Source organism: Diadema antillarum, unplaced genomic scaffold (genome assembly GCF_040938485.1).
Source record: "Diadema antillarum isolate AM-2024a unplaced genomic scaffold, OU_Dant_1.0 scf00000003, whole genome shotgun sequence".
Lineage (NCBI taxonomy): Eukaryota > Metazoa > Echinodermata > Echinoidea > Diadematoida > Diadematidae > Diadema > Diadema antillarum.
Window position 1 is genome coordinate 490,964 of NW_027270892.1, and position 104,084 is coordinate 595,047.

A 104,084-nucleotide genomic window follows, 5' to 3' on the forward strand; every position below is an offset into this window, starting at 1 on the left:
AAATTCCCCTTATACATGATGGAACCTTGAGTTTTCGGAATATAAGTGATAAGTCTTGTGCACTCAGAATTAGTCATAATTTTTTGCAAATCTAAAAAGTGTACTTAGCTAGGGAAAGAGACACAGAGGGGGAGGGTTTGGGAGGGGGATACCCCCTCCCAAGCACGAGAGATTTTGCATATTTTGAATTGAAATTCAACGATCTGGGGCACACTTTGAGAGAAATATTCAAAAACAAAATCTTGTTTGATGAAAGGTTGCAAAGGAGACCCGCTTCATGTGCATGCATACAGTATACACCCATTTTTTTCTACCTCCCAAATCCCCGGTCCAAATCTTAGGGGGGGGGGGGGCGACTGCCCCCATTCCCCCCCCCCCCCCCCCCCCCCGGCTACGCCAGTGGACAAAAGTATGAAATTGACCGGGAAAACCTATATTAAAAAGTCTAATTGCAAATGGAATGAAAGGATTCAGATATCGGTTTGTCTTGCATTTTGCAGAATGCCGCCGTTCGCCAGATCTCAACCAACAAAAACATTGATGAAGGGGGTGTTAGGGTCCCTCAAGATATTCACTATACTTTCCTAAGATTTTTTCCTTTAATTTCTAGGAATCAAATTCCTATAGAAATTAAAGATTTTTTCCATTGCGATGAGAATAAAAGTGGTGAATTTCAATACCTTTTCATTGCAGCCTCCTATAGTGAACATCGAAAGAAATACTGAATAAGATGTCACAGGAAATACCCGAAATGAAGGTGGATCAATTATTTATTGTGAAAAGGGGGCAGTCATTTCTAGTTAAACCAAGCTTTAGTTATATAATGACACATGTTTAGATGATTATTGTCCCTTTCTTAGTTACTGCATAAGCCTTTTCCAGGCCGTGACTTCTTTATCTGTAACGTGTCTTTTCACTCTCCCCCTCTTTCTCTTCATTTCTCCTCCTCTCGCTCTCATCTTCATTTTCCTTCATTCTTTGTTCATTTATCATATACATATATTTCCGTACGTCTTTGTTTTTGTTTTATTTTCGCGTTGTTTTTCTCAACTATAATATGTGACTCGAATTTCTTTCATTCTAAATTTGTACAGCTGTGCTCATGTCATCAGTTTTAGGTCCTTCTCACCATCCCCCTCCCTTATATTTCTCCCCCCCCCCCCCGTCATATTTTCCTTTTTTTTTTTGGTTCCCTGTATCGTGTATTAATAGTTCTGCATTTTTTATATTTCTGTCACATTTTCTTTGTTCTTTTCCTCAATCGTATTTCACTCTCATTTACTTTATTATTATAGTTATTTTGTATAATTATTTTCAAAGTTACTTGCCACTCTGTTTGCATTATTGAATTGATAACGTGAAATATGACTTGACATTGGACTCCGATACTCAGAACACGGGTTGTTGAGTGAAGTACAATTTTAACTTTCCACTAATCACAGCACTGCAAACACGTGAAAGGAAGGTGTCGATCGATTAACAGGTTCTGAAATGCAAACTCCTGAGCGCAGTTGGTCGTAAAATATGTCTCCCACAAAATAACTGACAATTGTTGTACAGAAACAATCAAAATCACATTAGCTATATTAATAGTTGCCTTTGTATATTAGTATATACTTCCATTAATGTTTCTTCACAATATCAGATAAAAATAAACAAATTTATATGCAACTTATTTGACACATCGACAGTCTATCATTTAATTTAAGAGACAATTTAGGAATAAAATATCACAACAATGTTATGTTTGAAATATTAAATAGTTCTGTTCGATATCCACTCCCCTCTTCATCTCTTCTTTTCCTTCTAATCTCAATTTGTGTCATTTATTCCTTCTGTTTCTTATCCTTCCATCACATTTTCTGTTATCAAGCGGGGCTTTAGTTTCAGTTGTTATTGTTATTGGCTTTTTAAAAATACCATTGTGGTATCAATACTTTATTATAGTTGTTATACACGTAATAGATATTCTTTTATTTCCATATATAATGTAGTAGATATTGTGTTTATCAATATTCTTGATTTCAGTCAATTAAAGCAATGATCTCAGGGGCATCGATCCGTTTCAATGATGCTGATGGGAAAGGGAAGTAGTATTAGTATATCTCGGGTGTCATAACTTGTGGGTATTGTTCAGGACAATAGAATGTGGGATATGAATATGAAAATGATAGATGAGTTATGAAACATGAATATAGGATACATAAAAAAGAAATTACAAAAATGAATGAGGAATAAAAAAACAAATAATGTAATACGTATTGATGAGTGAAAGGGGTAATAAATGACGTCACTAATTTTGATATTCATAATGACGTCAGGAACTTCACTCATTTCAATAAATGACGTCATAGGTTGCATTAAGGTAATATCGGGGCATGGCACACTCTAGCTCTAAACCCCACTCCCTGGGTCCTTCGAGAGTGCAAGAAAAAGTGCCCCCCCCAAAAAAAACCCCACCCCCTGGGTCTGCGTACTCTTGCTCTGAACCCCACCCCCTGGGTCTGCGTACTCTTGCTCTGAACCCCACCCCCTGGGTCTGCGTACTCTTGCTCTGAACCCCACCCCCTGGGTCTGCGTACTCTTGCTCTGAACCCCACCCCCTGGGTCTGCGTACTCTTGCTCTGAACCCCACCCCCTGGGTCTGCGTACTCTTGCTCTGAACCCCACCCCCTGGGTCTGCGTACTCTTGCTCTGAACCCCACCCCCTGGGTCTGCGTACTCTTGCTCTGAACCCCACCCCCTGGGTCTGCGTACTCTTGCTCTGAACCCCACCCCCTGGGTCTGCGTACTCTTGCTCTGAACCCCACCCCCTGGGTCTGCGTACTCTTGCTCTGAACCCCACCCCCTGGGTCTGCGTACTCTTGCTCTGAACCCCACCCCCTGGGTCTGCGTACTCTTGCTCTGAACCCCACCCCCTGGGTCTGCGTACTCTTGCTCTGAACCCCACCCCCTGGGTCTGCGTACTCTTGCTCTGAACCCCACCCCCTGGGTCTGCGTACTCTTGCTCTGAACCCCACCCCCTGGGTCTGCGTACTCTTGCTCTGAACCCCACCCCCTGGGTCTGCGTACTCTTGCTCTGAACCCCACCCCCTGGGTCTGCGTACTCTTGCTCTGAACCCCACCCCCTGGGTCTGCGTACTCTTGCTCTGAACCCCACCCCCTGGGTCTGCGTACTCTTGCTCTGAACCCCACCCCCTGGGTCTGCGTACTCTTGCTCTGAACCCCACCCCCTGGGTCTGCGTACTCTTGCTCTGAACCCCACCCCCTGGGTCTGCGTACTCTTGCTCTGAACCCCACCCCCTGGGTCTGCGTACTCTTGCTCTGAACCCCACCCCCTGGGTCTGCGTACTCTTGCTCTGAACCCCACCCCCTGGGTCTGCGTACTCTTGCTCTGAACCCCACCCCCTGGGTCTGCGTACTCTTGCTCTGAACCCCACCCCCTGGGTCTGCGTACTCTTGCTCTGAACCCCACCCCCTGGGTCTGCGTACTCTTGCTCTGAACCCCACCCCCTGGGTCTGCGTACTCTTGCTCTGAACCCCACCCCCTGGGTCTGCGTACTCTTGCTCTGAACCCCACCCCCTGGGTCTGCGTACTCTTGCTCTGAACCCCACCCCCTGGGTCTGCGTACTCTTGCTCTGAACCCCACCCCCTGGGTCTGCGTACTCTTGCTCTGAACCCCACCCCCTGGGTCTGCGTACTCTTGCTCTGAACCCCACCCCCTGGGTCTGCGTACTCTTGCTCTGAACCCCACCCCCTGGGTCTGCGTACTCTTGCTCTGAACCCCACCCCCTGGGTCTGCGTACTCTTGCTCTGAACCCCACCCCCTGGGTCTGCGTACTCTTGCTCTGAACCCCACCCCCTGGGTCTGCGTACTCTTGCTCTGAACCCCACCCCCTGGGTCTGCGTACTCTTGCTCTGAACCCCACCCCCTGGGTCTGCGTACTCTTGCTCTGAACCCCACCCCCTGGGTCTGCGTACTCTTGCTCTGAACCCCACCCCCTGGGTCTGCGTACTCTTGCTCTGAACCCCACCCCCTGGGTCTGCGTACTCTTGCTCTGAACCCCACCCCCTGGGTCTGCGTACATAGAAAATATTAATTTCTTAAAAGATATAGAAAATATTAATTTCTTAAGAGACACAAACACTCGACCTGACATGACCCAGTATCTAAGAATGTGCCAGTTTAAACTCCACCCCCTCGATATGGCACATGGCACATGGTGTTGTCTGGTCAGTCTTTGTGTCTTTTAAGAAATCAACATTTTTTAATATCTTTTTGTATAGCGTTTTACTACTTGATATGGGACACGCCACGCAGTCACACTAACACACACTTATTATTTTGAAATCATTTTGTATACTGTGATGTATACAAAGTGAAGTGGATGTCACATTTCACACCTTCACAGCACTCCCGAAATTAGAAGCCTGAATAGGTCCCTAAATGAATTTTATTTTCCATTTCATTTTGTATGCCAGAGTATACAAGATAAATATGTCAAGAGTGCAGAGTGTACAGACCCCAGGGGGTGTGCTGTCAGTGCTGACTGGATAGGCACTGTGACAACACACCCCCTGGGGTCTGCACACTCTGCACTTTTGACGTTTCATCTTACATACTCTGCATACAAAATGAGATGGATGTCACATTTCAATCTGGGCACTCTGAAAATAAAAACAAACCAGGTTCTGAAAATATGTATTTTTTAATTTTCATTTCGTAACGTTATTTCATCTTTATTGCAATCAACTGTACAAGATATCTACAAGAAGTCCATGAAGCAATCTGCATTTCCACTAAAGATTTGATGCTTGGCCAGGTCTTTGATATTGAGCGATTTTCAAGTCTTAAGATGAAGGTGTCGTTATTAGAGGGTAAGTCATGTTATTCAGCTAAATGTCTCAGGCAATGGTGAATACTGTTATAGGACATGCATCACAAAGCACGTCGCCAGCTATTTTGTTGGTTTCTTGGGAAGAGAATTAAAACCAAAAGAATATAGGGTCTAAATTCATTTATTGGAGAGCCTCCATTCAGTCTTATGGTTTAAGATATTAGTAGATTTATATCGTCTGTCAGGAACTACCAAAATGGATTGTGGATCTATCTAAATATTATATAACCTTACTTGATGTACAAATGGTTTTAACAGCAGTTCTACCCGAAAGTATACAATTAAAAGCGAAACTTGTTCGCAGTCATTTGCCTTCTAAGATCATTCAGATTCTATCATAAAGGAACGATGTTATCTAGGATGAAGCAAAGAAACAGCCAGTCCCCAAAAAGACAACCAAGTCGCTTACTAAAAACTTTAGATGCATTACCCGGGATCAAAAGTCGTTCCCACCGTGCTGACCAATGTGAAGTGCGGGAGGGGAGGCCCCGGCCGTCGAAGATGGCTCTATGGTCAGCTCTAGTAGTGGGTTGTGTGGATTAGTCTCGTTGGTTGTATGCCCCACTAAGGCAATGGGATGCTCCGCATTCTGGGTCATAGACTGGACAAGTAATCTGTAGAAGTATTAACTAGAGACATAAAAACATGATATCGATCATAAACTTTTCCGCAATCTACATCTCACTACACTGATCAGAATCGGTATTACTTTTCATGCTTTTTTAGTTTTACTTTTTCAAATAAAAAGAAAACCAAACGAAGTCGAGGATATAGATGATATGGTGGCACATTGCATGTGGTAGCATAGCAATTTTGTATAATTTTTGTCCCAAATATGGAATTAAAAAACCAAAGGCAATGAGAGCTTACAACCAATACATTTTAATATCAGCGCTTAAATCCGTATTTTGCTAAAATGATGTCCACTTGAGCTAACTATAGATTCTATAAATGGTTACGGAACCTGTACAAGAGAGAAAAGAGAAAAGTGGACACGTCCTATACCGTAACACAAGTGACACAATATATTGCAAGCATAGATTTAAAAGACACAGATTAAACTACCAATGGCCCATTCGTGGCGTGGCGGGTACAGGTGGACTGGTGTCTGCTGCCGGGGATGGCTCCGTGGTCGGTCCAGCAGGTGTCCGAGCTTGGATTGGTCTCACTGGCTGCACGTCTCCCATAAAGGCCGTTGGGACACTCGGCATAGTGGGCTTGTCGACTTGCATTCACCTTTGATACGACAGGTATAAAAAGTATAAGTAACCATGAGTTAATACAGTTTCCACACAATGTTACATAACATAACTTGTATACATAAAAAAAGCATTGGATGCACACACTAAGACCATAGATCTATATAGTCTACAGATATTTCATGAAGCAAATAAATAGATAAAGAAACAGAGTGCTAAATGTGTTTTACTTATATTTGCTTTGAATGCCGGTACAAAGCAGCCAAGGTAGACAGCTGCCCAACTCCTGGGAGAGATGATGTCCACGAAACGGCCGTGTAGTCCTCCCCGCTCCTCACCGGCATGATGTCGGATGCCTTGCTGCAGGGAAAAATGACTCGTTCCTCAGCATGCACGACTCCTCCATGTAGCATAGACTCTCCTCCAGCGGTGATACAGGCTGGTCTCTATCCACGCTGTCCCCTTTAATACTTTTCACTGACTCTATCCCCTAGCCAATGACAGGAGTAAAAACTCTCTTCAACGCCCAAATGAGAAAATCCCTCGTTTTCATTGGTGCTCAAAAAATCAGCAGTTTCTCGATATATCCTGTCACGCACCCAAAATGGATGGATGCGGTTAACATTCCTAGTCAAGTGATTCCAATCATAAGTCTAATTTCATTCAAATGCATGCGAATTCCCGCCAACTGATGTTATGTGGGGCAGACTATACTAGAAACAATACAAAAGGGGCAAAATGTCCATTGACAAAATACCGTGTCTTCATTGGTGCTACGAACAAAATCAGCTGTTTCTGAGGGTAGGCCTGGCCTATCACATGAACAAAACTGGGTGCGGTTAACATTCTTTGTCAAATGATTCCTTTCAAAAGCTGAAATATTTTCGAATGCATGCGAATTCTCGCTAACTGATGCTGTGTGAGGCAAACTACTACGGACATCACAAATAGGCAACCTGACCACTTGATCGATGCCTTATCGAGAAAATGCCGTGTTTTCATTGGTGCCAACAAAGTCAGCAGTTTCTCAAAGTAGGCGTAGTCTATCACACGACCCAAACTTGGTACGTTTAACATTCTTAGTCAGTTGATTCCTTGCAAAACCTGAATAGTATTCAAATGCATGCAAACTCCCACCACCTGGTGCAATGTGAGGCAAGCTACTACTAACATTACAAAAGGGGCAACGTGACCACTCCCTGCCATAACAAAATACCGTGTCTTCATTGGTGCTATCGAAATCACGCAGTTTCTAAAAAAAAAACACACACACACACACACAAAAAAAAAAAACAGTCGCACAAGGATCCAAACTGGGGGAGGTTAAAGGGGCCCTGAAATCCAAATGCATGTTGATTTGTGTTGATTTATGATATAGCCCTCAACATCACTTTTGCGGTAAAACAAATATCTAGAAGCATTCCATATATTTTTAACGATTTTCTCTTCTATTTTTTCTTGAGATTACTTGGGAACGCCCACAATAAATCCTTCCAAACTAATCAATATTAATATTCTTGAGATGACATCATCTGTCAATCATTGCTGAAGTACTGAAATGTTTAACAAAAGACATTGGAATGCACCTTCCTCTCGACTCAGCATAACTTGCATGTTTCTGTCATATTAATGTGACTAACAAAAGACATGGCGAGGGAACATTTAACTTTAACATTAATGTGCTTGCTTTCAAAACATTAATCGTATCTAAATACATGCAAACTCCGGCCGCCTGATGCTATGTGAGGCAGGCTCCTATCTACGGACGGTACGAAGGGGCAACCTGATCACTCGCTGCCCTAATGACAAAAAATACCGTATCTTCATTTAATAGTGCTATCGAAATCAGCACTTTCTCAAAGTCACCCAAGTATCCAAACTGGGCGAGGTTATCATTTTTAGTCAAGTGTTTCCTTTCAAAATCTGAATCGTATTTAAATGCATGCTAACTCCCGCCACCTGATGCTATGTGAGGCAAGGCACTATGAACAATACAGAAGGAACAAGATGTCCCCTGGGTGCCCTATATGGACAATTCCTCGTGTCTTCATTGGTGCGATCGAAATCAGCAGTTCTTAAAAGATGCCTATCACGACGTCCGTCTGAGAGGTGTTACAGAAAAAAAACACACAATTATTTAAACAATCTATCCTTTCTTTTTTATACCCCCAGATTGCTCCGTGTCGCTGAGATGTTACACGCCCTATCGCAGGTTTTATACTGAATTGCTTTGACCATGGACATTCATCACCCGTTAATTACAGTTTCTGTCAAAAGCGTCGCAATAACATTTTAAACATGCTTTCCTACTTGGATCCCATCATAACCGCCGACAGCCTGCCTGGACGAAAACAGGGAGGCATTATAGAGTGGCTTGGAACATGAAACACCAAAGCCAGAAAAATGCTACTTTTTCAATTGTCATCCTACACATATAGGGCCTACGCATAAATTTGCAAAATCGCGAAGAGATGTCACTTCTTTTCTATAGTAACCGCCTGCCTGCGCCACCAAACTGAGCGCAGATAACATTTTCTAGTTAAGTGAATGCTTTCAAAAGCTGAATTTTTTTCAAATGCATGCAAACTCTGACTGCCTGTTGCTATGTGAGGCAAGCAACGACGAGCATTACAAAGGAAGAAAACAAGCAAACAAGTCTCTTCCTTCAAGACAAATTCCTTGTCGTCTTCAGTGCTAACAACTAGAGATTCAGCAGATTTCATACACTATATTACGCAATCAAAACAGCTTGTGCTTTACATGGGGCCTGTCATATGAATCCTGCAAATTGTGAAAAATTGCATTCTATGATTACTCAGGGAGGTGTAAGAAAAGGAGAGACAACTCTTCGTTAATTCATGCAAACACATGTTCGGATTCAAAGCGTTACAATGGGATGTCTAGCATTCCACTATACGCTTTGAAGTCATGCTCTGCACCGCTCTAGTTGCAAGGCGAAGTTCGGAGACGAAGAACGCATTTCACCTTTCGTTGAATTACAAGCTTTATTTCCCCGTAAAATTTTAAATGGAATACTCGAATTGACTAAGTGTAGTTTAGGAAACAGAAAGAATTCAATATCATAAACATGTATTTCTAGTTTCTTCGTAATGCGCAAATCGAAGTGAAATGAAAATTATGCCCTCTTAAAAACTTAATATTTTTCTATAATGCGCACATTTCCGCATGTTAGTTTTCTATCCTTTAATCTGGGATATTTTGATCTTTCAAATAAAGTGCTCCGCTAAAGCGTGCTCCAGCGTGCTTTTAAAATATTTGCTGTTAACATTGTCAGTTTTACACTGCATTTTGATTCGCTGCTCTAATTCAAGGTACACAAATTCATTGTTGCCATCACATTGAAAGAGAGAGAGCGAAATGCAGTAGGGGCAAGTATTTCTAGATGTGAGAGCGCTGGTCCCGATTATTGATGCTCTCTTTTGTCAAAGCACCTGATTTCCACCTGTAGTTAAGCGCATAACTTCTCGGCGGTGCCGCGCATCCTTCAAAGGAGAGCAGGAGTTGTCTCTCCTTTTCTTACACCTCCCTGGATTACTCAAGCAATTATCGGCCTGTTGCCTTTGAGACCAACTTCTGTAGACATGACCAAAGGAGCAAGATGTGTAGACCTACTCCCTGCCCTCATGACGAAATCCTTTTCTTCACCAATGCAAATTGAATCAGCATCCCCCCCCCCCAGCTCCTATTATATTTTTTATGTAATTAGTCGTAATACTGGTCTTAGCAGCCATATTGGAATTCAAAATGGCGGGCAAACCGTTCGTCAGACAGATCACATTATTCCATTTCCTAACCAAGCGTGTTATAATATTTATGTGCAACCAATTTCAGCGACATTCGTCATTTAGAACTTAAGATAGGGATTTTCAACTTTTTGGTCGAGGCGGCATACTGAAATTCAAAATGGCGGCCATTCGATATGTTTGTCAGACATATCAAATCCATCCGTCACATGAATTTGAATTTAGCATGTCCAAAAGCCCTTGTGTACGAAATATTAATGCCACAAGTCATTTAGAAGCCAAGACAAGAATCTTTAAGCCCTAATTGTTTCTTCATGGTGGCCGTGATATTGGAATTCAGGATGGCGGCCGACCCAGTGGTCATGTCTCTTGGATCCTGCATTTTTTAAATCAGCGCCCCCAAACACCTCTAGAAACAAAATGTACTCATTAAGATGCACATAATCAGGTGTCGGCGACGATCATATACATCAAAGAAAGACTGCAGTGAACGGTCCATGCATATTAGGTCCATGGTAGGGCCAGCCTCCGGCAAGCTTTGCAACTTTTGTGAATCATAAGCATGCATGATATCTTAATACATTACCTGTCTATTCATATCAACAAAGAAATAAAAACAGCGAACATTTATGCAGGAGAGGTATATGAGCTTTTACGGATTCATCATCTCATCTGATTTGTCTATGGTTGTTCATTATGACTTTGCTGGGAAATCATTAAAAAAAAGCCCTGATTTCCAAATTGTCCATAATCTTAACTAGAAATGCCGCTATGGCGACTGGTATGCCTCCGCCATAATGCATGATTCTCCTAATAGGTCTATAGTACATGTGGACAATGTGTGATTACATTTTCACAAAATTGGCAAAATATTAAAATGACATGTTTGTCACAAATGTATTGAATGTTTACCTTCCTTGACCTATGTTTAATTGGATGTATTTGGGGATTTAAGAACTTTAACTTGACTTTGACCTTTTCATAAGTTTATGCACTGAGTAATTTTCAAGGTATGGAGAAAAAGCGCAATTTCTGTATTGAACAGTAAATTGTTATCATTTTCATCTGGCCTTTGATTTATAAGAGAAGCACTGTCAGGCAGAACATACATAAATTCAGCATGTACTAAGTTTCAAGATAACTTGAGCCACTTCTGAGATATGGAGAAAAAAGTAAGTTCAGCACTTTCACTTGATCTTTGACCTTTTGACCTTTGACCTTCTTGGCAAAAAAAAAAATCCCAGAGAATCTCTATTGGGTTAGACATGCATACATCAAGTTTAAAAAAAAATATCCTGCTGGCATTGCATAAATATAAGGAAAATAGTAAGATTTTGAAGTATTGCCCTTGACCTTTGACCCCTGACCTTTGACCCCATGAACCCTAAATTCCCTAGATAACCACTGCCAGTCAGTAGATGCATATACACTATGTTCCATGAAGATACCTTGAACAATTTCCAAGATACAGAGAAAAAAGTGAAATTTTAACATTTTACTTGACCTTTTGACCTTTGACCTTTTGACCTCATGACCCCAAACTTTCACCAGAGAATCTTAATTGGGTAGTACATGTATACACTAAGTTTCAAGAAAATATCTTCAGGCATTGCATAGATATGGGGGAAATAGTAAAATTTTAAGCATTTGACCTTGACCTTTTGACCTTTGACCTTGAGCATGTGCACCCAAAAGTTGATAGGCACAACTTCACCCCCTAATACACATACATGCCAAGTTTCATTAGGATACCTCAAAAGGTTTTGGTAGTTACCCTGTCCACAAAATTCACTACGGACGGACGGAAGGACGGACGGACGGACGGAAGGACGGACGGACGGACGGACGGACGGACGGACGGAAGGACGGACGGACGGACGGACAACCCGAAAACATAATGCCTCCGGCACCACTTCGTGGCGGAGGCATAAAAACATATATCGTTAACGTATTTGGTTGATGTCATTATTTTACTTATCAAAAGTCATGTTGAACAAAGACTAGATTTTCTTGTAAATGAACTATAGCGCCTATAATGCAAATGCATGTGGACTTTGCGTTGATTCATGATACCCTCGACGGCATGTGCAGTGACCAAATGAATGTCTAAATACATGTCATATGTTTCATAATAGTCTTCTATTGTTTTTCTTATACGCCCATTAAAAAAAAAACCCACTTCAAAACCAGGATCCTACCAGTGGCCTTGGTCAGTCAATAAGGTACTAATGATTAATGAAAGAAATTGGAATGCGGCTTTCCCTAGCCTAAAGCTAGGCTGACACTTTTTTGTGGCACGCATTGGCACGACTCGAGGCGTGCCAGTGCGCAAACTAGTCGTAAACTGGCGTGAAGTGTGCGTAAACCCGTCGTGACTGCGTGCCATGTCGGGTCGAGAATTTTGAAATGTTCAAAATTTTGGTCACGACAAAATTTCGTGACCGGGTCGTGAACTATGCGCAAACTATTCGTGAACTCGTCGTGAACTCGTCGGGACGATGCGGGGAGGATGTGTGGCATTGCGTGGCAGTGCGCGCCATAGCATGCTTTTCCGTTTCTTTTTTCATGTCTTGTTTTGTTTCTTCTTTGTTTCTTTTTTTTATAGTTTCTTTTTCTCTCTCACGAATCGAGAAAAGATGGTAACGTATCTGACAAAGCATTTATGCTTAGTGACACATTAAACTACCGAGCTACATCAAACCCAGATCACACAATGATGTGATTGAAAAAAAAAACTCATGCAAAAAGGGAGACATCAAATCCTACAGTCATTTTCAGAGCATTTTGCAACCAAGGAAGTGCTCTTGACTTTAACCATAATAGTATTTTATGTAGATAAGATGCAAAATTATAATGAACAAAGGTATAGAGCGTTCATGTAGCCTCGTTTGCTGTGAAGTTGACAACATATGGTGGGTACCAGACTTCAGCCCTTAAAAGTCCTAAGTTGATTGTTTTCAGACAAAAATTTATTGTGGAACAAAACGCTCACACACACACACACACACACACACAAAACCTCAACAAAACAGAAATAAAATGGATTTGTAACGTGTATCTGACGGCACTTTTTGCAAATGTCATAATTCTAAGGGATAGTATAGTTCTAGTTTAGATGAGGATTTAGTTTTGAACCTTTTGCAAGAAAATTGAAATCCACTTGTACTTTTATTTATCAAAAAAAAATTATTTGATGATAATCGGTTTAGAAATGGCTGAGATGTCCATAATTTAAGTGAAAGGAAGACGTTCAAATAAAAATAGATCGGCCATCACATTTTGTTAGGACCTCTTTCTTTTGCCTTATTTTGGATATCTCGGCCACTTCAAAACCGATTTTTCATTACATAAACCTTAAAATCCTTTTAGAACGGCATGTTTTTTTTATCAAGTCGTATAGAGCACGATGTCAACCGGTTAAATCCGCGCAAAAAAAGCGCGTTACGGTTATTTTTGCTGCAAGATATACTTTTATTGGTAAAGTATCTGACGAGTTTGATGGTAACTTATCTGATGTGCCGTTACCATTCGCACACTATTATTTACAAAATAAATAATAATTTTGAAAGAATGAAAGATATTATTCAGAGGGGTGAAGGTTCAGATGCGAGTTTCTTCAATATATTAATTTTCTATATTATTAATTTTCTTGAATAATTTCTGTTGTGTGATCAATCACTACCTTAAATACTCAAAAGTACCGGAGCTTTGGTTTCATAATAACAGCATACCTTTTTTTTTTCTAAATGTAGCAAATTTTAGGTAACGTATCTGATATCAGCTCATCGTAACATTAGGTTTCCACGGCTTCGGATCAGTATAATATTTTGTGAAAAGAGATTCCATGAATAAATCATGGTTCCACGTATGCGTGAAGTTGACTTTGTTTAACACATTAAATTACAGTGCTACTATGCGGCTTTACTTTGATCTTCAATTTCAATTTCAATTTCAATTTATTTTCGTATTTCTCGATGGAAAATACATGGTATATAACAAAATATAATACAGAATGTCCAGCTTGGATATATACATGAAGAAATAGGAATACAAAAGTAATACATAACGGTCGATGTGTCACTTTCAATCAAAGTAAAGGATGCAAAGAGAAATACGATGGAACCTACTAAAAAGCAAAGCTTGTTGAGTGTAGGTCCCAACAAAAGCCTAGTAAGGGGAGCAGGATGAGGAGCACGGGTACAATTAAGACCAAAAGTAAGGATAAACAAAAAAGAATGACTATTACTCGGGGCTCAGAAGATTCTTCTCACATGCATTTATGTGTGTGATAAAATGAGAACAAGTAACCACATGCTGCACACTACCGGGTGTCCCAAAAAAAGCGGAACGGTGGATTTTCAGTACCTTGCTTTCTAAAAGTGATATATTTTTTGACATCATGAGAAAGAACATCTTCCGCAGAAGACCATGATACCAAAATCATTAAATTTGATTCAGTACTTTTTATTCTACGCCAATTTCTGTAAACGCAGTCATTTTCAATTTTTTGCGACTTATGAGATAATAATTTGGGTGCGACACGCGTTCCATACGATGAATTGTGTAAGCTCGTTGATCCATGTCAACAAAAGATAACGCTTTCATGTTGGGAGCGCGCGCACACACACACACACACACACACACACACACACACACTGTTTTTTCCTGGCCAGTGCCCAATGTGAAAGTTGTATCTTTTGTTGACATGGATCACCGAGCTTACACAATATTCACCGTATGGATCGCGTGTCGCACTCAAATTATTATCTCATAAGTCGCAAAAATCCGGCGAAATTTGACAATGACTGCATTTTCAGAAATAATCGTAGAATAAAAACTACTGAACCAAATTTAATGATTTTGGTATCATAGTCTTCTGCGGAAAATGCTTTTTCTAATTATGTCAAAAGATACATAACTTTTAGACCGCAAGGTACTGAAAATCCACCGTTCCGCTTTTTTTGGGACACCCGGTATAGCAGTTGCTCTAATAGCAATTTAGACATGGGAGTGATAATGACGTGAATACTTAAGTACTATTAGGGTTTAAACATTCCGGCTTCCATAGACACGGGGAAAGATTTGAAAAATGGAGAACATGAATCAATTGCAATTCCCATATGTGATATACCAGCCAGCTGCAATGATGCATAAAAGAAAGGAAAGAAAGAAAGGAGGGGAAACTATGCGACACGACCAAGGTCTTACTAGAAGTGGAAGGAAAAACACCGATGGGAAGGAATTTGAGAGAGCATGCAACTAAAATGTATATGCATGAGTCTGTTCACATGGCAACAACCGAGTAGTATAACTGAGCAGCCATCAGCATAATAAAAAGGAATTTTAGTGCACTTGTGTGCTGTAGCTATTCAATACATGCTGTCTGAGTTTACGCTTAAAGGATGATAATGACAGACAGCTTTTAACCTCTGTTGGGAGATCATTCCAATATTTAGGACCTGTATACATAATTGTGTTTTTAGCGAAAACTGTTCGAGTTCGTGGAAGGTGATAAGCGTCACTCTGGCGAGTTGGATAGTGGTGGACAGAATTGTTTCTTATGAACATCTGTAAAAAGACACCAGGAAGATCTTTTGAGGAAAATTTATACATAAAAATACCTAAATTATAACCAAACAAATCTATCAGTTTTAAAATCTTATTTTTCTGAAATAAGGCGTTAGTGTGAGATAAATACCCAGCATGGTTAATAATTCTGATCGCTCGCTTTTGAAGAAGAAAAATTGAATCCAGTAAGTATTTAGATGCGTTACCCCACGCAAGAATTCCATAATTAAGATATGGGGAAATCATGGTTGAATATACAATCTGCAAGATATGGTTGGGCAAAAAATGTTTCAGTTTGTTTAGGATCTTCTCTTAAGGGTCTCAAAAAGGGTAACGTATCTGCCGGCGATTTAGCGACATGATACTTATGACTTCCTGGAGAAAGATCAAAACATCATATTGTTATGTAATATTAGTTTTCATTCAGGCACTTGAGGGGCAATGGAATAAAGCACAAAAGATTTGATGATACGTTAATGAGTAGGAACTTGTATGAGCACGTCCTCTTTTGGCGACATGCATGGGTTTTTTTAGGGTTATACATCAAACTTTGGATCATATTTCTAATATTATCCTGGGGGCCCCAATAATCTTTATTGAAATTATTTTACAGGTCCAGCCTCTCGGATGAACTAAAAATATTGATTTCTGAGGGACACAATATCGATCTAATCTATACGAACATGCTGAAGACACGAAAATCGCGGTTGTTGACATTTTGGGGGAGAATGGCCTAAAAAGAAAAAAACAAATGTTTTGAAATAAAAGCAATTCATTAACAAGAAAACAGCAAACAACAAATAAGTATTCAGCATGTTGTCTCTTCCACATCCAATCCAAAAATTACCTGGGGTTGGGGAGGCCCCCTTTATGGCGTGGCCAAGTCGGCACGACACCGTCCGAATTGCGCAAACTCGTCGTGCCAATGCGGGAAGTGCGTAAACTATGCGCAAACTATGCGCAAACTATTCGTGAACTTGTCGTGCCAGTTCGTGTCTATGTGGACACTAATGGGCACGCATTCGTGAACTATTCGTGAACTCGTCGTGAACTCGTCGTGAACTAAGCGTGAACTAGTCGTGAACAGTGCGGGAGCCTCTCAGTTCGTGCCCCAAAATGACACGAATTGCCAAGACAAAATCGTGGCCAAAAGTCGTGCAAGTGTCAGCCTAGCTTAACTGTCATGCTTCCATGTTCAAAAGACATTGCAGTTGAACACCCAAGTTATGTCCACTATGATAGGGCCTACTGTGAAGACGCATTCCAATGTCTTTTGTTAATCAAGTAGTTCCTGAATTTGGGAGCGTTGTGAATGTCAGGGGGGCTGAGAAAATAGAGGTACATTTATGTACTGTATACAACAGTTTCGTAATCAACACGTCACTCTGTTATGGCGATCGCGTCTAAAATAACAGCTAATGCTCTCCACACCCCCCCCCCCCCAAAAAAAAAAGTGTTGAAGAAGGAGTGGAGTCTCTTCGCAATTTGTGCGAATAGCATATGGGTTCTATAGCAAGACAAACCCTCACGCTTACCCTAAGCATTTCACTGGCTTTGATGTTCCATGCTCCACGCCGCTCTTCCATAGTGTTTGGATATGGAGACCAAAGAAGAGGTTCTTGATTTAAGGAATTTTGAACTGTATTTCAGAGGAAATTTTGAAATCTTGTATGCAACTTGGTGGTAATCGTGTATGGAGTAATATTTAACAATCTTGCGTATATTTAGTGCATAATACACTGTGTTGTTTGCCGGGTTTAACACTCAATTATCAAATCTTTCGAATTTAGTATTTGGCAATTGCGTGTTTCTGCCTGTTTAGTACATATTTTACTACATTCCTTCGTGATGTCCTATACAGATTTATATTCTTTGCACATTGTACAATTGCTGCTGAAAATATTGGAGGGGCAGCGCATTGCTGCTGGCTAGGATGTTGTATTTTAGGAATAGGTATTTTAGGAATTTTAGGAAAACAGAAGTGCTGTCTTAGGTGAAAGCAATTTATCAACACCTGCGGTAGAGTGCATAACTTCTCGGCGGCATGGAGCATGGGCAAAAGAAAAGATTCTCGTTTCTTCTCCTTCTCTGACACCCCCATATACTGTCAATGACTGCACGTAAAGTAATGCGTAATTTGCCAAAGCGGGTAACGTTTCTTTATTCAAATGAAGCCTTTCGACCGTCGAATATCATGCAAATAATGCATGTAAAGCTCGGGGCTGTTGCTATGCTGTACAGGGATTCGCAGAGATACGCCGGAGCTGACTTTTATTTTGAACATGTCCCCCCCCCAATAAAAAAAACAAAAAAAAACAAAAAAAAAAACCACACAACAACAACAACACCTGCTCCAGCGTATCTCTGCGAAACTAGCTACTGGAAATAAAGAACGTCAAACTTGGTGATTGTTATGAACCATTCTTAAGCATTAGCAACGGACCCGAACGCATCTCCATTTTTTAAATTCGTTTGGGCATTCGTTGTCTCGATATGCCTTTAGAGAAGGAGCGAAATCTCTTCGCACTTTGTGCAATTTTTTCGTAGATTCATTGCATGACAATTCTTGAATGCTTACAGACATTCCACTGTCTTTGACTGTGCTCTAAGCCGCTCTTTTACAGAGTTTGAATATATCATGGAGACCTCCGTTCAAAAGAAATGTGGAAATCCTGTGTGGGACTTAGGGGTAATATGGCAGGGAACAAATCCCTTCAGTTTTTCTTCATAAAAAAATCGATCAACTATACCTTGCGCACAAAATGGCTTCGTTTGGGAAGTTTAGAACTTGAATGTGAAATCTTTCTGATTATGAAATGTAATTGGCTAAAGCATGACCCTATCCTTAAGTATCATGTTACAGTTCACAACCCGAAGTATGTCTAATTTTTTTAAACTCATTTTTGTTCACGTGTCCTGTTCTCTATCCACATTGCTGCCGAAAGTATTGAAAGGGGCATCGAACTGCTGCTCGTTCGGTTTGCTGTGATTGAGGAACTATTATATGCATATTTAAACAAGAACGCTGTGTTTCGTCGGAGCAAATCATCAACACCTGCGATGGATCTCATTAATTCTTCCCTGCACGGAGCGACATTCGTCAAATAGAACTTATACAAAAGATAGGGATTTTCAACTTTTCGTCGAGGCGGCATGCACACTGAAATTCAAAATGGCTGCCTTTCGATATGTTTGTCAGACCAAGGAGGTTCAAGTGAATGGAGTCACAACCGTCTTATTTCCTTTACTAGATGTTCGATGCCGCCGCTCAAAAATATTTGAAGCATGTGCCAAACAGGATTTGCCGCTCAGATACGAAGACAATTGACTCGTGTCTCATTGCATAATCACCAGCCACTTTCAAAGGAAGATATGTCTTTGCGATGGTAATTACTTTTCGCTATCCCTTCTTATAAAAGGTAGGTGGTACAGACATGAGGATGCGCGAATAGAAATTGAGTAAAAAATGCTGAAATAAAGATGAAAATTACTCGACTGGGCATACCCGGGCACTAATCTGATATATCTATCAATAAAGAATTATACTTGAAGATTATTCCATTTTAGTTTCACTTGTGGAAATTAAGCGGAAAAGTGATAAAAACAGCTTTCCAGGATGGTACAGTTTTAAACATTATCACATACAGCTCTGATTTACACTTTTGCACAAATTTCCGGACGGGATTGACTTTTGTTTTACATGCTTTATCATTAAGTGAAATTTCATTTCATTTAATAAATAAATAAGCAAAATATGGCCAACATTATATGATAACGTTCAAAATGAATCTTCAGATTGCTCAGCAAGACGGCGGCTTGGAACATCGATCATCAAAGGCACAAGTGCGCCTGTGGAATTCTTTTGTACATCAATAGAAATGTGACAACTGTTTGAATAATTACAGCCAGTTGGAACTCCAAATCCACCCGTCACATGAATTTGAAGTTAGCATGTCCAAAAGCCCTTGCGCATGAAATATTATTGCCACAAGTCATTAAGAAGCCAATACAAGAATTTTTAAGCCCTAATTGTTTCTTCCTGTATGGCGGCCATGATATTGGAATTCAGGATGGGGGCCGACCCAGTGGTCATGTCTCTTGGATCCGGCAATTTTTTTTTTCTTTAAATCAGCGCCCCCAAAATACCTCTAGAAACAAAATTTCATACTCTCCGCCGATGCAAGCATCTCGACCAATCTTTACAGCTACATATCTGCGCCACTACCAGTCTTATTATATATACATACCAACAGCATGCATGAATTCCTGAATCTATAATGCCTAACAAGCATGCTATGTTTGGTACTTTTCCAGACATAAATGGCGTTTTCACATCAGCCCGATGTTTCGAAATAGCGCGCTATTTTCTGACTTGGGAAATTGGAAAATATCTCGAGCTTGGATTTTTATCGGGCTGATGTGAAAACGCCTAAATAGTCTGCAATAAACATTTGAATCAAACACACCATTTCTAATTGACCATTTTGCTACTCGTCCATTTATTTCCATATGATATTCGTCCATTTATACTACAGTGTATAAGGGTTTGGAATAAATCGTTCCACAGTATATAAGTGACTAATTGCTGTACTTGCTTCTTTTAAATAGCTAACGAATCAGCGATTCCGCTAGATTTTCCATTACTCAGCCCAAACTGCACGTATATGGTATAACCCCCTGTCAGATAGGCCCTTGCAATGTCGAATGTCATAAAAGATTCTATACGGAGAATAGATTCTTTGATATCATGCGAAATCAATGCTCACTAATTCTCGGTTGCCAGTATGTGAGGCACTCGTATAGACCAATTCGGTTTGGGTACTGTTTTTTTGGTAATTTCTAACCGGGGGCTTCAAGTATGCCTGACAAAAGATGATTAATGCGCTGACATTGCAACGCACCTGACTCATCTCATATCCCATTGAAAGTGCTTTTGTTCTTCTTTGGAAGCCCCCAATTACGGCTGCCATAAGCTACAGTGCTCTGAAGTCAGATTTATCTATACTATTACCATGTGAGGCGGCTTGCCCTTGGGAGTGCTAACATCGCTATAAACTATCTGTTACGAATAATGTGGTATTGTTAGGCAGAACAGTAAGGCCAAACAAGCAGATATTGGTAGAAGTTAAATCCAGAAATTAAAGAATGGAAAGCTTATGACTATCGAAGTTTATTGCATTTTCCCAAACTGCAATGGCCGTCACAAGCACATTAGTAATATGTGACGAGGACATTGTCATTACCTCACAATTGATATCTGACTTGTTTGTTCATTAAAAAAAATCTAATAAAAGTGTGGTTTTTTTTTTCAATATGGACAGGGAGGTATCACCTCCCTGTCCATATTCACAAACGACATTGTAAAGCCGAATGCCCCGTCCTACTAATTGACGCAGACTAATGGAAACTGAGGTAAACAGATGCAAACTAATGCAAACTCAATGCAAACTACTAGTTAATGCAAACTAACTCAAATTACTAATTAATGCAAACTAATACAAACCGTTAGCGGTGAAAATTAGGGAGAATTACAGCACCTGGACCTGGCTCTTTATCGATCAAGTAAATCCATCCTATCAACGAATGACTAACGTCACGTTTACTTCAGTTCTTCAAGTATCTCATCTCAACAGTCAACTAAAACGCGGAAAACCATTTGTATTGAAATATTAAAATATTTCTTGACCAAATAGATGTCAGGTAGATTCTATTTTTCTTTTAAAATGTGGAAAATGTAGAACAGAATGATAAATGATTACTTTGAAAGCCGAAATACTAATTGAAGCAAACTAAACACAAACTCCCAAGACACAACGCTATCCTATGTGAAAACCACGTAATATCGATTACAAATATCGAAAAATGACACCCCGAAATACTAATTAATGCAAACTCAACACAAACTCCAAGACACAACGCTATCCTATTGAAAACCACCTAAACCGATTCTAAATATCGGAAAATGACACCCCGAGTCCAAGAGACAACGTTATCCTATGTGAAACTGACCTAAATCGATTACAAATATCGGAAAATGACACCCCGAAATCCTAATTAATGCAAACTCCAAGACACAACGTTACCCTATGTAAAAACGACCTGATTCGATTACAAATATCGGAAAATAACACCCCAGAATATTTTAAAAATCTAGATATTTCAAGTGACAACCTAGGTTTCACGAAAAGTTGGTACAATCAAGCATCAAATCTCACTCTAGCAGAAGCAAAAGTTTAGTTAGCGCCAGATTAAATGAAAATTATAAGGAAGAGTGGCGCAGTGATGTACAGAAGACATTTTAATCCCCAATGTTTGCACTATCGAATTTTCAAGCAGGAGCTTCATTTTAAGAAATACCTCCAACACTGGAATAATTCGCAGGGAAATTTTCATGCAAATTCCGTTGTGCTAATCACATATTCCCAAAAGCTTCTGAAAGATGTTCAAATACTTTAAAATCAAAGATTGTGTGAATAAAAGTGGTGATGAATTCTATTACCTTTTCATTGCAGCCTCTGAATGAACAGCGAAAGAAATAGACCTGCTTAATAAGATAACACAGAAAAATACCCAAAACGAAGGTGGATCATTTAATTGTGAAAAGTATGAAAAGAGGGCAGTTCTTTCTAGTTAAACTAAATTTTGTAGTTATAGATGACACATGTTAAGATGACTATATTTCGTCCTTTTCTTAGTTACTGCATAAGCCTTTTTTACAGATTGTGACTTCTTTATCTGTAACGTGTCTGTTCACTCTCCCCCTCTTTCACTCAATTTCTCCTCCTCTCTCTCTCGTCTCCATTTTTCCTTCATTCTTTGTTCACTTATCATATGCATATATTCCCGTACGTCTTTGGGTTTTTTTATTTTCCCTTTTTGTTTTTCTTAACTATACGTGACTCGTATTTCTTTCATTCTAAATTTGTACAGCTGTGCTCATGTCATCAGTTTTGTGTCCTTCTCACTCTTAGGAATTCCCCTTCCCCTCTTTTTCTCTCCCACCGCCTCTCTCTCTCTCTCGTCATATTTTCCTTCTTTTTTTTGTTCACGGGGTCGTGTATTATAATAGGCCTATATTACATATTACCCCGTTGAGGACGAGTCCCGAGTATACTCGGGCAAGCTTCTATGGGAAATGCGTGTTGTAGCAAAATCAAACCGTCCTCAACGGGTTACTGTACATTTTCTTGGTTCTTTTCATCAACCGTGATTCACTCTGATTTGCTTAATTATACTTATTTTGTATATTTTCAAAGTTACTTGCAACTCTGTTTGTATTATTGAATTGAATATGACTTTACATTGGACTCCGATACCAAGAATATGGGTTATATAGTGAAAGAAATAAAATTTTAACTTTCCACTAATCACAGTACTGCAAACTTGTGAAAGGAAGGTGTCTATCAATTAACAGGTTCTGAAATGCAAACTCCTGAGTGCAGTTGGTCGTAAAATGAATCTGTTTCCCCACAAATTACTGACAATTACTGTACCGAAACAATCAAAATCACATTGGCTATATTAATAGTTGCCTTTGTACGTTAGTACTTTTATCAATGTTTGTTCACAACATCAGGTTAAACAAAACCCCACATACAAAGAATATTCATATACTAACCAATTTATATTCAACTTTGACACATCGACAGTCTATCATTTCTTTTAAGAGACAATTTAGGAACCAAATATCACAACAATGTTATGTTTGAAATGTTAAATCCTTCTGTTCGATATCAGCTCCCCTCTCCATCTCTTCTTTCCCTTCTAATCTTAAGTTGTCTCATCTATTCCTTCTGTTTCGTATCCTTCCATCTCATTTTCTGTAATCATTGCGGGGCTTTATTTTCAGTTGTTTTAGTTATTGGCTTGTTTTTAAAGGTATGAATACTTTGTTGTTGTTGTCGTTGTTGTTTGTGTAAATTACGGTTCTGTTATGATGGGATTTTTTTTCGGGGGCCTATCTAATATACTGGCTGAGCTTTTGATTTAGACTCCTCCACTTAGGTTCTTCAGCTAGTTATTTACGGTTTGTTGCAAGCGTGTATGTAATTTGAACATGTTTTGAGATTATTATGTTTTTTACACAAAGTGGAAATGAATTCAGATCAATTCAATCAAAGTAACGATGTGATTTATTTATTTATTTTTTTTAATTTTTTTAATTTTTTATTTTTTTTTTTGGGAGGGGGGGGGCAGGTAATACAAGCTGCGTAGGCTCCCCCCTTTGACTACATAAATGCTCTTCTGTTGCAAAAGTTTCATGTGCTTTATCATTTTTTGTACGTCCAAAAAAGGACAAAAATGCTATATTGTATAATCATTGTAAGTCAGTTATGTTTGTTTTTGTGCTAGCGAACACAAAGTGGAAATAATTTCAAATCAAATAGAATTAATCAATACAATCAATCAATCAATCAATCAATCAATCAATCAATCAATCAATCAAGCAAGCAAGCAATCTCCTAGACGGTGCATTTTGTTTTACCTATTGTTGTGAACAAGCATTCGTGAAAGTATTAACATACAAATATAAGTCAGTTATCAGTACTGATATTACCTATTATTCCATCGTTTCGGCACAGTAATTGGCAGCAATTTGGAGGAATCAGATACAGTATTATAAATAAAATCGATCTAATGCGCTCGGGAGTTTGCGTTACACGATCTGTTAATCGGTCGACACCTTCCTTTCATGACGTGTTTGCGGGACTGTGAGTAGTCGAAAGTTGAAAGTTCATTTTACTCAACAACCCATATTCTGGCTATCGGAGTCCAATTTAATATCATATTTCATGTTATTACTTCAATGATAGAGAGTTGCACGTAACTTTAAGTTTATACAAACAACTATAATAAAGTAAATAAGAGTGAAAGACGATTGATGAAAAGAAACAAAGAAGAATATACAGAAACACATGCTATATATAAACGATATAGTGAACAAAAAAGGAAGGAAAATATGACGACAGATGAGAGAGAGAGGGAGAGAGAGAGAGAGGATAAACAAAGAGTAAGAGGAAACTGTAAGAAGGACACAAAGCTGATGACAAATTCCTTGGACAAATTAACGAAAGAAATATGAGTAACATAATAATTAAAAAAAATAAAAAAAATAAAAAACGTAAAAACGTACAGAAATATATTCATACGATGAATAAAGAATGTTAAATGTTTCTTAGGGGCAACATGTGTGGGTTCACATGTCTACGGGCAATAGTAAATAACTTCTGTGTCCCCTAACCCTCATTTTGGCTTCATTTATTTCATTTTTATTTTGTGTGACATAATATTATACAGTACAGTGTATTCCTTTGTAATGTTCATTCTGTTTTTTTTTTCATGTTTGAAATGTTTATGATATGTATCCTATATTCTTTACTTGGTCGAATAAATATTACATGAAATATGGACACAAGAGCGAGAAGAGAAAGGAAGAGAATGAGGGGAGAGTGGGATACATGTTGCAGATTAGGCACACATGTAAAAAGGGTTATTAGGAATCAAGAAAAGGTCGAAAAATATTAGTCATCTAAACATATTTCCGTATTAACTTTAAAACTTGGTTTAACTAGGAAGGACTGCCATCTTTCCACAATTGAATATCCCACCTTCATTTTGGGTATTTCCTTGTGATATCTGATTAAGTATATTCTTTCGCTGCTCATCTAAGAGGCTGCAATGAAAAATTAATCACCAATTTTATTCTTATTGCAATGGGTACAAAATCTATAAAGGGAACGCAAAACCAAAGAGCAATGTGGATTGAGTGAAACCAGTAACATTAGTAGAACGCATCAGTGAAAGTTTGAGGAAAATCGGGCAATCGATGCAAAAGTTATGAATTTTTAAAGTTTTGGTGTTGGAACCGCTGGATGAGGAGACCACTAGAGGTTATGACGTATGAGTGGACTACAATATAAGGAAAATATAAAGGGAATTCAATAAAAATTCATTTTTCATGAAAATTACACATTCCATCGGGCTTGATACTGACATAACAGTTAGGGGTAGCAATTATTCCCCCTGCTTTCTGAAAGCGGTTAGTCAAGGACTCTTTCAATTTGCTAGAAAAATTTTGAGGAATTCCTTTTATATTTCCTTTATGTTGTTGTCCACTCATACGTCATAACCTCTAGTAGTCTCCTCATCCAGCGGTTCCAACACCAAAACTTTAAAAATTCATAACTTAACTTTTGCATCGATTGTCCGATTTTCCTCAAACTTTCACTGATGTGTTCTACTAATGTTAATGATTTTATTCAATCCACATTGCTCTTTGGGTTTGCGTTCCCTTTAATTTCTAGGAATGTGATTATATCTTCCAGAAACAATTGGCAATTTGGGATATGCCTGACGGAATTTGCTTTAAATTTCTCTGCGAATCATTGAAGTGTTGGAAGTATTTCTTAAAATAAAGCTCCCGCTTGAAAATTCGAGAGTTCTAACATTGGGAATCAAAATTTCCTCTGCATCACTATCCCACTCTTGCTGGAAACTGTTATTCAGTCTGGTGCTAATTCAATTTGCGCTTCTGCAAGAGTGAAAATTTGATACAGGAAAATAATAGTGTTTTGGAAGTATGGTTTTACATATCCTATATATGATATCGTGTTTGTTTGTTTTTTAATATTGAGGTGTTATTTTCCGATATTTGTAATTGATGTAGGTAGTTTTCGGGTAGAAAAACTTTTTGTTTTGGAATTTGCAGTACTAAAGTGTTTCGATGCGTCATTTCCCGGATAATCGATTTAGGTTATTTTAACATTGGAAAACGTTATTAGTTTGCATTTATACACCGAGTGTCATTTTCCGATATTGGTAATCGATATAGGTGATTTTCACATAGGATATATAGCGTTGTATCTTCGGATTTGCATTAATTAGTACTAGGTGTTACAAAAAAAAAAAACATTTCCCACTTTTGATGCTTAATAGCTCGAAAACTATATATCAGATAAAACTGTCATTGATATGAGTAATAGCTGAATAGTATACATTTTAGTTGGAGGTGATTTGAATATGAAAACCTATATCAGTTTCATGAAATCCATGATTGATTTCAAAGTTAGGTTCCAGATTTTGGTCAAATTTTAACCCTCTGTACAAAACCTGAACTTTACGCAGGAACTAATGACGTGTACTAGGTGTTTCAAAAAACATTTCCCACTTTTGATCATAAATATTTCAAAAACTTTTCATTCGATAAAACTGTCATTGATATGAGTAATAGCTGGATAGTGTACAATTTGGTTGAAGGTAATTTGCACGTGAAATCATAAATCAGTTTCATTAAATCTAAGATTGATTTTGAAGTAAGGTTTCAGATTTTGGTCAAATTTTAACCCTCTGTACAAAAATTGAACTTCGCACAGGAACCAATGATGTGTATGTGAGTGTGTGCTGACAATGGCCCTGAACAATGGACATGCCTGAACCACCTGTTGACTAGGCGTCAGTCTGGCGCTCCCTGGCACATGAATGCTTAATCAATAATTCATGTGGATTGCCCTGGGCACTGCTAGTCTGAATTCATGCACGGTAGAGTGCTTGCAAACACCACATTTTCATTCCAGCTGGCAATCATTTTCAAATTTTGCTTCTGACATATCACTAAATTTGGGACATAAATAAGCATGAATGACCTAAAGTTCCTCATTTTAATACAACTGTCTACTAATTAAATAGTCTGACAAATTTTTCACTTTTTCGATAAAAAGAGATCATTTTTGGTAAAGAGTTCAGCACCATTTATCATAGGGAAGATTTCTTTCAGAGTACATTTATTTAAGGCTCCATATACACAAGTGTAGCCTATTATATACTCTAATTGATTTTCTTTACTTCCCGTCACCACGTTTATACGATACAACAGAATGTCTTCATTGTAATTTTGTTTTTCAGAAGTAGGGAGAGCACCGACGCGACTCTACGACAGTATCGACAGGCGTTTGACTTTACACAGATACTGCCAGAGGCTGAATAAAGACTAGCTGTGATAGTGGAATTTCTCATGAATGAATAATGAAGCATTCAAACCCTGGCCATTGTTCAGGACCATTGTCAGGGTGTTAACCACACACTCCCATACACACCCATTGACCCCTGTGCAAAGTGAAATTTTGTACAGAGGGTTGAAAATAGAGCAAAGTCTGGAACCTAACTGTGAAATTAATCATGGATTTCATGAAACTTATTTATGCTTTCATATTTAAACTACCTTCAACCAAATTGTACACTATTCAGCTATCACTCATATCAATGGCAGTGTTATCTGATATATAGTTTTTGAATTATTAAGAATCAAAAGTGGAAAATGTTTTTTGAAACACCTAGTATATGTGAGTGTGTACCTGCAATGACCCTGAACAATGGACCTTGATACCACCTGTTCAGAGCTCTGCTCCAATGCACATGAATGCTTTATTAATTATTCATGATGGATTACCTGGGCACTGCTAGTTTAAATTCCTAGCAAAGGGTGAAAGAACAACTTAATAACGTATGTACTAAAGTGTCTCGCAGTGTTGGTGTAATATCCAAACTTCGTTTCTTACTTCCCCAGTATACCCTATAGTTACTTTATACAATGCAATTGTTATGCCTCACACACTTGATGTATTGCAATATTGCTTGGGGACACACATTTAGGACTCATGTACATAATTTGCATGTTCTTCGAAAGAAAGTTGTCAGGTACATAAAAAATTCAAACCCTAGATCACCGAGTATTTCTTTGTTTTTGCAGCTACATATTTTGCCGTTTGATGAAATGGTTTCTCTTCAATGCTCAATATTTATGTTTAAATGTTGATCTCCTCAATTTACATTTTTGTCTGATGTGTTTGTGGAAAATTCTTCCATCCATCGTTATAGTACTCGCCAGCGTAACCTCATCCATCAGCCATATGCAAGAACACAAACTATCTTAAATTCATTCAGAATAGTCTATGTTAAAGAATGGAATAAGTTGCCCCGTAATATAATCAATTCCACTACACTGTCTCGATTCAAAATTTTGTGTAAAAGACACCTTTTCGACAGACTGAAATTAGGTACATGAATGTAGAAAATGAGATGAGGTAGCCATGTGTGAAGGCTTAGTGTGCATGCATGTGTGTATGCGTGTGTGTGTGTGAGTGTTGTGTGTGTGTGTTGTGTACATGGGCGTAAATCCCGGGGGGGGGGGGGATGGGGGGGGGGGGATATATCCCCCCTGAAATGGAGGAGGGGGGATGGCCTGTACAATCATCCCCCCCTGAATTTTGAGGAAAAATGGAGGAAGCAGAAATGTGATTGTATCAATTTTGGCATATTGCATGACGTTTGTACGCCGGCCTTCAGACAGGTAACAGAGCTGAACAGTATTCTATCTTGTAGGAAAATGTATAATTTTCTCAAGCGCTCGCTCGCTTCGCTCGCTCGCGAAGAAAGTAAAATCGACATGCACTGTAAGATGTGGCTCAGACGTTGACAACGTCAAATAGTATAGGCCTACATGTAAACATGCTATGACGCGAGTAACTGGGGACCGTCTGCAAAATATGTACGAAAAGAAAAAAAAACAATAAAAAAACTATAAAGCCATAATTGAACCCCCTCCATTTCCTGAATCATTCCTGAGAAACGACAGTGACTGATGACTCAGTCAGGATACATCTATGGGCATACCCAGGGAAGATCATTGGCGTCGAATCTAGGGGGGGGGGGGGCAAAGGGGCATTTGCCCCACCCCTACGGAAGTGTTTAGGCAGACAAATCATTTATCCCCCAAGCAATTCCCGAGATGAGGACAAATCTCGAACTTTCTAAATGGAAAATTGTCCAAATATCGCCAGAACTATGCACCAGATCGTTTCATTGCAATCATAAACATGCAAAGCTGCGCTATACACGATCCCTTTCGATAAACTTTGTACACTTTTGACATTGACGTATATTTCCCTAATTCATCAAAGGGTGTGTAGCAGATCTTTTACTTAACAAAGGCACCCTCATTATGCAGAGGCGTCGATGAGGGGGGGATGGTTCCCCCATAAAAGTGGGACAAACAAAAGCGAAAAATATAGCTACAAACGGCAGTTTTTTGAGTGTAAAATGTAAAAATCTTAAGGCTCGCTCGCTCCGCTCGCTCGCATTTAACCGCTATGCCGTTCTCCTAATGTTGCTGCCACTGACTGACAGCAGTTGCGCCCGGTGCGCCGCCTTAATTTCCAAAGCGGAAAAAAAAAAACAGCCACAAACGACAGGTTTGGGGACTGTAAATGTCAAAATTTTTAAGTTCACTCGCTTCGCTCGCTCGCATTTAATCATTATGCCATTCTCCTGATGTTGCTGCCAGTAATTGCCAGCAGTTTTCGCCCGGTGTGCCCCCCCCCTTAATTTCCAAAGCGAAAAAAAAAATACAGCGACAAACGGCAGTCTTTGGACTGTAAAATGTCAAAATTTTGAAGCTCGCTCGCTTCACTCGCTCGCATTTGATCATTATTCCATTCTATTGATTTTGCTGCCAGTAATTGCCAGCAGTTTTCGCCCGTTGCGCCCCCCTTAATTTCCAAAGCAAAAATATACATTATATATACAGCCATAAAGGACAGTTTTGGGGACTGTAAAATATCAAAATTTTCAAGCTCACTCGCTTCGCTCGCTCGCATTAAATCATTATACCATTCACCTGATGTTGCTGCCAGTAATTGCCGGCAGTTGCGCCCGGTGTGCCCCCCTTAATTTCCAAAGCGAAAAAAAATACAGCGACAAACGGCAGTCTTTGGACTGTAAAATGTCAAAATTTTGAAGCTCGCTTGCCTCGCTCGCTCGCATTTGATCATTATTCCATTCTCCTGATTTTGCTGCCAATAATTGCCAGCATTTTTCGCCCGGTGCGCCCCCCCCCCTTAATTTCCAAAGCAAAAAAGTATAGCTACAAACGGCAGTTTGGGGGACTGTAAAATGTCAAAATTTTGAAGCTCGCTCGCTTCGCTCGCTCGCATTCAATTATTATGCCATTTTCCTGATGCTGCTGCCAGTAATTGCCAGTAGTTTTCGCCCTGTGCGCCCCCTTAATTTCCAAAGCGAAAAAAAAGCCACAAACGACAGTTTTTGGGACTGTAAAATGTCAAAAATTTTCAGCTCACTCGCTTCGCTCGCTCGCATTATCATTATGCCATTCTCCTGATGTTGCTGCCAGTAATTGCCAGCAATTTTCGCCCGGTGCGCCCCCTTAATTTCCAAAGCGAAAAAATACAGCCACAAAGGACAGTTTTTGGGACTGTAAAATATCAAAATTTTCAAGCTCACTCGCTTCGCTCGCTCGCATTTAATCGTTATGCCATTCTCCTGATGTTGCTGCCAGTAATTGCCGGCAGTTGCGCCCGGTGTGCCCCCCTTAATTTCCAAAGCGAAAAAAATACAGCGACAAACGGCAGTCTTTGGACTGTAAAATGTCAAAATTTTGAAGCTCGCTCGCTTCGCTCGCTCGCATTTGATCATTATCCCATTCTCCTGATTTTGCTGCCAGTAATTGCCAGCAGTTTTCGCCCGGTGCGCCCCCTTAATTTCCAAAGCGAAAAAGAATAGCTACAAATGGCAGTTTGGGGGACTGTAAAAATAAATGTCAAAATTTTCAAACTCACTCGCTTCGCTCCCTCGCATTTAATCATTATGCCATTTTCCTGATGTTGCTGCCAGTAATTGCCAGCAGTTTTCGCCCGGTGCGCCCCCCTTAATTTCCAAAGCGAAAAATACAGCCACAAAGGACAGTTTTTGGGACCGTAAAATATCAAAATTTTCAAGCTCACTCGCTTCGTTCGCTCGCATTTAATCGTTATGCCACTCTCCTGATGTCGCTGCCAGTAATTGCCGGCAGTTTTCGCCCGGTGTGCCCCCCTTAATTTCCATAGCGAAAAAATACAGCCACAAACGGCAGTCTTTGGACTGTAAAATGTCAAAATTTTGAAGCTCGCTCGCTCCGCTCGCTCGCATTTAACCGCTATACTTATGCCATTCTCCTGATGTTGCTGCCAGTGATTGACAGCAGTTGCGCCCGGTGCGGTCCCCCTTAATTTCCAAAGCGAAAAAGTATAGCTACAAACGGCAGTTTTTAGACTGTAAAATGTCAAAATTTTCAAGCTCGCTCGCATCTAATCGCTATGCCATGCCATTCTCCTGATGTTGCTGCCAGTGATTGGCAGCAGTTGCGCCCGGTGTGCCCCTCCCTTAATTTCCAAAGCGAAGAATATAGCTACAAACGGCAGTTTTTTGACTGTAAAATGTCAAAATTTTCAATGCAAAAAGATTTCACCGCGGGAGGGGGAAACCCCCCTACCATACCCTCCCCCCCCCCCCCCCCCTCGCTTGGTTCGCTCCCTCACATAACCGCTCCTCCTTAGATCAAATCCTGTCTACGCCGGTGATAGGCCCCACTATTTAGTAGGCCTTCACAGTGATGTCGCACATGCGGAGCAAGAGTTGAAATACCACGATTTAGTCATTCAATAATATATTGTGAATATTTCATTTTCTTATTGTGTTTTTAAAGAAAAGAAAACACATTTTTTACCAAAAGTGTGCACCAGATCGCTGAATTTCAGGGCTGAAAATGCAAAATCTTCCTCGTGTGGGAGAAGGCTACCACCCCCCATACACACCCTCCCCCCTTTCGGTCGTTCCGCTCCCTCTCACATATATTTAAAAAAAAAAAATGTTTTCATACTTTTAAGGTCTGATTTTCCGCCGAAAGTCATCTGATAAGCATAAAAAAAAAGGCAACAAGAACTTCGTCTTCATATATTTGCTGCCACTTTCCTCCCACATTAAATTTCATGCAAAAGAGTGGGACGTCCGATCCCTGTATAAAGTGTGTGTGTGTGTGGGGGGGGGGGGGCACCAAGCTTCTCTCCCCCCCCCCCCCCCCCTCCCCAAGGCTGCGCCGGTCCGGTGGGCTTGTAATCGTGGTGATGGTGACCATCCCCCCCACTCCTCAGGACGGATTTACGCCGTTGGTTGTGTATAGGGGAGGTGGTATACGTGTACTTGTCTGCATTTATGATGTTGTATAATTTTTACATGTTATACTCCATGTAAATATGTTACACCTGCCACATACTGTAGTGTATTATGTAAAGGGGCCCCGACCACAAGGTGTGCTTCACTGGGGTCCCAAACATATCATTCTGAAATTTTGCAGTTATGTCATGTACTTTTGTTATCTTTGATTTGGTTTGAATAAACTGAACTGAACTGAACTGAAATGCATGCACATGAAAAAAGTAAGCACATGTTTCCATGTGCTTGCATACACCACATTTCAGAATGAATAAAGACTAGCTGTGATAGTGGGATTTCTCATGAATAATGTAGCATTCAAATCCTGGTCATTGTCCAGGCCAATCTCTGGGTGTCAACTACACACTTCCATTACACACCAATTGACTTTTGTGCGAAGTTAAAGTTTTGTACAGAGGGTATAAAAAAAACCCACCAGAATCAAAGAAAAGTATACTCGATATAGGAATATTCTTACTAGTTACTACTACTTTTCGTAGTGCTAAGAGAGAGTTTTTTGTAATCAATTCAAAGCTATTGACATGAAAGGAACTTGGAAAGTTATAAGACAAATTACATGATACAAAATCAAAACTCACAGGACCCACAAAACTTACGATTAATGGTCACCAAACTGGAGACAAATTGATTATTAGCGAATCATTTAATTAATACTTTGTAAATGTAGGGAAAAGGTTGTCAGAAAATGTTCCAAACAGCACAAAGAAATTTTTTGAATTTTTAGAAAGTCAACATTCTGAAACATGTTTTTTTTTTATATTCCAGTTACAGAAAAGGAGGTAATTGATATTACCAATAACCTCAAGACAAACAAGTCCCCAGGATGTGATGGCCTCACAAACAAGCTAGTGAAGAAAGTCGCTGTATTTTTCGTGAAACCTCTCACTCACGTATTCAATTTATCTATTTCTAACGGTGATGTACCACAAAAGTAGTACCTATCTTCAAGAAAGGAGATCCTCAAGAAATAGGTAACTACCGCCCTATTTCTTTGCTCACAACCTTTTCCAAAATCCTTGAAAAGCTCATTTATGTTCCTTTGATCAAATTTTTCAAGTTATGTGAAATATTAACTAATGTACAATTTGGTTTTCGTGAAAAGCATACAACATCACATGCGATACTACATTTTATTGATAAGGTTGCCTATATAGGCAATTGAGAAGAACTTACATATACTGTAGGTATATTTTTAGACTATTCTAAAGCTTTTGATACCATTGATCATAATATTTTATTGTACAAACTATCCTATCATGGAATCAGAGGAAATGCTTTGGAATGGTTTAGAAGTTATACCTAACTAATAAACAATTTGTTCTTTAAATGGTGCGGAGTCTATACTTTGCGATCTATTTCTTGTGGTGTTCCACAGGGGTCGCTGCTTGGTCCCCTATGCTTTTTATTTTGTATAACAACGATTTTCCCAAATCGTCACAACTTGTTTGCCGACGATTCTAGTATTTTCTTCTCTCACAAAACCCACACCAACTATTGAATATTATAGATTCAGAACTGAAATCTGTAGTTACATGGATCCATGCAAACAAGTTATCTTTAAATTTCTTGAAAACCAACTATATGCTATTTAGCAATTCATTATCATCTTTACCAGGCCATAATACTCTTTAATAATGTGCAAATAGACAAAGTCACGAATACAAAATTTCTTGGCCTATAGATGACAAATTGAATTGGAGAATGCATATACAATTAAGTAAACTTCTTTCCAGAAATGTTGCCGTTATCAATAATATAAAATCTATATTTCCAAAGAATATATTGCGTATACTATACTCAACCCTTGTACTATATACCCTATCTCAATTATGGCGTTCTTGCCTGGGGAAACTCAGCAAAATTATACTTGGATGATTTATTATTACTCCAAAAACTGGCAGTGAGAATTATTATTGGTGCAACATCACGTTCTCACACTAATGAACTCTTCTATGAAAATAAATCTTTAAAAGTACAGGATATATATCTTATGAATCTAAGGATCCATTGTGTACAGCTCGAGTAAGGATTCTGAATTTCCACAGGTTATTTCGTCACTTTTTGCTATGAATGAACACAATTATACTACACTCGGCAGTCTTCTTCTTACCACCTGCCATCCATTTGAACCAACTTTAAACACAATAAACTTGCTTTCGCTGGACCAAAATATTGGAATTCTTTAGCCTATTCTCTTCAACAAACCATTAGCCTCAAAGTCTTCTGAGTAAATATGTTACGATGTAACTAGTTTTTTTATAATCCTATGCCAGATATCTGGACACTTTCACCCTATAAGGTAATCTTATATAATTTTTTACATGGTGTATTATTCATGTGGAATTCTATGTACATGTATATTCATTTTAATTCCATTGTTATTTTCTCTTTCTTTTTTTCTTTTTCTTCCCCCCTCTCCCCCCTTTGGTTCTCATTTTATTTCCTCTAGTAGTATTTCTCTCGTTCTCTGCTTCTCTCCCTCTCTTTCTCATTCATGTTTACTACCTTTAAGATGTAAATATGTATAACTTATGTAATTCCGTTAATATGTTTCAGGAGTCTGTATACTGTATATATTCTCAATAACTCTGTACGGTACATAATTATGAATATTACTCGTCATGGTGACCTACAATAAATGTTACAAGCTATGCTTTTAGTTGGGTCACCCCATTTCCGTTTGTTTAAGACAAGTACCCTATATTCTGTTAATTCATGCTGAATTACTGTAATATTATGTGTCAATATGTAAACATCAATGCAATGCAATGGAAATGGAAATGAAATAAATGAATAAATGAAATAAATTAGTAGGACCCCACAACAACACAACGTGAATGTCGAAGCCCTCGACGCGAGAGAAATCTTCCGGACGGACTGCATGCATGCGGTGTACCGTGTGTGGCCGCGCTGCGGCACGATATGACAACCGAAAACCTTCGACACGCGCGCCAGCTTACAAGCTGTATCATGGACAAGTGGCGGCATTTTCAACTCGATTTCGACAGCAGGCTTGATGAAACTACAATATTTTGATGGAGCATAGCGTTCAGCCTGATGTTTGTATGATAAGGACACATGCATGTACTCGGTAGGTGGATCTTTGATAATCATGTCATTTCAAGATTTTTATCCGCAAGAACTCACTAGTATTAAAATCTTTCTGCTGCTGACGATGTGTGTTTTGATATAGTGAGCACTCTAGCGCGTTATAGCCCGACAAGACGCCGTGCTTGTGTACAGCGACAGGGCTGTAGTTCTGTGGTAACTCCATGTCCATACATACAGTGTACCATGGTACTGTACTTGTACCAGTCCATGGCCAGCACGACCAACGCAACGAAGCTCCTCGACGTAAATCTTGAACCTTTAACAAGCATGGCTGCAGACTAGACCTCTAAATTCGTTTTTGACTGCTCAAATTTAACTGTAATGACGGCACTGAGAAGCTGAAACATCATGAACATAACACTGTAGGCCTACTTAATTATAAGAATACTGTTGTCATTTGAATGATCTGAAATAGTGAAAAGGGGGGTGTACGTGCCCCACCCCATTTTTCTTTTTATTTCTTTTGTTTTAACATAAAATAGAGAGGGGGCGCACTGGTGCGCTTCTCTCTTGATCAGCCACACACAGACTGATCTTTCGGTCAAGGGTGGAAGCGTAAATGCCTTATTAAAGTTGGGTGAGACATGGGCTAGACAGAAAGATCCGTCTGTCTGGAGGAGTCTTTTATTTTTTTGACATTATCGCTCTCCGTATAAGGAGGGGTTCCGTGTAACTATACACCGCCCAGTCGCTGTACATTTCGCATAGCATAGTAACAGCGTCTGGTCGGGCTAGGTTCCGTGTTGACCGAAAGATCGGTCTGTATCGGTCCGTCGGGGAATGTTCCGCGGAGACTGCGTCTGGCTTCACGGATCCCCTCCATATACAGACCGAAGTCAATGATTGCGGCTCCTGTGTGGAGCAGTCGCGCACAGATCAAACGTTACGATAAACCAAATTTCAGACAGCTTTTTTACATTCAAACAAGTTTGACATGACATGACACATTATGCAGCAATATTTGGGATAAATTTCTCAATTGTGCAATCGAAATACTCACATAAACTCGGTTATAACGCGAAATTTTATCGATATCGCAACATCGCCGTTCGCAACATCGCCATTAAGCTGTAAGTTGCCATTTTGAATCTGTAAGCCAATCACATGCGAGGTACCTGTTTTAGTAAAACAAACACGTAGAAACTACCTCGCATGTGATTGGCTAATAGATTCATAGTGTATGTTTCTGCAGTTTGAACGTGACGACGCGACAGGCTGTGTTTTACGTTGTATTATTCTACTAAAATGTTGGATTATTCATTAATCTGGTGAGTGTAAATGTATTCTTAAAAAGCTAATTTCACTATACAAGCCTAAATTTGCCGACCTAGGGCCGTGAATTAGACGCCATCGAGAAGGGTGAGGTACCTCACCCAATTTTCCATAGAGACAGTGGTTAAGAACATCCACACAGCAATGGGTACTGCAACCTTCTGTCTGTCTACGGAGGACAGCGTTAATGGCAAGATATAAAAAGAGTCCTCCGGACAGACGGATCTTTCTGTCTAGGTTCCGTGAAGCCAGAAGCAGTCTCCGCATAACATTTCCCCGACGACTAGATACAGACCGATCTTTCGGTCAAGACTAGGGCCTACTCTACTTTTGACAGCGTCTGACTTCACGGAATCCCCTCAAATGTCTATAAGATTCACGGTATGGAGGAGAGCGATAGCATAAAAAATAGCCTCTAATGTTTAGACAGACAGACAAATCTTTCTGTCTAAACTGCCTTCTGCAGCCCCTGAACTCCAAGTCTGATTACCATGTATTCATCCCTACCTTACTCAGTCCGGGAAACCCGCTCATGAGGACCGCTCCCGCGTACGAGGACTGCCCCGCCTCATGAGGACCGCCCCCACGCCTCATGAGGCCCGGGGGGGAACGCCTCATGAGGCCCCCAATTCGCTTCTATTCATCTCACATCTGACGTATAAATTGTCGCAACTTTGCACGGTAATTTTTTGTTACACACACATGTCCACTATCCATGATGAAAAGAAGAAAAAAATCCTATCTGTTTTTTTTCTTCAAAAATCGAGTTTTAATCAACTGATGCAGAGAGCCCATCAAAACACGGGCGCCAGCGTGTTTGCACAATGCAAGACTGCCGCACCCAGCGGCCTGATCCGACTTGTCGTGTGTGTCGTGTGTGTGTGTGTGGACATGTGTGTGTAACAAAAAATCACCGTGCAAAGTTGCGACAATTTAAATGTCAGATGTGAGATGAATAGAAGTGAATAGGGGGCCTCATGAGGCGTTCCCCCCCGGGCCTCATGAGGCGTGGGGGCGGTCCTCATGAGGCGGGGCAGTCCTCGTATGCGGGAGCGGTCCTCATGAGCGGGTTTCCCGGACTGTACTAACTGTACAACCAACGCGAAGCGTTCGGGCTCCCACAGTATAACAGCGTGTACAAAAAGTGCCCCGGGCCCGGGGATAATTCCTACCCGAATTAGATCCTTCTTTTAATGTATGAATAAAATGATGACGCCTAGTCAAAGAGGACTTGTAACGTTAGAGAGCCCTTCAACAAATCCAACCCTGTGCCTGGAAAGTTCAATACGAATCTTTATATTGCAGAGACTCCAACTCCAAGCACCTTGTGATCTGGAGATTCTCCAGCCTGAAACCCCTTGCAAACGGGAGATTCCAAATTTATGTGCGCGAAGTCCCTTGCGGCCTGGGTCCAGGGCCCGCTTAAGGGCCCTTAAAGCTATATATAAGTAAGATATCATTTCAAGCAGGAGACACAGAGCCAGGGCGGGAGAAATTGCATCTCAAGCGGGAGAACGGGAGATTTTGCAAAACAGGCTTTCGGCGGGAGATCTCCCGTCGAAAGCAGGAGAGTTGGAGTCTCTGATATTGTATTTGTCGAAGTCTAGCGTCGTATTTAAGCCGCAACGCAACACCTGTAACCCTACCCGGGCGCTCCCTTTTGATTGCACAGTTTTAAACTGTAGGGTGGAACCTTCGTGTTCAGGCTGGTCACAGTACAACACCTGTAGACCTAACATTAAGAATACTGTAAAAGGAGGAATGTTCGCGTGCATTTTAATTTCGCGAATTTCGCGAGAGCCAAGATTCGCGAAATTAAAATGCACGCGAAAGTTCTTGTCTACACTACATGCATTGAATGCCAGTGGCAGTTCGCGAAAATTTCATGCCGCAAAAAAGGCCGTCGGCTCCAATTCGCGAAAAATTCATGCCGCGAATATATCATGTTTTACAGTACACAGGCAGCCCTGTCGCTGTACAGAAGTCACAAGGAGGTAGTGTATTCCTGTAGACCTACTAACTCCTGTGAATTAATGCATATTCCAGGGCTCCCAACTATTCACATAATTTCAATTGTCTTGCTCTGATGAAAGAATTTTCATACTAAACCCCAAAACAGAAAGTAATAAAGGAAAATTGCCCTCTCCCCATCCCTGACAGTGGCAGATCCAGAGGGGGCGCACGCCCCCCTTTATTTTTCGTTAAAAACAAAAGAAATAAAAAGAAAAAATGAAACCCGGAAGTGGCACCAGAAATATAAGTTGTGCCCCCCCCCTTTACAGAATTCCTGGATCCGCCCCTGCCTGATAATCTGATATCGATAAATCTGAACATTCCCCACATCTACCTCCATAACTACAAATTTTGTATGCCCAAACCCAAACAGAGATTTTCCCACAGGCACACTCTTTCTAACATTATGCATAATTGGTGTTGAAATCTTGACTGAAGTGTCCACCAGAGTGCACAGTTTAAAAATGTAAAATTGTCAAAGCTCCCTCCAGTGGAAAGGGGGGGGGGGAACACTCCCCTTCTACCCCAACCCCCCTCCCCCATCCCACCAATTGTCGCTTTGATCCCTCAGGTTTGGTCACTTGCTCCCTCACAGTGTCTCGCTCCAAACTCTCACTTGAGGTTGGCAGCCCTGCTGCCGCATATTGCATTTGTAACTTCACAAGACAGACCAAGTATTGCACAGTTTTTAGATGTCAGACGTAACAGTCAGGCTGCAAGCATTGTCATCATGCATAAAACTAATAATGTCTGACACTAATAACATTGATAATAGAGGCCATGAGGGTCTACTGTCATCATGTCCTGTGAGCTCAAACTTACTGTGATATGAACAAGTTTTCAACACAGCGAAATGATGAGCTACCATTTTAAAGACAGCCAATCCCTTTTACATGCAAATTTTTGAAAAATTGGTGAGAACACTTAGGTAATGAAGAAAACATTATTTGGAAACCTCCTGTAGATTTTGAACTCAAGAGGGACTTTATTTGTTTAGTAAATTGACCATTAAGATTTTAATATTTTTTTCGTACTACGAAAACATTACAAATCTAAACTACTAGTCTAGTTTTACAGACCTTTGTGATGCACTTAGTTGCATGTGTAGTTCATGTAAGTGGTGTGTTGTTATTTACTATCGACAACAAAGTAAGAGAAGCTATAGATAGAAAGATCCGTCTGTCCGGAGGAGTCTTTTATATTTTTGACGTTATCGCTCTCCGGAGGAGGGAATCCGCAAAGCCAGACGCAGTCTCCGCGGAACATTCCCTGACGACCAGATACAGACCGATCTTTCGGTCAAGAGAAGCTAGTGAATTCTTCATTTCTAGCAGACAGCTTTAATATGCATATCTTTTGTTCGAAGTATATGATTATTACAACAGGAGGATTGATGTATGGGGCTCTACCTGGAGTCACATACATTACATGCAGCTGTGCGTAGTACACAGAATACGTTACGGTGAGCGTTTGGTGCATTATTTGAATTTTATAAAATGGGTTCAAGAATGTAGCCAATTGGAAGCGCTGAAATGAGTCATGTGTGCGTGTATTAATTTCTCACTAACATGCGCGGCCTAACGTCTCGGTGTTTACACTAGCAGTGCGCACTTAATCAGTTGTTACAAGTGCGTCGCGCGCTACTATACGCCCTGTCCATCCTGTAAACAACTTCTAGTTCGGGCTTCCGGCCGGCCTTTCTTGTGTGCATAACATGTGTGGCGTACGTACAGTACTTATATGTGCGGGATTTCCGAGTGCGACGTGTGTAAATGTTTGGGACGAACATCTTCGGACGTCTTGACTCTTTGACTGGTATTGACCCACAAAGGTACATGAAAAATGCTGTTAGTTTTCGACCCATTTTATAAAACAAATGATGCACAGGATTATTTCGTGGCGTTTTCGGGTATTTACAATGTAGTGTAACATGTTTCACATTTGTAAATACCCTCGAGTGCGCTACATCTCCACTAACGCTCTCTATCCTGTGCATCATTTGTATATTATAAAATGGGTTCAAGAATGAAGCCAATAGAAATGGGTTCAAGAATGTAGCCAATAGGAAGCGCTGAAATGAGTCACGTGTGCTTTGGTTATTCTAGTCCCATCGCACTGCGTGTTAAATCCGCCGTGGTAAAATCCTATTGCCGATCGTCTGTGCGCGCGGCGGCTCCTTTGAATTGCATGCATACATACAGTACGCGCTGTCAATCCTGTAAACAACTTCTAGTTCGGGCTGCCGGCTGGCAGGCCTTTCTTCCCTTGTGCATAACATGTGTGGCGTACGTATACTCTTATATACGTACACTTTGTACAGTACAGTAGACCAAGCGTTGTGGGACCGGACGCATACATGGAGTCACTTTGAAGGGCAAATCCAACGATTTAGCAGGTTAATTCTCACGCCGTTTTCAGAGTATGTTGTCTAGTAGGCCTATATGAGGAGTCTATATCAAGTCTTTAAGGTAAAGGGTGCATATTCTATACATTGTAGAATAAGTAAGTTTTCATGCGGGAACTTACATGTAAGTGTCCGGAAACCCAACCCCCCATCATACTTATACTGTATGTGCGGGATTTCCGAGTGCAACGTGCGTAAATGTTTGGGACGAACATCTTCGGACGTCTTGACCCACAAAGGTACATGAAAAACGCTGAAAATTGCTTTTAGTTTTCGAATTTTCGACCCATTTTATAAAACAAATGATGCACAGGATTATTTTGTGGCGTTAGTGGAGGCGTAGCTCACTCGAGGGTATTTACAATGTAGTGCATGTTTCACAATTGTAAATACCCTCGAGTGCACTATACGCCTCCACTAACGCACTCTATCCTGTGCATCATTTGTATATTAACAGCTAACAACCTTCTAATATCACATAATTGTTATAGATTTACAATAGTCTTTTCATTCTGGTAGAATATATCATGTTCTGTGCTATTTGGGAAGGAATGCAAAAGGGAAGGGCTATCTTTAATTGAAGAATACCGGTAAAGGCCCATTGCATTTGTTCCATATACCTAACATTTTCCCTTTGGATGTATGGGGATGGGGAGTGTATTCAGAGGGTAGAGAAATTTAAGACCTATATACAACCTTGTAGATACACTGTATCTGTACAGTGTACATGAAGTGAATCTAGTCTACACCACTTCTGCCATTTCTTACACCTATTAACCCAGTTGTAACTGAACTGCCTGAAACTGCCTCGGTCTGCTTTTTTATACTTTATCAGTTTTATTGTTTTCATATAAGATATATGATTATGTAATTTGAAAGAGGTCAAAGGTCAACAAAAGTGTGTTACAATTATTTCTGTGACACACAAGTCTCTTGATGAAGTCTTAATAAGCTTTCAAATAAACATAACTTACACACTGTATTTGTTAATTGGACAAAAATAAACATGCAGTGATCTATTTTGCATAATTTAGCAAGCTATCAGAATGAAAGAATGAGAGTAAAATTGCTGTACCTTCCAGGGAACAATAGGCCATTATAAATGTAGTTGCTAAAGGGTTGATGAGTATCCCATCAGTCTCTTGGTAAATAGGTGCAGCTATACTTGAGCATTGTGGCCGTTATACTGATAGTTGGCATATCTAGCCTGGAAGTAATACAGTGTAGTTCTACTTGTGGCGTACACTTTATGTGTTCGTGACACAAGATAGAGACAGGTGCTTTTCTACATCATTCATATAGGGCTCATACAACTCAACATGCATTAAATGTGGGGGGGGGGGGGAGGCAGGGCATTAACACTACTTGCTGTAGCAAGGTTCACATACTCCCTAAAATTGTTGCCCAAGGACCACCTCTCTTTTTTTTTTTGGGGGGGGGGGGGGAGAGGAGTCAGCTTGAGGGCACATGAATTGATGAATTGCATACAAACCAACACTTTAGTAAAGTATTTAGCAGTTTGAGCTCTAATAAAGAAAACTTTCTTGTGATGGGCCCAACATGTACATAATGATGATTACGAGTGATCTATGCAAATTTGATTTCAAGTGCTGGAAAAAACAATAGAGTCTGTACAAAGTGATGGAACTTGGAAGTATTTCAATGATTAAAAAAAGTATGATAGCTATTAGGTCCTCAGAAGAAAGATACCCTGTATGCCGTAAGATTTGAATATTTAGTTTTAAACAGATACCTTGGTGATGTGATGACAGGGCCCTCAGGAAGAGTTGTGTTTCAACTGAAGAGGCTACTGTGTGTAAATGAGACCATTCTACAAGTTACCTTCACACAAATTGTACAGAAATCATGTCTTTGTGTTCATAAATCAAATGGCAGTACTACACACAAGTCATATCACATGGCTAAACAAGAAAGCTTATTTCAAGTCAAAAGGTCTTTAGGGATCTGTGCATGCTGACAAAGGGACAGTCGTAAGCTGTCAAATTTGTTGTGTGTTGTCACATTTTCACCAATGTGCTATTTGTACATTTAATGGCTTTTATTAGAAAAGGTTCCTCTAAGTCTAGAGTAAGTTGGAGTCAAAAGGGGCATGACCTTTCGATCCTAGCAGAATCTTCGTCAGAGGCAAAATGAGTAAGTTATCTTTTAACCCATTGAAGACGAGTCCTGAGTATACTCGGGCAAGTGTCTACGTGTCCTCGTCAACGGGTTAACAGGAGCTTATGGTGGTGTAGCAGGAGGAATTCTTACACAGGAGATCTGTGTGAGTTTTCAACTATTTTCCCCTTCATAGTAAACTGTATTCTAACCACTTCATTAACAAGCCTCCATATCTTGACCAAAGTGATTGAAAGCAAAACTTGACGTGTACGAATCTTTATCTTGGTTGCAAACAGATTCCCAGAACAGGATCTAACACCAAGCCTTAACTGGCTAGGTAAGATGTGATTCTTCCAGGAGCTTCTGCCCAGTCATGAGATGGTGGCTACACTCATCATGGATGGTGATCAAAGAACATGTGGTGCATCAGCCGTGCATCACGGTTGCCAAAGGCACTGTAAACTGCAGTTTCAGCCCCTTCCATGCTCAGAAGGTACAGTAGCAGCTCAATATTGATCCTTTATATTGTTAATTCTATCTCATCGTGTCACCATCATCTTTGAGATACATGTAGCATGTAGGTAACATGTCGATTTTCATTACAGTGGACTCCCGTTATAACGAAGTCCTCGGGACCGGCAGTTTTCTTTCGTTATATCGGAATTTCGTTATAACCGAACAAATAAACAGTAGAAATACATAGAGTGGATGACATTGCAGCCCAAATTTTTACTTTGTTATAACCGGAATTTCGTTATAACCGTGTTCGTTATAACGGGAGTGCACTGTATAGATATAAGTGAACCCTTGTGATCACATGGCAAGTCCTCGTTTATTTTGAAATGTAGGGTAACTATCAGTAGAACAGGCATTTGTCATTACCAAAATAACCTAGCATAGCTACATGTAGGAGTCTCTGAAGGAGATGGTCATTGATGAACTAGTATAAAAATCCATAGACACAATATCAGCATTAGATTACATTATGACTATGAGGTCCTTTCATCTTTAGGTAACTGGAAAATGAAAAGTACTTAATGTTTTTTGTTTGTTTTTTTAAGTTAAAAAGCCTTACAAGCACGTAATGTAAAAACCATTTAATGAGATTTAATAGTCCAATCAATGAAGGCAAACCTGTCCACAGCAGCGGCTCAAGAGAAAGATGAAATATGGTTTTAATATATTAAAAAGTAGGTGGTCTTGTAGGGTACTGTAGCCATCATGATATAGATATAATCAATGTCCCATTATGTTTACATGTTCACCACAAATGAAATCATTTGTGTTGACTATAAACCATCCTGCACTTTCAAGCAATTACCAGATGCCTTTGCTGTAGACAAGTTTTAGTGGTGTTTGTTTGATGTAACAGCTCAACCACTGTGTACTACTAGGCAGTCATTATGCACACTTTTTGCTTGTCCAGTGGAACAAATTCTGATAGTAACTTGTGACTTTAGGCAGGTAGCCACTATGCACAGACAGGTTTTTAATAGCATATTTCCTTTGCAGGTTATTTTCATGTGGTCACTGGGGGCAGGTGGATGTTATAGACAGGTGGTCACTACAAGATAGTAGAACAGGTTCACCATTTGACTGTACTTGATTAACCCTAATGAGGCAACTTGTGTGTAAATTCTATATTTAATGCTGAATATTATTCTGTCACCTTCATGCAGAATGGCCAGATGAAAGTCAGATGCATTTCACAGCCTTGCTTGAAAGGAGCTTTGCTGTGAGTCAGCTTGGGGACATAGATGTTGACTGGTTCAGTGAACAGAGATGGAGTGTTGATGAGAAAGATGAACTCCCATCGCAAGGAATACCTGAAGCTTTCACTGGAGTGAGTTCATGCCAAAGTACCTGGCTCTCTCATGATGTATGCTTCTAGCTTGTTATGTGTGAGAGATTTGAAAAGGAAAATGTTTATGAACATTTTACATTATATGATTGATTTCTTGTAGGTCTTAAAAATAATGTTCAACTCTTTTCATTATTTTTTATCCAGCTTTTATACAAAGTTGAAACAGTTCAGTGATAAAGCCACAGAAATATGTTCCTGTAGGAAGTAATACATGGTATTTTGCTCTCTGGTGAAACTTTGGAAGGGTGCATCTTATTCCATTTTGCAGGGCAAAACTCTTCAATCCCAATGTTTTGAACGTCTGGTAGCTGATCTTGTGAGATGTCCTTGTGATATGGAAGCATTTGATTCATGTTCTTAGGGGGTTTTGATTCAACTGTCTGAAGGGGATGAAAATTATGCATTCACTATGATTCCCTTCTCTTCTTTCATTCTCTCAGGGTATCCCAAAGACACCCCTATTTTTGAATGGAAGAGTCCAGGCCCACTCCACGCCAGGTCTTTTTACACCTGATGCCCCTCCAGCTAGGCAGATACACAAGGTGGATGAGGAGCATGCTCAGTCACCGTGTAGTTCTCAAGCATTTACTCAACCCAGTAGGATGCATAGAGGTATGGTAACACAGGGCTGCACACTAAACATTTTTTTTTTTCCACTGGTCTGACCTATGCCTGTCAGACCAGCAGATAAATTGAACTGGTCCTTCAAATTCATGAAATTCTTGCATCAGGTTGACTGACACAGCATTTTTTTTTTTATTATTCATTTTTTTTTTGCTGGCTCTGACAATTTTTTTTTTCATTGGTCATGTTGGATCTGTAACTTAAGTTTACCAATTCCTGAAAAATTACTGGCCTGACAGTGATTTTATCGATGCTAGTGTTAAATGTTGGATAATGTCATAAATTTTGTTCAAGTGTTAGAATATTGATGAATGAAAAGAAAAAACACAAAGCAATGTGTTTGATGGAGCAAGACAGAAGTTTAGAATTAATAGAAACACCAGTGAGGTAATTTTTAAAGTTATTACTAGGATTACCTTACTGTGCTTTGTTCACTGGTTAGGATTTCTGTTTGAAGGCTTTTGCCAGTTGTCTGGAAAGTAATTGCCAGTGATCTGAGAGTACCTGATACCCTTAAATTTAATAATTGCATACAGTGTTATGCCTGCGTAGGTAGACCAATGTAGGTAAAGTAAATTAAGTTTGAAGTAATTAACTGCATGCTGATGAAAAGCATGGTAAATTATGGCTAAGAGTCAGGGCAATTAAGGGGTTAAAGAATGAAGCACACTCATTGCATGAGGCTTTCACCTTGTAATATGAGTTATACTTCCAAGTGTTGAAAGCTTGAAAGCATAATGCACTTTGAAAGTAAAGAGATAAAAACATTGGTAAAGTGTGGATTTTTGTTTCGTTCACCACCATCCAACTGATAGCACAATATCCTTTTATCCCTAAACAAATGAATGAAATCTGCAGGAGTCATCTCTTTTGTACCTCAAGTTCACCCTCCACTGGCCATTTGTTGTTTTTTTCCCCCAAATCTGGCATAAAAAGAACATCGCAAATACATATCCACCAATGATGTTACTCATGATGCCAATGTGTTTTGTTCTTGCCTGTGGAGCATCCCATGAACAGAGGAGATCTTTTTTTTAATATCTTTTCATGTGAAAATGATTGTCTTTCAGTTCCCAGCAACATTCAAACAACTCCACAGTCTCAAGTCATCACATCACACCAGCCCGCCTCAAGCCCATCAAAGAATGAGGAGGAGGAGGAGGAGGAGGAGGAGGAGGAGGTTGAAGAGGAGGTTGAGGCTGGTCAAGTGCAATCCCAGGACCAGCTCCAGAGTCTTCAAATCAGCCCCTTCACAACATGGAACCCGACCAGTCACAGAGCTGTGCCAATCTTCACCAAGCACCTCTTCAAGACACCTTCCAGTCCCTTTGAGGGAGTAGAAAAGAGGGCATCCAGTACTCCTCTCCACCTTGGAGAACATATTGTAAGTCTTCTATCTCTTTATGTTGCATTTCTTATTTGGGGGCAGGGAAGAGGGTTGTTTTCCATGCATTCAAGGCTTACCTCCTAGTCAAATACCACTCAATAGGCATTTAGATTTGCAGGGCATTTCCGTGAGTTGTGCGACATGACCACCAAAATTTTACCCGCATATTTCAGGACAACTAATAATCTTACTTTGTTAGCCATAGTTTGAAGTGTGTGAAACCAACTTTACCCTTAAGAAAAGTTCCCTTTTGTGCATTTTTATACCTTTTGAAACCAGAAAGCATTTTTTGACCTAAAAATCCCTAAAAATGCATTTTTGTTGCTCTTTGTGATTATTTTTTATATTTGAGGCTCAAATCAAACTTTGTTTGGTTTTACAAATCAAAAATATATTAATCTAGCAGTAAATAAAGTGGAGACCCCGATATAAGATATGTACTTCAGACACCAGCGTGCTCTTACATAGCTCAAGAAGCTGCTGTAACGTGAGTTACCGAAACATGAATTTTTTAACCTAGCAATTTTAATATGCCCAACTGAGACATGGTATTTTGGATTATCAAATAACTATGCAGCACACATCCAAGAAATATGATGGGACTTACAGTCTTTGCTTCAAATTCTCATAACAGAGGTCTTAAAATTGTAACATGAGTTACCATGTACCGTGAGTTACCACAATGTAACGTGAGTTACCGACATGATTTTTCTTTAATACCAAGAAATGATATGAAGGTTGTGATTGTAAGTAACCAATGAGTACATGATTACTGAACTCTTGTACTAAGATTCTATTTCCAGTAGATTGTTATTCTCTTGGTCTCTCTCTATCACCAAACCAACTGGTCTACATGTACAAAGTATTAATTACACATGTTCATCACATGTGCTTCAACAGGTTCCAAATTTACTATTTAATATTACAGTGCATGTATACTGATCTGTTACGAAAGTTGTTAAAAGACATTTCCTCTTAAGCTGCATGGACCTTGTTCCAGCAAATTATCAAAATTTTGTGATAACTATTAATAGCCTCCTGATTGGGATAATCACTGCATGATTACTCTTGAAAAGTTCTTGTTTCTGTAATTCAAGTGATTTTTATTTGACATTTCATAGTTTATACCTACCTGTATAGACCAAAGTCATTGTTTATGAGGCTGAAACATTTACATGTGAACAGAATTTTAAGATTGGAGCTCGCTTCCTGCTGTTTTTTCTGAGATTTTTGAGAACTGAACATTGTGAATTTGACACGCTTATGTGTTTTATACTATTCTACTCTGAGGTTTTAGCTATATTGTTGCAAAATCCTACAATGAAACTTTTCCATGTTTACTATAATTTACATTACATGCTGATCTATTACCAAAAACTTGTTGAATGTGAACCTCATTATCAGACATTTTCTTTAAGAGCTGGACAGTCATGTACCTTAAAGCAAACTATCAACATTTTGCGATATTAATAGTTAGCCTCCTGATCACAAAATATTTACTATTCATGTTTTTCATTGGGACTTACTGCTTCAGTCTGCTTGATTACTCTAGAAAATACTGGTATACTTTTTACATGTATGTACAATTTAAATAATGGCTACTTGACATTTCATAGACCAAAGCCATTGTTTTTTAAGGCTTAAACATTTATGAACATGTTTTATTAAACTGATCATTATTTACTGGTAGCAGATAACTAAAATTTATCTGCAGTTTCTGTAATTCAAGTCTAATTTCTGTACCAGTTTAGTATAAGAATTTGTAAACAAATCAAACATACAAACAATTGATTATTGAGTAATTCAAACAATTATCAAATAATTGGAATATAAATTGCATTGTTTAAAAGTTAAAAGATTTATTGAAATATTCATTTCTGAACTTTTAAACTCTCCACAGACTACATGTACAGGTCTCTAGTCTCGTGACTCAGTGTATTAAATGGAATAGTTTGTGGACGACTTGTTTTATCTAGATAGCCTGAAAATCCATTTAAATCTAGTAAAATAAAAAAAAAACAAATCAAATTCTCAATTAAATCCTCAATTTCTGATGCATTTGTTAACTGGAAAAGAGTGTAATTTAATGAAATAGACTCTGTTTCATATCATTTTGTTGAATACAATTTTTGTCTCAGTACAAATGAAAGCTTGGAAAATGACTCAATTAAAAATGAAATTTATCTTCAAGTTGGTATTCTAAATGTAAAGTTTCCTGCCTTTTGGTAATCTCATGGATTAAATGGGATTAATTACTGTCAGATCAATGTTTAAATCAATTTAGATTCTTTATTCATGGAGTTTGTTTGTGAAAAAAAGTTGTCTTGTTAAGTTTTCTTTGGATTATTAAGACAAAAAATTGTCTTGTGATCATGTGGACAAACTGTAACGTGAGTTACCGTAACGTGAGTTACCGCTTCACATGACGATACCTGGAGAATGTAAGACAATTTGAATTTTTACCATACTCGGTGATGTATGTTGTTAGTCCATGACTTTGACATAATAGACTTTAAAGTCTCTCTGTTTCTTGTTTGAGGAAACTTTTGAATATAAGACATGTCAAATTTTTGCATGTCCAAATTATGTAACGTGAGTTACCGACATTTGTAGTGTTTTTTCTCATAGTTCTCATAAGAGTCTGTGGATGTAATGTTGCTGTGAGGTAGGATGGAGGTGCATGATACTCATTCACATATAGTAACTCATATCACTAATTAGGTTTTAAGGATATTGATCTCAACGACCTAATTTTGAGTTCAAAATGTAACGTGAGTTACCGTGGAAATGCCCTGCAATATTTACTGCAACTTAAAGGCATAATTTACCATTCGCAGATGAAATAAAAGCCCAGCATTAGTGCTTCAAAATAGTTCTAAAATGTCAGTTAGGGATAGAAGCAACCAATGTAAGAATATGAATTAGTATAATCAATTTAAAGTATTGTTAAATATACAAAATGTGAACAATGGTTATAATAAAAATGTTTCCAGACTAAACCGTCGACAGTTATGGTTTATTGAGAAAAATAGTGATATCTCCTTATATCTTAGGTTTTATTGAAAAATTCTTAATATGGCAGGATGTTTTGTGATGTAACTGACCTACACATCTGCATCAAATGTGATATCTTGAACATTTTTTAAATAACTGCTCCCAAAGGTAAACAGGACCTTTAATCCTTCATGATTATTTTATACCCATACATCAATTGGAAATTCTATAAAAACAGTCAGATTTGCAGTCAACTTGCCACATTGAAGGAAATGCAATGTAAGAGAATAGAAACTATTGTTACTATTGCTTACCTAGCAGAGGAGCGTATGTCATACTAGCAAAGACATAGAAATACAATTTGAAAATATGTCTTTTCTGCATGTGTCTGTTCTCTATCACTTGATTTATTTTAGTGGGTAGCATTTGACTTTGTTTTTTGTATGTTTAATCTTGTATCCACTGTGCTCCTAAACTGAAGCCGACGCCCAAGCGTCTGTCCAGAAGCCTAGGTATTGAGTCTGACGACTGTAATCTGTCATGGACAAGCTCCCTGGCTACACCTCCCATTTCTTCGAGAGGCTCAAAGATGGCAACCAGCTCAACCAGGAAGGCAGCAGAAGAGGAGTATTGGAAGTCACATGTGAGTCTACAGACTGATCTCATTTTGAGCTCACAGAAAGCCTCTCTTAATTGGGAATTATTACCTATTACGATTATTGAAACATATCAAGGTATCTCACTGGTAGCTCTATGGAATCTCCTTAAAATTGATGTGTGAGTGTTGTTTAGCCCTGAATTTTACAGCTGTAATGCATAGCAGCTTAATTAAGAGTTCAAAGTTGAATATCAAGCATGAATCTGTATTTCAATAACCCAGCAGACATGAAAAATTGGCTGACAAGAAATAATTGCAATGCTGTGTTTTTTCCATTTACTTTCCATGTCACATTTGGAAGTCTTCCTGAGAGTTAATTCAAACTTACATATCAAATTTTAAGTTGTTAAGGACTTTTTGTTTTAAAAGCTTTCACAATTTCATATTCCATTTTTGAACAGGATGTTGCCAAGGTGCTTTTCCTGGAAGCAAGCCCTCGGGTTGAAAATGACATTGAAGTAGAAAATTTAACCCAACCACTACCAGTGGTCAAACTGCCGTCCATCACAGATGAGAGCCAGGAGGATTTCACCATGGAGACCGAAGACTCAGCAGAAAGCCTTGTGGAGTCAGAAGTTGCACAAGCTAGAGCTGGAGAGAAGATTAACATCATCGCTGAGAATGGCGGTGGTTGTGCAGCAGAGGTTAAGACAGCAATATTTAAAGAAAATGACACAAGTTACAGCAATAACAACCATTGCAGTATGGAAACGTTAGACAAAGTTACAGCTCGTGGTAGAGAAGATTTAGTTACTCTTTCAAAAATCAGTGCTGGTGCTCATGTGGGGCAGGAAGCATTTGCAATGATCAATTCAGACAAGAAGATGAATTATATGGAGGTTAGCCCTGCAGAAGAAAGAACGAAACATGGCAGGAATGTACTGAAAGAGATGGCCGCAAGTAAAGAACTTGAGCACCTCACACCTGTCTCCAAAGTATTGGAAAAGTCAGAATCAGGAGGATGTTTCCAAAAGCATGTCACCACGGCTCAAGAGTATGTCGGGAGGAAGGGAATGGATAATAACCACAATGTGTATTCCATTTTACCTCAAACTGACTCATCGAGATCCTGTCAGAGAAAAGCAGAACCTGGTGTGACACCACCAGGATCGCAGAATGCTGTCCATGGTGAAGACAAACCCGCAATAGGAGAGACACTGGCATTCTTGTTGGCTACACCACCAAGTAGGAAGGCAAGGAGCCTGACTGATGTCTGTGCACTGGGCATCAGGGACACCAGTGTTGGACAGCTTTTGCCTGATCGAAGAGTTGCAGAAGGATCAAATGGTAATGCTGATCACCTTCAAGCAGAGGGGCACATCAATCCACTTCCCGAGGATGAAATTGACTGTGGAGTACGGGAGTTTCCCACCAAACCCAGGGATGTGTTTGTTAGCCAAGATGTGCTTTATCCTGGTGACAGATGTCCACATGGTAGTAGCTCCATATCCTGTTGTGTTGTGTGCTCAGGTGTTCCAACGTTTAGTCAGGAGCAGGTACGCAGTGCAGCGAAGCGACCCATGGGAGAAGCTGAACTGTTGTCACCAATCTCGCCAAACTTTGCCGAGGCGTTGTGCAGGGTGACCGACAGAGCTTCTGCAGAACAAACACACATGAGAGCTGCCTTGCAGAGTCTTGGTCCAGAGAGGAATCTTATAGAGGTTTTTCATAGAGTCAGTACATACCAGATGCCTAGCCAGTCATCAGGTCTGTCATCACATGGACAAGCAACTGACAGCAAAGTCCCTACAACTGGAAGATCAGATTCCTTCGGTCTTGTAACAGAGATGAGTGATGAATCACATCCTGATTATAGATCAGAAAACCATGTAGACCTCACAAAACAACCAGCTTCTCTGTCTCTTGGTGCCCAGAACCTACCCAACTCTCTGTGTACTGTTTCATCAGCAATAGTGCCATCTAGGGATAGAATTCAGAGTCAAAAAGGTGTGAAATCCAGATTTCGGTATTCAGCTTCAGCATACAAAGAGAGCAGTGGCACGAAATCACTGAACAGCACTCCGCAGTGGATGACACATGCTGTTTATGTGGAAGAGGATGAAGAGGAGAAAAAGAAGGAAAGAGATGGGAGTGCAAAAGTGGATGCAGCCATAAATGCCTCCTCAGCCAGAGAAAGTCCCATGAGAAAGCCACACCGATCCAGAGCATGTAAGTGGAAGCTCTGTCATTTTAAAGATGTGTTTTATGGTGGGTTTTTAATGTGTAGTGGATTTGCTGTGCAAACTCTGTGATTATTTTTTTTTTAATTTGTTGTATCTATTCTATTTTACTTTATTACATTATTTTTGTTGTTTTTGTTGTTGAGGTGACATACACATTTTCAATCTACTTCTGGATGAAAATGTGCTGATTACTGAACTGGAGGGAGGGAGTCTGTTTGTGGATGCAGATAATATAAGTGCAAAATCATTTGATAAAAGAACATGAATATACATGTACTGTAAAAGTGGATATTTTCGCGCAACTAATTTTTCGCGCTTGGCCGGGTCAGAAGAGTTTCGTGTGGTTTTACTTCCGCGGAATCAAGACCTTAAGCACAGGAACGTATGGCAAGCAAAAATATTCGCGTGCTTTTATTTTCGCGCTAGTTTCTGGTTGCGCGAAATGCGCGAAAATTTCAACACCGCAAAAATTTCCACTTTTACAGTATGTGAAATAAAGTTGTCTGCTTTATTCTTGTGCTGCTATTATCCAGATGACTGCAGCATAAGAATAGTGCAAACTTCTTTGAGTATACTGTATACACCATATATTTTGTGAGTATAGTATTTCACAAGCAATTTGATGACTGGTTGAATTCGTGATCAAGAACATCATTGACGGAATGAGAAAGAAGAATTATCTTTAAGATATTTTCAAGAGGAGAGTTAGCAATTTCCCATTTCGAAAAATATGTAGAATGCATATATATGTTATGGGAGACAATGTTTTTGGTACCTGCAGTTTCACAAATATGTCAAACTAATGTCAGTTGTATGACATCTTTAATTTTCAGCAGTCCTCTTGTACTCTCTGTCAAAAGTCAAAAGAGGAAAAGTCATAACACCTTGTCACTTAAAGCCAATATCATTTTCCCCATGCTCTTATTTCAGCTTTCACTACATTCTCAACTTTCTGCAAGACTTCTGGAAAAAATGCATCCTCTCAGCCAATGACCACTCCTTGCCATCGGACTAAGTCTCAGAGTACCACTCCTACATCCAGTCGGCCTAGTGTGCTAAGTGCCCCACCACACTGCAGGATGCTCTCAAGAGGCAGGCAGATCTACCACAGTTTGCCCTCTCCAAAGAGACTCAGACTGGATGAAGAGGGGAAGTCAGCAGAGGTGAAGCACAACTCCCATCCCATTGATGAATCCAAGTCAATAGAGCTGGAAGAAGAACAAGGAGATGTCTCTGTATGCATGGATCTGGTAGAACCAGTGTCAGTGGAGGTTGGGTCTGCCCATCCCAAGGTAGGGGCAGAGGAGGTCGACCTTCCTTGCAGAGCAGGTCCTACAGTATGTGATGTACAATCCAATAAACTGGATAATTCCCCAAATACCATTAGAAAACCTCCTCTTGCATCTCCAGAAGCACATACAAAGGCTCCAGAAACTTTAACAGAAGTTAAAAGATTACCAACACCAGAGGATTATCTGCTTATGGGCCCAGGGGGAGATGCTTGTTGCGGATTTCAAAGTGCAAGTGGAAAATCTATAGTGATATCAGATGCTGCTATGTCCAGGGCACAGCAGCTAATTGGTGAGTTAGCACAGGAAGAGAATGTCATGCCACTTGAAACTGTGCCCAAAGATGTTGGGTTTTCCTCAGCCAGTGGTAAAACCATCAGTGTTTCAGCAGCTGCATTAGCCAAAGCAGAGAAATTCATGAGTGAGATTAGTGAATTGGAAAGACCACCTCCTTTGATATCTCAGGCACCATCTGGGACAAGACTGAAAGATGGCAGGACAGGTGATGCAGGTGGTATTCAAGCAAAAGAGGATTTCTGTCTGGAAGGATGGCGTGGAAGAGACAAAGAGGGCACAGTGAAAGAGAGGAAGGACTACAACAAGCGACCAAAAGGATTTCGCCCCTTCAAACCACCAATGACATCACTCCCAGTTGGATCAGAGGCCAAAGCTTGCTCTAGTAATTCAAAAGAAGCTGCAGAGGGCCGTAAGCAGGATAGAGAGACCATGTCGCATGTTGCTAAGACAAGTACAAACATCTCACATGAATATTTCATGCAGGAGAAGCAAATCTTCAGAAATAGCAACAACCTACTTCCTGATGAGCAGGGTAGGGTTCATGAAGGTGACTGTAAGCAAGGTGCTGGTGAGAACCAAGACATATCCATGGATGATTGCCTGTCATCAACTCAGACTGAACAAGAAATCAAGGCAGCGGAGGAAATGGAGCTTGTTTATAACTTCATGCAGGAAGAGGATGCTGGATTTTCTCAGCTGGATGTTTCATCCATACTGCTGGCCACTCACAGCAGAGAGCATCAACTTGGCCACTACTCTCCGGTGAGGAAACAAGGTGATACTCTTTCTAGCAGTTTATTCAGGAAACAAGGAAATATTCAAGACAGCCAGCATGCCGAGATGCTCAGAAAATCAATTGCTTGTGAAGGTTCAGGCAAAGACATTGTAGCACAGAGTAATTCTGTGAGCAGTGCTGAGAAGGAAGGCAACTTGGATGGGACTGCCATGCAGTCATCAGAAGTGTCAGGCATTCATGCAATGTCCAAGCAGCATTTGCTTCTGGATAAAAAGTCCAAGGATGCCTCTCAGGAGGAGGACAATGAGAATCAATGGAAAACAAGCAGTGCTAAAGTAGAATCTCCAGGCCAAAACATGTTTGGTAGACCTATGGCAGATATATCCCTTGGTACCATAAGAGAACTGCCTGATGAGAGTTTCACATCAGTGGAACCAGGAGATATCCACATTCATGGTTATCAACACACAAATGGTAGACCAGCTGAAGGAACTTCTTCCGCGCTTGCAGATTGCAGCACTCAAATTATGCCAGAGGGACAGGAACACTCCAACACCCCTGTACAGCAGAGCAAGATCCTTGCTGCAGCGATAGAAAAAGAAGAATCATTGAGTTATCACATGAACAATGACAACATTTTAATCCTACCTCATCAAAGACAGGAAATGGAGTATACATCGGCAAAAATACCAGTTGGATTTCAGACAGAAGATGGAATCTGTGTAGAAAATTCTCAGGCAGCTGTAGAAACAGGGAAGCAGTTAAACAATGGGAATGAAATTCAAATTTTGCCTCCCCAAAAACTGTTAAAATCAGTGCCAATTCAGGCAGCTGCCAAAGATTGTGTATCATCACCTTGCAATACCAGAGGACAAGGCTGTGCAGAAGAAAGAGGTGACAGAAGCGACATTGAAGCCACCAATGTACCAACCCATGGTCAATCTCAGGTGAACTCTCTCAGCATTTCAGATACTCCTCCCCCACACTGTGGATTTCAAACAGCTTCTGGAAGCAAAATTATCATATCTGATGCTGCACTTCAAGAAGCAAGAACTTTGCTTAGTGATGATAGAACATTTGATGGCAACTGTGATACAGAGTTTGCAGATGCATCATGCCAATCCTTGAGGAAAATACAAAGTGTCTCAGGATGTCAAGTGAAAGGAAAGAATGCCATTGGTGTCCCCACTTCCTCACCTCAGAGCAATGAGGGTAGTGAATCACTTCTGGCATTTTGGCAAGACGGAAATGATCCTTCCACACCCATACTGGCCGAACAAGGTGGCCATGATATTCATGATCTCCAAGACATTGATAGAACAGCACCACTAAAAACATGTTTGCTGTTGAAGGGCTCTACCAACTTCAGGGCTACTGATGGCAAAGTTGCACTATTGGACTGCACTAATGAGGGCTCATCTGGAATATCTAAGGAGTCAGATTCAATTGCAGAATTCAATGGTCTCCCTTTTCCTCAGTTTCAGACAGCTGGTGGTAAAAGAATACACATATCAGGCTCATCCATTCAGAAAGTGAAACACCTCTTTGAGGAGGAGGATGGAAAAGAAGGGATTCGAGTTCAACAGTCAACTGGCAATGTCTCTCAACAGCTTTCTGGAAATGTTGGCATTCAAACAGTGATGAGAAAAGGTGCTGAGGGTGCAAAAGTGTCTGTGCAGAAAGTCAAGCTTCCAGCTGATGAAGTGGAATCCATCTACAAATCTGTGAATCAAAACTGCCATAGTGAAGAAGCCAGCCATAATGATCTGTTGATTCCAAGCCATGTTTCTTGTCAAACAGCACAAGGGAATGATGTAGGTAATGCACCAGGCTGCAGCATCTCTAGCATTCAGGAAAATAGGTATGTTGATACCATATGTACCTCTAGCACTGACAAACCATTAGATTGTGTCATGATAGCTTCTAACTGGATCCATGATGGTAGTGAAGAAACAGGAGATGGGTGTTCCAGTCATGCTAGTTCTCAGACAAAGGGAGGAACTTCCAAATCCACGCTTGTGACACCAGAACAATCAATTGGTAACATGAAGACTACTTCAAATGAGATAGATTCTGTGGCTGACAATACATCTGCAGTAAAACCTGCATCAGGAATTATTGGCTTTCAAACTGCTTCCGGAAGAGCCATCAAAATCTCAGAGGCATCATTGCAGAAGGCAAGATCCCTCATAAATGATGGTGATGATGCAGAATCCATTGAGCAAAATATTGATTTCCAGACAGCTGGAGGGAGCAAAATCACAATTTCAGAGGATGCCCTTCAGAAGGCCAGGAAGTTGATCTCTGTAGACAATGAATTGGATTATCTGTCAAGTGGATCACCCACCAAAAATGGTCCAGTGATTTCAGATGCAAAGCTTGATGGTGTCCCAAGAGACACTGTGGGATTTCACACTAGTGCTGAAGCCAGAAACTTACTGTCTGATGATCGTGACAAGATGGGTGATTCGTCAGTCACTCCTGATGCTCCATCTGATGCTGAACCATCTGGATCTAGTAGCAACAATATTCAACCACCAAGCAATGTAGAAGCAGTCAGTCTTGCAGGAAAAACAGTAGGTTTTCAGACTGGTAGGGGCCAGATGATTCAAGCGTCTGCCTCATCATTACAAGAGGCAAAACAACTGCTCTCTGAATGCGACGATGGAGAGGATCCATCACGAGTTGGGAACATGCATCACGCACCTCATGAGGAGTCAACAGGGGTTCGTGGAGAGACAGTAGGTTCTCAGACGGGTAGGGGAAGGAAGATTCAAGTGTCCTCATCATCTTTGCAGAAGGCCAATGTGATGCTCTCTGATGAACATGACAAAGATTATCCATCGCAACTTCAAAACATCCAACAATCTGCTGAAGTGGATTCAACAACGGTTCTAGGAGAAACTGTAGGTTTCCAGACAGGGAGGGGTAAAAGGATTCATGTGTCATCATCGTCTTTGCAAATGGCCAAGCAAATGCTGTGTGTAGAACGTGACGAAGATTATCCATTAAAAGATGGGAATAGCGAACAATCTGATTGTGCAGATTCAAGCAGAGTACCTGGGGAAACAATAGGTTTTCAGACTGGAAGAGGCAAGAAGATTCAAATATGTCCATCATCTTTGCAAAAGGCCAGACAACTGCTGTCTGAAGAGCTTGGGAATGATCCATTGCAAGGTACAAATATCCAACAAACTAATCTCATCAAATCAAATGACAGTTCAGGAACAGCTGGTTTTCAAACAGGAAGAGGCAAACACATTCAGGTGTCTGCGTCATCACTACAAAAAGCAAGGCAGATGCTCTCTGAAGAATGCGACAAAGATTATCAGGATGTCAAGCAGTCTGATCAAATTGAGTCAGTAAATGTTTCCGAAGGGACAGTGGGTTTTCAAACTGCAAGGGGTAGGGAGATCCATGTGTCTGCTGCAGCTCTGCAGAAGGCCAAGCAGATACTCTCTGAAGAATGTGGTACAGATCACCCTCCAGAAGTCAAAACTATCCAACAATCTGCACAAATTAATTCAATGAGTGCTTACAGGGAAACTGTAGGTTTTCAGACTGGTAGAGGCAAAAAGGTTGAAGTGTCTGCATCATCTTTACAGAAGGCAAGAAAGTTGCTGTCGGAAAATGATGACAATAACGATGAACAGTCACATGGTAGAGGTACACCAGAAAACACCCATATGAAATCACGTGGTAGATCAGGAGAGATTGTTGGATTTCAAACGGGAGGAGGCAAAAGGATTCAAGTGTCTGCATCATCTTTGCAAAAGGCCAAGGAAATACTCTCTGATGAGTGGGACAGAGACTATCCCTCAACTCATGAGAACACACAACAAACCACCCATATGAAATCACAGAGCAGACCAGGGGAGATAGCTGGTTTTCAAACAGGAGGAGGCAAACAGATCCAGGTATCTGCATCATCTCTACAAAAGGCCAGGCAGATACTCTGTGATGAACATGATGTGAATTATCCATTGACAGTCAAGGATACCCAACCAACTACAGACCTGAAGTCAAGAGATTGTCACGGGGTAACAGTGGGATTTCAGACTGGTGGGGGCAAGAAGATTGAAGTATCTGCATCTGCCTTACTGAAGGTGAAACAGATGTTTTCTGATGAAAGTGAAGGAAGGGAGCATCCATCAATTGTAGCAGACTCCTCTGGTGTGGTTGCAGTCAAGCCGGTTGATGTTCAAGCAGCATTAAAGCTGCCTACCAGAGCTGAGAGAAAACAAGAAGACCTAAAGGGCATGATGAATCCAACAAGAGTGAAACAAGCAGGTGATTTATCTGTGGATCCGGCAATATGCATTCCCACAATGCCAGTAGAAGAAACTTTAGGTTGCTCATCTGCAGGTCCCAGAGATGTGGGAGGTTTTCAAACTGGAAGAGGGAAGAAGGTCCATATCTCTGATGAGGCCTTGCTTCTCGCCAAGCAAAAGTTTTTGAGTGAAGCTTCCAAAATAGGAGAAGATGAAGGAAATCGTAGAAGTAATTCCGAACATGAGACCAAGCAGCGTGAATCCAAGAAGACATCCAGCAAATGTGCAGTAGACAGAGACAAAGCAGGAAGTGAACAATCAGACAGACACAGAGAAGGCACAGCATCGGATGAGAAAGAGTTTCCTGATCGTGTGTCCAGAGGAACAGGTCAAAGTGGGCCAGCAGAGCAAGACGCACCAAATGTCTTCTCAAGGTCGTCTGAGTTGGAGAGGAGGCAGAACAATCAGCAACGCAAGTTAGCAACAGGCCAGAAGCCCTACAAACGTGAGTATAATGAGACAAATGCACTTAGTACTTGCAACTGACTTCATTTCTTGGTCAGAGTAGATTGAAAATACTTGTCCAACGCATCGAGTACTGATATTTTTCCAGTGCTAGTGTGATGTTTTTTACTGCTAGAGGATAAAAGAGGAATGATATTTGGGTCATCAAGTTCAAAGGAAATAATGTTTAGTTGTGTAAGCAAAGACATGTTCTCTCTTTAAAAAAAAAAGAATAAATTCAAACTCACAACATATGAATTGTATAGCTTCATAGAGGTATTATTTCACAAAGTGCTTGAATAGCAGTAAAAAGGGGTTTTGTATACTGCACATATCTGATTTGTGCTGACTTAATTTGAACGCATGATGGTAAAATTGTTTCCCCGAGTCTTAACATTATATCTTTTAACCACAATAGCTTGAGAATAATGTTGGCAAGTTGATTGCCAGTTTAAAGCGGGAATACAAACACAATGCAAAGATGACATTAACTTGGGGCTGAAGGGTCAAAATCACAAATTGATGTAGAATTATAAAGTTCTGCTTGTAAAAGTTGTCTTGTGGCACAGTGTAATTGAGTGAAATGTTTTGCATTGTCCAATGACTGTGTACTCAATGAAATGCAAAATGGGGAATGTCCTTGTTCGTTAAACAACAATCACCAGATTAGCAGTTACTAGCAGAAAACTCCCCTCAGTGTGTGTGTGTGTATACATTGTGTGCAGTATTTGCCACCTTACGTGCTCTGTTAATTTTTTTTAATATCTGTACTGTAACCCGTTGAAGACTTTTCCCAAGTATACCTGGGCAAGTGGATAGTGCAAAAAATCAGTCCGTCTTCAACTGGTTAATGAATGTGAATATTCCACGTAATCCGACAGCACCAAGAAGACTGAACAAGAGACAACCCGTGGCAGACAGACACATCTCACCTAGACACAGCAACCCGTCAGGTACAATTGTAGTGTGAACATCTCTCTCTATTTTCCAGTGCCCTTTTTATGCCCTTTCCCCTGTTCACAACTAAGCTGTCATTGCTCGGCTAGCTTATTGTGAGGTTTAGAAGTCAATTCAGTACTTTGCCTGTGTGAGCATATGTCATGTAATGCATTGTTTTAGAGTTTTGTCAATGTGACAATCCTTGATCACTTCCTGAGAGTGAAAGAGAAGAGAGAGTGCAAAATTTTGCTTAAAAAGTGCTTCATTGTGCTAATTGCTTCATACTCATGAAACCGCCATAATATTTAGTGAGTGTTTGGTGTATATCTTTAATGTCATTTTTTAATCACTCATGTAAGGTGTGCATGGATTGTAGACCAGAGGTATTGAAAAAAATCAAAGGTATTGTGCTAGTGATCATAAACATATTCATATGGAAACAAATGCACAATGACTTTAATCTCTTTCGCAAAGCTTTTACTTGATTTAGTTTAGTTGCAAGATTTAATCAGTTTTCATGTATATGTTTGCTATTTGCTCCCGTTTTGTATGTGCATTTGTATCCTTCAAAATATAAGTGTCAGTCGTGTATCTCTGTGCTGAATTTTCTATCAATCTGTTTGTCCATTTCCCTTTCATTTGTGGCTCCTGGCATTCCTAAATGAAGCCGTCCTGAGTGATCGGACCAACCAGCTGAGGTCCTTGCACACTAGTCCACCAGCCAGGCCTGAAGGCACGACTACAGGGTGAGGATTGTAGCAAGACCTGTAACAATAAGACTAGGGTGCTAGCGTGACCAGTACAACCTACAAACCATGACTTTAATTATAGTATGTCCCAAAAAAAAATTACCATCGGATTTCTGCATTGGCAACTTTCAATTTGATTAGACTGTCTGACTGCTATTTCAGGGTCTAAAATTATAACATCTTACCTGTATTTTACAGAAAACCCCATTCAATTTGGTTGAGTGGTCAAAGAGAAATGTGGATCATTGTAAAGTAAGGCCTATTATGAGTCATTTTTTTCCAAGTTTAGCACTTGGATGCTCTTGAAACTGCATATTAATGTGTGAACACAATGGACAGAACTTGGAAGGAAGGGATTCCTGACATGCTCTACAAAGATCCTCATTTCTCTTTGACCACTGAAGCAAATCGGATGGGGTTTTCTGTAAAAAAAAATATGGGCAAAAAAATTATAGTTTCATACCCTGAAATTGTATTTGGATTGATTCATTATTTTTAAAGTTATCGTTGCGGAGGTTCCGGTTGTGATATTTTGAGGGAACATACAGTACATTAACTCGCTAAGTCCCATTCCAATGAACATTCCCACCAGGGAGTGATATCTCACACTGCAAAAGGTCAAGTTGTGTCATATATAATGCTATTTTGAGGATACTTAATTTGTTTTCATTGACATTGCTCAGTACAGAATTTTTGCTTTTGCCTTGAACTATATGGAAATACAGAAATTTGTCCGTGTACGCTGTCTTGCAACTTGGCAACTACTGGTGCTACAACTAGTTTAATCGTGAAGATATCCCTTTCTTTATATGTGTCTGCTTATTTGCTTCATTTGGTTTCAGTTCACATTTCTTGTAATTCTATTTTGTATAGGTGTCATATCTACCAAAATGAAAATACTTTTGGTTGGTTATGTTACATACATTGTACACTGCTAAAGAGTAAACATAATATACATTGCAGGTGAAATTGCATGACAAACAAATACTGACAGAAACTTTGTCATACCCATGGGTCATTTTTAACATGTCCTATTTGTTACGCCGCTGTGGTCGCACTTGCAGAGTGTCTCTATTAAAGCATTCTTTCTCTCTCCCTCTTCCTCTCTTTTCAGGTTTGGCTCACGCAGCCTGTCAAATTGGGGACCTTTTGCAAAGCCCTTCAACGATGTGAAATCAGCTGACCAATCACAAGCTGACCATCAGCCTGGACACACCCCCTGTGATGAGCCTTCTCTGCCAGCAAGATGGCAGATGGCGAGGGAGTTGCAGAAACGGAGACTTCAAGCAAAGCAGGTACATGTACCTTGTGGCTTGCATTTAATTCACTTCCCTCCCATGAGCATGAATTATATGATACAGAGAATGATATTCAATGTCTGTTTCTTTGTTTGTTTGTCTGTCTGTTTGTCAAGCAATTATTCCACCTTCTTTCCTCTGGCTATTATTTTGGTTTTGTAATATAATGATTGTCTCAGTTGATGAATTGATGAGTTTCTGGGTTTGTGTTTATGCAGGATGCAGAGAGCTGCTGTTTTTATATTTGATTGATATGAGACCAAATTAAATCTTGATGACACCCTTCAGCAATTCATAGAAAGCAGAAAATGAGAAGGAACATAGTAGAGACAGCCAGTACGTATTATTGTGTCCTACTATTAGCTCCCAACAATCTGAGATTAAAGAAAAGAACAATTTTTTTTAAAGGCGTTTATTTATTTTACAGTATGTATGTGTGTGTGTTTACCTAGAATTGTTGCAACTTGTATGACATCTTGTCTGCTCGGATGTGATGATGTTATAATCAAATTGATCAACCATATGGCAAGTGTTTGTCTCTGCATCAAAGAAAACATTGTGATACTGATTAGTTGTAATACCCAGACTGACAGTTTGTCCAGTTTAGACAGATTAAAATTTGCCCATCAAGGACAAAATCACGCTTTCTGCAATCTTCATGGTATGGTCAAACATTCTTTTTGTCCATTAAGGGGGTTAAAGTGAAAACATAGTTTTGGTAAGGGTTTGAGAATCTGTCTGGCACCATTTCATATTTGCTTGCAATATATCGAAAGAGTCTACCAAGAAACTTACCTGGCTGACGCGATTTGCCAGGATGATGAGTTGTTTTGGAGTATTTCGAAAAAAAAAAGAAGTCGGTATACCAACTTTTATTCCAGAAGGATCCAGACTAACACGGTCTCAGGGAAAACTCGGCCCTATTTCAGACAATTTACACGCAGTTCGTGATCGCCATGTTCTGTACATAGGTGCTTGATAGGCGCACATTAATTTTGCATGCGTGCCAAAGAGGTTCTTTGATGCGCGCGTTGTGTCAACTCGGACCATAATTGCATCTAGCCAGAACGCGAAGCACTACAGGCCTCTCCCATAGTACAACACTGTACAATCCAGAGGGACAACTCGGCCCCGCCGTCAAAGCAAGGCCGAGTTGTCCCCGAGTCCGAGTTTAGCCGGACCCCGATTGGGTAAGTTCTGAGACTGCGACTCCGGCGAACCTTTTTGGTTAATATTTCGCATTTTCGTTGTTACCCATCGAATATCTTGTTATTACAGTGTTATTCCACACATTTCTTAGGCATACGTGCACATTTAGGAGCGAAATTTGACAACTTTTGCAGGCGTACCAGAACTATGTTTTGGCTTTAAGCAGGCAGACTTTGTTTTGTAATCCTTTACCAGTCTGATTTTAAAAACAGGGACAAATTTCTCTTTCATGATTTTGATATCATAAAAGGAAGTGAGAACTATCAAAAGGCTTGGGTGTTGCTGTCACAATTATATCTTGTCATGGCTGACAGCAGACGAGCTACTTTCTGTGTAGAATGGAGAGCAGGCTGTTGTGCCTCTAGTCACATTTTGTTATCCATCACTTTGTGTGACTTGTGTGGTCTTAACCTGAATCAGATGTTGATTGCCTGATGTAATAAGATTACATGTATTTTTATAGAGCTTCTGAAAAATCTAATCTATAATTTTTCCAAATAACTTTCATGGAGCTACTACAGAGATAGTATGAAGACTAACAGTGAAAGGAAGGGAAAATAAGAAAGAGAGAAGGAAACAGAAATGGTAAAAACATTCGTGAGGGATTGTGACTACGAAAAGATAAATGCCAGCAGCGTGAAGACAAATTAATTCCCCATTTAGTCATCTCACTAATTAGTGAGAGCCATTCCTTTTTGCCTAAGGCATCAAACTGATTTGATTGTTTCCAGTGTGTGTTTAGTCATCCATTCAGAGTTCCTTCATATGCCAAGATAATTATGTTGTTTTTTTGAATTTTTCTATGTGTAACTCCAAAAGTATCAAAGAGATTATCAACCATAGTGAGACGATGTTGACGTTAACACAACAACAATAAACAAAACTGGCAAAAGAGAAGTACATGAGAACCGTGAGCAGTGATAGGGTTATTACATTTGCCCCCAAAACAGAGAGTTTTCATGAAGGTGCTGTGCGAGTGTCAACCCATTCAAAATGTGCAGATATGATTGTGGAAATATTTTTCGCGGGTTTTAGAATTTGTGCTAGCCAAAAGTAGCGAGAAATACTTGAATATTAATGTACCATAAAAATTTCTGCATTTACAACATTGAGTTTTTCATCTCTCTCTTGCTTTTGTTTTCCCGTAAACATGCCTGCACTGTGAAAAATGATTCATGTTGCATCGTCTCTTCCTTTGATCTGCTGTGACCTTACGAGGACTTCGTTCACACTGATCACAGCTCATTGTCTGCATAAATCTGCAAAAATGGTATAAAATCTGAATGTTTTAGTCTTGCATGTTTACGTAGCCATGAATGAGCTATATTGCTGATGCACATCTGCCAACTCTTCCCACATGATAAGAACACATCCAGTGTTTCAATAAGAGCAGGAGCAATTGTATTGCAGTGAGTCTTGCATGAAACCGAGCTCCGTTTAAAATGTTTCATCAACAGGGCGGAGTCACCAAGCCAGAGATCGGTAGCCTGTGGAGAGCGAGGAGGCAGAATGAGCGCATCACTCTCCGAGAGTTTGTGGAGGGCCAGCACCCAGCAGCTGTGTCTAGCTCTGAGGTACCCAAACGAATAGCCGCATCTATTTCCCTTCCCATGGCATTTTCCCTGATTCACTTACAAAAAAAAAAAGATAAAACAAAACTGACAAAGCAAAGAGTTCATCTTCATGATCTGTTTTCCAGATTAATATGATTAAGCATGCATAGTAGGGCACTTTTTAATATGAGGTTTTGCCTTCAAATACTGTATATTGACATTGTTTTTGGTATGAAGGCATTCACAGTCCTGCTAGTATCAATGTGAAGAACTGAAGGGAATGCTGTATGTGTGAGATATTTTGCAGCTTGTCTTGTCAAATTTAGTGAGTGGACTTCCAGAATTTACAACATTAAGATAGTGCCATTGTAACAGAAAGGGGCTGTCATTGTCTTCAAGGTGGAGAATCACTAACTTTTGTTGTGAAAAACAGAATTTAGACTTTAATATATTTCTCATTCTGGAAATTCTTGATCACCTATTCAACTACTTGTGAAATTGCCTTCCATGTCCAAATTTGCATAATATTATACTTGTAAAATATATGGCATGTACAGTGATTCCACTCTTATTTCATTTTTGAAGCTATTTCTGGGTTCTCAGCTGACATTTGATAATTTCCAGAATGAGCGCTGCAAATGTGTCACATTTCATCCTTGCTTTTCTGATAAGGCCTGAAGGTGTATTGATTACTCGTAATGAGACACTTGCACCCGCAGGCAGCACACATGTGTAGCTTTTATCCAGGATCTAATCAAGTAGTTTCTCAAGCTAAATTTATAGGTCGCTGGTCTCCACTGACAAAAGGCGACATGAAAGACAGGGGTCCATTGTTGTCAGTGAATGACAATTTCATCTTACTGCTCAATAGATGTGACCTGATGGCAATGAAAAACAACTTACTGTAAACATCAATATTTTTGTGTGATTAATTTTTCATGCTGAACGGTTCAAAAACGTATTCGGGGGTTCTTGAATTCGCGGTACCCAATTGTCAACCCATTCATAATACGCAGAGAAAATTGTGAAGATATTTTCATGGGTTTTAGAATTTGCGCTAGCCAAAAGTAGTGTAAAATATGCAAAAATTAAAGTACCACAAACATTTCTGCATTTACAGTATGATATTGACAGGATATTGGAAGCTTAAATTAATTTTTATTCCAACTGCTAAAGAAAGAACAATGCACCAATATAAAAATGTGTGAAAACAACAATGCAGGAAAGTATCGTTTTTATATGAATATAAAAAAAAAAAACGAATCAAACCCTGCCAGCCCTGGATCGTGGTGTAACTAGTGATTATGGTAGGTCTAGCATGCTGTGTGGGCCGTGAAATAGCGGTACCTGGGGCATAACAATGAGCTAGAACAATGCTTCCAAATGCAGAACACACTACTTGTTAATGGACAGAATATTACAGAATAAAAACATTTAGTACTAGTATTGTCACTTGCTGGTTATTTGTATTAATATAGTGAAAGGTGACGTAACAATTATGAGATCCTCGCAGCCGCGCAATTAGCAGCAACCGAAAATGTCAGACAAGTAGCAATTTGCAAAAATATCTGTAAGTGTTTATTTCAGCTCAACACAGTTATATTAAAATTTTGATTCGACTTCAAAGTTGCTGAGCCCTTCTCTACACACCCCCATCTGCAGTAAGTGCTTGTTCAAGCAACTTTTGAAGGACTGGGCTTCTCTTGTCTCCAGTCAGACCAACAATATCTTCTGGAATGCTGCTGCCACTTTTTTAATTTCTTTTTTACTCTTTTTTGCAGCTCTTTGGTCATGGGATCCTGCCCAGCACGCTCTCGGTCCGCGCGGATAGTGCCGAGGAGTTCCACTTTGCCGGGGAGGACCACTTCAGCCCGTCCTGCCTGGAGAGCGACGAGGGGGTTCCCCTGGCGGATGGCGGGAGGCTGGTTCTCAACCCCGAGGGCCTGGTTGGCAAGAGAGAGTTCTTCAGGTGGGCTGCATGATTGTATGCTTTGTACGATGGATGCGGAGCATGAGTTTCTGGTTTCCTACATACATATTGTTATGGATACATGTGCATTGTACTATCATTTCTGGGCACTTGATTGTTCCGCGGAGGAATATGTAAATAAAAGAGTTCGGGAAGATGACCGAGATCGACCAAACACCTTGTTTGAGAGTCTGGGTATTTTGGTGGTTATGATGGTTCGTTAGGCCAAATTAACCTCCCGTAACAAATTGGGGGCACGTCACGAGAGTTCGGCAGGGTTTCTGCGGACTTAGGTGATTTGGTCGGGTTTGATGTTATCCCAGGCATGCCAGGAGTGTTTTTTCGTTCTCGCTTGGCCGATGAATTTCGGTGAGTAGCGTGTGTAGCACTCTATGCTATGTCGTGGACATGGGCGATCGCGATACAGTTTACGTCGCGCAACTACGTATGTCGTTTGCATCGTGATTGTTACAGTGTACTGTATGTGTGAAGGTGTTACGATTTGAGAAAGCATGGTGCGTTTACGGCGTAGTGTGTGTGTGTACGGATATGGACGCGGAGTGATATGTTCTACATTTTGATGTAAATCGGTCGTCTTTCTGTGTCTGCGTGAGGGAAACTCACGTTCGTATTTCTTTCGGGATCGAAAGGGTTAATTTGGCACGTGCGTAGTGTTTAGGATGGTTTAATCTGGGTATACGCTGCGTGTGTGTAGTGTCTGCGTGGAAACGTTGGTCAAACGTTGGTCGTTGGTCCCGTACGTGGTGGTTCGTGTGTGGTTCAGCATACGGGTTATTCTACGGCGGTTTGTATGTGGTTTAGCATACAGGTGATTTCACGGTGGTTCGTGTGTGGTTTAGCACACGGGTTATTCCACGGTGGTTTGTATGTGGTTTAGCATACAGGTGATTTCATGGTTGTTCGTGTGTGGTATAGCACACGGGTTATTCCACGGTGGTTTGTGTGTGGTTTAGCACACGGGTTATGCCATTGTTGTTCGTGTGTGGTTTAGCACACGGGTTATTCCAAGTCGGTTCGTATGTGGTGTAGCATACGGGTTATTCCCAGTCGGGTCGTGTGTGGTATAGCATACGGGTTATTGTTTATAGTGCGACTGGTTTTCTTCAGTTGAAAAGGGTTTTTTTCAGCTGGCTGGCTGGTGAGAAGTCAGGTTTTCTTGTTGCACTATTAACTGTACATTATTGGTGCAGAATGGAGAAAGATCAAGATTTTTCCATTGAGAAGTTTGTGGATTCACCCACAGTTGAGGAGTTGCTAACCTTGAAAAAGGTTGATCTGTTGCGTGTTGCAGAAAACTACAAGGTTCCTGCTGTGAAGAGCACAATGAAAAAGTCAGAGATTACACAGCACACGATCAAATTTCTTGTAGATGAAGAAGTATTTCCCCTCCAGGCATTGCGTAGCATATCAGGTAGTCCCCCTGGTGATGTGCAAGGGAGTGTAGAAGTACGTCTGAAAGAGCTTGAACTTGAAAAAGCGAGAATTGAGTTAGAGAGAGAGAAGGTTTCTCTTGAAAGGGCTCGTCAAGTCGGTGAGAGAGAGTATGGTGTAAGCGTCAGTGGTGGGCATTTTGATATCGCCAAAAATGTCAGAATGGTCCCTGAGTTCGATGAAGGAGATGTGGATAGATATTTCCTGCATTTCGAACAGGTGGCGGATAGCATGGAGTGGCCGAAAGAAAAATGGCCTCATCTTTTGCAGACTAAGTTAAAGGGAAAGGCATGTGATGCTTATGCTTCACTGTCACGCGGAGAAGCTCAGGATTATGCAACAGTAAAAAAGGCAATTCTGAACGCGTACGCCTTGGTTCCTGAAGCGTACAGACAAAAATTCAGGAATAGTAGAAAACTGGAGTCACAGTCATTCAGAGAATTTGCAAAAGTGAAGGAAATTGCCCTCACTCGTTGGCTGCAATCAGTAGGCGTGGATACTGTTGATGATTTGCGGGAACTTGTGCTACTAGAGGAGTTTAAGAGTTCGCTACCTCAAGAGGTGCGTTCGCATATTGAGGAACGGAAAGTGAAAACTTTGTTGGTAGCTAGTACAGTGGCTGATGAGTATACTTTGTCCCGTAGTCATGGAAACAGGTATGTAGGAAGCAAATATGCAGCTCCTAATCGTCCAAGTGTTGGCAAGACAAATTCTAGCAGTAAGACAGAGGTGAAAGCTGGTCTAGTGGTAGAAAATGAGACTGACAAGAAAGGTAGGAACACTGAGAAGCCTATTGTGTGTTTCCATTGTAGGCAACCAGGGCATGTGAAGTCTAATTGTCCCATTCTGAACAAGAAAAAACAGGAAAAAGACAAAGAAAAGAAGTCTCATCCCAATGGATTGGTGAGTCGTTCAGTGGAATCGGCAGGTGATTGGTGTGAACAAGTTCAGAGTGTGATTAAGTCAGCTGATCAAGACAAGATTAAGTCTCAGTATGAACCATTCACTTCTGTAGGCTATGTGTCATTGGTAGGGTGTGATGAAGCCAGAAAGGTTACCATCCTGCGAGATACTGGTGCATCCCAGTCATTGATTCTCGACAGTGTCCTTCCTTTTGGGCAAACTTCGTCCACAGGCACAAGTGTACTGTTACAAGGAGTAGAAGGAGGTTACTTTGAAGCCCCTCTTCACACAGTCGATTTGCAGTCAGGCCTAGTTTCAGGAAGGGTGAGCCTTGGTGTTAGGAAGTCACTTCCTATGGATGGTGTAGCATTGATATTAGGCAATGATCTTGCAGGAGACAAAGTGACTATTCCAGTGGTCAGTGCAGTCCCTTTGGATAAAGAAGGAAATGAGACAGCTGCATTGGTTCAGGAATTCCCTGAAGTTTTCCCAGCTTGTGTAGTCACACGTTCCATGTCTAGAAAATCAGAAAAGTCTGAATTGAAGGCTAGTCCAGAGGATATCAGTCTAGAAGGGAGTTTCTTCTGTCGGTTAGATGATGTAGAAGCAAGTAGAACCGCAGCATCAAAATCACATCAGATAGTGGATGAGTCTCGGCCTGTAGATGAAACTGAGATTGGGTTGAACAAGAGCTCTTTGATTGATGCACAGAAGAATGATCCACAGTATGTTGAGAGAAGTGCAGGTGAGAGTGTGAAGCCAGTCATGTGTGTAGTAGGAGAAGAGTTGAATCACACAAGAGATGACCAATGTGCTGAACTAGAAAGGAAGTGTTCAAGTGTGAAGCTTAAGAACTCGGATGCACTTTGTGATCTTGACAGGAAAATGGTTCATTTGTCCCATGGTGAGAGAGATGATGTGAAACAGATCATTGCAGATTTTCCTGAGTTGTTTTCAGATGTTCCTGGTCGCACAAGTGTGGTGCAACATGATGTGGATGTGGGGGAGTCAGATCCCATCAAGCAGCACCCTTATCGTGCTAACCCAGAGAAGATGCAACATTTGCAGACTGAGGTGGAGTACATGTTAGAACATAACATTGTAGAGCCAAGCACTAGTGCATGGAGTTCACCATGTGTATTAGTTCCCAAGCCGGATGGCTCATATCGCTTTTGCACTGATTATAGGAAGGTGAATTCATGTACCAAATCGGACTGCTTCCCTGTTCCAAGAGTCGATGACTGCATCGATCGTATTGGAACAGCGAGCTATATTAGCAAGTTTAACCTACTGAAAGGTTACTGGCAGGTACCTTTGACACAGAGAGCAAAGGAGATTTCTGCGTTTGTAACTCCACAGGGCCTTTTTCAGTATACCGTGATGCCGTTTGGCATGAAAAACGCCCCGGCTACATTCCAACGCATGATGAATGAGTTGATTTGTGGATTGGATGGCTGTGAGGTATACATCGATGATGTGGTGGTTTACAGCGATTCTTGGGATGACCATGTGAGAACGGTGAGGGAGTTGTTCAAGCGGTTGTCAGCAGCCAGTCTCACAGTTAACTTGGTGAAAAGTGAGTTTGGACATAGTGAAGTGCAGTTTCTTGGTCACGTCGTTGGTCATGGTCGAGTTCATCCCGCAGCGGCTAAAGTCCAAGCAGTCCCAGATGTCCCCGTTCCCAAGACGAGGAAGGAGCTGATGAGATTCATCGGCATGGCCGGATACTACCGTCGCTTCTGCCATAACTTCTCGGATGTTGTGGCACCCTTGACTGATCTCCTGCGGAAGAACGTGAAGTTCCAGTGGTCAGCCGCATGCCAGTCTGCGTTTGACCAAGTGAAGGCAATCCTGTCGAGTGGTCCTGTGTTGGCAGCGCCGGACTTCACAAAAGGCTTCAGCCTAGCTGTCGATGCCAGCGATGTCGGAGCAGGCGCCGTGCTGATGCAAGCTGATGACGATGGAGTGGACAGACCAGTCTGCTACTTCTCAAAGAAATTCAACGCGCATCAGCGGAGGTATTCTACCGTTGAGAAGGAGACCCTAGCGTTAATTCTTTCGCTCGGCCATTTTGATGTCTACGTGGGCAGCACAACTCAACCCGTTGTTGTGTGGACTGATCACAACCCACTGACATTCGTCAACAGAATGAGAAACAAAAACCAGAGACTGATGCGATGGAGTTTAATCCTACAGGAGTATAACCTTGACATTAGGCACATTCGCGGAAAGGAAAACATTGTCGCGGACACACTTTCCCGTGCTTAATTGAGACATCTCGATATTTTGTATTGTTGCCAGATGCAACAATTGTGCAAATGTATTTTATGTTTGTGACACTTTAAACAGGTGTAATTCTGTTTTGCAAGTACACAGGAAAGTGTGTGTACATCATGTTTATGTATGTATTTTGCATACACTATAATTGTGATGCCAACAGCATGAATGGCACTTTGAATGTGTAAATAACAAGGAAGTATCTTCAGACATGTTTGTGTTAATAAGGAAACACAGCAAGCTATAATTGTGCTTTGAGTCACTCTCCAAAAGAAGACATTATGAAGGCTGTTTTAAGTTACACTAGCCATCAACAGTTGTCAAGAATGTGAGTTGTTGGTAAAATGACTTCAAACAGGTAGTGTTGCTGTTCGTATAGAGAATTTTATGTATCGAGTAATGTAGGTACCGTTCAGGTATTTGAAGTTTTATACTTGTACATGTACAGGTATTGGTTAAATTTGTTGTGGCATACACCCTAAGTTTATTGGATGTTGCCTTTTGGATTTAATTAGCATGTATACTGTATTAGGTACAGAAATTATATAGTTATACATGTACATAGCTTTTGCTCATTGTTATAGTTCAATCATTGCCTTGGCGAAGGTGTCCAGTATTTCACAGTTGATCCAATATACCAACAGGCATGTACAATTGTATTTAAGCGAACTGTGTTATACAGGGATGTATACAGGTATACACACAGGTTATCATCGGGGATATCTCATTCAGGTTCATTTGATGCTTTGTTAGGTAGGTCATACTCTTGGTGTTTTGTATGTTGACAGGCAAGTTTTCAGAAACATAATTAGGGTATATGACATTTGTTGATATCTTGACATTTCAATAGATGCTAATACAACGTCTACAGGTATAAGCAAGTCACATATCATGGAATATGATGTTTTGGTTTTAGGTTGTATGATTACAACAGTTGGATTATATGCAGTTGCTTGTGGAAGAGATGACGTGTTTTATAATCGTTGTACACAGGTTAATCATTTGATAATGACAGTGTAAAAAATTGATTTATGTTGCATGTGTGTTCTAACGAGGAAACCACATGATTTTGGTACAAATGTATTGTTTGTGCTGTATGCATAACATGATTGCATAAAGGTTAAGGTGTTGAGAAAGTTAACATTGCAGTATTCAGTGTTGCACAACTACATGCAATGCCAGTATGCTGTAACTCACAAGCAGCAGTAACTCACGAGAGTGTAAGATTGGAACATGTTGAATGGTACTAAAGTCGTACATGTTTTATCACAGGTTGTGATGATGATATAGCCATAGCATACTTTGTTTATGTGTTCTTATAATGATGTAACCATGGTAAACTCATGGAGTTATAAGAGTGAATTGGAAGAGGAATGTACAATGCTGTTCCAAAATATTGTGCCAACGTACATAGAGTCCATTTGTGTTAAAACGTTAAATGCACTCTTTTAGGGGGGAAGTGTTATGGATACATGTGCATTGTACTATCATTTCTGGGCACTTGATTGTTCCGCGGAGGAATATGTAAATAAAAGAGTTCGGGAAGATGACCGAGATCGACCAAACACCTTGTTTGAGAGTCTGGGTATTTTGGTGGTTATGATGGTTCGTTAGGCCAAATTAACCTCCCGTAACAATATGCTTATGCTGTGTTTATGTTTTTGTTACAGATTATTCATGTTTGTCTGTCAGTGATTATTTCTGTTTTTGAGAAGAGAAGAAACAGAAAAGAGACTTTGTTTTGCCTAATTCTGTATTGTTTTTATGCCTCCGCCACGAAGTGGTGCCTGAGGCATTATGTTTTCGGGTTGTCTGTCCGTCCGTACGTCCGTACATCTGTACGTCCGTATGTCCGTACGTCCGTATGTCCGCTTTCGTTTACGCGATAATTTGAGTAATATTTTTTCATATTAGATTGACAGGGCTGAAAGTGAATGAACAATTATTTTATGTCCCTGCCTCCTAGTGCATTGCTGGACACCCCTGGAGTAGACCCCAAACTCCTGAGTGAGAACTGGGTCTTTAACCACTACCGATGGATTGTATGGAAGCTAGCAGCCATGGAGGTAGCCTACCCTCAACACTTTGGTGGGAGGTATGAAACCCTTTGATTTCTTCTCTTTGTGTGTGTGTGTGTGTGTGTGTCTGTGTGTCTGTGTGTCTTTGTGAATATACTACTTCTGAAAGAGCTTACCATCATTGCAATATTTGTTTGCTTATATCTTGATAGTTAACACAGAAAGCCACTTGTAGTTTGAGTAGATATTGTTGACATGATACTTAGCACTCAAGTGCCATGTGAAGACAGAGTTTGAAGTCAGAAATTGTATTATAGAAGGTTTCTACCCACAAATTACAATTAGGCAAGATAAGAGATATTACATTGATATCATGCACATATATCTGTTCACCCTGCAGACTCCTGACACCAAACTGGGTACTGCTGCAGCTGAAGTACCGCTACGACCGGGAGGTCGACCATGCCCAGCGCCCCGCCCTGCGTAAGATCCTGGAGAGAGACGAGACGGCCTCCAGGAGACTGGTCCTGTGTGTGGCTTCCATCAAGGATGGGTGTGACAAAACCGTCTCTGGGGACAACGATGCAGCAATCGGAAAGGTAACCCCACAACTAAGCTCTCATGAGCAAGGAAAACAACAATAACAACAAATGAACAAATCAACTCCCCCCCCAAAAAAAAAAAAAAAAATAAATAAATAAATAAATAAATAAAAAAAATAAAAAAATAAAAAAATAAAAAAATAGATAAGTACATAAATAAAATAAAATACAGAATAAATGAATGAATGTATGAATGAATAAGTGAATGAATAAAAAAAAAAATAAAATAATAATGATTATACCACCTACAGGAATATCAATTAGATTGCAGGCAAAAGCTTGATATTAGGGCCTATTTTTCTGGAAAGTATGATTTCCAGGTCCTCCTCTACAGCCATACTGGCATTCCTACATACAAGGTTTACCATCCTCAAGGAAGTAAAGGGTGGGATTTCTATCTGGTCCTTCCATTGGTCACATGCACAGTTTGACCAAGATTGATGGAGGTTAGAGTCGGCATTTACATAAGCTTAGGGAATTGTTTCTAGGCGAGTTGCAGTAATCTTTATTCTTGGCACTTAGTTTTCAGACATCTGTGGCAATCAGTAAAGAAAGCTCTCCAGTGTGCATGCAGTCTGGCGAACAAAGCACAGTACAGATTAATAATCAATTGGATGTTCTAAAAGGACTGACCAAGGATTGTTAGAAATTACTTCTTTGACAACCTTGAAATATTAGTAAAGCAAAGAAAAAATTGCAGATACTGTATATGCCGAATATTTCGCGAGGTCTGTATTTTTGCAAATTTCACGAGTCAGGTGCTATGCGCGAAATCAAAGACACGCCAAAATAGTGACTCTGATCCTGGTATGAATGTGACGCACACGTATACATTTCTCCGTTCAATCAACTACTCCACGATCGCAAATTCAAGCACTTGCGAAATAGTCCGGAAGTCCCGATTAGCAAAAATTTAGACTCGCTAAATATATGGCATATACAGTAGTCAGTTTTTCACAACAAAACATTACCATACTATCTTACAGCTGCATATCAATGTGTCTATAATTTTTTACATTCAGTCATTGCCAGGCGCAGGTCACCCCACGCTTGAGCTGACCGATGGCTGGTACAGTGTACCTGTGGTCATAGACACCCCTTTGGCTGGACTGGTCAAGTCTGGCCGTATCAAGTGTGGAACCAAGCTGTGTGTCTACGGAGCTGAGATCATTGGTTCCCAGGATGCTTGCTCTCCTCTCGAGGTAGTACATGTTCCATTTATTAATCCCATGTATGAGCAGAAATCTCTTTCCCCTGGAAATTCTGTCGTATAACTTTGAAATATCTTAGATGCATTACTATGTTCTTCTCCTTTTGATATCCTGTTGTGATTACCAGTATGTTTTGAGTAGACTTGCAGAGGTACAAGTCTGGAAAATCACGAGAAGTTACAAATGACTGTGTACAGTATTTCTATCTGGGCTTTGTTTCTCACTTCTCATGAGTGTGTTGTCTACATTTCTGTTATCAACCCCTTGGATGATCACAAATTTTAAGTGATAAATGGGTGTTTGTTCCACTTGTGCTTTGATTTTTTCAGAAATTCGTAGGGTCTTTTTCATATCACTCATTCTCATTGATATGCATCAGAATCCAGATACAAACTCCATTTTTGAATTCTAGTGTTATCTGGGGTCAATGTAAGTAATGTAATAAGTGTGTGTACAGCAATATGAAAAAGATGAAATCGATACAAGGAAACTCCCTTCCTGTAAGTAGGATTTGAACAAAATTCCAGTACTTACTACAAACATGCATGCACATATGTCGTATTATATCTTTGCCTTCTTGTAGGATAAATTCTTTTCTTTGTAGAAAAACAGTAATCAGTTTAATCTTGATATGCTCATCATGTTTAAGCCTGAAATTTTCTTTGAATCATAAAACACAGTTTTATATGTCAAAGAAGAGTGACATAATTTTTTTTCCAAAACTTACAATGACTAAGTGTGATATATCAAAGTAATATAAAATAATGAATACCATAACAGTTTGAGGGTTAAGGGATTAGAACATGGCAAGGAAAATCCCCTTTGTCTTTCTATAATCAGCTGATTTTTTCCGTTGTTGGTCATCATGGCTGTCCTTCTGAACATCTTCAGATACCTGCCGGCCTTGCCCTGAAGGTTACAGCCAACTCCACTCGACGAGCTCGTTTCGATGCCCGGCTAGGTGTCCAGCCTGATCCCCGCCCCTTCCCCCTCCCCGTCTCTTCCCTCCACCCGGACGGAGGACTGGTTGGATGTGTGGACATTGTGGTGCTTAGGGTGTACCCCATGCAGGTTGGTGTCTATTTATATACCCCCACCTGTTACACCAACCTCAGCCCTTAACTCCTACTGTGTAATCCTCTGCCTTGATCCTGTCTTGTAGAAATCTAACTTAAGGACTGGAGAGGAATTTGATTGGCCTGTCTTCCCTGAAGATTCCTGGTATTAAAAAGAATAAAAAAAGAAAGAAGGAATTTTGTGTATGTTTTGACATTTTACTCTATAGTGTTTGATTATTTTTTCCAATATTGTTTATTGGTGTTAAGTTCTCTGCTCTACACAGTAGAAACTTGGATTTGTAGAGTTAACCTTTAGTCTAGGGAAGGATCATAAAGTCATGAATGTTCCATTAGACCCTTTTTGTGCATTTTTTTTTTACTTTCAGTTGCTTTATCAGCTGTAATAGAATTGCCATCTTCAACTGGAATATCAAAATTAGCCATTTAGAATGTCCACCATTATGGGTTTCTCTAAGAGTTAGAAAAATGAATGAAAACAATAGCGATGATAATGGAGAGATAGGCATATCTTCCAACAAACAGAATCATCAAAATTGTACTTCATGTTGGCAATAGAAACAAAATGTAATGATGATGATGATGATGATGATGTTGATGATGATAATGATGATTATAGTGATATTAATAATGATAAAGAAAATGATGGTAATGATGATGATGATGATGATAATGGTGTTGAAATGTAGACTGAAATGATACACATGCTCTTCATTATCATCTCCAGTTCATGGAGAAGTTGTCCGGTGGAGGAAGCATCTTCCGCTCCAGTCGAGAGGAGGAGAGGGCAGCAGCGATGCACTCCAAGGAGAAACAGAGCCGGATGGAGGAGCTCTTTGCTCAGACCCAGAGACAGTTTGAGGCAAACCAGAGTGGCAAGGGTATGTAATGGCAAGTGATACAATAGTGTATACTCACATGATGTTGTGCTATGTTAATTTCCTGCATGTGTTGGATTGTTAATGTGCACGTTATACAGCATAAACAGGGGTGTTAGAGACAGCTTTGTCTATTTCTTGCATACATAAAATAGTGATCCATGTAAAAAAATGAGCCAAATTCCATTGGCAATGTGTATGACATTTATATACAAGAGACACCTCATTTTCTGATTATAAGCAATGCATAAACAGCTGTATAGCATTGTTATGGTTGTTCAGGCTTAACTCTTCCTTTTTCCCTGTCACCCACATATCTATTGCCATAGCATAAGCTTTTGATGTAGAAACAAAAAGGCAAAAGAGAGAGCAAAGTTTGGCATCTTGTTGCCTCTACGAACAGTCTTCCCTCACTAACATGCTTGTGTAGAGTAAAGAGTGAAAATTCAAGTGTACAACAACATAACTTTGTCACTTCGTAACAGTTTGTGTCCCATTGTAAAATAACTGTAATTTGTTACGTATCATAGGATCTCGCGACAAACGCCGGAATCTGCCGCAGAGGAGGAGCATGAACGTGTCTTATGTGAAGAAACTACAAACAGGGGAGGAGCTGTATGAGGCGATGGAGAGTTCACTAGATCCAGCAGCCTTTGAGGTAGGTCTTCTATGCGTGCTGTGTTTGCTGACACCGATACACATGAGTGAAATCAAAGCTGCATAGTTTCCCAGGCTCTGTAGGATGCTCCCCTAAGATTCTCTTTGTGTCCTGACCAGAGAATATGAAAGCCTCCCTCCTTTGGGAATCATCTGATTGCTCTTCAGAACTCCCTGATTATTATGATGAGTGAATGTTGGCAGACTTGATTAAATGTCCAGTATTTTAAAGTATAATTGCAGCCCAAATGATTGTACATCTAAAGGTTGTAACCTCATTCAATTGACACTGTGTAGAGTTCTCCATAAGATGTGTGTTCATTGCAGCATGGAACGGAAGGTGGTCTGTAAACTGAAGGTCATATGCAACTTGAAGGAGTTATGCTGAAATTTCAAGATTGTGCAACATTTCATTTCTAGCTGCACAGTATGGAATGTCTTCTGGCAATATAGTTGCCACCAATGCATGAAATTTTGTTGAAACTTCTGCATTTTTGAAAGCAGGCAAGCTGGGACTACTAGAGTCACTACAGTATTGCCATGTTTGGTTTTCTTGATTTCATGGTTCAGTGCATTTGGTAACCTGCAAAGTTTAGATGGTGCCAAATTGACATGAGCTCATTGCTTTCTGTACATGAATCTCCTTTTCAGAAATTCTTAATTCAGAGTCAAAATGCATTGTTTATCGTACCTACATTGAAGCACTCCCTCTTTGGCCACTGAAAGAAGCTTAGTTGGATTGAGGTATTGGCATACCACAATGTGCTGGACTTCTGATAGGAACGTGGCTCCGACGTGCTGCCACTTCATTGCTTGTAGGTGATATTAATGGCACTTTGACATTGACCTGCCTCTCTCATTCCTCTCATAGGCTATGCTTAGTGCACATCAGCAGTCCCGTCTCCATGACTACCAGAGATTGAGGTGTGACAGGAGGCAGGCCGACCTCCAAGCAGCCTTCAATCAGGCTCTGCAGGAACAGGCCAGAGAGGTAGGTAGAATAAGAATTTTGTATCAATTTTGGTGCCTTGAACTGCATTTGGCTGCAATCGTCAAAAATCATTTAATCACCCGTTAACTACCCCCGTGAGCATATGTATGTGGTGTGTATGAGTATGTGTGTGTGTGTGCTCGCTCCTCTTGGGTGTGTATAATCTAAAGATGATTATCTGTCTATGCCACAACATGTCAGTATCATCCTGTTCTTCAATCATGATATGGAATATTCCATTTCCTTTAGAGACTAGACATTCCCATTGCAAGAAATGTCCAAATGGTGACAGATTAACCGACAAACTGTACCATTGAATTAGGGGCATTGGTTTGTTGTTTTCAGGGGAATGAAGACAGTTCTAAAAGAGAAGACATAGAATTTGAGAAAAAAAGAAACCAACAACAACATATGTCTGCATCTCCATTTCCCTGCAGCCACCTAATAACAAAATAATATGTAAAATTCATTGTAAGCTGCTGTGATGCTAATTGCCACCTTCAGTTGATATTTCTTTGCTTGACAACAGGGACAACCTACTACAGACAGCTTCAATGAGCGACTCATTTTTTTCTCTCTACATGATTTTTTCTGCTATTTGTTTTTCAGGGCAATTTCGAGAGATCAGTTGTCCCCCTCCTCAAGCTTCGCATTGCTGACTACAAAACCTCACCTGCCACTAGATGGCAGCAGACTACTTTTTTGACCATCTGGCGACCCACAGATGACCTTGTTTCCCAGTTGAAGGAAGGAAAGCGATTCAGAGTTTCGGCTCTCTCAGCATCAGCAGGAAGGTACTGCTTACTGTAAAGCAAGATATTTTCGTTGCATGAAATTTTTACAATTGGAGCCTACAGCCTTTTGTGCTTCAGTACATTTTCATGAAGTGGCACTGGTATTCAACACATAAGATAGACAAGAATTTTTGCATACATTCTAATTTCGCAAATCTTGATGTGAAATTAGAATGCATGTGAACATTCCTTGTTTTAGAATATTGCTTTAAAAAAACAACAACAGCACTTATAGAACAATCCCTTCCAGTGTACCTGCTCAGTACCTAAACCTTTGTGTCATCCCAGTGGACCTTGTATCCTTTAACCCGATGAAGACTAGTCCTGAGTGCACTCGGGCAGGTGTCTGTGGGAAATGTGTTATAGCAAATTCAGGACGTCATCAATGGATTAAAGGAAAAGGAACCTTTTCTTGCAAGCTGTTGCCTATCTTATCTATCTATCTATATATATATTTTTTTATCAATCAAACTAAATTTATCTATCTGCTTTCGATTTTAATATGAATCATCCATCTCTCTATCAATCCATCTTTCAACTTCTCTTTCTGTCTATGCGATTATTCATCTGTCTATCTAGTTATACCCCCGCCAAACGAAGTTTGAAGGGGGTATATAGGAATCAGCGGACGGTCGGTCGGGCGGTCGGGCGGTCGGTCCGTTGCAAATCTTGCGTCGCGAACTACTTCCTCAGTTTTCAACCGATTCCCATAAAACTTGGCACAGATGTGTACCTTGGGTTGTAGATGTGCAAGACGTATTTTTTGACAGTACCCAAAAGTATGCTGCCATGGTAACGGCATATTATGGGCAAAAATGGGTACAAATCTTGCGTCGCGAACTACTTCCTCAGTTTTCAACCGATTCCCATAAAACTTGGCACAGATGTGTACCTTGGGTTGTAGATGTGCAAGACGTATTTTTTGACAGTACCCAAAAGTATGCTGCCATGGTAACGGCATATTATGGGCAAAAATGGGTACAAATCTTGCGTCGCGAACTCCTCCCACAGTTTTTGATCAATTTTTATGAAATTAGGTACAGATGTTCATCTGAATATGTTAATGTGCAAGACACATATTTCCGCAGTGGCAAAAAGTGTGTTGCCATGGTAACGCATGTTATTAGTAAAATATAGGGCAAAATGCTTCATGGCAAAACTGCTTCATCAGTGTTCTTCCAATTCTCATGGAATTCATACTGAATGTTTGTCTTAGGATATAGGTCAGCATGACACATTTCTTGACAGTGACAAAAAGTATGTTGCCATGGTAACAACTCACATATTATCAGCCAAAATGATGGAAAATTTTGTGTTGCAAACTACTTCCTCAGTTTTTGCCCAATTTCCATGAAACTTGGTACAGATGTGTGCCTTTGGTTGTAGATGTGCAAGACGCATTTTTCGACAGTACCCGAAAGTACGTTGCCATGGTAACGGCATAGTAATGGCAGAAGATCAAGGAAAGATCTTGCGGATTTAACTACTTCCTCAGTTTTTTGACCAAAGCTTATCAAATGTTGTTTTGACCAAAGCTTATGAAATGTTGTTTGGCGGGGGTATAACCAGTCGCTGTAGCGACATTTCTAGTTATCTATGTTTTTAGCTAGCTATCCTATCTTTGTTGTAATGTATTGAATATGTGACCCTGCATCACTGATGCAAAGTTGTTCACAAGTTGATTTTTCCGGTAGGCTTGAAAATGTGTCAATTTAGGGTATCAGTGTTGATCTCCTTATTTTGGGCATTCGAGACAGAGTACCTCTTTTTCCATTCATATCTGAAGCTTGGAATTAGAAATTGATTTGATTTTTTCTATTTTGTGTTCAGTGGTTTTAAGGCTAAGAGGCTTCGTTTGAGACCTGGCCTATGTTCCAATCTTGTCCAGCAATATATTGTTGTTTTTGTAATGCAAATTCACATATGTAAATGTATACATTGCTCCCTCCCAGAAATCTGCATGGCATGGCTCCTGTGCAGCTAGCCTCGACCAGAGCCACACGGTATGAGGAGCTTCCCTCGGGGAGCCATCTCCTGCAGAAGATCTACACACCCAGGGCAGCTGCATCTCTCCAGTGGCTGGAAAGAGGCTACTGGCAGGCAGTCTACGGAGAGCTGGATGTAGTGGGTCTAGTGGTCTCTGTCGAGGAGGCAAAGTATGATGCAATCCCTTGATGTAGTAATTGTGTGTGATGATGATATTATGATATGATGATGATGTTGAGGGTGATAATGTTGAGTGTGATGATGTTGAGGGTGATGATGATGATGTTGATGATAATGATGATGATGATGATGTTCAGGATGATGATGATGGTGTTGAGTGTGATGATGTTGCTACTGATGATGATATGTGTTGTTCATAACAAAAGTGATGAAGATGATGATACATTGTAAGATGATAAGAAGGTGAAGGCCATAATAGTGAATATGATGCTTATAGCAGTGATTTTGATGATGCTGATGCTGATTGATAATAACAAAATGAGTTATAGTGAAGATGTTGATTATGAAAGGGTGATCATGACTGATAGTGATGATGATGATGGTACTTGGTGGTGAAAAAAAAAATGTAATTAAGGTGGTGAGTAAGGTTGGTATGATCAGCAAGACAATGATAGTGTTTGAAATTTTGAAGGTGATTGTGCATGCAGTGATGTTGATGATGGTGGCAGTGGTAGTGGTTGGTAGTTGCAGGTGGCAGTGCTTGCAGTGATGATGATATTAATGATAGTTGTAATGACAAGAAAGATAATGAAGGTACTGAGGCACGTTGTAGGGGTGATTTAGGTGGTGGTAATGGTAGAGATCGTGATAATGAAGGCGGGAGAACCTATCACAGTAATGATTTTAATGACGTTGATGGTAATAATGACCATCATTATAATGTGACTGGGAAGGTGGTGATGCTAGCAGTGATGATTTGATGACTGTGACGGTAATGATGCCTGTGAAGATAAATGATCAAATGGCCGAGTTACAGTAATATGACAGAGAAAGAAGGTCACCAAATGCAATTTGGGGATATTATTTACGAGGTTGATATTCAAGAAACTATGTGACTGGTGATGAAAATTCACCAATGACAATGTAAGCACTTGAACTTTGATTGTGTTAATCAAGCTAATGTATAGAATATCATTAATACAGCCAGAATATGAAACTGTGTCAGGAAGAAATTGTGTTCACTATATTGTTCTTCTTACAGGCCTGTTGGTTCTCATGGTCACATTGTGTACCTTGCAGATGAGGATGGCTGTCTCATGGCAATCAAATTCTGGGCAGGACTAAAGGTAGGAAAGCGGTCTGTATTTTCTCAATTCCTCACGCCCCCCCCCCCCCCCCCCCACCCAAACACACACACACACAAAATGATTCAATTTTTTTCGTATGTACATTAGACTGTATCATTTTGGCAGTGAATTTTGTTTTCATGTTAAGTTTTAGGTACACTACAAAGCTCTTAGAATTAATTGCAAAAGAGCAAGGCAGAGCCACCAACGATGTGGCAGATGGTAGAAAATACTGCCACTTGATATCTTTTACACTTGTTATGTCAAGGATGCCATACACAGTATGTTTTGTAGCTGTTTATCTTTCACCTGGTTGACCATTTTCCATGCATGTGATGACCCAAATAGATTAAAACAAAACAAATGAAAGTGAAGAACAAGGCAAACCTGTTCCAAAGGCAGAGCTTTATAGGGAAATCAACTGATTATCTGATTTTGATTAACATGATGACAGCTGAGAACAGCGTATGCCTGCAAGGCTTCATTGAGATACAGCATGGTATACCAAAAGTGTTTCACCAACACTGTGAAGTCAACTTTGTCCGTTTTCTTGTTTTGCCTGTGTTTGACCAGTCACTCCATCTGGATGACCTGCTGAAACCTGGAACCTTCATCGCAGCCAGTAACCTCCAGTACTGCCAGCCTTCCTCACAAGGTGCGGCCAGAGTTCCCCTCCCCCTGGCCACTGCCTCGGACTACTCATCATTCACGCTCAATCCAAGAGCACACCACCTTCAGTCAGCTCTTCTACAGACGAGGAGGCTTATCAAGGTTTGCATATTACCTTTCCAATGCATCCCTCGATGCGTGTACTGGAGGATGCTGTTGATATAGCAGTGTTTATGCTGCCGCCACTGCCTTGTCACATTTGTGTGTAGGATGCTGGCCACGTTTCTTGATGGATTTTATTTGAAATTTGGTATGGAGGTGTATCTTAAGCTAGCCACCTATAACTTTTGGTTGTAGTTGTCAAAGACTGCCACCTGTTATATTTTTACAATTTATATGAAAATTGCCTCCATCATGGTGAAATTTACACTCCTAATGTTTCTGGTAATGCTACTTCTAGTGTTCCATGTTTTATGGTCAATAGTCATACACAATAGTTTGGTGGGTGTCTTGTGTACGCCATACAGATGGCAGTTTTTGACAGATATTGTTGCACTTTTGAACTGGGGTGTATGGTGATCAAATCTAGACTCCCGTTTTTATTCATGCTGCCCTCACTGTTCCTTGTTTTATAGGGTTAGTGGTCATATTTAGGCTGCTGACTTGTGTACACTCTGTCAGCCACACTTTTTGACTACTTTGTTTTTCTTTGGTACACAGGTCTATTATGGTATATGCTTGTAGTTTGTTCCAGAACTTTAGTTTGTTCTGTTCCTACATGTTTGTAAGTAATTATTTCTAATGAACAATTATGACCTTAAACAACTTTTTTTTTTTCAGTACTGCAGGAAACCAGTACAATTATATGTTATAAGCCATTGATGGAGTGATTGATGTTTTTCAGAAGAGGTAAATGTATAAGGTTCAAGTTCAATGTTCCTGAGATTGTAATGAAAGAAACAAAGAAATTTGATCAGACTTTCTACCATAAGTGATGATAAGAGGGAAAAAAAAATTGTGATTTTCTTCATAGTTACTCTACTATGCTGCAGAATTTGTGTTCAAGAGGATGCTACTGTAAGTGAGCATGTGAAAGCTAGACAAGAATAGAATCATTATCATCTGTGTTCTAGTTACGATGCGAAGGATTCCATTATACATGGATATTAATGTAGTTTTGTGTATGCTCTGCATTTCTTCTTTAAATAGGATGTCTCAGCATTTCTGGAAGCGATGAGAAGGAAGCTTGAGAGTCTGAAAACTGTCTCTTCCAACTACACAAGTCAACCAAATTCTGCCAGTAGGTACCCTTCATCGACCCTGACAAGAAGCAGAATGGCTACTCCACTTGCCAGACAAGTCACCCAGGCCAGGGTGACCAGGAACCGGTCTGTCACCCCAAACAGCCTTGCAGCTAGATTTCAGACACCCCAGGGGCAAGGTTACCAGACAATGATGGCCCGTTCTTGTCCGAAGAACTTCCCACATGGTCACTGGTCTCGCCCGGCCCCAGAGGCAGAGCAGCAAGTCCTCTCTGGTGCAGCGGGAAGGGTTTCTGGAGTCGGAACTGCTGTACCCAGGTCAGCAGTAGCAGAAGTCGAAGTCTCCCCGAGGGTAGCCGCCCAGCAGGTGGAGGCAGCCAGGCGGTCCCAGCTCCTCTCTCGCATCCCATCCCCTCCTCCCCTCGCTCCACTTCCCTGCCCCAGCAAATCCTCTGCAGTGAGGCAAGGTTTCAAGACTCCTCTGAGGCACTGCACCAGCGCAGCAACAAAAGCCGGGCCGGCAGGCATGCTGAGGAAGCGGCTCCGGGATGAACTGGGAGATGATGCGCAAGATACCTCTCAGCCTTGCACAATGGAAGAAACCAAGCTCGTTGGAGACGGAAGCACTGAAACCAAAAAGCAGAGAATTGAAGATGGTGAATGCAGGACGCGAAACCCAGACACTGAGTCATCCCGAAGAAGTGAGGAGGAGACCACAGGCATCACCAAAGAAGTTGATGCGTTTGACAGCCACCAAGACTTGGCATCTGGACAGGGGGTGTCCCCACTTGATGAAATGCTCGAGCTGTCTGCATCAGGCATCAGGGAGCTGGAGATGAGCTGGTCCCAGTCTCAGGTGGCATCTGAACCTGTTCGTTCAGAAGCAGATGAGACAAGTATGCACTGTACGAACGTACCCACCCACTGTGAGAAAAACTCTGAACAACTAGATGTCATCCATGAAGAAACTGAGGTGCATGGTGGACTTGAGATCCCATCTGCAGAACACTCTGCACACCAAGCTGGTATGCCATCTACTATTCTGGAGCACCCTCGATTCACCCTCCCCTCTCGTGGTGATGTCGATCCCTCTGATCACACCAGTCTAGCCCAATCTGATGGGATGGATCAGTCAGCTAACCCAACTGATCCAAAACTCATCACTGGCCAGTCAGTTGATGAACAAGTGACTGTAGCTCATTCACTACAAGACAAAGAAGCAGCAGCCCCCAACCCTTTCACCGACCAATCAGATAGCTGCAATACCACTACTGCAGACGAGCAACAAAAGATGACTGTGCCTAGTGGCAATGCACAAACTTCTGTCTCTAAGCCAACCAGAAGGAAGACACTGAGTCGTCGCAGTAGAAAGAGCCTGCTCCCTGTGGAGTTGATCGTGATTCCGGACGAAGAGAGTCCGTCCTCCCAGCCAAAGCGTTCTTCCAGGCTGCGAGGTCAGCTCAAGAAAAATTATAAAGTCTAGATAGTGAGACAAGCTGCATGGTGCGGTTCATGTACACATGTATTATGTATGGTGCTTTCTCTGATGTCAGTCTGCTACAGATCGTTGCTATGTTGCAAGCTGTGGGACGAAGCTGTTTCACCAAAGAAACATTAGACCCGTTTGAATATGATGTTCAACTTACGTGATGAAATATATTTTCACTGAATTGATTTTGGATTTCTGGCTTTGCAGGACAGAAGAGTTTTACCGAGTTAGATCCTCCATTATCAAGTATGAGTTTTGTAGAATGATCATGATGAAATATTGTATACTATGTCAATATTTTGTTACTGTCTTTTCTACATTGCTCATACACACCTTTGTTCAGTAACTCTTTTCAAACATGGCAGGTTATTAAAAAAAAAGTGACTCAAAGGCACTAGCCAATAGGAAATAAAAATTTAGAAAAGTGTGTGACGGGTCAGTCATCAGTTTGGCAAGATAGTATTATGTCACGCTTTACCAGTTCATCATGCTGTTTATTCAAGAAGTTGTAGTCAATGCTTCAGAAGTGATGCGAATTGCTGAGCACTCGAGAGGAACACTTCTATTTGAGCTTGCACATGACCCTAGCAATTGGCATGTAACATTTGCCTCTTAAAACACAATTCATTAGCTTGTGATACAAAACTTATCATTTACTTCAGTACTAATGTACGTTTTTTGTGAGCGTTATTTCTTAGCAAATGCAATTATCTCCAATCTGCAGTAAATCTTAATGTATTCTTTTATCTTAGATGAGCTATCTGTGTGGAGATTATTGTTGATGTTCACCTGTTGAGGGTCGATGTGTATGGAAAATGCATGTTGTAGCGAAAATCAAACTGTCCTCAATGGGTTAATGACTGTGAGTACATTTGAGCAAGTCGGTCATTTATATAAGCTGATGTTCTTTAAAGTGGCATCATATATTTCAACAATTATTGTATATATACTTTCACTTTGAATTGTTCAAACACCAAGGTGTTGAAATTTTGAGGTCACAAAAACATTGTGAACATTGAAGAATGTCCTTTGAGTGAAGAGTATGAGATCACTTGTCTGCAAACATTCCTAACTCATTCTACTGCATCACGTAGTAAATTAACTTTATTGAGTCTTAACCCTTACTAGGCCGGGGGGGCCTCCGAGGCCCCCCCCCCCAACATTTCACGCCATGTATCGCTATCGTGAAAAGCTATCGCCGTGGCGTTTCATGACTTTTTTCTTTCGAGTCTCCTGCATCTTTTGACACCAAATTTGCAATACCCGGGCGCGCGGTTCCGAAGTTGCGCATAAATATGCACGTGCATGTCGGACCAAAAATTGCTCAAAAATGTGAATTCGTTTACAATTTCAATGCAAACTATGTTTACAGGCAAATTTCATAAAAGCATGATTATTTGGGGGTTTTATTTATTAAAATCAATTTATAACATATTTTCTTGTTCGGAACGATGTCGCGGACAAATTTCATCGAAAAAACAATGAAAAACATAAAGTCGAAAAACAATGAAATACATACGAATTAAAAAAAACAGTAAAATACTTAGGAAATTTTTTCTGATTGCGCAATTTTTTTCTCTTACATTTGCTAAGGACACTAAAAAAAATATTTACACAAAAAATGTGCCTGTTTTGAGCTTTATTTAGTGATTTATACCCAATTGTCTGATTTCATGCATCATTATGCATAAATTAGCATAATTTAGTGTAAATGATAATTTTTGAAAAAATTACTTTCATGGTACTTTAGATTACATCATAGGCAATGTGTGTGCCAATTTTCGTCGCGATAGCGCGGTCGATGGCCGAGATCTGGAGGGGGGCCTGGGAGGCCCCCCCCCCCAGCTCTATCATTTACCTAAATAGCCCGGCCTAGTTAGGGTTAAATGACTAGCTGAAGAAGGAAAGAAGTGTTATTCTGGGCTTCCATGTTTATGATAATGTGCATGCATATAGAATTTGCACAAGTATAAATCATTACAATAAATTTTTGTAAGGACATGTTTGTTATGAGTCAGTTTTGTAACTCAGTTGTATGCAGAAGATGTGTATGAAAACCCTACAGCATTGAATGTGACAATGCATTTTATCTGAGTTTCGTTTTGGAAGGAATGACAAATTAATTGTGAAAGTTTATTCAAGTCGAGTGTAAATGTCCAAAGAGGCAGTTACCATTACAAAGTGTTTTCAATAAGTGCAGTCAAACCTGTCTTAGCGACCACCTTTATATATATACAACTGTATAGCCACCTTCTGTATACGGCCGCTATAAAAACACTTCCCTCTGAGAGAAAAAGCATGTTAAAGAACCTAGCTATAGCAGCCACCTGTCTATAAAAGCCACTTTTTCATCTCCCTTGGGTGACTGCTATAGACAGGTTTGACTGTATTTGCATTCAATTCGCCATTTATGATTTGCATCTACAAAGAGAATTCAAACTTGCATGATTGCTGTGCGGATAAAAGTATAATTAAGTTGGGCATTGGTGTTACTCCTAGGGACTACTTAATGTGCCAAATGAATGATGGTAAGGTGCAATTACAGTTAAAGTTAAATAAATTCAAATGTTTTTCGGTTTTTTTAACTACATGTAAATAGGTTCATTTTGTTGACAAAGTGAGACTATGTTTAAAAAAACAGAAACTTATTCCATACATCAGTTAATGATCATCATTGATTGCCTCAATGATTAACCCCATATTACTTTCAGTGCCAAATACAGTATTTAGTTTTTACAATGTACTTGCATTTACTTCATTGTCCTTTCATTACTGTAATGAATAGAGACAGCTGATGTGCATTTAGTCATTGTTAAATGTGTAGTCACTTACATGTAATGTAGATCCTAATGACATTGATTTGGTGTTTGTAATGTAACCGTTTATACAAATGTATTCACAATCCAAGTATTCACTAATACGTGTATAACTGAAATGTACCCAGTCAGTGTAGCAGGGTAAAAGTGTAGATCTTGGATTTGTCCTGATTAGCTAACCTCATTGTAGTATTGGTGTTTAACATACACTTTATATAGTAATTAACAGTCATCCATGGCGGAGTTCAGTGGTATGAGAGATATCGCCTTAGAAACATATGCTGTAGGTCCATCTACTCAAAGGAACTCGAAAGAACTGTTACGTAACTCTGAGTATGATACTGTAACAGGAGAACTGCACTCAAAAAAGGATTTCTTTTGTTAGGTTTCTTATTTACACTGTTCCACGTCATAATAATGTGCAAGGGATATTACATTCAACAGATAAGAAAATTCTTTCACCTTAATGTGTCCAATGTTAACATAAACTGTCCTGGAATTGTAGTACAGTACTCTCCGCATAATCGGGTAGGCACGAACAGAGCGTTTCTTACCCGATTAAGCGGAGTACCCGTTTAACAGAAGAATACGTCTCATTCACAATATGACACACACAATGTGTATGTACATGCATTGTACACTGCACCAAACACCTACACTATTATGCTTAACTAACATGCGTGCTTATACATACGTGTTGTACCTGACACTTGCTCAGTCACGAACAACACTTGCTCAGTCACGAACAATAATTTACACTCTTTTTATGGATATACAATGTATATGTCTTCGGAAAACTTTGTCGTTTGACTATAGACTCATCGCTATTATGCAGGCGTTTTCCGAAATGAACACGTCTCTTAGTGTCCACTAGTCACGTAGAACGTCGGGTTACTTTTCGAGAAGGGCATACTGGAGAAAAAACAAAATTATGGAGCTGGTGCATTGCCTGATTTTCGTTGCAAACTTCTCGTATTGTAAATGTTGTTGCGGAGCAAGGGAGGTAGCGCAAGTGTGTTCAACTCCTGTCTGTCTATGCAATTGTGAGTGCCAGCTACATGTTTAATGTTCGTTTACGTGGGGCAAGTTGGTACTGGTACATGTGTTTTCATGTTTAATCACTCCCCAAATGATCGTCTTCTTTGCAAATTAAGCAGAGAATGCCATTAGCCGTGGAAAATTTGACATTCATAATTTCTTAAAGTGTTATATCTGCGATAAAATGTGGGTAGAAATTAGATTAGAAGAAAATTATTTACCCATTTATGCGGAGAGGCAACCCGATTATCAGGTAATTTTAATGTGCATTGGAACTGATTTTGACATTACTACCCAATTAAACGGAGTACCCGTTTAAGCGATACCCGATTACGCGGAGAGTACTGTACCAGGTTTGCATGACATTGATGATGATAAGACATGGTGAAGAGCTATACAAGGTTGTAGCCTGTTAATGTTTCTTCCAGCTGTTGAAATGCTAAGATAATATTATGCTGAGTACAATACTGTATTACAGGTTGCCCTATGACAGACTATGGTGTAATACATTATTACGGCTCAAAATGTTGTATGTTGCTGGATTACTTTACAGTACAATGAAAAGCCGCAAAGCCAGTTACCGAATCACAAATATAACTAAGTTTATGTCATGTCATAAAATTGCAGAAAGTATCCTTCATGTTTATATGCATGATACTGTATATTAAAATTGGTGAGGAAACTGACACCTTGATTTTTTTGATTAATCAGAATCATCCAAAATTTCCTATATTCGGGTCTTTTCTTTGTTGTCCTGTGCTATAAAACAAACATGTAGATTGACATGAGTGAAGGATGCAGGCATAACCGGTGGAACCATTCAGGATGTTATGCATGATGTTATGGTGTCATGATGTTATGGATGTTACATGTATTGATTATCTAAACTTTACCTAATGATTGACTGTTAACCCTAATCCCATTGGGTTTTTTGAGGGACTTGGGGGGGGGGGGGGCTTTTTGGCCCTCCCTTCAGATCTAGGTCGTGGATCACGAAATCCTTGCGAAAATTTGCACTAAGGTAGAGGCCAATGTAATCTACAAGACTGTATAGTCAGATTTTTCAAATTTTGATTTATGTATTTTATAATAATTTATGCAAACAAAAATTTGTTGCCTATAAATCAAAAAATGTAACTCCAAGACTTTAAATTTTTGGTGAACATATTATTTTCAATATCTTCATCAATAATATTGAAGCAAAAATTCGGCTTCATAATTATTTCTTATGTATTTCATTGTTTATTGAATTTCTTATGTATTTCTTTGTTTTTTACTTTTCGGTGTTTTTTTTTCGTCAAAATTTGTCACAGAAACTTTTTAAAGCATAATCAAGCTAAAATAAATCATGAGCCATTGGAAATAAAGATATTTTATTTGTATATGAATTAATTGTAAAAACACAATTTACATTGGATTTGTACACAAAATCATGTTATTGAGCAATTTTTGGGTCGACGAATTTTTTTCAAAGGGGCGTGGCTTCAAAACGGTATGCCCGGGAGCGACACATTTGGTCTCAAAAGTTGCGCGATACTTGAAAGAAAAAAGTCATAAAATGTCTCGGCGAGAGCATCACACGTTGCGGAATAATCACGCGAAACGTCGGATGGGGGGGCAAATCCCCCCCCCCCCCCCCCCCCCCGGTGGGAATAGGGTTAAGTAGTCACTTAGCAACTCCTCACACTTGACGGCCTTGGGACCAATATTTGTGACAAGAATGAGCTTGGAGCGATTGCAGTTCCTAGTTCCTAATTCAGCACCATGACTAAACAGTATGTACACTCAGTAAAAATAAAAAAGAAAGTAATCTCTTTTTCCACCACATATTTTTCATAGATAATTTTGATAAAAATCATTGTGTCACATAGTAAAGGTTATTTAAATACAGCTATCAACCTGGTAGGTTAATACAAAGGGAAATTTTACACATGAGTAAACATTTGTTTTTGTCGTCCAAGGCACAAAAGTAAAAATTGCAGAAATTGACATTTTGTCATTGATTTGCAAATGCCCTTCATGATAGCAATGAAAAGAAAAGACCAATTTGACATAATGAGGGACATGAATGAATAGCAAAAACCAGTTTTTGTTCCCTTGTATCTCTTTATATCCTCAAAAACAAAGTGGGAAACTAAAGGGGAAAAGACATGTTGAATCAAACTTCAAATGACATGGGGAGCAAGCTGCAAAGGTGATAACATGGACAGAATTTCTTATTTCATTCTTTTAATTTAGGAATTTAAGAATTCATAAGACAAATTCAAAAACCAAATATCATTTTCAATTTTCTTAATTTAACGTAGCATTTCAAATTTCTACCCTTTTTGTTGTACATATACGTGTATTACCTCTTTAATGCCATTTGAATTTGGAATTTTCTTTATCATTGGGGGCTGTAAACACAGGGATCATAGGATGATTTTTGCAAATTAATTTTTGTTTCCTTTTGTGTTGAATTGTCTTGTTCTCATTGTTATATGGAAGAGCATACATGAATGACAACTTGTCCATTTTTGGAATTTTTACTTTTGTGCCATGGAAGAGAAAAACGAATGTGTTCACTCTTGCGTAAAGATTTCATTCTTATTGACCTACCAGTTCGATAGAAATTAAATTACCTCTAATATGGTATACAAAACATTAATATATAGCCAAATATTCTATGAGAAATATGAACTTGAAAAGTGTTTACTTTCTTTTTTTATTTTTTTTTGCTGAATGTATACAGCTGTACTATATAGTATAGATCAAGATAACTTGACGATTGTCTCCTTTCCTCTAACTTTTGCGATATTGGACCGTATTTTGAAGGTATACATTTTACTCTTATTATACATAACAAGTATAAGTATGACAAGAAGTCATACTCTTATTGTTCTGTGTGCTCATTCATTAGCCATAATAAGTTTATGAAAAACAATCGATATAAATTTGTTTTGTAACTTGACACAACCAAGACGGTTCAACCAATGGGAGTTGATTACAAAAATGGTCTCATTCCCTTTTATCCCATGTAAATGATGCCGCCACTCAAAAATATTTGAAGTACAAACTTGTGCCCAACTGGATCTGCCCCACAGATAGGAAGACAATGGATTCACATCTTATTGCATAATGACCAGTCACTCTCTAAGAAATATACATGTCTTAATGATGCTTATTTTTCGCCATCCCTTCCTATAAAAGCTGAGCAGTAGATAATGGCTAAGCCCGGGGGATGTGCGAATAGAAATTGTGGAAATAATGCTGAAATAAAAATCAATATTACTCGTTTGTATATGACACGTCTGAACACTAATCAAACATCAATTTATAAAGAACTAAATAATTGTGTACTTGAAAAAGATTATACCATATCAGCTTCATTTGTCAGAAATAATCAGAAAAGTGACAAAATCGGCTTTAAATTCCAGGGTACAATTTCAAACAGTTTCACTTCAAGCAGCTAGATTTACACTTTTGGACATATTTTTGGACAGGTTTGACTTTGTTTTATATTCGTGATTAGATGAAGTTTCATTAAATTAATACTTTACACGTGTATATAAACAAGCAATGTATACCCGATGTTATATTTATACAAAAGATAAGTCTTCAGATTGCTCAGAAAGATGGCAGTAAGATGTGCTAACCAGGATCTACTACATATGGACATTCATCGCTCGTTAATTACTGTAATTCATGCACCCGTTTCTGCCAAAAGCGTAACAAAAAAAAAAAAAAAAAAAAATGTGAACATGTTTTTCTGCTTTGATCTCATCATCACCGCCGACAGCCGGCCGTGATAAAAACAAGGCATCATCATTAAGAGATCCTTCTCGGCATTGAGTGAGAAGGGTTGGCTCAAATTGTACAAAGCTCAAATAAGACCGACTCTTGAATACAGTATGGACTTCTACTGTCAAGAATGAGGAAGCATCTCCTTGAGAACGTACCACAGAGGGCAATAGGACTGCTCCCCCACCTTCGTCATCTGGAATATACAGAGCGACTGAAAATCCTCAAGTTACACACCCTTGCATACAGAAAGCTGCAACAAGGGTTTAGCTCATTCGGATCTTCAGAATCATAAAGTGAATAGAGCCAGATCGTAGCCAGTGTGCGCATGAGCAGAAAAAGGTAATTTGTACTAACAGGCATGATGGTTTTTTAATTCAGTGAGATAAGCATTTGTGATGTGATGATTATTTATGTTATCCTTACAAATGGTACTTGCAAGCACATCTACCCGACAGCAGGCCTGGTATTTTGGCAAGATTAACAAAATAAGTTTGTTAAAGCACGCAACGCAAAAACAAAGAAATTGATGCTTCCTCAAGTTGACGGACCATTCTGGTCACCCCTGGTCTGAGCAAATTCATTCTTTGTTTGAACATGGATTCCATAAATTTTTACGTCGGGCACGCTTACGGTATGCATTCATTTTTGTCACTTTCAAAACAAGTGAAGTGCATAGCCAACCGAGAAAAAAAAGAAGGCCATTATTTTGTACTAATGTGCATGTGAGCTAATTACGAAGTGGCTTATTCTTCGAGTTGGTTGAAAGCAGCAAGACCAGAAGCCACGACTTGAAACTAAAGAAACCGAGAATCAGACGGCAGCTCAGACAAAATGCTTCTGCCGTAAGAAGCATTTACAACTGGAATGCTCTGCCAGAAGAAATAGTCACAGCCCCAAGCGTTAATCAGTTCAAGTCTATACTCGAAAGACACTGGAGAAGCCACCCACGTAAAAGACATGCCATGGAAACACCTGTGACGAGGGGCACATAAGCAGCAGATGCTTTACCAGGTACGTCTTTACACCAAGTAAACCCAAGTAACTAAGACGGCACATTGCGAAACCTACAAGCTACATGCGCAAAAGTTAAACTCTCTTGAGAAAAGAACATGTGCAGTTCTGGTTCCATGTCCTTTGCTCCTGCGACAATTGCATTCATGAAATATTTGCACGCTATTGAAAGCCAAACATACAATTCTACTCACGAACATAACTCTAACTCGATCTAATCCTAATCCTAACATCCAACTAAACCTTAAACCCTATCATAACCCTAGCCCTAAATTTAAGTCCTTGGAGAAAATAAGACCGGAGCAATTGCAGCAGGAACAAGATAATGTTGTGTTACCGCAGTTGTGCCTATATTTTAAAATCACCGCTTAGCCTAAGCAATGTCACTTGCGAAATTATTTTCTTCTACGCATATAGTTTTAGATTTCTCGAATCTCCGTCTTGCTTTTCTTCTCCCGGCTTGCTGGCGGTGACGATCATGGGATCAAAGCAGTGAAGCATGCCAAAAATATATTTGCGGCGCTTTTGAGATGTACGGGTTCATGAATTAATTAACGATACGATGAATGTCCATGTGTATTATAGGTCCATGGTCTAAATACCAACTTAGCATGCGTGTCCACATGTGTCCAATTCAGTAATTACCCATTTTATGACACAAATTTTGTCATGTTTTGAGGTTTGCTGCTCCCCGTCATTGGTGTCTATTCAAGAGTGTACAATTGAGTCTAAAAAGGTACCTCAGCCAAATAAAACCGAAATGAGGGAAACGATTCTTTTGTCAGAAACGAAGCACGATTTTACAACCGTCACTAGCTATGTTCAGATGGGGGCAGTTTTGGTCGGAGTAACTTCGGAGGAAGGGTCGGAGGAAGCCTGGTCGGAATAACTTCGGAGGAAAGGTCGGAGTAGAGCCCGTCTGAACAAGGTCGTGGTAACTTCCTCCGGTCGGAGGAACTTACCACGACCTCTTCCTCCGACCAAGATACTCTTGAGTTTTCTCAGGAGTATCCCGCTACCACGACTAACCGGTCGGAGTAAATTGCCCGTTCGGACAAGCCCTCGGAGTATCTCTGCACTTGCATACCTTACGACGTAAGTAAAACTTCCGGGGTCAAATAGCAATGTTGACATTTTGCGAGTACACGTGCACGTGTAGTGCAATTCTAACCTAGTCGATCGCGACGAAGAAGCTATAGCGCTCAGAAATTTCCATCAAGAAGAATGGAGAAGACAATGCCGCTGGTTAAAAAAAAAAACAATCGTATTCGTATGGTCGACGTGCGCGGCGCTACCACTTCCGGAAGTTACACCGACCCTTCATGGTGATCCCCGCGAAGGCCGTGGTAAATTGGTCAGAGATTCTTCCCACGACCGTCGTGTGGACACAGGGTCGTGGTAAGATAAGCATAAATTTTAATTTTAATTGCTGCGCCATAAAATTTTACTCTGAATAGAATACGTCTGAACATGGCTATTGTCCAAACGCCTTGAGGAATGTACTCATTAAGATGCACATAGTCAGGTGGCGACAGTGACGATGGGACCAAAGAAAGACCTCCGTTCATAGTTCATAAGTTTCGTATGCCATGGTTAGGCACTTTCACTCGTTTTCAAAGCGGCGCAATGCATAGGGCTTGCCCGACGTAACACTGTAGAATTCATCAATTGCTCAGTAGAAGAATGAACTTACACAGAACAATAGGCGTTTTTCACATCAGCCCGATAAAAATCCAAGCTCGAGATATTTTTCGCAGAAAATAGTCAGCAAAATAGCGCGCTATTTCGAAACATCGGGCTGATGTGAAAACGCCTAATGCCTACAATGGTCCGTCATTAACGCCTAGGGAATTCAAAACATCCACTTCATTACTGTACATTGAATGTAATGAAAAACTTTCTATTGATAGGGCCTACTGCCAAATATCAAGGAGGTTCAACAGCTGGCTTTTCAAACAGCTGTCTATTTTCTATACGTGCACAAAAGAATTCCACATGTGCGTTTATTTGTGCCTTTGATGATTGGGTTTCGATGCTGCCGTCTTGTCTGAGGAAAATTTAGATTGATTTTGAGCGCTAGTAATGTTGGGTATATTTTTGTTTGTTTATTTATCAAAGAAAATGAAATTTCACCTAATTAAAAAGCATATAAAACAAAAGTCGATCCCGTCCAGAAATATATGTAAAAGTGTAAATCTGAGCATTATGTTGTGAAAGTACTTGAAACTTTAGGCCTACCTTCACTGGAAATTTTATAATTTCTTCCACTCAACTCCCGACAGATGAAATGATACGGTTTAACGACTTTCAGGTACATTACTACATTAATTTGTCAGGTGTGCCAGGACAAGCAAAGTCGAATAAATTTGATTTTTATTTCAGCAATCTTTGCGCAATTTCTATACGCGCATTCCCTTGTTTTTACCATTATGTACCATTATGTTGACTACATATCAGGCAGTGCAATGCTTATTTCACCTGACTTTACCAATACTGACATTACGACAGGCGAGAAAGTTGTCATTTTTAGGGGGTGAGCTGCTTGGGTGCAGAGAAAAATGAAACATAAGATTCTTACTAATATTTAAAAAGATTTAATTTTTAAAAAAATGAAGAATTAGTGAGTCATAAATCTATTCACATCAGTAAAAGTCAACATAGAATGGACGTCAGGGGCCCCTTTAAGAAGCGAACTTTCCCCCACATTCCCGAGGGTAGCATATCAGTTTCTAATTCGTCTATGGTTGGCCTGTTTCAAAATTGTATGTTCTTAGCATTGCTCGTCTCCACTTCCTCCTTTCCCCTTCCAACAAATGCACGTCTGGCTTACGAAAATAACATGTCCTCCCCCCCCCCCCCCCCCCCCCCCCCCCCCCTCCTGACCTCTTTTCTTTTCTTTTTGCGCTTTTAATGTTGCGCGTTTGAATCCGCACGGATCTTCATCCTCGCGTGCATTAAGGTAAACTCGAGCGGTTCCTTTCAATAATCGGCATATTTTTCGCGCTGTATTAGGCAGCGCCACACGTTAGAAAGCTCTTCGACTGTTTAGATGGCCGCTTTTGACGGGAGCGAAGGTCACCACGCAATCCTTATTTCCCTCGTCCTGAGGAGCGTGCACGGATCTTGTCTGGTTGGGATCGTTTGTTTCATGCAGTGTAAAATACTGACGTTTGGATGGTATAAGAATTGAAAGTATATGCTTCGACTGCATGGAGTCTTAATTTGTTTACTCAACCAGGACAGTTCAAATGATCACATCTGCCGAGATGCTACAAGAATGTAACTGTAAAACAAAAGAAAAAAAAACAGGGCAGAAGCATGATTATGAAAGAGTATTATCTTAGCGTTTCCCGTATCTTCTCGTAGCAGAAGTAAACCTGATGTATGTGTTGAGTCTCTTTCCCTCCCTCTCTTCGCAGCAGCCATCTGTTGAGGAGATTAAGAGAGCTTTTCTAAAACGGCATACAAATTGTAATTATAGGGTCATTCCAGCCTCTCTCATCCCTAATTGGTTCATCTTTTGTCGGCAATATTTACCACATTGTGAAGAAAAATTGTCCCTTCCCCCAATTTCTCGTCATTCCCCTGTGTGTGGGCGAGCGGGCGGCTCGCATTCCGTAAGGCCTGAGAGCCGCCGTTGGCACACGAGGAAAAGTACATATTTTTGAAGGATACGATAATATTGACCGATCGGGTTTATTCTCGTCTTGTCGGACCGCAACAAACTTAACGTTCGCCCCCAAGAAACTGAAATCCCTGTCCCACCCATACCCCTTTTGCGTTTGCCTCCCTCGCGCTTGTGAAGTCGTCGTGTTACAAAGTCCCCGGACATAAGGCGGAGAACACGGGGTACAAAGCTTACAGGAGTTTACCCTTGATACGATGCCGTCCCCGTACCGCTCACGCGAGTATTGGTTGTTTCTCTGCTGGTTCAATAGTCACGAAAGCTGATATCTTCGGCCAATACTGCGAGATGTACGGAACAAGCAAAATTGTATAGAGTTATTGTTTTGTGCTCTTTTTCTTTTCATTAGTTTTTTCCGTTGACCAGAGATCGGAGATTATTATCAAACACAGAACCACTCTAAATCACAGACCGCCACCTGTCCTTAGTTAGTCTCCTCTCTCGGGTTGGAATCATTCTGATTCGAAGTGCACGGTGATATCAATGCCGCATGAACCTAGACAAGATGATCCTTTCCAGAAAGCCGAAAGTTGCTGGACTTCACTTTTCACTCTTCTTTCACCTTTTTTTTCACTTTTTAAAACTATGTCATACGTTTATTTAAATTTTGTGACATACAGCCTCAACAATTCTCATGATATCGCGCTCTTCAGATTCAAGTCGTACTTTACACCCCTTTTAAACAACAAAAAGCGTCTAATTTGTAAAACTTATTTACTGAAGAAAACAAGTTTTCAGAATCCCAAAGCAGCCACAAAGTACTACATTTTCCAGGGTGGCCTAATCAGTGTTAACACTGTTCTTCCTAAGGGCCTTGCCACTATCATCACCCCAGCCTTTTGTCAAGTGCAATTTGTACACCTGGGTCAACAGAGGCGGGCAGGAATCAAACTTATACAGAATCGCTTGAAGAGTACGGAGAACCCTTCACCTTTAAGTACTTCCACTGTGAAATCGGCTAAAATCATTTTTATATTGTTCATGGATGACGTCAAGGATCTCTCAAAGGAGGCTGTTTTTTTAAAAGAAACTATACTACCAACTTTTTTTTCAGCAGTTTCTTTAAAAAAAAAAGGAAATCCAGGCGATTTTTATAACTTACATCATGTAGTACATAAATCGAACGGTTACCGCGTAATGTAAGGAGCAAACACAACATTGCCTGGCAGGTTTCAGGTAAACTGCTAGAACGCCTGTATTTTGTCTTTTGAAAGTTTAGAGATAATTTGTTGCCTTATATCCACAGCATGGCATTTTTTATTGTTTACAAAATAATATGGACTTCTCTACGAGAATAAATGAGATTACAATCATCGGAAAACAAGATGAAAGAAAATCGAAAGAACTGTTACAAGTTAGTGTTTGATACCAAGTATAAAACAGGGCCTAGATTTTGTCTTGGGGTACTCAACAAGAATGACACGCATCGTAGTTTGTCATCGCAGTTTAACGACTTATCGTAGATGAATCATTGTCGTAGAACAGAAATAAACTATTGTCTATTAGATAGGTATATTTTCCTGAAACACCTCAGGGCCTTTCCACGAAAGCCATGATGATGCAACTTGTGGAGTAAAATTTCTGAGTTGATAGTGTTAAAGGCCTTTGAGAAGTCCCCGAGTATGCCTGTTGTATGTGAAAACTTGTCTAATGAGGTGGTTACCTTTTCTTTTAATGTCATAACACCATGAGTAATACTGTATTTTTGTAGAAACCCAAACTTACAAATCATTTAAGGGATCAGAGAATATAATTCACAGGGGCTGATCCACGAATTCCGTAAAGAGGCGGGGGACGCAAAAAATAATAATAATAATAATTCTAGTGCCACTTCCGGGTTTAATCAGCTGACAAGTTCCCCCTTCCCCCCCCCCCCCAAAAAAAAAAGAGGCTCCCGTGCAAATATTTGTTTTTGTTTTTTTTTTCTCGTTTCTCGTGCCACTTCCGGGTTCCATCGGTTGACAAGCGAAAAAAAAAACAACAACGGCTTCAGCGTAATTTTCTGGTGCCACTACAATCAGCTGACAAAGATATATGGTCTCTTAAAAAATTAAAGGGAGAGCATGCGCCCCCTTTTACTTTTTTTATTGCTTTTATTTAAAAAAATAAAGGGTGTGCCCCCACCCCCCCCCCCACCCCCAGCCCCGATCCGCCACTGATTCAGGAATAGATTAGTGCTGACAGTCTTTGAAAAGCCGGTTAACAATGAAATTGGTCTGTAATTTTATATCATATCCATCTCCTTTTCTAAATGTTGGAACGACTTTTACAACCTTTATGGCAGAAGACGCCACACTATAGCGTGAGTGACAAATTATGAAAGAGAGGGTTTACAGTGTAATAAATTTCATTTTCATAAGATAATTTCCACTTGTATCATTGTGGACACAGATTTCGTTTTCATTTGTTAGACTTGAAACGTAATCTATAATCTCTTCACTGTACGAATAGGAGTAAACAGTATGGTGTTCAGATTTGGTAACCAAAATTAGTGAAATTGCTTATTGGAGGGATGTATATGTTCTAAGCGAAATTAATTTTTAGAGAAGAAAAATAATCATTACAAGTATATTCGATATTCGAGGAAGATCCTCATTTGAAGTTACCCTCATTTAATCTTGGAAGCATTACACTTATTTTCAGCAGTATTACAAAGACAATTTTTCATCATCTTACTAGTACCTTCATGTCATTTCTTCAATAAGCTCTTCTGGTTTGTGAAGTAATTTCTTTTCTATTCTCAAAATGTTGTGATCGTGTTCTCATAAGAAGTAAAATATTCTTTGACCAGTCCTTATGAATATTCAAATTAGAAAATCAAAGATTAGTTGAATCAAGAAACTGGAAATAAACTCACTGTTGCGACGTTTCGCCAATTATCAATTGGCTTCTTCGGGCGAATGAAGCTCCCGATGATGGAATGGCCCTTAAATAGTGCGAGATTGTGCAGAGCGCACTGGACCTTGTCCAGCGCGCGAAAGACGGCTTGGGATCTTGCGAACGGCCCGGTCCCACGCGTGCGATAAATTGAAGCGGAGACCTCCTCTCTTGTTAAGTGTAGGTCTCTCCACACGTTCCCAAATGGCTTCCTTGACGCCCCTCTCAAACCACTTGGATTCTCTATCCAGAATAATCACTTGATTGGTGTTGAACGAATGTTTGCTGGCATTGATGTGTGTGTATACTGCTGAATCCGGGATGCTTTCTGAGTTGCTGGGTCTTCTGTGTTGGTTCATGCGAGCTTTTAGTGATTGTTGTGTCTCCCCTATGTAGAAATCATGGCAATCCTCCTGGGCACATCGGATGCCATAGACTACGTTTCTCTGTTTTTCTTTGGCGACTCGGTCCTTGACGTGAACTAATCTCTGCCTTAATGTGTTGTGGGGCTTGAAGGCAGTAGTGATGCCCTGTTTCTGAAACAGCCTTTTGATCTTGTCCGACAGATCATGCACGTACGGGATAGTGATGGTGACTTTCCGTCCCTGTGTACCATAGGTTCTCTGTGTGTTCTTGCTTTGTCGTTTCGGGGTGTCTGCTTTAGAGAATGCCCAGTCTGGGTATCCACATCCAGCCAGGGCGTTTTTGATGTTGGTCTTTTCTTTTTCGACCTCCGGTGGACTGTGAACTATGGTGTCTGCTCTGTGGAAGAGGGTCCTGATGACTGCAAGTTTGTGAACCAAGGGGTGATGTGACTGGAAATTAAGATACTGGTCCGTATGGGTCGGTTTCCTGTACACTGAAGTGGAGAGGGTACCATTTGAATCGACGTGGACCTCAACATCTAGGAATGCCAGATGTCCATCCTTGCATGTTTCTTGTGTAAAGGAAATGTGCTTGTCCAAGGAGTTGATATGACCAAAGAAAGACGCACTCTCTTCGTCATGGAGGATGACAAAAGTGTCATCCACGTAGCGGAGCCAGATACGTGGTTTGTGTCCAGAGTAGGTACTCAGTGCTGTGGCCTCAAACTCTTGCATGTAGATGTTGGCCACTATGGGAGAAACTGGTGAACCCATAGCACATCCATGTTGTTGTATGTAGTTCGCAAGATCCCAAGCCGTCTTTCGCGCGCTGGACAAGGTCCAGTGCGCTCTGCACAATCTCGCACTATTTAAGGGCCATTCCATCATCGGGAGCTTCATTCGCCCGAAGAAGCCAATTGATAATTGGCGAAACGTCGCAACAGTGAGTTTATTTCCAGTTTCTTGATTCAACTAATCTTTGATCTTGTACTTCGACTGGATGAATGAGAAGAATTTACATCAGTCTATTCAAATTAGAAGTTGGCGATGCAATTATGCAG

At 40.1% G+C, this 104,084-nt stretch overlaps 2 protein-coding genes across 2 annotated transcripts; one reads left to right on the forward strand and one right to left on the reverse strand.

Annotated features, from left to right (window-relative positions):
* The first annotated feature begins 45,289 nt into the window (after positions 1-45,289).
* LOC139733670 (uncharacterized) lies at positions 45,290-87,442 on the forward strand. The gene is made up of 25 exons (XM_071644518.1): positions 45,290-45,313; positions 45,717-45,888; positions 46,971-47,284; positions 50,763-50,924; positions 51,341-53,108; positions 54,053-59,104; positions 59,153-59,415; positions 59,467-60,220; positions 61,101-61,172; positions 61,826-61,904; positions 63,022-63,202; positions 65,872-65,988; positions 67,749-67,936; positions 74,535-74,663; positions 74,987-75,185; positions 76,175-76,390; positions 77,291-77,470; positions 78,203-78,356; positions 78,884-79,011; positions 79,882-80,001; positions 80,611-80,795; positions 82,748-82,951; positions 84,004-84,088; positions 84,662-84,859; positions 85,907-87,442. The coding sequence occupies exons 1-25, from the start codon at positions 45,290-45,292 to the stop codon at positions 87,440-87,442; spliced, it is 12,480 nt and encodes a 4,159-aa protein (XP_071500619.1).
* A 13,119-nt stretch (positions 87,443-100,561) lies between these two features.
* LOC139733776 (uncharacterized) lies at positions 100,562-103,797 on the reverse strand. Its single transcript, XM_071644616.1, has 2 exons — positions 102,739-103,797; positions 100,562-100,642 (listed from the first exon to the last, which is right to left on the reverse strand). Exons 1-2 carry the CDS (start codon positions 103,795-103,797, stop codon positions 100,562-100,564), a joined length of 1,140 nt encoding a protein of 379 aa, XP_071500717.1.
* Between the last annotated feature and the right edge of the window lie 287 nt (positions 103,798-104,084).

Coding starts and splice junctions, on each gene's coding strand:
- LOC139733670 (XM_071644518.1), top strand. CDS start 45,290: ATGTATGCTTCTAGCTTGTTATGT. Junction 53,109..54,052: donor GCCACACCGATCCAGAGCAT/GTAAGTGGAAGC, acceptor CTCTTATTTCAG/CTTTCACTACATTCTCAACT. Junction 61,173..61,825: donor TAGACACAGCAACCCGTCAG/GTACAATTGTAG, acceptor TCCTAAATGAAG/CCGTCCTGAGTGATCGGACC.
- LOC139733776 (XM_071644616.1), bottom strand. CDS start 103,797: ATGGGTTCACCAGTTTCTCCCATAGTGGCCAACATCTACATGCAAGAG. Junction 100,643..102,738: donor CGCGCGCTGGACAAGGTCCA/GTGCGCTCTGCA, acceptor CTGTTGACCCAG/GTGTACAAATTGCACTTGAC.